This window comes from Dipodomys merriami, unplaced genomic scaffold, assembly GCF_024711535.1.
Source record: "Dipodomys merriami isolate MVZ:Mamm:240054 unplaced genomic scaffold, mDipMer1.0.p SCAF_8, whole genome shotgun sequence".
NCBI lineage: Eukaryota > Metazoa > Chordata > Mammalia > Rodentia > Heteromyidae > Dipodomys > Dipodomys merriami.
In genome coordinates, this window is record NW_027206401.1 from 34362570 (window position 1) to 34506748 (window position 144179).

Here is a 144179-nt window from a genome sequence, read left to right on the forward strand (position 1 = left end):
CTGGATGGAAACTTAGCTACAAGGCAGGAGGGAGGTGTCTGCAGAGAGCCTGCATGGCCTATGGCAGACCTTACACTTCTTCCTCCTCCTCCTCCTCCTGCTCCTGCTCCTCCTCCTCCTCTCCCCCCTCTCCCCCCTCTCCGTCCTCCCTCCCTCCTCCTCCTTCTCCTCCTCTCCATCCTCCTCCTCCTCCTCCTCCTCCTCCTCCTCCTCCTCCTCCTCCTCCTCCTCCTCCTCCTCCTCCTCTTCTTTTGGTCTGCGTGAGGCTTGAACTAAAAAATAAAGCTCAGGGTTCCTGTCCCTGAGCTTTTTTGCTCAAGGCTAGCTCTCTACTTTGAGCCACAGGGTCACTTCTGGTTTTCTGGGAGTTCAGTGGAGATAATTGTCTCATGGACTTTCCTTCTGGGGCTGGCTTTGAACCATAATCCTCAAATCTCAGCCTCCGGAGCAGCTAGGATTACAGATATGAGCCTCTGGTGCCTGGCTGTGATAACTATTTCATATGCAGCATCCAGGTTGATCTATCCAAAATTCATGAGGCATGTGCTGTCCTTATCTTCATTGTACCTTGAGGAAAATAGAGAAGTGATGGCTTAGGAGAAGGGTTAAATCAAAACTCTGAGACCAAGTAATCTATGAAATAAGGAGTTTCTAGAACAATTACAGATGTAACCAAAGAAAGGACCAGATTTTGAGATATGGTGCTACAAACTATCAGTAGCAAGGCTAAGTAGCAGTCAGGAAAAAAAAAAAAGTCTCCTAGAGTTAAAAAGGCTGAGTATTTTTTTTTTGGAGGGGGGGTCCGGTCGTGGGGCCTGAACTCTGGGCCGGGGCGCTGTCCCTCAGCTCTTCAGCTCAAGGCTGCACTCTACCACTTGAGCCACAGCGCCACTTCCGGCTTTTTGCTTATGTGGTGCTGAGGAATCGAACCCAGGGCCTCATGCATGGAAGGCAAGCGCTCTACCACTGAGCCACCTTCCCAGCCCCTCTTAATCTTTTTTTAACATAAGGAACTTTTAATTTTTTACTGGACATTTCAAGGTATGTAGCTAGTCCTAATTAATAATCTTCTCTCCTAATAGATATCACAGCAAGGATTTAATAAGAGTCTAGGTCTCAACTATTCTATGCTGTACTAGCCCACAGAACAAGTGAGAGAATGTGAAGGAGAGGGAATGGATTTGAAAATCTGAAGTGTTTGAAGGTATTTTTCCTTTATTTTTCAAGTGAAAATAATGTTTTTTCTTTTCATTTCTTTTCTTTCTTTCTTTTTTTTTTTTTGTTGTTGTTGTTGGTCGTGGGGCTTGAACTCTGGCCCTGGGTGCTGTCCCTCAGCTCTTCAGCTCAAGGCAAGTGCTCTACCACTTCAGCCGGCACCACTTCTGTTTTTCTGAGTGGTTTATTGGAGATAAGTCTCATAGCCTTTCCTGCCTGGGCTGGCTTTGAACCTTGATCCTCAGATCTCAGCCTCCTGAGTAGCTAGGATTACAGGCATAAGCCACTGGTGCCTGGCTTTCAAGTGAAAATAATGTTGATGTGAGAACTTGTTTTTGAACATCGCAAGATACCTTCAAATAACAAGTGGTTTCCTAATCAAAGCACAGTATTATCTCCAGGGTGCTGCTGACTGGCCAGATTGTGACACCTGCTGACAGCAACAAGATATTGCAAGGACTTGCTTTGATTTTTTTTTAGTAATGCCTACTCCCCCACCTTTTAAGATGCTCATTTTCCACTTCTGTGTTCACTGAAAAAAAAACTGAAAAGCTGATTTGTCTTACTTCTACTTTTTATTTTCATTTATTTATTTATTTATTTAATATTGAGAAAGAATTCTGCTATAAGGCCATGTTGGCCTTGAACTTAAAATCCTACTGGCTCAGCTTTCCAAATGTTGGGATTACAGGTGTAATCTAGCACAGAAGTCTGATTATTTATATATTTATTTATTTACATATGCATTTATTTAGTTATTTTATTGGTAGTAGAGATTGAACTTAGGACTTGTTTTTCTCAGGTTGCCTTGAACTGTGATTCTCCTGATATCCACTTCCTAAGCATTTAGGGTTACAGCAAGAATCATTGAGTCCAGCCTCTGATTTATTCCTTTTCTTTTTTTTTTTTAACAAAAAGATAATTTTATTTAAAAGAATTACTTTGATGTACTTTGAATTTTGAAAGCATCCTATGTAGTAATCAAGTGGCTCTTTTAGTAACAAGGCCAGAAAATAAATGTGTCATAAACTTAGGCCTAGGGTTGATCACAAATTAAAACTTTAAAATTTAGGGGCTGGGAAGGTGGCTCAGTGGTAGAGCGCATGCCTTGCATGCCAGAGGCCCTGGGTTCGATTCCTCAGCACCACATAAGCAAAAAGAAAAAAAGCCGGAAGTGGCGCTGTGGCTCAAGTGGTAGAGCGCAAGCCTTGAGCTGAAGAGCTGAGGGACAGCGCCCAGGCCCAGAGTTCAGGCCCCATGACCGGACCCAAAAAAAAAAAAAAAAAAAAAAAAAACTTTAAAATTTAAACTGACCAAAGCAATTACTGGGGAATAAAAAATACAGAATTAAAAAGTACTATGGTAATCTTGAAAAGATTATAAGTAAACTTGTTTATCAATAGTAAATGATTCATCTATGTATTTTAAAAAATTGATATTTCAGCTGGGCACCAGTGGCTAACATCTATAATCTCAGGAGGCTGAGATCTGAGGACCCTGGTTTGAAGCTAACCCAGGCAGGAAAGTCCATGAGACTCGTATCTCCAATTAACCATTAAAAAAAGCCAGAAGAGCATTTCTCTCTATGTGTATATGCATATATATATTTGTTGTAAAGACACTGTACAAAGGGGTTACAGGTACATGAGTAAGGTAATGAATATATTCGCTATTCAGCATTGTTAGAGAGAAGAATATTTCTTTTCTTTTCTTTCTTTTTTTTTTGGTCGGTTGTGGGGACTGAACTCTGGGCCTGGGAGCTGTCCCTCAGCTCTTCAGCTCAAGGCTAGCTCTCTACCATTTGAGCCACAGCTCCACTTCCAGCTTTTTCTGCTTATGTGGTGCTGAGGAACTGAACCTAGGGCATCATGCATGTGAGGTAAGTACTCTACCACTGAGCCAACTTCCCAGCCCCAAGAGCATTTATGGTCAGAGATGTTAACATTTCTTCATGTGTCTATTGGCCATTCTTATTTCCTCTTTAAAGTCTCTTTTTTAATTCTTCAGCCCATTATTAGTGGGGTGGTTGTTTAAGGATTTATTTTTGGAGGGTTTTATTTTTGTTTGAATTTTTTTTGGGGGGGGGCATCCAGTCGTGGGACCTGAACTCTGGGCCTGGGAGCTGTCCCTCAGCTCTGCAGCTAAAGGCTAGTGCTCTACCACTTGAGCCACAGCGCCACTTCCAGCTTTTTTCTTTTTTGCTTATGTGGTGCTGAGGAATTGAACCCAGGGCCTCATGGATGCAAGGCAAGCGCTCTACCACTGAGCCACCTTCCCAGCCCCATTGTTTGAATTTTTTGAGATTAAGTGATTACATAAATTTCATAGTATTGTGAGATAGTGATACTTAGCTAAAATCACAAACACATTTTAACCTTCACAAGGTGCATGGTCATTATCATGGTCTATAAAGCTTATGAACTCTACAAACTTTGACATTACAACTATTTTTTCCAAATCGGGTGATACGTACATTTCTTTCCTTTTAATTAGTGTAAACTGTTCCCTCTTTCTCTCTCATTCCCTCCCTCCCATTGCTACCCTTGAGTTGCTTAATTCATTTTCATCAGTTCCAATGCAGCTGCTCGGGGAGTAATTCCTTTATGAGACTGATGTGCTCTCTGCTGCACTAAGAAGGCATTTGATTGATTGATTGATTAATTAATTAATTAATTAATTTGGGTCTGGTCATGGGGCCTGAACTCTGGGCCTGGGCACTGTCCCTCAGCTCTTCAGCTCAAGGCTAGCACTCTACCAGTTGAGCCACAGCGCCACTTCTGGCTTTTTTCTTTTTGCTTATGTGGTGCTGAGGAATGGAACCCAGGGCCTCATGCATGCAAGGCAAGTGGTCTACTACTGAGCCACCTTCCCAGCCCCTGATTTATTTTTAAACAGTTTTTTTTTTTTTTTTTTTTTTTTTTGTCAATCATGGGGCTTGAACTCTGGGCTTGGGTGCTGTTCTTGAGTTCTTCAGCTCAAGGCAAGCATGCTACCACTTGAGCTACAGCACCACTTCAGGTTTTCTGGTGGTTTATTGGAGATAAGAGTTTCACGGACTTTCCTGCCCAGGCTGGCTTTAAACCATGAGCCTCAGATCTCAGCCTCCTGAGTAGCTAGGATTACAGGTGTGAGCCTCCAGTGCCTGGCTTTAAATAGATATTTTAATAAAAAAATTAATGCTGGAACAGTTATCTGATTCGAAGATGATTTTAGAATAATATTAATTTATAGGATGAAATCTTAATACATAATACATAATAGTTATAAATATAACAGTCCTTCTTTTGTTTTGTTTTGGTTTTTTTTTGGGTCCAGTTGTGGGGCCTTGAACTCTGGGCCTGGGCACTGTCCCTCAGCTCTTCAGCTCAAGGCTAGCGCTCTACCACTTGAGCCACAGCGCCACTTCCGGCTTTTTTTGCTTATGTGGTGCTGAGGAATCGAACCCAGGGCCTCAGGCATGCAAGGCAAGCACTCTACCACTGAGCCACCTTCCCAGCCCCATAACAGTCCTTCTTATCTGCAGGATATGTTCTAAGATCCCCAGTAGATGCCTAAAACCATGAAGTAAATCAAACAGTGTTTATACTCTATTTTTTTCTTCATATATGTGTGTGTGTGTATGTGTGTGTGTATACATCTATAGATATGTGAGTGTGTGATAAAATTTAAAAGGTAGACACAATAAGAAATTAACAATAACCGGTAGAAGATTATAATAATATACTGAAATACCTGGGTTCTAGTGGTCTGTAATCCTAGCTACTTAAGAGGCTAAGATCTAAGGATCATGGTTGATAGGGCAGAAAAGTCCACGTGACTCTATACTCAAGTAATAACAGAGAGGGGAAGAGGCTGGTCTAGAGGGGCAGCTTAAGTAATGGATTACTAGCCATGAGGGAAAAAGCTAGCACAGGCTCTGAATATAAGCTCCTGCACTGGCACAATTTATACTGGCACAATTTACAAGCTACAAGTAACAATTTAGTGGTAAGGTAACAGTGATCTGAATTGTAGAAGAGAATACATGTTCTGGAAGGAATTATTAAAAGATGCTAAACAGGAGAGAGACACTGTTAGAGCACATTTTAGAAAAGGCATAATAGTTAAAATCAAAGCGAAATGAGACAAATGAGGCAAAAATGGAGATAGAGGAATCAGGCAGGAACCTATCCTAACAGTTTAGGTAAGAAGTGGTCAAATCCAGTACAGTGGCTCATATTGTAATCCTAGACACTTGAGGGGTGGAGACCAGAAGGATTTAGTTGAGACCAGCACAGTCAAAATTTTCTCAAGCCGGGTGCTGGTGGCTCACGCCTGTAATCCTAGCTACTTAGGAAGCTGAGATCTGAAGATCAAGGTTCAAAGCCAGCCTAGGCAGGAAAGTCTGTAAGACTCTTATCTCCAATTAACCACTAGAAAACCAGAAGTGGCACTGTGGCTCAAGTGATAGAGTGCTAGACTTGAGCTGAAGAGCTGAGGGACAACTCCCAGGCCCAGAGTTCAAGCCCCATAACCACCAAAAAAAAAAAAAAAAAAATTCTCAAGCCAGTAATCCTAGCTGCTCAGGAGGCTGAGATCTGAGGATTACAATTTGAAGCCAGCCCAAGTAGGAAAGTCAGTGAGACTCTTATCTCCAATTAACCACCAAAAAAGCCAGAAGTGGAGTAGTAGCTCTAGGGGTAGAACATTAGCCTTGAGCAAAAAGAAGCTCAGGGACAGCACCCAGATCTTGAGTTCAAGCTCTAGGACCCACACCAAAAAAAGAAGAAGAAGAAGAAGAAGAAAAAGCTAGAATTACAGGTGTCACATGGGGTTCATTCATGGAAGTGCAGATAGGAATACTGAGGTTCAAGCTAGACCAGGCAAAAATCAATCTCCCATCTCAAAAAGAAACAAAACAAAAAGAGTTGGAGGCATGGCTCATGATAGAGCTCCTAGTACTGAAGGGGGTGGAGGGAGAAGAAGAAGGAGAAGGAGGGGGGGGAGGGAGGGAGAGGATGGAAGGATGGGAGAGAGGGAGGGAGGGACGGACAGAGGGGAGGAGAGAAAAAATAGTGAAGGTTGAAGGAAAGATTTTAATAGCATGAAAGAACACTTGAACACTTGTAGGCTGAAGGAAGAAACTAGTAGTGAGGGAAATCTGAAAGACAGGGAAGTTATTTAAAGCACACAGAGTAAGAAGTTAGTACTGAAGCACAACATTCATTGCCACTCTAATAATGGCCTATTAGAGTTCAGTTGGTGGTGGTGGTGGTACTGGTGATGATGATAGTGGTGTGGTGTTGAGATATAACTTAGATTGGAGGAAAGCAAATTAGAGTAAAAATATTCCTTGGTTCTGAACATTACAAACTGTTAACAGAAATAAAAGATGTTACAACTGCAAACTATTACAGTGAGAGGAAAAGAGGGCATATTATTAACAAAGATTTCTCTTGTGTCTCTCTTTTGGGTTCAGAATTTTGGAGGATTTATGTTTGTGACATCTGTTGAAAAAATAGGGCTTTATAAAGTTCTTCAACAAGTGAAAAACAATGGTTGCTTTAGATTCTCTCAAAATGAGCTGAAGCTTGAGGAAAATGGTAATGGTGAACCAAAAAGAACTCTTTTGTCAGTCATGGGGTTTGAACTCTGGGCCTGGGCACGGTCCCTCAGCTCTTCAGCTTAAGGCAAGTACTCTACCACTTAAACAGTGTCACTTCCAGTTTTCTGGTGGTTAATTGGAGTTAAGAGTTTCATGGACTTTCCTGCCTGGGCTGGCTTTGAACCTCGATCCTCAGACCTCAGCCTAGGATTACACGAGTGAGTGACTGGTGCCTGCCTCAGAAAGAATCTTTTATTTTTATTTTTATTTTTTTAAGAGACTAGACTGGTATTTATTTGGGCTTTTAACTTTATTTACAAGATTAAAAAATAAACCTAGTCCTTTTTTGGGTCTAGTACATTTACTTAAGACTTCTATTCTGCTCCAATTGAGTATACATAATTGGTCAAGACATTAAACAAGTAAAATGAGGCTAAACATGAAGCCCAGGCCAAGCGACAGACAAGAGGCACTCTAACCCTTGTCAAACTCCAGAGAGGCTCAACGCAGACTGACATCTGTGAAGCAAATATGTAGTCTATGAAAACACTCCTCAACCTTTTAAAAACTATAATCTCTCTAACAGCCTCTTTAAATGTGTTTTCTAATTGTCCCCATGAAATTTTATATAAAATAGAATATTATATAACAAAAGCCATAGGCATATCCAGTGACATTGTCAATTGTGATGCATATACCATCTTGCAGTAATCCCAGCAGGTACAACATGACTGCTCTGTGAAGTCTAAGGAAGGAATGCTTCAGACCAGAAATGCATGATCCCCACATCATGGGACTAGTCCAATATAAAACCAGAAGCTGCTACTGCCTACTTCTTGACGCCAACTAAATTTGGACTAAAAAACCCCAAGAACCTACACTGCAGCTATTGCCCCCAAATAAGAACTTTTCAATTAGGCATCAAAAAGAACTTTTTTTTTTTGGTTGGTCATTGGGCTTGAACTCAGCCTGGACGTTGTCCCTCAGCTTTTCATCTCAAAGCGCACACTCTACCACTTGAGCTACCACACCACTTCTGGCTTTTTTTTTTTATGTTTATGTGGTGCTTAGGAATTGAACCCAGGGTCACATGAATGCGAGGCAAGCACTATACCACAGAGCCACCTTCCCAGCCCCTCAAAAAGAACTCTTAAAGTTATTTTCATAGAAAAGAAATATGCAATGTCAGTAACTGGGAGGGAAGACACGTATTAGCACATGGAAACAACAAAAAATAAGTAGGGAATTCCTTGTAAGTCCACATTTTAGCTGCTGAAGGAGATTTAGGAACAGATTGGAAAGAATTCATGAGCTATGTGAAGGAAACACTGATAACTGGAACACCTTCAAAGAGGAAATATGGCATGGGAAGAATGGCTGAAATAACCAACAATATTTATTTCTGGGTGGGTTATGGGATACAGAGCCATGTTTTCATATCTGCAATGCTGTTTTTTTGTTTTTTTTTTTTTGGGTCCGGTTATGGGGCCTGAACTCTGGGCCTGGGCGCTGTCCCTCAGCTCTTCAGCTCAAGGCTAGCACTATACCATTTGAGCCACAGTGCCACTTCCGGCTTTTTTTTTTCTTTTTGCTTATGTGGTGCTGAGGAATCGAACCCAGGGCCTCATGCATGAAAGGCAAGCGCTCTACTACTGTGCCATCTTCCCAGCCCCTGCAATGCTGTTTTGAAGAACAGGGATTGGATATTTCTTTTGTTGGTTGGAGACTGAAGAAAGGGAGATGGAAGGAAATCAAGGATACGGGGAAAAAAGAACATCACCAGAACTGGATTTTAGGACAGAGTAATCATTCTTTGTTACTTGGACTTGCATCAAGCTTTCCTTTGATAACTGATTAGGAAAGCATTCAACTGTATAGTAATTGAATTTTTTTGTTTTGTTTTGTTTTGGGTCAGTCGTGGGGCTTGAACTCTGGGCCTGGGCGCTGTCCCTACGCTTTTCGGTTTTCTAGCGGTTTATTGGAGATAAGAGTCTCATGGACTTTCCTGCCCAGGCTGGCTTTGAACTGCAATCCTCAGATCTCAGCCTCCTGGGTAGCTAGGATTACAGGCATGAGCCACTGGTGTCTGGCGAAAGAATTTTTTTTTGGTAGGTGGTAGGGCTTGAACCCAGAGCCAGGGTGCTGTCCCTGAGCGTGTGTGTGTGTGTGTGTGTGTGTGTGTGTGTGTGTGTGTGTGTGTGTGTGTGTGTGTGTGTGTGTGTGTGTGTGTGTGTGTGTGTGTGTGTGTGTGTGTGTGTGTGTGTGTGTGTGTGTGTGTGTGTGTGTGCGCGCGCACGTGCATGCACATACACACCTGTCCTGGTGCTTGAACTCAGGCGTGGGCACTGTCCTTGAAGTTTCTCTTTATGTGTAATGAGGAATTGAACTCAGGGCTTCAGTTATGCTAGGCAAGCACTTTACCACTAAGCCACATTCTCAGCCCTGTCCCTGAGCTTTTGTGCTCAAGGCTAGTGCTCTACCACTTTGAGCCACAGCACCACTTTTGGTTTTATGGGGGTTAACTGGAGATTAGAGTCTCATAGACTTTCCTGCCTAGGGCTAGCTTTGAACCATGATCCTCAGATCTCAGCCTCCAGAGTAGCTAGGATTAACTGAAAGAATTTTATAGTGAATGTACATTTCCAGCAAATGCACACCTTGGGGCTAACATTTTCTTTCTTGTGCCAGTATTGCTGGCACCCTACCACTTGAGCCATACCTCCATGTCTGGCTTTTTGCTGGTTAATTGAAGGGTCCCCAGAATTTCCTGCTCAGGTCAGCTTCCAACTGTGATCCTCTCATCTCAGGCTCCTAAGTAGCTATGATTATAGATGTGAACCTGGCAAGATATATATTTCAAAGTCTTACCCAATGATACTACATACATACTTAAGCAAACATTTTAGAAAACAATATTTACCTTTTACCTATGTGAACTGTGTTTATATTTTCAATTACTATTTCATTTAAAATGATGCTAGCTATGCTCCCCTAACTGTGGATAGTAACCAACTATTTGAAAGTCATTGAACTAGACAACTTTCAGAAAGATTCTAAATAATCCTGTAGTGCCAGCTAGGCATGGTGGAGCAGGTCGATAATGCCAGCACTCAGGAAGCTGGAGACCAAGGTTTTCCTTATCTGTCAGAACCTGTTCTGATTGTCTGCCAGTATTTACTTAGCATACAGAGCATCCCAAAAACCGGAAGTAGCGCCATGGCGCAAGTGGTAGAGCCCTTGCCTTGAGCTGAAGAGCTGAGGGACAGCTTCCAGGTCCAGAGTTCAAGCCCCAGATCGACAAACAAAAAACAAAACAACAAAAACCCAGAAACACCTTAAGTACCTAGTAAGACTCCTGGATAGACCTAATTTAAATACTCTTTAGAAGCTTATTAATTGCTTCACAAACAGTAAGAAAAAGACACTCTTGGATAGGTGTGGGGTTCAGTACTCAGCCTTCAATTAAATACAGCTATTGTACCATAATTCTAAAAGAAAAATAAAATAAAATTGAAAGATTAACTGAGGACGCCCATGTCAAAGCACTTTGAAAGTTAAGGTTTTACTTTACACAAGTATTTCGTGATGAGGAGATTTAAGGCTCAGGGAAGACAACGTCTTGGGATTTTTTTTTTTAATGCTGTTCTGCCTGATGCTGGTGGTTCCCGCTGAGATCGGAGGATCCCGATTCCAAACCCACCCAAGAGAAATGTCCCGTGAGATTCTCAGGTCCAATTAACCAGCAAAAAACCGGAAGTAGAGCTGTGGCCAAAAAAGCAGAAGGGCTCAGCGCCCAGGCCCCGAGTTCAAGCCCCAGGACTGGCACAAGAACAAAACAACATCAACAAAACACCGCTCTGTTATGTTACCTCAACCCCTCTAAACATCACCGACCACGTGTTGGCACCAGACCAGGGTCAGGGAAAAGCCTGCAGTCTTTGGGGACGTTCTGCATTACCGGACAGCGCCCGACACCCCGCTTGATCTGCGCATGCTCGAGAGCGGCAGGAGCCTCGCGGGGTTGGGCCGGGCTCCGAGGGCGGAGCGCAGGCCACGTGGGGTCCCGTGACGTCATCTTAGGGCGCCCAGGGTGACTGGATTCGCGGTGGGCTTCCAGGATTCCGCGGCGTCGACGCCGGTTGTAGTCCCTGAGAACCGGAGGGCGGAAGTACAGCGGGATTCGCTCGGACCTCGGTGCTGTGCTTTCCTGCGGCTGCGCGAGCTCCCCGGACTCCTAGTCTCCGTGTTTCTGCAGGACTGTGTGGGTCAAGCAGGCAGTGCTGGGACGGTGCCACTTCACCGGTGCGGGAAGGGAGAAGGAGCCGGCGCTCGGAGAAGGTGTGTGCGTGCGCGCGCTGGAGGGCGGGCGTGATGCGCACGCCAGGTCGGGGGTCACGGGCCGGGGTCCCGGTAGGGGACGGTGAGGAGGTGGGAAGAGGCACCCCGCGTAGCGCTGACGGAGCGTCTCCGGGCACCGCCTCCGGAGCCCTTGGCCCGGCCTTGTGCGGTCAGTCCTGGGCAGCGTGTCAGTGTCTTTCTAAGGTAGGGAGGTTGAGTGCCTGGCTCGACAGTTCAAATATTAATTCAAGTCGTTACTCAAACATGTCTCTGGGCATTTCGATTTTATACGAGATGAGGAAATGTTATCTTCACCTTGGTATTTCTGAAATCTCATGTTCATAATAAGATTTGATGCGACCAAAGCCATTTTGTGTTGCTAAAGCACTTTCGCAGACGTTAGTTATACTTTGGATTGTTTTTATACTCCTCAGCCATCGAGAAGGAATCTAGGAACTGGGTGGTTCTCGATTTTTCTGAAGGGCGAGAAAGCACTGCATACTTTCAGTAATCAGAACCCAGAGACTTTATCAAGCAGCAGTTGAACCTCCAAGACCTTCCAGAGTTCACCTGATAAATCTTTCGAGTCATTGAGGCTTGAGTACTGGATTATGACTGAAGTAATTTACTACCAGGAGTAGTTAGTTGAATTTTGAAAATAAGGGTGTTGGCTTTAGGGTAGTGAGAGGGATTTTACACTAGATTTAAGTCCATCTTATAATTGGGAAAAAAATGAACTGAAGGAGCTGTATGGATGTGGACTTTTAAGATAGTGAATACACATCAGGTGTGGTTTTGAATAACAAATACTGAGTATTTACTGTGTGTCATGTGAATCGAACAGTATGTCACTCTGAAGTTCACTTTGGAGATGAGGAAGAGAAAGCATTGAATCAAAAAGTACCTGTCAAGCCGGGCACTGTGGGCTGAGGCTTGTAATCCTAACTAGTTAGGAGGCTGAGATCCGGGGATCGGGGTTCCAAAGCCAACCTTGGTCGGTAAGTCTGTGAGATGCTTGCCTCCAATTGACCACCAGAAAACTGGATGTGGAGCTGTAGCTCAAAGTGGTAGAAGCTGTCTGTGAAGGAAAAAGCTCAAGGACAGCTCCCAGCCCTTGAGTTAAAACCCCACTACCAACCAAAAAAAAAGTATATGTTAGATGGTGGGTGGGAGGTCAAGTGGTGGCCATAGAAACAGACTTTTCAGTGGAAGACCTAATCTAAAAGTGGTGAAGCTGTAAGTGGAATGAGCCACAGCTCTACCAAAGAGGCCCAGAGGTGGAGCAAACAAGCTTATTTGCTCCTCAAATTTGTTTGGAAAACAATTTGGCTGGAAAACAATGAGCTAGTGGAGAGGGAAGTAGATACACTGGTAGAAATAGGGCAAGATTGTGTAGACACTTGTAAGCTTTCAGAGCTGTTCTTGCTTTGATTGAGGTAGGTCTTGAGTGTAGTTTAAATCTAGGATATTAAAAAGATCAGATTGCTATATTGACTGTTGCAGTGCTAACATCTGAGCTGGTACTAGGCCTTTGCCTATCCAGTTTAAAGGTCAAGGTGACTTGGATTAGGGTGGTAACTCAGGAGATGGTCCCAACTGATAAGGCACTTGACTTGTTTCTAAGGTGGAGCAGTCTACTGCAAAGGAATAGTTTGAGCAGACTGTTTGTGATCTGGGAAACCAAAGAATTGAATTACCACTTAGTGACATAGAGAGGACAACAGAATAATAGGGAAGAGGAGGGAGGAAGTTCTGAAATTCCATTTCCAGTTTTGCACAGGTTGAATTTTCCGATTGCTATGTCTGTGCGTAGTGGTATACAAAGTAAAGCAAGCTCTACTCTGGGCTGAGGATGTAAATGGGAACTGTAAATGTATAAATGGTGTTTATAATATAGCCTGGGGAATCTCCAAGGGCGAGTCTCAAGGACTGAGCCCTGGGGCACTAGATGTTTAGGGAATTTACCAGTTCCATCCCCTCCCCCTCTGCAAACGAGTAAAATAGGATGAAATGAAATTGAAAGCAAGGTCTTTAGCTGTGAGTGGGTGGGGAAGGTTATTTGGAGATTTGAGGAACCAACAAGAAAATTAGCGGTAATGCTGGTGGAAGTTTGGGAATGTTGCTGGATTAGGGAAATGTAGGTATGTAGACTGTATTCACAACAGTTTAACTTTAAAGTAAAACCAGCCAGCACTTACTATTATTTTTAGTTGCTTACAAACTTACTCTAATCTATATTTTGAAATTTCTAGGTAGCTGTGGATTTTGTTGTTGACTTTTCTTGGTAGGTGATATAAAAAGCTTACTTATACTTTTTTTGTTGTTGTTGGTTGTGGGGCTTGAACTCAGCCTGGGCCTGGGCGCTATTCCTAAGCTCTTCAGCTAAGATGAGAGCTATGCCACTTGAGCCACAGCGCCACACTCCCTGAGCTTTTTTGCCCAAGACTAGCACTCTACCACTTTGATCCACATTACCACTTCTGGTTTTCTGGTGGTTAATTGGAGATAAGAGTCTCACAAACTTTCCCATCCAGGCTGGCTTTGAACCTTGATCCTCAGATCTCACTCTCCTGAGTAGCTAGGATTACAGGCATGAACCACTGGCGCCTGGCTTACTTGTACATTTTTATCCTGGTTTGAATGATTAATTGGTTAACAGATGTCAACTGGCCACCTAACTAGCACAAGCCCTGAATTGGATGCAGAAATAGAATATTCCAGTTAGGAAGCCTTTATCCTCAAACAGCTTATTTGTGGAGGTCTGCATCATGGGTTTCTGTACCTTGACAATTGGTGGGGACAATGCTGTAAATGTATGTAAGGAAACCTTTCTAAATAACGAAATAACTTTGCTAAATTAAAGTGTGATTGTACTGATTAAGTAAAAGTATTTTTAGGTAGTTTGGATTATATTTATTACCAAAGGTAGGGATTTTATTTATATTTATTTAACAAAACTTGCCAAGCCTAATATTTGCTAATTGTTAATTGGAGATAAGGTAGATCTGATTTAATTTTTGTCTTTGCTATCAAAGAACTCACAGTTCAAAGAGGAGAGAGGCAAGAGACATAACTAACATAATAACTGCTATGCTTCCCAGTATAGGTTACTAAAGTAATTAGACTAGAGGCTGCTTAGGGGAAAGCTTCCCAAGGAGCTGATATTAAGCTCTTAAAAGATTAGCAGTAAGTGGTGCTGTGACTCAAGCGGTAGGGAGCTAACCTTGAGTGCATAGAGGCTTGGGGACAAAGCCCACGCCCTGAGTTCAAGCCCCACGACTGACAAAAAAAAAAAAATTACAAAAGATTAGCAGTAGTTCAAGAGAGGATTAAAGAGTTCACCAAAAAAGAGGGAAGGAGCATACCTGCCAAGACATACCTGCCTTGGAAGCACAAGGAGACTACTTAGTGCAAACAATTATTGATTGAAAACTAGAATTGTCTGCATACTTCATGATATAGGATTTGGAGAGGACAGGTTGTTCTAGGGTATACAACTAATAGGTCAGAGTTTAAACCCCTATCAGTTTGACTTAAAAGCCTGCTTTACCTTATAGCCCACTGTCTTCATTCTTCATGCTTTACAAACATTAATTTTTTCTTTGAAAGACTCATCTCTTAACAGTTCACTAGGACCATTCTAGATTGAGCACTTAGTTGCAGAAATTACTTCCAAGCTAGTCTAACTTGAGGCTGTCCTCTTTTTTTAAAAATAAGTTTTTTATTGTGAAAATACTGTACAGAGGGGTTACAGTTACATGAGCGAGGTATATTTCTTATCAAGCATTGTTGCCTCCTCCTTTGTTTTTCCCCTACCATCCCTTCCCTCTCACCTCCTCAACTACACTTTGCCCCAAATTGTAAAGTTTGTATTTCAACATAGTGTCTTGTACATCTCATTGTTGCAGTGGGTCAACCTGTATCCCTATTTAAACATTTTGTTTTTTCCCTTCCCTCCCCCAATGAGGCTCTCCTCTTGTGTATTGCTACCAAATGATTGTTTTTTTAGTTCATCAAACCTTTTTAGATTCTCTAGGCTTGGTGGATGAAACTGAGGACTCCCTACCCCCAAATGAACTCAGTTTCTGAGTTCAAGCCCCTGGACCAGCATCAAAAGAGCAAAAGAAAAACAGAAAACACCCACCAAACCGAAGAGCTGATATATGATATACTGGAATGAATTTTTACAGATAATGACATAAAGCAAGAATTGTTTGCATTTTATATCAAATGCATATTCTTTTCAACTTTATGACTAATTTTCATTGGTAAAGTAGGTTGAGGCTCAGTGAAGTGACTTGCCTAAGATCATGTGTGATGTTAAAATGTGTTATAATGTCAGCTATTTGATTACTATTCTACCTAACTCAAAATTTTAAAAAAGTTGACAGATGATGTCCTTGCCCATTTCTTGTCTTTATAGATGATATTTTACCCTGCTTGGAATATATAACAAATGTCAACTGGGTAACCGTGAATTGGATGCAGAAATAGGACATTCATTCAGGAAGCATCTGTCTTCAATTTAGGATTTTTTTTTAACTCACTGATGACTGAATCATTATGTGAAATCAATACAGATACAGTAGAAATCATACTGAGAATTTTTAAAAGACTTATTAAGATAGATTAGTTATACAAAGGGAAGTTTCATTGAGACTTTTCCATCTGTCCATCTAAACAAGGTATCTTGATCAACCCCCTCTGTAGCCTTCATTCTTCCTCTTCTTAAAACAATTTTAACAGGTTTCATTTTTCTATTTTCATAATTCATATAAAGAACTTCATCATTCATCTTGTTCCTTATTCACCCTGTTTCCCATTTATCATCTTTGTTGGCTCTTCCCTTCTTGGCCTTTTCCACTCCTACTGGTGTGTAGTGTATAGCTTGTTTTACTTTATTGTAATTCTTTTTTTTTTTTTTTTTAGCACCTGTTGAGTATACAAAGGAGTCTTATCATGGCATTTCACATAATCATATAATTAGATTAACCTCATCTATTGTTTTCTCTTTCCTGGTCTCCTCTACCACCTGTTTAAAACCTTTTGGTGAGTTTCCTTATGCTGTCTTCATACACAGACATTATATATTTCCATTTTATTTGTCCTCTGCCCTTCCCCATTTTCCTTTGTGCCTTTAAACAGACCCAGCCACAGTTACATGTTCTTGGCATTTTGAATTCTGATTTTTTTCCTGGTTGGCCATTTGTGTGGTGCTTTTGTGATACCTGGCAGCTGCAGCAAGTGCAGCTCGCAGACACTATGGAATTGTGAAGGTACTGTATTGCTTAGCCATGATATGTTCAGTAGATTAGCTATTATAGTAGGTACATTTCGGTATTTCGATATTTTTAACAAGTGTCTTTTAGAACATAATCCCATTGTAAGTAGTTTTTATTCCTAAAAATCATACTGTAGAATTTTGATGAATGTGGCTGGAATGTAAGACTTTAAAAACTCCTGTTGTTGGGTGATCTTATTTCCTTTAAGTCCATTCTTATCTCTTTTGGGGGCAGACTCTACAAAGAAAAGCAAGTGTACCACCATGCCCAGCTATTTATTGGTTGAGATAAGAGCTGGCTAACTCTAATTCTAGCTGAATGTAGTGTGCATTTGCACATCGACAATCTCAGCTACTAGGGAGGTTGAGGTCAGCCCTGGCAAAATTATCAAAACCCTATCTCAAAAATAAAACACTAAACACAAACTGGGTGTTAGTGACTCACACCTGTAATCCTAGCTATGGAGGAGGCTGAGCTCTGAAGATTAAGGTTGGAAGCCAGCTTGGGAAGTAAAGTCCAATTAACCACCAAAAAGCCAGAAGTGGAGCTTAAATGGTAGAGCTCTAACCTTGAACAAGAAAAACTAAGGGGCACGGGCTGGGAAGGTGGCTCAGTGGTAGAGTGCTTGCCTTGCATGCATGAGGCCCTGGGTTCGATTCCTCAGCACCACATAACCAAAAAGAAAAAAAAAAGCTGGAAGTGGCGCTGTGGCTCAAGTGGTAGAGCGCTAGCCTTGAGCTGAAGAGCTGAGGGACAGCGCCCAGGCCCAGAGTTCAGGCCCCACGACCGGACCCCCCCCCCAAAAAAAACCAAAAAACAAAACAAAAAAAAAAACAAAGAAAAACTAAGGGGCAGTACTCAGTTCCTGAGTTCAAGCCCCAGGACCAGCACCAAAAAAGAAAAAGAAAAAGAGAAAACACCTACCAAACCAAAAAGCTGAAAGTGGTAGTGGCTCTTGAAGTAGAGTTTATCTGAGATACTGTGTTCAATCCCCAGTACTACTTAGAGTTGGCTATTGAGGATCATAGAACATAGGTAAAAGGTTTTCTTTAGGTAAAGTATAAGACTTCTGGGCTTGAAAAGTTGATGCAAGTATAGTTGTATTTTGATTGTGCTTTACTTGATTTACTTGATTATGTAGTGAACGTTTACATAGACTTTCTGATACAGTCTCCCTAAGTTGCCTAGGCTGGTGTCAACTAAAAACTCTTTGCCCTCCTATCTCAGAATCCCTAGTGCTGGGCTTACAAGTATGAACCAGAACACCAAGCTTTGCCTATGAAGTTTGAAATGTTGGCTTTTTTATTGGTTGGTCATGGGTCTTGAACTCTGGGCCTGGGCGCCATCCCTCAAGGTGAGCACTCTACCACTTGAGCCACAGCGTCACTTCTGATTTTCTGGTGGTTAATTGGAGTCTCACTGACATTATTAATTCAAGTCTCACTGACATTCCTGTTCGGCCTAGCTTTGAACCATGATCCTTAGATCTCAGCCTCCTGAGTAGCCAGGATTATAGGCGTAAGCCACTGGCATCTGGCCCCCATTTATTTTTTTAATGAGATGGGGCTTCAAATGGCCCAAGCTAGCCTCAGACGCCTGGACTCAAGCTGTCCAGCTTCCTGGAGAGCTGGGACTATTGATTTGTTCTACTCTGCTTTGTTTTGAGCTAGAACTAGGTCTTGAACTCAGAGCCTGGGTGCTATCCCTGAGCTTTTTTCCAAGACTAACACTGTACCATTTGAGCCACAGCTCCACTTCTCACTTTTTGTTGATTAATTGACAGTAAGAGTCTCACAGACTTTCCTGCCTAGCCTGGTTTTGAACTGTGATCCTCAAATCTCAGGCTCTTGAGTAGGAAGGATTATAGGTATTATTAGTCACCATGGCCCCACCAATTGTACAGATTTTCTTGTGTGTGTACTCATCTCGGGGCTTGAACTCAGGGCCTAGGGTGCTGTTCCTGAGCTTTTGTGCTCAAGGTTAGCACTCTATTACCACTTGAGCCACAATTCCATTTTTAGCTTTTTTGGTTGTTAATTGGAGATAATAATCTCACTGACTTTACTGATTGGGCTGGCTTCAAATCCCATCCTCAGATCTCAGCCTCCTGAGAAGCTAGGATTACAAGCCACTGATCTGGCCCATGCAATTTTTTTTTTTTGCCAGTCCTGGGGCTTGAACTCAGGGACTGGGCACTGTCTAAGCTTCTTTTTTGCTCAGGACTAGCGCTCTACCACTTGAGCCACAGAGCCACTTCTGGCTTTTTCTGTTTATGTGGTACTGTGGAATCGAACCCAGGGTTTCATGCATGCTAGGCAAGCACTCTACCAGTAAAACACACTTCCAGCTCCAGATTTTTTGAAGTGAATAATTTTTATTCCATTCATTTTCTTCATACACACATTTAAAAAATTATTCTTAACTAGTTTTACCAAGGGGTTTCAATTCAGTTCTTAATATAAACTTCCATTTTATAGCAGGTTCATTCATACTTGCAAGGATCTGACTAATACTCTTCATTTATTCTCAGTTTGGCTTTGATTGAAGAAAGAATTTAGCCTATATGTACTGCTTTAACCACTGGAAGAATGACAGATGACAAAGATGTACTTCGAGATGTGTGGTTTGGACGAATTCCAACTTGCTTCACTCTGTACCAGGATGAGATAACTGAAAGGGAAGCAGAACCATATTATGTAAGTATGTTGGTGGTGACAAATGAGATGTTGAATTTTGTCTGGTTTTGTAAATAACGTTCTAAGATCCTGGAGGCTGTTATCCAACATTTTGTGTGCAACTGATCTATGTTTTAGGAAAAACTAAAAGCTATAGGTCAGTAAAATAGAAAGAAGTGAAAGTCCCACATAATCCTACTAACTGTAGTGCAAAAGTATTGTTAAATAATTATATGTTTTTTTGACTTTTTTCTTTTTCTACTTTGTTTTGGTCCCAGGGGTTGAAGTCTGGGCCTGGGTGCTGTCCCTGAGGTTTTTTGCTCAGGGTTAGTGCTCTACCACTTAAGCCACAGCTCCACTTCTGGCTTCTTTGATGCTTAACTGGAGATAAGAGTCTCATAGACTTTGTTGCCTGGGCTACTTTGAACCACTGTGCTCAGATCTCATCCTCCTGAGTAGCTAGGATTATATAGTCATGAGCAGTCAGTGCTATACCAACTTTCCTCTTAGGCATGTATGCATCTATCACATAAGATAATGGAATTAGGCTAAGGGCAAGACTTAGTAGAAGAACATGTATATGTAAGTATATGCAAGGCCCTGAGAAATAGGATTTTAGATATATGATAGTGGAATCCTAAGCTATGTACTATGCTTCAATAAAATGTTTCCGTGAAATATGTTCATTTGGGCAAGGAGGGTATCTCAGTGGTAGAGTGCTTGCCTTTTATGCATAAGGCCGTGTATTCAATTCCTCAGCACCACATAAGCAGAAAAAGTCAGAAGTGGCACTGTAGCTCAAGTAGTAGAGCACTAGCCTTGAGCTGAAGAGCTGAGGGACAGAGCCCAGGCCCAGAGTTCAACTTAAAAAAAAAAAAATAGGTTCACATTTGGTTTTTTTATATTTAGATAATTCCAGGCAACTAATTCCTCAAGTATTTTTGTAGCTTAGTGAACTTAGAAATACATTTGTTCATATATTTAGTTATATAATGTATGTGATATATGATATAATAGTCCATATATAGTATTGCATTAGTATATATTATAATGTAATATAATATACTGGATCTGGGATGTAGCAAAGTACTAGATTATTTAGCATATGTGAGGCCCTGGTCTCCTCTCACCTGAAACACATACTAAAATCAGTTTCTGGACTTACACTTGCTATTTTTTTGTTTTTTGGTGGTATTGGGGTTTAAACTCAAAACTTTGTTAGTGTTTCATTAGGCAAATACTCTTTATCATTTGAGCCATGCCTTTATCCCTTTTACTCTGGTTATTTATTTTATTTATTTATTTTGGTTGTGAGTCTTGAATTCAGGCCTGAACTCTGTCCCTGAGCCTCTTTGTGCCCAAGGCTAGTGCACTATCATTTGAGCCACATCCCCACTTCCTGGTTATTTTTATCATCTTTAAGTAGCTGTACAAAAGGTTTTCAGTTCACCAAATAAATAACATTGTACTTACAATGTGCTCTGGGTATTTATTTTTGTGCTGGTACTAGACTTGAACTCAGGACCCAGATGCTGTCCTTTAGTTTTTTCACTTAAGACTGGCACTCTACCACTTGTACCTCAGCTCCAATTTTGGCTTCTGCTAGTTAGTTGGAGATAAAAAGTTGCACAGTTTTCTTTCCTGAGTGAATTTTGAACTACAGTCTTCAGATCTCAGCCTCCTGAGTAGCTAAGATTAAGGATCTGAGCCACTGGCACCATAACATTGAAAGAACATGCTAAGTACAATCAATGACACAAAGGACTCTAGATTTGTGAGGTATGTTAAGTAGTTATATTTGTAGAGGTGGAAAGGTTATCAGCTAGGAGCTAGGATGGAAAAGACTGGAAAGTTAGCTGTTAATGACTAGTGTTTCTCTGGGATGGTTGTACCACTTTGTGAATGTGCTTCATGCCACTGTACTTATAAGAGGCTAAAATGTTAAATATGTTAAATATATTACTACACTGGAAAAGAAAAAGGCTATGCAGCTAGGTGCATGCTACTTTAACTAGCCACACAAGGCAGGAAGTCCATCAGACTCTTATTGCCGCCCATAAACTACCAAAAAGCTGAAAGTGTAGCTGTGGTAGATGCTAGCTTTAGGCAAAAAGCTTTAAGCAAAACCCAGGCCTTCAGTTGAAGTCCAGGACCAGCACCAAAAAAAGAAAATAAAAGGCAATAATGTGATATGCCTGCCTGAAACAGTGAGTAATATACAGCCTGGACGTAAAAGGCAGGATAATGTTATTCTGTGACTTTCTTTTTGTTGTTGTTGGTCATGGGGCCTGAACACTGGGCCCTGGGTGCTGTCCCTCAGCTCTTTAGCTCAGGGCTAGCGCTCTACCACTTGAGTCACAGCACCACTTCCTGGCCTTTTCTGCTTATGTGGTGCTGAGGAATGGAACTCAGGGTCTCATGCATGCAAGGTGAGCACTCTACCATTGACTAGCCCCTGTGACTTTCTTTTTGTTTTTGCCCATGTAAAGATTTCCTAGGTAAAAATTGTACCTGTGTATACATTATTACTGTTAATGTGAAGTGATGGTAATTTGCTAGTGTTACTGTGGATATTTATGTTATTTGTGGGTTACTCACATGCCAGATTGGAACACAAGATTACAGTTACATTGTATATGTGTTTTGACATAGAGTGGGCATTCTTTTTTTTGTCATTTTTGGCTCTTTGCCTCATTGACCTTTGATATTTGATTTATTCAGAAAATATTTATTTTGTGTCTTCTATCAAGCAGATACTATTTGGTCATTGGAAATGAAGCATTGAAACAAGAGAGACAAAAATCTGTCTAAATGGAAGTTTTACCCCAATATTGTACATCTTTATTGTGAGAATATTTCAGGAAACCATTAACTATTTAGCAACATCTAGCACAAAATCAGAAGCTGATATCCACACTCTTTACAGTGTGGATTTTTTACTCTTTACTCCATTGCTTAATATTACTCTGCAGAATAGCTTATTAATATGTTAAGGCCAAAAGTAATTTTAAACTGAAGTTAGATTTTACTAATGTGTACTTCTTTACAATTAGTAATTTAGAAATATCTGCCTTACTGTGCTGTCACACTTTCTGTCACACTTCTACAGATTTTGTCATTTCAGGAAGAATTTGTGTCTATCTTTATTCTTGTAGTACTGAAAGCTGCCTTATTTAATTTATTTATTTACTAATTTTTGCGTGCCAGTACTGGGCTTGAACTCAGGACCTGGATGCTGTCCCTTAGCTTTTTTGTTCAAGGTTGGTACTCCACTACTTGAGCCATAGCTTCACTTCTTGCTTTTGGTGGTTAATAGGGGACAAGAGTATCACAGGAGTGTCACACAGACTTTCCTGCGTGGGCTGGCTTTGAAACCATGATCCTAAGATTTCAGCTTCCTGAGTAGCTAGGATTACAGTTGTGAGCTACTGGTGCCTGGATTCTTTTTTGTTTTGTTTCTGAGGTGAGGTCTCACTAACTTTTTGTCTGGCCTGGACTTGAACTTACTATCCTGCTTCTACCTCTGAGTAGCTGGGATTATAAGTACCTAGCCACTGCCATTTATGTAATAGCCTATGATTTTGGAAAGCTATTCATGCTCTATGCAAAATAAGTTGATGAAACTACCCATAAGGAAAAAAAAATCCTCTACTTTAACTTATATATAGTATTAATTTCCTTTCTTCACTAATCATTTCACTAACTTTATTTTTTTACTTTTGCTCTGAGATGGGACTGTTTTGCTTATTAGCTAGCATTCTACCAATTGAGCCATACCTCCAACCCCCAGTTATTTATTTATAAAGGAAAAACATTGTGAAATCTTTAATACTATTGAGCTGTTTGCTGTTAGTATTTAATACTTTCCATTTCATCCATGCTAGGGCATAACAATAATAGCACTTCCGTACCCCTGCCCTGTATCTTCTAGTACCATGTCACTGTCTTCTGCATCATTGGGTTCTATTGTTTTGGGTTTCAATAATTAAGTATCAGTTTCTTTAGTTAGAATAATTCTTTATATTATTTGCCCACCTATTGGTTCTATTTGATTTTCTGATCAAAAGATACCACTTTGAATAGGCAGCCTGAAACATGATTCAGAGTTAGACACATAAAAACAGCCACGAACAGTCATGAGTCAGGTTTATAAGCAAAAGAAGGAAGATGAAGAAACTAGAAATGGTTCTACTGCAAAGAAGAGAAAGCACAAATTTTTGACAATTTCCTTATCTCTACTCATGGAATTTTTTTCATAAATGATTTGTTTTTTGTTAAATTGTAAGTATAAAGGTGATGTACAAAGGGGTTACAGTTATTTAAGTCAGATAAAGAGTACATTTCTTTTTTTGTTGGTCGTGGGGCTTGATCTCTGTGCCTGGGCCCTGTTCTTCAACTCAAGGCCAGTACCACTTGAATCAGTGCCACTTTCGGTTTTCTGAGTGGTTTATTGGAGATAAGAGTCTGGCTGGCTTTGAACTGTCATCTTCGTATCTCAGCCTCCTGAGTAGCTAAGATTACAGGCGAAAGCCACAGGCGCCTGGCTAAATTTCTTTTTTGGGGGGAGGGGGGGAGGTCCTGTTGTGGGGCCTGAATTCTGGGCCTGGGCGCTATCCCTCAGCTCTTCAGCTCAAGGCTAGCACTCTACCACTTGAGCAACAGTGCCACTTCCGGCTTTTTCTTTGTTGCTTATGTGAGTGCTGAGGAATCGAACCCAGGGCCTCAGGCATGCAAGGCAAGCGCTCTACCACTGAGCCACCTTCCCAGCCCCGGCGCCTACATTTCTTTTTGTACAATGTTACTTTCTATGCTCCTCTCCCAGTTTTTCCCTCCCATTCCCTCCCACAAGTTGTATAGTGTCTGATGAGTACTTATGTATTCTTTATGTAAGTGGTAACTTGTTTTTTCAAATCTCCCTTGTTAGATTTTCTTTGAGAGTTCTGTTCTTGGGAAAACATAATGTCTTAATAGTATTCTAGTAGAGTAAAAGCTTTACTAGAATACTATTAAGATATTATGCCAGCCTAACATTTCCTTCTAAGCCTTCAAACTTGGGCTTATTGTGAAATCCTGCTTGATAAGTCTATGTATATATGAACATGGAATTTATTGTTTCCTTTGAACAGTTTAACACAAGTGATTAATTAAAAATTTTAAGTTAACTTGATAGAACTAGTAATCCTAAGTAGTATGATCTCTAATAAAATTGAACTTTTTTTTTTTTTTTGGTCGGTCATGGGGCTTGAACTCTGGGCTTGGGTGCTATCCCTACGTTCTTTAGCTCAAGGCGAGTACACTACCGCTTGAGCCACAGCACCATTTCCAGTTTGCTGGTGGTTAATTGGAGACAGTCTCATGGACTTTTCTGCCCGGGCTGGCTTTGAACTGTGATTGATCCTCAGATCTCAGCCTCCTGAGTAGCTAGGATTACAGGCATGAGTCACCGGCACCCGGCAAAATTGAACTTTTGTGTAAAGCAGTACAAAAGACTGTGGATAGATTTGCATTAATTATTATAGGCATGTAGACAAGCTATAATTAAAAGTAATGTTCCAGGACTAAAGACATGGCTCAAGTTGTGGTGTACCAGCTATGACTGAAAATGCTGAGGGAAAGTTCAAGGCCTTGCACAAACAACCAAACAGAAAATAATGTCCCAACCAGACAGTAGACCTAGCTACTGGGGAGGCAGATACTATGAGGATTATATATGGCTCAGGGCCAGCCCCAACAAAAACTCTATGAGACCCTTTTAGTCAGTAAAAAAGACCTGGGTGTGGTGGAGTAGGAAGCATTTTGGTTCAGGCTTGCATAGGCATAAATGGGAGGCCCTATTTTAAAAAATACCTAAAGCATAAAGAGACGGGGCATAGCTCAATGACAGTGCCTGCCTGGGAAGTACAAAGCCTTGAGTGAAACTCTAGTACCATTGGTGGGGAGGGGAATAGCCCCGTTAAGAAGTAATGCATATTAACTCTTATTAGCCTTTGATTTTTCTGTAGAAAGGAATTGACTATGTGTTGGATATCTAAATGAATGCAGAGATTGTAGCTGTTTTTTCCTTAAAATTAAAACCTATTTAGTACATTTTTTTGGAAAAAATAACTGGTAAATACAGTTTTATAAATTTTCATTTCAGTTGCTTTTGCCAAGAGTAAGTTATTTGACGTTGGTAACTGACAAAGTGAAAAAACATTTTCAGAAGGTTATGAGACAAGAAGACATTAGTGAGATATGGTTTGAATATGAAGGCACACCACTGAAATGGTGAGTGAATTTCTCTATTATTAAACATTAAGTATATGCCATATAGTATAGTGCCCTGAAAACAGTGAAAAGAAATTCCATTAAAAAAGAAATAAACCTGGGTATGGTGGTACATACCTATAATCTCAGCTACAGAGGTGGGGTGGGGGAGGCAGAGATACAAAGATTGTAGTTTGATACCAACTGAGACAAGTTAGTGGAACACTGTCTAAAGAACAAGTTGGACATAGTTGCAAATGCCTATAATTCCAGCTTTGCTACTCAGGTCTTAGGCTGGACCTGGGCTAAAGCTTGAGACCCTACATGAAAAATAACTTAAAGCACCCAACTAAGGAACTAGCTCAAGTGATAGAATACTTGCCTAGCATGTGTGGGCCCCTGGGTTCAATCCCCAGTGTTGTAAAAATCAATTAAAACAAAGAATGAAGCCACTAGTGTAACTGTCTGCCTTTGATTTGGATGCATCAATTATGGGACAAATTTATATATTTTCAGGAATATGTATAATATGTGTTATATATGTATTATTTGTTTAATAAACATAATTTTTTTGCTAGTCCTGGGGCTAGCTCAGTGCCTGGGCACTCTCCCTGAGGGGTGTGTGTGTGTGTGTGTGTCTGTGTGTGTGTGTGTGTCTCGGTTGTGGGGCCTGAACTTTGGGCTTGGGCACTGTCCGTCAGCTCTTCAGCTCAAGGCTAGCACTCTACCACTTGAGCTATAGTGCCATTTCCGGTTTTCTGGGTGGTTTATTGGAGATCAGTCTCACGGACCTTCCTGCCCAGGCTGGCTTTGAACTGTGATCCTCAGATCTCAGCCTCCTGAGTAGCTAGGATTACAGGCGTGAGCCACTGATGCCTGTGCCAGCAATATATTTATGTTTGTCAAAAGAATATGCAACCAAGTATGTCAAAATGCACCTTCAAGTGCTGGTTGCCCATTCCTATAATCCTTACAGACCAGGCCTGTCTTGTCAAAAAACTGAGACCGTATCTTAGAAATAAGTTGAATATAAGCTCTGGCACTTGACTCAAGTTTTGCCTAGCAAACCCCAGAACAACCAAAAAAAATTGTGTGTATGCACGTGTGTGTAATTTGTGGGTATATGTATGCAATATATCGTCACATGAGATTATGACCTGTGAATAGTTCTAGACCTCAGATAGCCTAGATAAAGCAGTGTTTTCTGTTTCTTTTTATTTCTCAGAAGAATGGAAGTGGTATTTTAAACCATTTCCCAGAAGGTGGTTTAAAGGAAGCATAAAAGGAGCAGTGACATAGAGGGAGAGGGAGAGACAGGAAGGGCAAGATTGTAGATGAGTAGCAATAGGAGAGAAGTACTTGGCAGCTCTGTCAGTATTATAATTAGACATCTAAATTACATTTCTTTATAGGTATATAGATTATAAAGATTTTTTTTAAAATAATAGCCTTTTATCATTATAAAGGGTTTCAAAACAGGACTACAGTTGACATTTATTTTTTTTTGGTCCAGTCGTGGGGCCTGAACTCTGGGCCTAGGTGCTGTCCCTCAGTTCTTCAGCTTAAGGCTAGTGCTCTACCACTTGAGCCACAGCGCCACTTCCGGCTTTTTTCTTTGTGGCTTATGTTGTGCTGAGGAATCGAACCCAGGGCCTCATACATGCAAGGCAAAGGGTCTACCACTGAGACACCTTCCCAGCCCCGACATTTTGAATTTGATAATTCTTTGTTGTGGGACTACCCTATACATTGTAGGTTATTTTAGATACCTGGATGCAGCCTTCACCTCATGGACTTTCCTAAAATACTACTAAGTCTGGATTTGAACCACAATCCTCAGCTCTCAACCTTCTGAATAGTTAGTATTACATGCATGAACCATAGGCACTAGGCTTCCTACAACCCTCACACCCCCCCTACCCCTGGTAAGGTTTTGCCTTGTGGCCAAAGTAGCTTCAAATCTTTGGTTTGTCTACTTCAGTCCCTGAGTTCTGACATAACAGGTTATAGCATCATGCCCAGCTCTTGCTTACGATTTTCTATGTAGGCATTCATGACATCTGCAAATAGATGTAATTTAGAACTTAAAGTATTATGTTGAATAAGAATAATAGGAGTAGGTGTTTTGCATTATTCTCTACTTGAGAACGTTTCCTTTTTTTTGTTTTTTTGGTCGGTCCTGGGGCCTGAACTCTGGGCCTGGGTGCTGTCCCTCAGTATTTCAGCTGTAGACTAGTGCTCTACTACTAGAGCCTTAGCCCCACTTCCAGCTTTTCCTGCTTATGTGGTGCTGAGAAATCGAACCCAGGGCTTCATGTATGCAAGGCAAGCACTCTGCTACTGAGCCACCTTTTCAGCCCTGAGAACGTATTGATGCTCTTAGGTAGGTTTCCCTTTTTTTAAAAAAAAAAAAAAAATCAAGTAGAGGGGTGAAATGAATTTGGTTTTGTGCTTTTTTTTGGTTTGTTTTTTGTTGTTTTTTTTGGGGGTGTCCAGTCGTGGGCCTGAACTCTGGGCCTGGCGCTGTCCCTCAGCTCATCTGCTCAAGGCTAGTGCTCTCCCACTTGAGCCACAGCGCCACTTCCGGCTTTTTTCTTATGTGGTGCTGAGGAATCGAACCCAGGGCCTCGAGCATGCAAGGCAAGTGCTCTACCACCTACCACCTTCCCAGCCCCTGAATTTGTTTTTTTGTGGGCTTAATTACAGATTAGTGCCTTTATCTGAAATACTTGACTAGAAGTGCTTCAAGTTTCAGATTTGGAAGTGTAAACACAAAGTTGATTTATATTTCATATCCACTTTATATACATACTATAAGGGTAATTATATGTTCTTATATTTAGTGTACATGAATTGTATGTGTATGTGTGTGTGCACGCTCACATGCACACATATGTGTTGCTAGGGATTGAATACAGGGCATCATGCATGTTTAACATGAACCCTACTACTGAAGCTACATGGAACTAGCCCCAGCACACCTGCATTTTGACCATGGCCTATTATACAGGATGAGCTATAGGGTTTTCCTCATGGTGTCCTGTTGGTACTCAATTAAGTGAAGGATTTTGGAGCATTTCAGGTTTTTGGATGAGAAATATTTAAACTAATATCATGTGGGTTTTCTTGAGCTTGTAGCTGTTTGGATTTCGTTTGTGACTTTTTGGGGGTGGAGGGTGCTGAAGTTTGAACTCAGGTCATCAGACTTGTTGAGCATGTGGTAGAATACATGCTCAACAAATGCTATATCCATGATTTTTGATTTTGAACCATCTTGCTTAGGTTTAGCCATAGACTTACTAAATCTAAATGGAAGCCAGGCCATCATTGCTCACACCTGTAATCCTAGCTACTCAGGAGGCCGAGATCTGAGGATTGAGGTTCAAAGCCAGCCTGGGCGGAAAACGGGAAGTGGCGCTGTGGCTCAAGTGGTAGAGCACTTGCCTTAAGCTGAAGAGCTGAGGGATACTGCCCCAGGCCCTGAGTTCAAGCCCCACTACCTTCAAAAAAAATTTCAAATGAAAAACTCATCATTGGATTTAATTTACTAATATATTATTGAGTAATTAAAAATCTGTTGAGATCTTTGTGTCTTTGTCTTATTTTATGAGAGAGATTGTGTTTTTTTTTAAATTTTGGACTGTGTGATTTGGTATTGGTATAATATTGGCTGTAAAAGTGATTTGGGGTCAGGTGCTGGTGGCTCATGCCTGTAATCCTAGCTACTCAGGAGGCTGAGTTATGTGGATCATGGTTCAAAGCCTGCACGGCAATATAGTCCTGAGACTCTTATCTCCAGTTATCCACCAGAAAACCAGAAGTGGCACTGTGATTCAAGTGAGCTTGAAGAGCTGAGGGACAGCACAGGCCCAGAGTTCAAGCCCCACGACTGCCAGAAAAGTGATTTGGGGCCCGCCACTGGTGGCTCACAACTATAATCCTAGCTACTCAGGAGGCTGAAATCTAAAGATTGTGGTTCAGAGCCAGCTCAGGTTAGAAAATCCATGAGACTCATTTCTAACTGCTAAAAATCCAGAAGTGGAGCTATAGCTCAAGTGGTAGAACTCTAGCCTTGAGCAAAAAAGCTAAGGGACAGCACTCAGGCACTGAGTTCAAACCCCATGGTGGACAAACAAGCAAAAAAGATTTAGAAAATTGTTCTGTCCTGCTGCATTTTCTGGTAAAGATTGTTCTTTCCAGGATGCTTTTTGTCCCTCATATTACTAATTTATTCATCTTTTTTTCCTAATTTATTTTTTCTAATGGGCCACCGCTTTTGTGATTTTCTTTAGCAAAAGTGTTCATCTCTACCTTCATATGGTTGCTATACCACTGTGTAGACACTTCATATATACTTGACACATCACTGTAAAAATCCCTGCTCTGCATCACTAGATATATAGTCACTGAGCAAGGTATTTGACTTTGTGTCTGTTACATGGAGATGATAATAAAGGCCTGTGCTTCCATCAGTGTGTTTCAAGGATTATGTGAGTTAATGCATATAACATTCAGGGTTGTGTACCCTCAGACTCAATAGGCTCTAGCTAACACTGTCAAGGTCATACTTCTTTTCTTGTGTTAGTCTTAAATCATTTAAACATGTAGGATGCTTGAGCAGGCTATTAAGCAATAGCAAATGAAAGGTATTCAGTAAGATTTTTTCACCAAATGGATAAATGAACCTAAATGAGTCCCTTGCTCGCTTGGCCTGTCTACTTTCCTTCTTTCTTCCCTCCCTGTCTGGTTTAAGTCAGTTTATTAAATTGGCTTCATTTTCATTTTCAGAATTGAGCAAAACTTATTTCATAAAATGGAATATATTTATCCACACTTGGCTTTTGTTTAGAAAACAGACTCAAGTACAAGCTCTTGCTCAAATAAATATGATTCAGATTTGATTTCAGGCCTGTTTCTACCATACTTGCTGATAGTTTTTTTTTAATCTAAATTTTGTGTGTTCTCTCTAATGCTCTAATTGCTTTTAAAAATATTTGTCCCAGTTAGAATAGAAAAGTCTTCAAGAAAGTGTGCTACTATTGGTAAATAGCTTCCAAACAGAGCTATATTTACTAGGCAAGTTTTCTGCCACTGAGCTTCATTCATCCTCAGCCCTAGTTTTTTCTGTTAAGTTACTGTGTTGTTTCCATATTAGCAATGACCAATGGACAAAGAACTGTACATCAAAAGATACCTTCATTTTGAGAATTGATTCTTATAGTGCTTAAAAATGGCAAGAAGAATAAAATAGGAAAATAGACCTTACTATATATTCTTATGTAATAGGTTATAGGACAGTAGATTGAACTTTTAGCTAGTAGTTTTCTCTTCTGGGATATATTTCACGTTCATACATTTATCACATAATTTTCTATTAAATTTAGGGTGAATGTAAGCAGTTGCAGCCAAATGGCTACACTATGATTTACTTGTAGTTTTGACTTAAGTGGTTTCTGTATTGTGTTAGGAGCCTCCTGTTTAAAGGAGTTGTGCAAATGAGTACATTTGAAATTCTTTATGTAAATCCTTTATGTAAATTGTATATGAGAAGTTCAATGTCTTTGAGTTTTGATGATTCTATTTTATAGATCCTCATGAATATTAATAGTTTCATCAGAAGGGAACAGTCTTGGAGCAGATTAATTTTTGCATCAATCTTTGTAGACTTGGGGATATAGCTTAGTGTAGAGCCTTGCCTACAATGTACTGGGCATGATCACCAGTAGGACAAAGAAGAACACAGAACAAGTTAGAATAAAGGTATAATCTGTAGCCATTTTGTTAGAAATTTATTTATTTAATACCATTTAGTGACTTTTGAAGAAAACAAATCATTTTCTTATTGTGGTGCTGGTGATAAAATCCAGGCTCTGATAGGGTTTTAGCACTTGCCTAAGTGCTTTACCTGAGCTATATTCCTAGTTTGAGAAATTTTAAAAATACTGTATTTTTAATGTCAGTAAACACTAGTTAAAATGATGACTCTAATACCTTTTCCACACTTCACCATCATCATATTCCTTCCAGGTATTTTTGTGTACAATTGACCTGAAGTAATTATGCTGTATAAAAAACAAAAGACAAAGAATAATGTCATCTATCCTTTTAGTAAAATGGTCTGATTACAAAATATGCAGTGAAGTCTTATCTGTTAAATGATTTAAGTTTATAAAAATACCATATTCTCCTTGTTTTATGCTGATGTTGTCTTCTTGAGTTTTAAATTTATCTAGGATATCATCTAAGACAGTCTTGAGATTCTACTCTAGTGATCATGTTTCACCAGTTATTAAAACTGAGAGTACTGCCATTGCTTTCAGTTATTTGTCTAATAATTTGGCTAATCATTGTGAAACACCTTTCTGCATTTTTATTCTGCACTTTCTTGAAAGATGATGCAATACTTACAGAGAGGGAAATAGAAGAGTACATTATTGTATCATCTTCCTGACATCTAGATACCATAAGTCTGTTTTGTTTAGTTTTTTTTTCCCCTTACTTAGTGTGGAGCCTTGCATGAGCGATATCCTCAGTCCTTTTTTTTTTTTTTTTTTATTGGTTGTAGGGCTTGAACTCCAAGCTTGGGCTCTGTCCCTGAGCTCTTTTTGCTCATGGTAGGCACCCTACCACTTGGAGCCATACTCCTGTTTTTTTGGTGGTTAATAGGAGACAAGAGTCAAACAGATTTTCCTGCCCAGGCTGGCTTTGAACTGTGATTCTCAGAACTCGGCTTTTTAAGTAGCTAAGATTACAGATGAGAGCCACCAGCACCAACTCCCCAATCCTTCCTCCCCTCCCCCCCCCCCCCACTCTTGCCAGTCCAGGGGCCTGAACTCAGGGCCTGGGCACTGTCCCTGAGCTTCTTTTGCTCAAGGCTAGCACTCTACCACTTGAGCCACAGCACCATTTCCCGCTTTTTCTGTTGATGTGGTTCTGAAGAATCTAACCCAGGGCATCATGCATGCTAGGCAAACATTCTACTAAGCTACATTCCCAGCCTGATTTTTATTTATGTGCTATATGCAAACCATTCTGTAGCTCTTTATTCATGTGTTTATGTATTTGACATCCATTTATTATCCATTTGGCAGAGTGTCTGTGTACTTTATTATTCTTCTTTGGATGTTATCACAAAGGATGTGGTATAACAAAATGATATGCTCTTGCACGTTTTTAATATGTAAGTTAAGGAATAATTGAAGGTGGATCTTACATTTAACTTGTATTTCAATCCACATAATTCTTTTTAAAGCTGTTTGACTTTTTTCTCCCTTGACATCAATTGCTTTTAAGATAGGATGTTTGATTTGGTTAGAATTAGTTTATAGTACCTTTGTGAATGATAAGGAATGCCCAAAAAACTGGAATGCTAGTTATTTTTCTATGATCTCAGGTGATATTACCTGTGTAACTTGCATAAAGTTGTTTTATGTAATTTTTTTTGTAGTGCTGTTGAAGAATTGGAAAGCCATAGACAGCAATATTTTTGAAATTTGAGTCTACTTAGAACTTTGTGTGTGTGTGTGTATGTGTGGATGTGTACACACATGTGCTTGTGCACGCGGGCCTGTTTTCACTACCTGGCATCTTCTATGGTATTAAATCCAGTGTTCACACACTATAGATAAGAGGTCTCCTGCTAAGCCACACCCACAGCCCTTATAGTTTTGAGAGAAGGATCAGAATTGGATAGAATCTGTAACTTGTCTACGGTATAATATTTTGGGGTATTTAAGACTTGACTAAGGCCAGATTTTTCCAGGTTCCCAAGTTTTCTTTAAAATTTTCTATTTATGAAGGATTAGTGCTAGTTACTTTCAAATACAGCAGTTTAAAGATTGTTGTTAAGATAATACTCAATTTTTTTTATCATCAGCGTACTTATCATAAATTCATTTTAAATAAACATATGATCTATGGTAACCAGTGAGCTTTTCACAATTATAGAGAGGTAAACAATATTAGCTTTTGTGGGCAGGGTAGAGGCAGTGGCAATCTTGCAGACTAATCCTATGGCACTATACATTGCAGACAAGTATTTTACCACTAAGCCATTCCTCCCTTATCCACTTATAACTAATATTTAACTCCAGATAAGAGTAACTTATAAAGCCGGGCGCTGGTGGCTCACGCCTGTAATCCTAGCTACTCAGGAGGCTGAGATCTGAGGATCACAATTCAAAGCCAGCCCGGGCAGGAAAGACCGTGAGACTCCTATCTCTAATAAACCACCAGAAAACCAGAAGTGGTGCTGTAGCTCAAGTGGTAGAGCGCTCGCTTTGAGCTGAAGAGCTGAGGGACAACGCCCAGGCCCAGAGTTCAAACCCCATGACCGACAAAAAAAAAAAGTAACTTATGAGACATATTTTCAGGTTTTGCAGAATGACTTAAAATTGCTTAGGTAGAAACCAGACTGTATCTAACAGTCCTCATTTTATTTGCCTCTGTTGGAAGTATTTAATTTTGACTCATTGGTTAAGATATCTCAGTTCTTTAACAGGCTGACGTAAAAATTGTTCATCCCTTGAAACCTTCTAGACTTTTATTATTCACATATTTGTTACTAAGTAATTTGATTCACTGTAGTGGCTATTTTAGGAAACATTTTCTTATTTGGTAAGTCCAAAACTTAGTTTAAACAAGTTAGAACTAGTGCTTTGGGGAAAAAAATGCAACATTGTATTATGTGAGAAGAGCAAGTTGTAAAAGTTAAACTGAATCTGTATTTAGATGTTCGCATAGATAAAAGATTGGACATTTACATGCTGTAATGTCATTAGTATTAACCACAGATTTGTATGCTTTTCAGGTACTTAGTTTAGGATTTTATAAAGTTTTAAGTTGGTTAAAACTTATAAATAAACTTTAAAAAACAATTGTCCTGGCCTGGGCTTGTTGGATGAGGTGGTATGGCACCTGCCATTGAGCATAATGCTTCAGATAATGAGTTGAGTCCCGGTTTGGCTGAAAAACAAAAACATTTGCCCATCATAAATACTGGGATGGTAATTTTATGTAACAGATTGTAATAACAATTGATAATGAGTGGCTTACTGTACTCTCATCACATATTTCTGTGGGAAATGAAATGGGTAGATGAAAAATACCTACTGCCTTTAAAGTTTATAAAATTAGTCTAGGAATGTAGCTACAATCTAAAATGTATCTGGGTCGTTTGTGTTAAAATATGTACTAGAAATTTGTTTTAGTTAAAAATTCTCAGAATATACTCTTTCATTTTTAGGCACTATCCAATTGGTTTGCTATTTGATCTTCTTGCATCAAATTCAGCTCTTCCTTGGAATATCACAGTACATTTTAAGGTACAGTATTGTATTTCTACCTGTCCCAATTGTGGTCAGTAAGAGAGTGGAAATTTTTTTTTTTTAAATTTAAACTTTATTATAAAGGTGATATACCAGAGGGGTTACAGTTACACAAGGAAATGAGTACATTTCTTTTCTTTTCTTTTCTTTTCTTTTTTTTTTTGTCAGTCGTGGGACTTGAATTCTGGGCCTGGGCACTGTTCCTCAGCTCTTCAGCTCAAAGCTGGTGCTTTACCATTTGAGCCACAGCCCACTCTGGTTTTCTGAGTGGTTTATTGGAGATCAGAATCTTACAGATTTTTCTGCCTGGGCTGGCTGTGAACCATGATCCTCAGATCTCAGCCTCCTGACTAGCTAGGATTACAGGCGTGAGCCACTGGTGCTGAGCCCTACATTTCTTTTTAAACAGTGTTAAACTCTCCCTCATTTTCTCCCACTTTTCCTCCCTTTCTCACCGAAGTTGTAAAGTTTATTTCCAACAGTGTATAATGAGTATCACTGTTAATTTGATTCACCCTTGTCCCGCCAAATCAGATAAACTTATACAAGACAAAGGGTACAGAAATAAAAAACAGTGATACCAGGAAATAGACCTAAGGCGAAAAAAGAAAAAAATAACTGCAAGCAGTATAAAAAAAGAAAACCTCTTGTTTCCATTTCTTGGAGTTCATTTTGATAATCATCATTTTATATGGTCATATGTACATAGCTATCCTAAGAATATCCTCCTTTGTTCTCAGTGTGTGAATGCTTAGAGTGCTGTTTAATTAATCATGTCCAAATGTAATTGTCCTTTACTATACATTGGATTAACTTGTAGTTCTATAGACATATCTAATTATTACAAATGAAGTAAAACATGCAGCCTGGGCTTCTTTGAATCTGGCTTGCTTCACTTACTATATTTTTTCCAAGTCTAAGAGTGGAATCTTTTTTTTTGGGGGGGGGGTCTAGTCGTGGGCCTGAACTCTGGGCCTGGATGCTGTCCCTCAGCTCTTCAGCTCATGGCTAGCGCTCTACCACTTGAGCCACAGCGCCACTTTTGGCTTTTTTTTTTCTGCTTATTTGGTGCTGAGGAATCGAACCCAGGGCCTCAGGCATGCAAGGCAAGCGCTCTACCACTGAGCCACTTCCCAGCCTCCCCCCCTTTTTTTTTTTTAAAGCACAGTTACTTATTACTTTTTCCTTTGATTTGGGTTTGTTTTTTTTTTGGTCAGTCATGGGGCTTGAAGTTGAGGCTTGGGCTCTTGTCTCTGAGCTTCTTTAGTTCAAAGCTAGCACTCTACATCTTGAGCCACAGACCTCTTCTGCCTTTTTCTGAGTAGTTTATTGGAAATAAGAATCTCATAGACTTTCCTGCTTGGGCTGGGTTCGAACCATCATCTTCAAATCTCAGCTAGGATTACAGGCATGAGCTACCAGTGCCTGGCTCCTTTGCTATATTCTTTGAGTTCCTAGGCTTCCACTAGGATTTGTCTATAACATGCTTATCAGTTTCTTTTTCTTTTGGTGGTACTAGGGTTTGAACTAGCCTCAAGTAGGCCTGGCTTGCTTCCTCAGCCACATTTTCAGCTCTGCCTTCCTGGTTAGTTGAAGACAGAGTCTCCTGACTTTTCTGCTGGGGCTGGATTTGAACCAGTATCCACTGGCACCACTTATCCACTCATCAGCTGATGGACATTTGGGCTCTTTCTACTTTCTGCCCACTATAAATAGCAACTATTAGCATACAGGTACAAGGCTTGGTGTGAACTTGTGTTTTCAGTTCTCTTGGTTAAATTACTGAGTAGATTACAGGATTACAAGTGTGAGCCACTGACCTGCCTTTCAGTTTCTTTCTAAATTTTGGTTAGAATGACTTAGACTTAAAATGCATAACCATTTTTATTAGAGTTAAACATACTGTGTTTAAAAATTATTATTATTATTTTTTTTGTTCCGGTCGTGGGGCCTGAACTCTGGGCCTAGGCGCTGTCCCTCAGCTCTTCAGCCCAAGGCTAGCACTCTACCACTTGAGCCACAGCACCACTTCCGGCTTTTTTTTTCTTATGTGGTGCTAAGGAATCGAACCCAGGGCCTCGAGCATGCAAGGGAAGTGCTCTACCACTGAGCCACCTTCCCAGCCCCTTTAAAAATTATTATAACGTATATGTACTTCAAAATAATTTGGCTCTGCCACTTGCGCCACATCTTCAGCTCTGCAAATCATATGTCTAATATGGGACTAGGATACACTTAAAAAAAAAAAAACAAATCTTCGGGGCTGGGAATGTGGCTTAGTGGTAAGAGCACTTGACTTGCATGCTCGAGGCCCTGGGTTCGATTCCTCAGCACCACATAAGAAAAAAGCCAGAAGTGGTGCTGTGGCTCAAGTGGTAGAGTGCTAGCCTTGAGTTGAAGAGCTGAGGGACAGCGCCCAGGCCCAGAGTTCAGGCCCCACGACCGGATCCAAAACAAAAAAACAAAAAAAAAAAACAAATCTTCCAGGGCAAGAGGTATGGCTCAGTTGTAGTGTCTGTTCAAACACCAGTACTGCCAAAAAACAACAGAGTAAACCCTCTACTAATTAAAAACAAAGAATAATAAGCAAACTGAAAAATGGCCAAAGGGTTTGAATAGATGTTTCCCTAAAGAAGATATATAGGGCTGAGTGTGATAGCTGTAATATCCTATCTACTTGCCATGTAGATATCTGGAGTAATTGTAATTGCTAAGCACAATTAGTCATTAAGGAAATTTTTTTAAGAAGACAATAATGAGTAATTCTTTTATACCTACTAGATTGATTATATCAAGAAAGTATGGATAATAACAAGTTGGAGAGAGGGTGTGTTCTAATTAGAACCTTAACAAAGTACTGATGGTAATATGCATCTTCAACCCTTGTGGCATGTCCTCAAGTGATTAAATATTGATTTAGCCTGTGACCCATTAGTTCTACTTAGTAATACACCCAATAGATTTGAAAACAAGTTCACACCAAACCTTGTCCCTGTATGCTACTAGTTGTTATTCATAGTGGGCAGAAAGTAGAAATAGACCAAATGTCCATCAGTTGATAAGTGGGTCAATGAAATATATGTCATACAATGGAACTCCATGATACATTTCTTTCATGAAAAGCAATGAATTACTGATAATAGGCTACTGACTTGAATACATGTTAAGTAAATTAAGGAAGATTCACTAAATTACATATTGAATAGTTCATTTCTATTAGATATTTGGAATAGGCAAATCCGTACATGGCACATTTGTGGTTTTTAGGGACTGGAGGAAGATCAGCACAGGAAGCTGCTTATGCTGCTGTCTTTTTTTTTTTTTTTTTTTTTTTTTTTTTACCAGTCCGGGGCTTGAACTCAGGCCCAGGCACTGTCTCTGAGCTTCTTTTGCTCAAGGCTATCACTCTACAACTTGAGCCACAGTGCCGCTTCCATCTTTTTCTGTTTATGTGGTACTGAGGAATGGAACCCAGGGCTTCATGCATGCATGCATGCTAGGCAAGCACTCTACCACTAAGCCACATTCCCAGCACAGGAAGCTACTTATGCTAATGGGCCTAGCATTTCTTCATTTCTTCTTGTGATGGATAGTGAAAATGTTATCAAATTAGATAAGTGATAATGGTTATACCTTGCAACTACAATGAAAATCACTGAAATTGTACCTTTTCTTATATAAAAGTATTTTTGAAAAAAATTGGGAGTACTTATCTCAGGGTCTTGAGCTCATAGGCATACATTTTACCACTGAATTTATTTATTATTTTACAATGTTGGTGCTGGGTATTGAACTCAGCCTCTCTCTCTCCCTTGGCTTTTTTGCTCAGAGCCAGCACTCTGAGACACTTTTGGCTTTTTGCTGGTTAATTGTAGATAGAATGAGTCTCAGATTTTTCTGCTAGGCTGTTTTGAACCACAATTCTCAGCTTCCCAGGAAGCCAGGATCATAGGGGTGACCCACTAGCACATGGCTAAATGTAAATTTCTGAGTTTTTTTTTTTAAACAATGATTACTAGTTTGGCAGCGTGTGTGTGTGTGTGTGAGTGTGTGAGTGTGTGTGTGTACATGTAAATATATTCCTGTATATACACATAATAAATATACACTTTTGCTTGACCTCAGTGCCTGGACTCTATCCCTGAACTTGCTTGCTCAATCACAGCTAGCACTCTACCACTTGAACCACAGTTCTGCTTCAGGCTTTTTTGGTAACTAATTGGAGATGAGTCTTATGGACTTTCCTTCTCAGGCTAGCTTTGAACTATGTTTTCATATCTTAGGTTACTGAGTAGTTAGGATTACAAGCATGAGCCTATAATGAGACTGGAATAATTCTTTAATGCAGTGTTCAGAAAAAGGAGACTTCTTGTATCTTAAGCAGGATAAGTTTAATTACTAAATTATTAAATATTCAATCATTTTGTTTGAGAATTTAGAAAACCACATCTAAATATGTAATTGAAGTGGTGATAAATTACAAGGAGAAAAATTTTAAAGTTGCTAAAGAAAAATGACTTAACAGGGATTCAGGGAACAATGTAAGTTGGTGGCAAAAGTCAAAAGACAATGATAGAGTGTTATAAAATATAGAAAATAGTAAGTAGTAACTATAAAAGATTCATTCTTGTCAGGTTCTTGTGATAATCCTGAGAGTTGCAGTTCAAAGCTAGCTCAAGCAGGGAACTGTGAGACTCTTATCTCTAGTTAAGTATCAATAAGCAGGAAGTAAAGCTGTGGCTCAAATGCTAGCCTTGAGTAAAAACACTCAGCAACAATACCTAGGCCTTGGGTTCAAGCCCAAGTTTTGGCACAAAAAAGAAAATAAAGGGAGAAGAAAAAAAATACATGAATAGAAAATTTGCAGAAGACCCTGTATAAATTACCAATAACCATATGAAAAGATACAACATTTCAAGTTACTTAACATTTCAAGTTATCAAGGAAATGTAAATTAAACTATAGTGAAATAATATTTTATATTCACTGGCATGACTAAAAAGACTGACAGAACTGTTTGAGGACAGGGAACCACAGCTGTTAATATTGCTGATGCGAGTTTACAATTATACCATCTCTTTGAAAGATAATTTTGAACTTTTTGAATCGTTAAACATTCATTCCAACTATGGTCCAACATTACTTTTTGGAGAGAAGAAGGCAGCACTGGGACTGAACTCAGGTCCTGGGCTTTGTCCTTAGCTTTTATGTTCAAGGCTGGCATTCTACCATTTGAACCACAGTTCTACATGTGGCTTTTGTCTTCCCTGGGCTGGTGGCAAACCTTGATCTTGAGCTTCCTGAAATAGTTAGGATATTAGGTGTGAGCCACTGGCTCTAGCCCAACATTTTGTTTTCCATCTGTATAATCCAGAAAGATGAAAATATGTCTAAAGAAACTTAAACACCATTGTTCACTGCAGCTTTATTAGTAATAGTTAAAACCTGGAAACAATCCCAATATGTATTAACAGATTTTTGGATAAACAGATAGTGATATTTTCATTCAGCATCATACAACTTGTCAACAGAAGGGAACTAATTACTGATACGTGCAAATAACATGAATCTCAGACATTATGCTAAGTGTAAGATGATAGATTATACAAGAATCCATGTTTCTATTTATATGAGATTAAGCACAGACTGAACTAATATCTGATGCTACAAATCATCAGTAATTGGTTGGGGTGGGAACTAGGGAGCTGATTGCAAAGGGCACAAAGTGAATAACTTGGTGATAGGATGAGGAAGAATTGGTGGTGGTAGTTGTATTGTTCCATAACTTGATTGGGCTGACAGTTACTCTATCAAAAGTCAACTGTGTTCTTGAAATTCCTGCTTTATTTTATGTGAATGAGATAAATTTATTAAGACGGGCAAGACCAAGTTAGGGTCTTTGCCTTGCTTGTAAACTTTCTGAGTATTGATCCCTATGGATAGATATACAAACAAGATTTATAATACTGATAGACGTTTTTATAATTTCAAGTCTGGGGCCATTGTGAACTTAACTCTGACTTGATGGACAAATGGAAAGCTTCCCAAAGGAACTGTTTGTAGAAGTTATACTGAAACTGAGAACTTTGGTACCAGCTGTGTGTGTGTTTTGGTGATACTCAAGGAGAAAGTGCGGTAGACAGAGCTTCCAAATGCAAAATACTAATTAAGGAGGAGACTATGGGCATTGGTGCCAGTTACAAAGATTTTCAGAAACCATTAGTAAGTAGATGTATAGGAGAGGGTTTGTACAAGGAGAGGGCCACTAGAAATGAATTCCAGATCTGTTTAAGGTATAAATGCAACCAAGTTGAATTAGATGTAGAAGGGAAGGTGAAGGGTATGGATCATTGGTTCAGTTTTTGAATTTATTGAGCTCTACATGCCTAGGAGACATTACAGATTTGTTCAGGGCTGAGAGTTATGGCAAATATCTTGTCAAGAGATAATCATTAATCTAGGTTGTAGGTAACTTCATATGGGTAACTTTATATGAGAATATGGGATGAAAAAGTGAAGTTTAGACTACAAACTTTAAAAATAGCAATATTTAAAGAATGGCTTTGGAAGTGGTGAAAGTGGCTGCAAGGAAAAGGAACATAGGAAGGTTTGGTAACACAAGAACTTGTGGATGACTGCTCTATGGAATATACTCAGTTGTTAGATATTCGGCATGTGCTTTAGACATACACTGTTAATCTTGGAAAACAACAATTGAAATGGAGATAGAAGAGTTGCGGAGGATTGACTAAGGTCAAAGGCCTTGGTGAGCTTAAATGTTGAATGTCAATATGAGGTTTTAGGTGAAGAAGAGGGAAGGGGTTTGGTTTTAGTTTTGGATATCAATTTTAAGTTTGAAACTGATGGGAAACAAGAGAACTAGTTAATGATACAATCCTGGAAAGGGAGGGAAATTGATCTGGGTTTCAAAGATATAGCATTTGGGATTTAGAAAACAGGATGAGACATATCCTATAGATTATAATAGTAAATAAAAAGACAACTGATTTAGGTAACTTTACATTTTGTTGCTTGGTAGAATTAAGAAATGGAAGGAAACCAAGAAATGTTCATTTTGGCTCACTGATTTTAGCATATTCCTCTATGCGTATGTGTCTTTTCTATTTAATTTATTGGTTATTAGGGATTGAACCGTAGGCTTTGGCACATGTTAGGCAACCACTTGAGCTATATCCCTAGCTTCATAATAGAGTCTTATTGAGAATATTACACTTTGGAAGAAATACTTAAAAAATCCAGTCCTTCCCATATGTGTACACATACTTATATAATATTGGGAAATGTTTTTAGAATTGTTTTCAAATGAAGACTTTAGATTATGGCTTTATTTTTTCTGTGTAATTAGGGGTGGCCCTCTGTCTGAAAATTACTTGGAATATGACAGGGCTAGATCACATATGTTTCTCTTTGGTTGTTGATATTCTGTATGTCCCTTGAATGCTTTCATAAATATGCAACTAGTCCTTGGAGAGAAGATTCCCTTCCTGGAATGCTAAATCTACTATTGGAGGTGACTAATAAAACAACATTGCTGTGAATTTCCAACTACCCAATGTTTGATCAGATGTTAGTGTGTGAGTATGTGTTTGTTCATGTGTGTGTTCCTGGGGCTTGAGTGTTGGGCCTGGGTGATGTCCCTGAGGATTTTTTGCTCAAGTCTAGCACTAGATCTACCACTTCAGTTACAGATAAACTTTTTGAGAGTTAATTGTAGATAAGTGTCTCATGGACTTTGAACCCTGGCTTTGAAGGGTTTGAAGGCTGGCTTTGAACCCGGATCCTCAGATCTCAGCCTCCTGAGTAGCTAGGATTACTGGCAGGAGCCATAGTACCAGGCTTTTATCTTTTGCTTGCTTGCTTCCTTCCTTCCTTCCTTCCTTCCTTTTTTGTGCCAGTTATGGAGCTTGAACTAGGTTTTTTGTTTAAGGCTGTCACTTTTCCACTCAAACCACACCCATACCTCCACTTTTGGCTTTTTGCTGGAGGTAGAAGAATCTCATAGACTTTTCTGTTCAGTATGACTTTGAACTGTGTTCATCAGAACTTAGCCTCTTGAGTGTCTACGATTACAGACATGAACCATTGGCACCTGGCTCTGTTGCTAGATCCTGTTTACATGAGTTGAAAAACACATTTTTTTTTTCTGTTGCCACGAGTTCTTTGAGTTTGCAATATGGTAGATACAGTAGAGGATGAATGTTCCCACTTTCTTGTTTTTGCTTCCTTGTAAACATAAAATGTTTAATGGTGGCCAATTATCTCTAATGTTAAATGACACTTTTAATAATAATATTGAACTTAATGGATTCTTTCCAATTACTTTTGTAAAAGTGAAATTAGGATTAGTTTGTAATGCATCTGATTTAGATTAATGGAAGATAGTAAACTGAGTGTCAAACTCAAGAGAATTTGTTTGGGTTGAAAAGAAAGGCATTTATAAACAATGGCTAATGCACAGTAGAAAGGAGGATTAAAAGTGTGATGAATCAAGGATTTGTTTGTAATTTCATTTTGAAGCTTAAAAAAAAGGACTTTGTACTCTTACCTCCACTTACTCACGGAAAGAGTGGTTTTAGCTGAGATATCTGTCACTTTCTTTGCCACAATTAATTCAACTGCTTTGTTTTGGCTGCGCAAGGCATCTCTCTTTTTTTTTCTTCTGTTTTTGCCCTCTCACCTTCTCCTGAGTTCATGTCACTAGGGATAGGCATTCTATTGAAGCTTAGGGGTACACAGCTATCTGCACATACCACCACCACAGCAGTACTGGGGTTTGAACTGAGGATCATCCTATTATCTATCTGTACTCTCTCAAGACTTACCTTGCTATAAAGCTGCTCATTTATAATTGTCAGATGTTCATTGTAGGAATCAGATTTGTTAAGCTTAAGAATCTACAGTGAAAAGGTGGGAAAACAGCAAAGCAATTGGTGGTTACACGGGCTACTTGCCTAAGTAGCTTAGGCTGAACACGTTACTATGAGGCTAAAGAAAAGTTTCTCTTCAGTCTTTTGCAGCCACTGTTTTGAGAAATCAACTCCTTTTGTCATACAAAGTTTTAAGGAATTAATACTTAAAAAGGTAAATAATTCAAATTATCCAAAAACGTAACTTACTTTGAGATACAAAAAATTCCTATGTGCAGCTAATCATTTATAACAAAACTGTATAATCAACATGGAGAATTGTATACTAGATGAAGGGCTATTTTTGATATTAATTTTCATTTACTTCTCCCTCCCTTCCCCCTTTTCTTCAGCATAATACTAGGGCCTTGCTTACTAAACAATGGATCAGGTAATCTATCTATCTATCTATCTATCTATCTATCTATCATCTATCTATCTATCTATCTATCTATCTATCTATCTATCTATCTATCTATCTATCTATCTATCTATCTATCTAATCTCTAGAGCTTGAACTCTGGACCTGGGCCCTGTCTCTTAACTCTTCAGCTCAAGGCTATGCTCTACCACTTTGAGCCATAGTGCTACTTCTAGTTTTCTGGTAGTTAATTGGAGATAAGGATTTCTGGGCTTTCCTGCCCAGGATGGCTTTGAACAGCAGTCCTCAGATCTCAGCCTCCTGAGTAGCTAGGATTATAGGCATGAGCCACTGATGCCCGGTGACATTATTAATTCTTATTCTTTGCAGACCAGGGGTTGAATATAGGGCTTCATGCATGATAGGCAAGTGGTCTACCACTGAAGTATATTCTCAACTTAAGACTTTTTATTGACAAAATTAACTGTTTTATAATTGAAAGCCACATTATAAATTATACTAAAGTTAACATTTTCTGGAAATTATTAATGTTGTATTCCAAATAATAATACAGTGAATATGTACCTTTAGAGGTTGATATGCAGATTTGAAATGGAAGATCAATTAACTTAAATAGAAATAATTACAATACTAATGCATTGAATATAGGCTAATATACATGTACTATTGTGAATGAAGTCATAAACAAACTTAGCTGTTTTCTATTAAGTTAGTTTTGAATTTTTGTGATAATGAAGTTTGAACTATCCTTCAGTCCAGCTGAAAAACTAAGTTTTAAAGTATCATTGAATAATAAACTGTTCATAGTCAAAGAATATACATTAACAAAAATTAAATTTTGTGCTCTGTCCACTTTTATTTCCTGTCTTTTTTTGGGGGGTCCGGTCGTGGGGCCTGAACTCTGGGCCTGGGTCCCTCAGCTCTTCAGCTCAAGGCTAGCGCTCTACTACTTGAGCCACAGCACCACTTCTGGCTTTTTTCTTTTTGCTTATGTGGTGCTGGGGAATTGAACTCAGGGCCTTAAGCATGCAAGGCAAGCTCTACCACTGAGTCACCTTCCCAGTCCCTATTTCCTGTCTTATTGTTACAAGTAAAAACAATTGGGAACAGTATTGTGTAAGCATTTAGGCTAGGATTTCATTTATTTTTATTTATTTATTTTTATATTTGCCAATCCTGGGGCTTGAATTCAGGGCCTGTGCACTGTCTCTAAGATTCTTTTGGCTCAAGGCCAGTACTCTACCACTTGAGCCACAGCACCACTTCCAGTCTTTTCTGTTTATGTGGTACTGAGGAATTTGAACCTAGGGCTTCATGCATGCTAGGCAAGCACTTTACTACTAAGCCCCATTCTTCGCCACATTATTTATTTATTTATTTATTTTAAAGATTAAAAACCTAGCTTAGGATACTGTGGCATATTGTAGGTTGTGTTTCCAAAGAATTTGTATCTTTTTACATTCCCACCACTAGTGGGTGAGAGAGAGTTCCATTCCATGTCCCTTTAAACACTTGGGAATGGCAGGTTATGGTGGTGCATGCCTGTAACTCTATTATTTTGTAGGCTAAGAAGGGGGATTTATGACTACAAGGCCAGCCCAGTGAGTTCCAAATCCAGACTGGGCTATATAGTGAGATCCTTTATCAAGATGAAAACTAAACCAGTATCCTGTGTCTATGAAAACAAACAATCCCCTTGGCATGGTCAATTGAAAAACTATTTTAAAAACAATTTCCCTTCATTATCTGTGTTTTTACAAGCATAGATAAGTATCATTTGGGAAAAGTACAACTTGTACCAAATAGGTACTAATTTCTTTTCTTTTTTCTTTCTTTCTTTATTTTGCTGGTCCTGGGGTTTGAACTCAGGACCTGGGGACTGTCCCTGAGCCTCTCTGTGCTCAAGGCTAGTGCTCTACCACTTGAGCCACAGCATCCCCTCTGGCTTTATTGAGTAGTTTATTGGAGATAGGAGTGTCACAGGGACTTTTCTGCCCAGGATGGCTTCAAACCACGATCCTCAGATCTAAGCCTTCTGAGTAGCTAGAATTACAGGTGTGAACCACTGGTGCCCGGCATGATTTTTAAGTTAATTAAAATAAAGTTTATGGTAAAAGATGGTTTGCTACAAATATTGGAGCAGCTAATTTTGTAATGTGTATACTTGTTTTAACATATGTTTTTCCTTTGATAGAGTTTTCCAGAAAAGGACCTTCTGCACTGTCCATCTAAAGATGCAGTTGAAGCTCATTTTATGTCTTGTATGAAAGAAGCTGATGCTTTAAAGCATAAAAGTCAAGTAATTAATGAAATGCAGAAAAAAGATCACAAGCAGCTTTGGATGGGACTACAAAATGGTAACTAATATAGTGTATAATTTGAGAATTGCTATTTTATAAAATATGATAAAACTAAGTAATTTACACATTTAAAAATAGATGGCAAGCTGGGCACCAGTGTCTCACGCCTGTAATCCTAGCTATTCAGGAGGCTGAGATCTGAGGATCCTGGGTTTTTTTTCCTCCTGTATTTCTTTTTTTATTTCTTTTTAAAATATTTTTAAGTAGTTGTACAAAGAAGTTCCCATATTACAAAACAGTATATAAATACAAAGTGTCTGACAACGTTGTCACCCATCTCTCCTAATCCATCCCTTCTCTCACTTTTTTTTCTTTAATTGAGATTAGGTGATTACATAAATTTCACAGATTTCACAGTATTGTGGAATAGTGATACTTAAAGTCACAAACACATTTTAACCTTCACAAGGCAAATTGTCATTATCATGGTCTACAGAGTGTGTGAGTTCTATGAGTTTTGACAATACAAGTAGGAACATGATTTAAAGCCAATCCACACAGGAAAGTCCATGAGACACTTATCTCCAATACACCACCAGAAAACTGGAAGTGGCGCTTTGGCTGAAGTGATAAAGGTCTTTCCTTGAGCTGAAGAGCACAGGGAAAGTGCCCAGCCCCAGAATTCAAGCCCCATCATCACCACCACCAACAAAAAATAGAAAAATGGCACAAGTTAAATCTATCCTCCATGACCAAATTAGCACACTAGGTACTTTTTATTATCCTTAACACACACACACACACACGCGCGCGTGCGTGTCCTTCAGTGCATTTTCTAATTTTTTGGGGGTGGGAGGTCCAGTCATGGGGCCTGAACTCTGGGCCTGGGCGCTGTCCCTCAGCTCAAGGCTAGCACTCTGCCACTTGAGCCACAGCGCCACTTCCGGCTTTTTTCTTTTTGCTTACATGGTGTAGAGGAATCGAACCCAGGGCGTCATACATGTCAGGCCAGCGCTCTACCCCTGAGCCACCTTCCCAGACCCTATTTTCTAATTTTTTAACCTAGTACTTAAAACAGCATAAACTTTGTGTTTAGCTTCCCCAGCTGTATGGTTCAACTTTCCATCGCTGTATTTAGTATAAATATTTACATTTAATACAACTTTATTGCTCTTTGGTCCAGGAACCTTACTTACAACATGTGTTAGTGGTCATTGTTGCATCATATCACATCTTAGTCTCTGTTGGTCCATTATGTAGACATTATTTTATTCATGTCATCTGCAGACAGCAAAATATGTAATTGTGTTGCTTGTTTCAGTTGTCATTTTATAAAATAAATAATTGGGGGCTGGGAATGTGGCTCATTGGTACAGTGCTTCCCTCACATGCATGAAGCCCTGGGTTCAATTCCTCAGTAACACATACACAGAAAAAGCTGGAAGTGGTGCTGTAGCTCAAGTGTTAGCCTTGAGCAAAAACAGCTCAGGGACAGTGCCCAGGCCCTGAGTTCAAGCCCCAGGACTGGCAAAAAAAAAAAAAAGGAAAAAGGAAAAAAAAAGGCCAGGTGCTAGTGGCTCACATCTGTAATAGCTGTTTAGGAGGCTGAGATCTGAGGAAGCCAGCCATGGTAGGAAAGTATATGAGGTTATTATTTCTGATTAACCAGCAAAAAGCTAGAAATAGAGCTGTGACTTCAGTTGTAGAGTATGAGCCTTAACCATAAGAAGAGACAGTGCCCAGGCCCTTAGGCTGGTATCACCAAAACATTTCTGGTCTGGGAAGGTGGCTCAGTGGTAGAGTGCTTGCCTTGCATGCATGAGGCCCTGGGTTCAATTCCTCAGCACCACATAAGCAAAAAGAAAAAAGCCGAAAGTGGTACTGTGGCTCAAGTGGTAGAGCACTAGCCTTGAGCTGAAGAGCTGAGGGACAGCGCCCAGGCCCAGAGTTCAGGTCCTACGACCAGACCCAAAAAATAAAAATTAAAAAAAAACAAACCATAAAACATTCCTTTCCTTCCTCCTCTCCTTCCAATTCCTTCTCTTCCCTCTCCCTTTTTCCCCCTCACCCTTTCCTCTCTTCCTTTCCACCCTTTCTCTCTTCCTTTCTCTTCTCTCTCCCCCTCTTTTCTTTTTTTGTGCCACTCCTGGGGCTTGAACTCAAAGATTGGTCAGTGCTCTACAACTTGAGCCATAGCTCCACTTCTGGCTTTCTGATATTTAACTGGAGATAAAAGTTTCAAGGACTATCCTGTCCTGGCTGGCTGCGAACCTTGATCCTCAGATCTCAGCCTAATGAGTACCTAGAATTATAAGTTTAAGCCACCAGTGCACGGCTTAGTTTCACATTTATGTAGTACTTTATTTTCATATTAATTATCTTCAATAGATAGTGTTGGTCTTAGTTAAAAATAATAGATATCAGTTCCTTTATTGTAGTTCGCATGTCACCAGAAAACATTAAGAATAACTTAAAATAGTTAAAAAAATGCTATAATAGTTGTGGAATTGTTTGAATTTATGAATAAGAATTTCTTAGTTGTAAAGTCAAAGATACTTCACCTTTTTGTAGTAGAATTAATAATTTGCAATAATCAAGACAAAACAGATGGTAATTTGATTTTACTCAGTATTGCACCTGTATGCTATAACAAGTAAACAGAAACTTCAACAAGTTTTGAATACTTTCATATGCTAATTTTAATTTCAGAAGCTCTCTGGAGATGAAATAAGAAAAGCTTATGAAACCAGGAAAACTCATTTAAGATAGACCATGCCTTTCAGGGTTTGTTGTGGGCTTTCATTTCAGATATAAAAATATACAACCTCTCTGTAAAATAGCCACAAGAAAGTAGCATTTTTATTTCTGAGGTAGTTGTCACTAATTATGCAGGCTGTTTTCTATTTAATGTCATTTTTTAAAATGAGTTAGAAAATTGAGGAAATCCTTAAAAGAAAATTTTTTTTTTTTGGGTCCAGTCGTGGGACCTGAACTCTGGGCCTGGGCGCTGTCCCTCAGCTCTTCAGCTCAAGGCTAGCACTCTACCACTTGAGCCACAGCGCCACATCCGTCTTTTTTCTTTTTGCTTATGTGGGTGCTGAGGAATCGAACCCAGGGCCTCAGGCATGCAAGGCAAGCGCTCTACCACTGAGCCACCTTCCCAGCCCCTTAAAAGTAATTTTTTAACCTGACTTATTTTAACTTAATGACTTATCCCTATATTCATGAGTACATATTTTTAACAAAATACAAAAAAATCTCAAGTTCCATGTGCTTGCGAATAAAGGCAAACCTTGACTGTTAAACATGTTAAAAGCTTACATTATTTTTAGTGGATATTAGTTTAATTAAAATTAAATTTTTTAAATTTTTTTTGGGGGGTCCGGTCGTGGGGCCTGAACTCTGGGTCTGAGCGCTATCCCTCAGCTCTTCAGCTCAAGGTTAGCACTCTACCACTTGAGGCACAGCGCCACTTCCAGCTTTTGTTGTTATTATTCTGCTTATGTGGTACTGAGGAATCGAACCTAGGCCTCATGCATGCAAGGCAAGCGAATTCAGGACCTTCCACTCTTGCTGAGCTTTTTTGCTCAAGCTGGCACAATAACCACATCTCCACTTCAGGCTTTTTGCTGATTAACTGGAGATAAGAGATTCATGGACTTTTCTGCTAGGGCTGCCTTCAAACAGCTATCCTTAGATATCATCCTCCTGAGTAGCTAGGATTTCAGATATGATCCACCAATGTTCACCTGATGATTAGTTTATTTTTTTCAAATTTATTTCGTGATGAATAATTACCATTAGTTTCTTTCTCTCCCCCTTTTTGAGGAGGATTTAGGTAGTTAGTAACTTGCCAGAAATAACTGTAATATCATATAAAAATTGCCAAAACACAAACAGTATAGCTACTGCCTGTATGTGTATCTTTTTATTTATTTATTTTGTTGATCATGGTACTTGAACTCTGGGATTGAAAGTTGTCCCTCAGCTCTTCAGCTCAAGGCTACTCTACCACTTGAGCCACAGCACCACTTCTGGTTTTTTTGAGTGGTTTATTGGAGATAAGAGTCTTATGGTCCTGCCTAGGCTGGCTTTGAACTGGGATCCACAGATCTCAGCCTACTGAGTAGCTAGGATTACAGGCGTGAGCCACCAGCGCCTGGCTCCTTGTATTGTTTTTGTAGTGCTTGATTCTTGCTACTTTTCTGATGTAATAGGAGGAGGAGGAAGAACCAGCAAATGTATTATGTATGGAGAAGTATAATATATAATTTGGCCAGAACTATAACAAAAAATGATATAAATAAAATGCTGAGATTAAAGACAAAATTAGAATGAAAAGCTAGTTATTGAATGTTTCTGAGAAGCTAAGCAAAAAATGGCAGCTATTAGGAAACAGAGATGTGGAGTTTAATGATTACCGGTGTATTGCTGAGTATGTATTACAGAAAACATAAGATTTACATAGATTTAGTCAAAAGTTAGACACGATCCTTAGATCTCATTCTCCTGAGTAGCTAGGATTACAGGTGCGAGCCATTAGCACCTACTGTATGATTATCTTTTTTTTTTTTTTTTTGTCGGTCGTAGGGCTTGAACTCTGGGCCTGGGCGCTATCCCTCAGCTTTTCAGCTCTAGGCGAGCGCTCTACCACTTGAGCTACAGCACCACTTCCTGTATGATTATCTTAAAGCTACCATTACTATGATTTTTTTTTTTTACAGTGCCAACTAGTCTAGTTGTATGAATTATAGGAGACTCCTTATATAATAATAGCTTTACCGTGGGGGAGGGACATACAAAGCAACAAAAATACCACTTTATGAATACATTAGGAACAATAGCAAGAAAGAAAAAACCACTGTGTCCTTATCTTGAGGTTCATTTTGCCTAACATCATCTTATCTGACCTTTTCTGCTCGTCTCAGACATATACTAGTTATTGCAAATAAGGGAAATGATGGAACCCATATTTCTTTGGCCTAGGACACAAGTGGTGTTTTCTTTCTTGCTATTGTTTCTAATGTATTTATAAGATGATTTTTTGGTTGCTTTGTATGTCCCTCCCCTATGGTATAACCCCTGTTTTCACTGTATTTGATGTTAGTAAAATTTGGGGAGGGCAAAGGAAAAAACCAAATTGTTTAAGTAGGGATACAGGTGAACCCATTGCAACAATGAGATTACAAGATGCCATGTTGAAAATTAACTTTATAACTTTTTGCGGGGGTTAGGGGAGTGTAGTTATGGAGATGGGAGGGCAGGGATGGTAGGGGAAAAACAGAGGAGGAGGCAACAATCCTTGATAAGAAATGTACTCATTAACTTGCTCATGTAATTGTAACCCTCTGTCTGGTATTTTCACAATAAAAAACTTATTAAATAATAGCTTTATGGAGTAAAACTGTCAGTAGGAGGCATAAGAACTCTTCTTGAACTTGTTGTCTGAAAAATGGATATTTGATGTGTGTGTGTGCGTGTGCCTGTGTGCGCGCGTGCGCACATGTGTATACGTGTGCACATGCTAGTCCTGTGGCTTGAATTCATGGCTTTAAGTACTGTCCCTGAGCTTCTCTAGCACTCTACCACTTGGGCCACAGCTCCACTTCTGGCTTTTTCTGTAGTACTGAAGAATCTAACCCAGGGCTTCATGCATGCTAGTGAAGTACTCTAATCACTAAGTTACATTCTCAGCCCTACTTTTATTTTTAAAGACTTTTTAAGACAGTCTTTGAACTTCATATCTCCTTTCCTCTGCCTTCTATTTGCTGAGTTTATAGGCATGGCCACTATGCCTGGCTCAAGAATCCCAATTTTTTATTATTTCTAATTATAGTTTTAGTTGATGTCTACATAGTGTCTGTAGATAGACCTTGGATATGAATGAAACAAGTCTAATAGTATAGTATGTGCTCTAACATTGAGATGAACTGAAATCTTGGAGCTGCTTACTTGCTAGAGAGAGTTAATTCTGATTACAATTTTAAGTGTAAAATGTTACTTTGTTAAAATAATATATTCTTGGATTCTGGGTGAGCCAGTAAATTGCTTTAAAACAGGATATAGGAAAGGAGAAAGTACACTGTCAAATCAGATTATATTTAAAAAAAAAAAAAAACAACTTTTAAAAACTCCAGCCAGAAGAGCTGAGGGACAGCGCCCAGGCCCAGAGTTCAGGCCCCATGACCGGACCCCCCCCCCCCAAAAAAAATAAAAATAAAAAAACTCCAGCTACAAGGACCAATTTTGAAAGACAAAGGATTTGATAGATATTTCTCCAAAGATGATACACGAAAATGCCAATAAGCACTTTAGAAGATATTCAGCATTATTAGTTCTTAGGAAAATGCAAATAAAAACTACAGTGAGTTACTTCTATAGTAACTCACTATAATCAAAAAGGCAAAAAATAATTAGTGATGACAGTAATGTAGCCATATTGGAACTTTCTTGCATCGCTTCCACCAGGGAATGGAAATTGGTTTAGTCATTTTGGGAAAAAAAAATCATTACTATATAGCAGTTAAACACTGCCCAAGTGAATTAAAGCTAGACCTTCATACAAAAATGTGTACACTAATATTCCTAGTGGATGTGCAAATGTTTGTAAGCTGCTAGATAAAAACATTCTTGTAACTCCTTATTGTGAAATGCTTATTTTTTCATAAAAAGGAATGATGTTTCTTATACATGCTGCAACAAGAATGAGTTTGAAAACATCATGGCTAGTGAGGGAAACAAATGGGAAATGGCATAAATTATGTGACCACATTATAAACTGCTCTGAACTCTTTTTTTTTTTTTTTTTTTGGTCTGTCGTGGGGCTTGAACTCTGGGCCTGGGCGCTGTCCCCCAGCTCTTCAGCTCAAAGTAAGCGCTCTACCACTTGAGATACAGCACCACTTCCGGTTTTCTAGTGGTTTATTGGAGATAGGAGTCTCACGGTCTTTCCTGCCTGGGCTGGCTTTGAACTGCAATCCTCAGATCTCAGCCTACTGAGTAGCTAGGATTACAGGGCACCCGGCTAGAATTCTTTTTTTAAAACCACTAGATTGTGGAATTTAGTAGTTTAGATTTATAGTCTTATATAGTAGTGTAAATTTTAGTAGTGGAAAATTATAGAGTTCAGTGAATCCAAAACATTAAAAAAAAGATTAGTCAGTCTGATGTTTAGCTGTAATTGAGAGTTTGCAGTGTCAGTTCCACATCAAAACCTTTAATGCTTTTATATTTAGTGCTTTCTTAAGTCTACAAATATATAATACCTTTTTTATGCAGGTTCTTTTTTATACAGGTTCTGGCTAACATTGGTATCAGAGCCAGATCTCTATTACTACGCAGTGTTCTTTGCCTTATACAATGGTCATGTATCTGGTTTTGAGATGCTCTCAAACTCTCTCTTTTGTGTTGGTGGTGGGGTTTGAACTCAGGGCCTAGGTGTGTTTCTGAGCCTTTTCACAAGGCTAGCGCTCTACCACTTTGAACCACAGCCTCACTTTCAGTTTTCTGGTGGTTTTGGAGATAAGTGTCTCATGGACTTTTTCTCTCTGGTCTGGCTTTGAACTGTGTTCCTTAGTCTTCAGCCTCCTGAGTAGCTAGGATTATAGCCATGAGCCACTGACACCTGGATTGGGATTCTGTGAAAAAATATCTTCTAAGAAAAGAAAATGACTTAGAAAAACTATTGTATAAATGATGAGGAAGATGTTTCAACAAACTTCATGTCTTCATACAAGGTATTCCATTATATTACTCATTTTTAATAATGTAATTTGTATCTTTCAGACAGATTTGACCAGTTTTGGGCCATCAACCGGAAACTCATGGAATATCCTGCAGAAGAAAATGGATTTCGTTATATCCCTTTTAGAATATATCAGGTAAGATATAGTACTTTGAAAAAGTACTTTTGCTGTTTTTATTTTGAAACAGGGTTTCATTATGTTCAAGCTGACCTCAGGTTCCAGCCTCCATTTCCTATGTTCAATCATGGGCTATCAAGTCCAGAGAAAATTACTCATTTTTTGAAAACCTCAGACTCTCTAGTCCACAACTCTTGGTTTCATAGTAGCAAATAACTCTAGGGTTTTCAGAACTGTCATTTTGGAGGTAATCAGATGGGCATTACAATGACAAATCGGATATTTGTCTTATATAGAGTTGCTACTGATTATGGTAACTTTCAGTATTGCCTGATTTACCTACTTGCTACAATTTATTTGTAATCCCTGAGTCAATACTTGAAGCTTTTTTTTTTTTTTTTAGTCTTTCACAGATGTACTGAGTAGTAAAGTAATTGATTTGCCTGATGAGCAACCATATGAGTTGGAAAAAAATAACACTTTGCCATTAGTCTCAAAATAAATGCCCTTTTCATATTTTGTTTAATGCTTTCTTAAAACATGTATTTTTGTGGCTTGTGTGTTGGTGATTTTTCTTGTTCAAATTAGTTCTAAGCATTATGCTGTTTTTAGTCAGAAACACATAAACCATAGTCATGTGCTGATTGGGTATTGAACACATGACTAAGAAGGCTTACTTCCCCTTGGCACACTGGTTCAGTATTTGTAAAGTCCATGTTTTTAGTATTTATACAATACAAATACAGGACATACTGTAGGGGCAAGGAGATAGAATATGGGTGTGTGTTTGAGAATTGTTTGATTGGTTTTGAGACAGGATCTTGTTGTGTGGCACAGGCTGGCCTCAAACTCAGTCCTCCTGCTTCAGCCTCCTGATTGCTGGGATTCAGGTGTGTGCCACCTGGCCTAGTGTTACTGTTTTTTGTTTTGTTTTGTTTTTTTAAATAAAATCCTACCGTTAGAAAGTGGAAAGGTAGTAGAGTTCTTAAAATTTACTTGAACAGATCTGGCTGGCAGATTGAGATTCTTAGAACAGAATTGCCTGCTGACTGATGTTTCTGTTGTACAGGAGATTGGGTAGTTGCTCCTTCAACAGACAGAGGCAGAGAGCCTGAGGTCTTCTTTGGTTCTCAGTTGACTGATAATAACTTTTCTTTTGGCTCTACACTCTTTCCACTTTGTTTCTTATTTTTAAATAGAAGTCTGAATTGTGAAGAAATTTTATGGAAGTATAAGAGCTGTAGCTTTTACTAATTTATCATTTTCTTGTTTTTCTCTTTTCTCCTATTTTGCATGTTTGAGTTTTTATTCATGACCTGACCAAAGGAAGATGACCCCTATACTCATTTTTCCTAATTGTATGATCTGAAAGTAACATCACATTTTAGTTGCTAATTTCTGATTGGTGTGTATGGTTGAGATATTCTGTAATCAAATGTGGTTATTTATACAATTTGATTAGTTGGCATACTCCCCCCCTTTTTGTTTTTGTTTTTGTGTTGTTTTTTTTTTTGTTTTGTTTTGTTTTTTAGCTGGTCGTGGGGCCCAACCCTGGGCCTGGGCGCTGTCCTCAGCTCTTCAGCTCAAAAGCTAACACTCTACCACTTGAGCCACAGTGCCACTTCCAGCCTTTTCTGCTTATATGATGCTGAGGAATTGAACCCAGAGCCTCATGCATGCCAGGCAAGCACTCTACCACTGAGCCACCTTCCCAGCCCTCCCCACTTTTTTATTAACAGGAATCATCTGACTTAAAATATGAGGAAACTAAAGAGCTAAGATTTTATATCATTTGTACTTTATACAAATGAAAATTTTAAGAACTAAGTCCAGACCTAGTTCTGGAATATTAAAGTTTAGAGTGTTTTAAAAACATAATTATCAAAAATTGATAGGAGGAAGTGGCATTGTGGCTCAAGTGGTAGAATGCTCGCCTTGAGCTGAAGAGCTCAGGAACAGCACCCAGGTCCAGAGTTCAGTCCCCACAACCGACCAAAAAAAAGTGTGATTGCTGGTATTCTGTAAGACAGACTTTCTTTCCTTTCTTTCTGTTGTGGGGCCTGAACCTCAGCTCTTCAGCTCAAGGTTAGTGCTCTACCACTTGAGCCACAGCACCACTTTGGGCTTTTTCTACTTATGTGGTGCTGAGTAATCGAACCCAGGGCCTCAAGCATGCAGGACAAGCACTTTACTGCTGAGCCACCTTCCCAGCCCTGTAAGATGTTGGAAAATTGTTCCTTTCATCTGTTGTAGTATGTTATCATGGGCTCAAAATTACTGTAATCAAATGAGAGAAATTCAGTGATAAGTTAAATTCTTTCACCTCTCTAGAGAAACAGACCCATGTTTCTGTCATTTACATAACAGTTTAGTATGGTGTGTGAGTTTCAGATTTGTGTTCCTGAAATCCAGGTGCTTCAGTATGAGCCAGTATTCTAGAAATGAGGTTAATGACAGGAAGTGTTTCAGAAATGTAACCAATATCTTATTTAGAACATACATCTAAGCAATGGTGATTTAATAAGGTTACCAGTCAATACAAAATGGTTAGGAAGTCTTTAGTCATATGCATTTGTTTTGTAATGAAAGCTAGGTATATATCATTTCCATTTTTAATATATCAAGAAGTATAGTGCAATACATAATAATTTTTCAGCATTTCACCGTTGTTTGTTCTCCTGAAATAGATATATTTTCTCTGCTAAGAATAAAGTATAAATCCTCATAAGGACAAACCATATTTTATTTTTCGTGTGTCCTATAGATGTTTTCAGACTTTGTCCTAGTAAATAATTTGCTTGGTGTTGATGTGTTTCATCTAAAACTTTCACACCTTTAAAAAGTAATAGGTAAATTGAAGCCTGTAGGTGGCAGCCCAACACAGCAAGTTTTGGAAGCCATTACTGAGTAAGCCACTACTCAGATCTATTTAGGCTTAATTATTGCCTTAGAGGTTTGTTTTTTTTTTTTTTTTTTTTTTTTTTTTTTAATGGAAGCAATGTAAACTGTTTTGGGCCAGATTTTAAAACTATAATGTATAGGAGTTGGAACAATTTGATGCAGAATGTGCAGTTTTGTTTTTAGAGCATTGATTGAGAATAAACATGACTACTTTTTGAGCTTTTTAAAAATTAGCCTTATCTAGTAATTTCAGAATAACCTGATGGGAAATATTATGTCTGTCTTTATAGCTAGAAAAATGTAAATGAGCCAAGTTAATGGTATTAGTCCCAATTAAAATTGTCAATGAAGTAAGCATTTTCTCCTTACTTTTTAAAAATAAGCTAGGTCATTGTTTCATTCAGTACTTGTGAAATTAAAAACAGGCATAGTAATTTAAGCTAACTATATATGGTAACAATAATTAATATTTGTTGTACTTAGTGGTAGATACTGTTTTAATTATTTTTCCTGGATTTTTTTTACTTGCTCATCACTATTGGCCTCTCGGTTATGCACTATTATTGTTTCATTTAAAAAACTGAAATAGGGGCTGGGAAGGTGGCTCAGTGGTAGAGAGCTTGCCTTGCATGCCTGTGGCCCTGGGTTCGATTCCTCAGCACCACATAAGCAAAAAAAAATTAAAAAAAATAAAATATTAAAAAAATAAAAATAAAAAACTGAAATAATTGAATTGATAAATGGAAACTTGTTCAGGTTCACCTATCTAGTAATTAAGTGAGCTTCTCTTTCTTGTGGGTTGCCAGTACTGGGGCTTGAGCTCAGGGTCCCTTGCTTAACTATTTTGCTCAAGGCTGGTGATCTACCACTTTGCCATATGTTCAGTTTCCAGCTTTTTGCTGATTAATTAGAGATAATAGTCTCTTGTATTTGTCTGTCCAGGCTAGTTGCCATTTGGGATCCTTAGATCTCAGCTTCTACGAATAGTTAGGATTATAAGTGTGATCTACCAGTGCCTGGCAGAGGAGAGTCAGTATTTGAATCAGATTATGTAGTGTGGCTCCAGAGCTTGTCTTTTATATTTTAAAATTTTTATTTCTTTAGTTTTTCCCCTTAACTTTACTTAACTTTCATTTGAGACTGAGTTTCAGTTTTCATACCTATCAAGCTTTTTATTATCTTTCCTCCGTGTAGAGAAAATGCCTGAGCAGAAAGTAAAACCATAATGGCCTCCCTTTTTAATGTGAGTTTAATATGTAGAAGAAAGTATTTTAAAGTTTATTTTCTCACTTTTATTATCATTTATATTTCACAGCACTCACAGTTAATGTGAAACTTCCTATGGAATATTGTCAGCACTCCTATCAAATGCCGAATAACCTGTACCTTAGATTCCTGATACTACTAGTCTCATATGATGTTAGCCATAGCAACCTATGCTTAGTCCTTGTTCATTCCCTCAACCTAATTCAGAAATATCTCTCTAAAGCCCAGATTAACTTCTTTATATCCTATTAACATTTTTATTTCAGTTCTTTTTATATTATGTAATGACAGCCTCTAGAATATTTCTTAGGATGATCATTCATCCTATTGACAATTTCAGGTTTCAGAAATCTGCTTAATCATTTATTTCAATAGTGAAAACAACTAATTTTTTCCTGTTCTTCTCATAAATGATTTTCATATAGCATGCCAAAACACATAACACCTGTCAGGGAAGAACAGAATTACTAGGCTTTGATTCTTAGTAGTGGTTCCTTCTTTTGGGTAAATATGAGAGTTGCTTTTGGTATAGTCATACTTTAAAAATTACTACTGCTAATACTTTCAAGAAGGTTGTATATAAGAGAATATTAGATAATGTGAGAGTCATTTGTGAATATTAGAAAGAAAATCTATTGAAAAGAGAAAGTCTAATTATCTTCTTCTTTTCAGTCTTAAGTGGATATCAGAGTTGCTGGGTCCTGTTTCTGATTTTGAATATTCAAGGTTTTATAGGATTTCATATTCACTTTCCTTTGTAGTTCCATGCAATTTTTCAAATAATAATTACTGAGATGAAGCAAGTACAGTTATATGTACAGGAATGCTGACGTATACACAGATTATATTGATACCACATACACAAAAAGTATTGACATCAGATTCAGACCATCTATAACTTGGTAACTTGGCTAGTAGCCTCTGCAGTTTGTGATATATTAGAATCGTAACTCAGTTAAGAAATACAGTCTGACAAGGTATTGGCACTCTAATTTCTCTTTAGAAGAAAAGGTTAGATTTCTCATTGGAACAAAAGAAAACATTTTGGTTTTGCTCTTGCTGAGTTTGTCAGGCAGGGCCAGATGCCCCTCCCTACACCTTTCACAAAGTCTCATGTTGGGATGGGTGACAATGTTGTCTGACACCTTGTATTCATATGCTGTTTTGTGGAATGGGAACTTCTTTGTACAACTACCTAAAGATAATAATAAAAAATGTTAAAAAAGAAATATAGTCTGATATAAATATTTAGCTACATTGTCTGATTTTACAAAGTGGAACATTTTATAGAGTATTGCATACTGAATAGGATGTATTTTTCAATGTCCTCCTTAAAGACTGATATAAAGGAAGGTCAGTGCTGGTTTAAGGAGCTACTTACTATTTGAGAGTATTGCTTAGAGAATTTAGAAAGGCTGAGAGAGATCCCTAGTAATGAAATCTAATTATAAATATATTCAGTAGGATTGAATTCACATTTCAAAATCATATTAAGTCGACTGCATGTGTTGTGGATGTGATCTTTTGTGAAAGTCGTCTGCCTGTGCACATGCATGTTGGGACATACTTATGAATGCATAACAAACTAATTGAAATTGTATTAGTGAAATTACATCAATCACAGCTTCAAATGACTATTGAGTTCATAGATAAATTATATATAGTTACTGGTCATGTTAATGTGAATGAACCAGAAATCAAGCTAATATAAATTACTTATTGTTGAACATTTAGCCATATTAGAATTTGTCTTCATGTCTTTGTGAAATTAGAAATTTAGAAATGTAGAAGTGGTGCTGTGGCTCAAATGGTAAAGTGCTCACCTTGAGCTGAAGAGCTGAGGGACTGTGCCCAGGTCCAGAGTTCAAGCCCCAGGACTGACCAAAACAAAAAGACTAAGAAATTTAGAAATGTAGGGAAATAATATATATTAAGAAATAGCATATTTTCAAAGCTAAAGACCTAGTACTCTAGTGTATGCTTATTAATATTTTGTCTAGTTTTTAAAACAAATGTAAACAGGTTACTTTACATACACTGTAGGAAAGAGCTCATTGTGCTTGTTTAAAGAATCTTATTTCAGTAAGTCTACCTTGGTTTTCCTTTTATCTTTTTTCCTGCCCTCTTTCTTATTTTTTGCTGCCCCGTCTTTTCTTCCTCATATCATCCTTTTTTCTTTGCCTCACTAATCTGAAAAGTGTTTCTACTACTTGTAGAAAGCATTTCCTATTTTAATTAAAGTCTTGAAGTTTACATTTTAAAGCAGAGCTTTGCTAAAGGAAAACTACCTCTCTTAGCTTACATTTAGCTTTTCATCATGATGAGGATAATTATCTGTTGCTTCTAAGAAGGTAAGCCATAGCTAATTTCTGACTCTGTTCATGTTTAAAGTAACTTAGAATCAGCTTCGGAGAGTTCTGACGTCTGCTTATGTAATGTAGCATCTATCTTCACTAGGTGTTCATTTTAGCTACAGATGCTTCATATAAAACAGGGTAGAGTAGCTTTCAAAAGGATTTGCACATCAAAGTGTAACCTCTGTTTTTTCATTGCTTGAAGAATGCTTAATCGAGTAGAATTAACAAATTTGCTTTCCCCCAAATCATTGTCATTTTTAAAGAAGATATCCATACTTTTAACTTCTAAGCCTTTCTGTTCCATAGCATAAATAATGAAGTAGTAATATTAGTTTGGGATGGTTAAACAATGGTCACAATAGATATTTTTACTTCTAAGCCTTTCTGTTCCATAGCATAAATAATGAAGTAGTAATATTAGTTTGGGATGGTTAAACAATGGTCACAATAGATATTTTTGTAGTTCATGTTTTGTGCAATGAGGAAAGTTTCCCTTAGATGCAATTCATTCTGCGCAATGACACTGCCATTCTTGAATTCTTAAATGAAATTCTTTGAATTAAGCATCTCATTTTAAGTTTTAGTACCATACTCTTCTCATTTTTGTAGTTTGGTTGATAGTTATTCATGAGGCGTGGGTCATGAGACAGCTTTAAAGCAAGTGCTATGTTGGATGCTGTTGGCTCACCCATGTAGCTAACTCAGGAGGCCGAGATCTGAGTATTGTGGTTTGAAGCCAGCCAGGCAGGACTCTTACGTCTAATTAACCACAGAAAAAGGATGAAGTGAAGCCTTAGCTCTAGTGGTAGAGTGCTAGACTTGAGCACAAAGGAGCCCAGGGACCACACCCAAGCTAGTGTATTCTTTGCAGAATTGTTCTTAGTTCAATCCTTTTCTATTTCTCAGATGGATAAATTAAATTACATCAGTATAAAATTCTCTTAAAACCATATTTTTAAAAAAAATCATTGCTTTGTGGTAATAAAAAACAATTCTTAACTATTTTAAAATTTGAATTATGGAAAAGAAACATAATATGACCTGTTGAACTGGAATTTTGGGCTATTCTCTTGAAATAAAATAATACTATTGGGATGTATGAACTTAATTTGGATTCTATATACAGTCCCCTGTTCATATATTATACAGGAAAGTCCGTAACTCTTTAATAAACTGCCAAAAAGCCAGAAGTAGATTTTTGGCTCCAGTGGTAGAGTGCTAGCATTGAGAAAAGAAGCTCAGGGAGAGCACCTACACCCTGAGTTCAAGTCCCAGGACTGGCACACAAAAAAGGAAAAAAAAAAAACCTCACCAACTTTATTGAAGTATAATTCTGATATCCAACAGGTTATTTATTTAAAGATTACTATTTGGCAGACTAAAAGCTGTAACTATTGTTCTGTTTATCAAAATGAATACCAGGAAGTGGAAATGTGTTTTTTGGGGGAGAAGGTATGAAGCACATGTGGTCATTATAGTCAATGTACATAACGTAAGTATTGAAATAATGTAACTTGAAGGTAGGGTTGGGAAAGACAAATGTGGAGAATGATGGAAGGAGGGACATTGACCAAGAATTATTGTATTAATAACCTGATTAATGAATTGCATTCTTTGTAAAACTACTTAATAATTTTTAAAAAGGATACTGTTTGTTAAATTTAGAATATTCTAAATTGTTTCTGCTTATTTTTGTTATTTGTTATTTTCTGCATATTTCTAAGCAGTTAGTAATTACGATATAATGCAAAGTCCTTTGTTTCTTTCATGTCCATATATATTCAAGGTTCATTCTTATAGTAAAATATTAGTACCTCATTTTTTATAGCTTAGTAATGTCTCACTGTATGCTAATTTAACATTTTGTTTATCTTCTTAACCAGCTGGTAGACATTTGGATTGTTTCTATTTTGGGCTATTATGAATGTATGCTGCAGTGAACACTCATGTATAAATTTCTAGTGAACATTTATTTTCAATTACTGTGAGTAAATTTTTAGGAATAAAGTTATTGGGCAATTGTGTGTAATTGTTTATTAAATAATCTTTTGAAAGATCATATTGCCAGTCTATTTTCCCAAGCATCTGTACCACTTTACTTGCCTAACAATAATGAATGAAAATTTTAGTCTCCTAGCCAATACTTCCTATTTTTTGTTGTTGTTGTCCATGTTGGGGCTTGAATTTAGGACGTGGGTGCCCCTGAGCTTTTTTTTTTTTTGCCAGTCGTGGGGCCTGAACTCAGGGCCTGGACACTGTTCCTCAGCATTTCAGCTCAAGGCTAGTGCCCTACCACTTGAGCTACAGTGCCACTTCCGGCCTTTTCTGCTTATGTGTGCTGAGGAATGGAACCCAGGGCCTCATGCATGCAAGGCAAGCACTCTACAACTGAACCACCTTCCCAGCCCCCCTGAGCTTTTGTGCTCAAGGTTTACACTCTGTCACTTTGAGCCACAAGGCCACTTCTGTTTTATTTGGTGGTTAATTGGAGATAAGAGTTTCATGGACTTTCCTGTCTGGGCTGGCTTCTAACTGCTATCCTCAGATCTCAGACTCCTGAATAACTATTATTATAGGCATGAAGCCACTAGGGCCCAGATCCTATATTTTCTCTTAAGGGTGTTTTTTTTTGTTTGTTTTGTTTGCTTCATTTTTTTAAAATTTATTTTGTGCTGGCCAGTGGCTTTAACTCTTGTGCCTTTTTTGTTTTCTTCTGGGTAGTCAACTTGCCAGAACTTCACTTTCCAATGTCACATAGCTCCTTTTAAAATTCATTTGTTTTTGTTTTTACTACTTTGATTATTTGTACAACTTAAAGTCCTGCTTAATTTGTTTTATGTAAGTATGTCCTAAAGATAAACAAGTTCTCCAGGTACCTGTGATCATGCCTGTAATCATAGCTACTCAGAGGCTGAGATATGAGGATGTAGTTTGAAGCCAGCCTAGGCAGAAAGGTCCCCAGGAGGCTCTTATCTCCAATTAACTACTCATAAACTGTGGAAGTGACGCCGTGGCTCAAATGATAGAGTACTACTGGTCTTGAGCACAAAGAAGCTCAGGGACAGTGCCTTGGCCCTGAATTCAAGCCCAACAGCTGACCCCCCCAAAAAATTTTTTTTGAAAGTTTAAATTCAAAAAGTTCTTGACTTCGAGAAGAAAATATTGATTACATTATTCCCCCCCCTTTTTTTTTTTTTTTTTGGCCAGTCCTCGGGCTTGAACTCAGGGCCTGGGTACTATCCCTGAGTTTCATTTGCTCAAGACTAGCCTTTTACCACTTGAGCCACTTCTAGCTTTTTTTGTTTATGTGATACTGATGAATTGAACCCAGGGTTTCATGCATGCATGCTAGGCAAGCACTCTACTACTAGGCCACATTCCCAGCCCACATTATTCTTGTATTAGTCTTTATAGTTTGATACAATAAAAACAGCAGAAATTGTTTATTTATTTGTACCAGCACTGGGGCTGTGTTCAGGGCCAGGGCATTGTCCTTTAACATTTTTTGCTCAAGGCTGGTTTTCTAGCTTTCTACCACTTGAGCCACAGCTCCAGATCTGCTTTTTTGATAGCTAATTGAAGATAAAAGTCTCATGAATTTTCCTGTTCCGGCTGGCTTGAAATTGTGATATTTAGATCTCAGCCTCCTGAGTTGCTCTAGGATATTATAGGCATGATCTAAATCTTAAGGCCGATAATAGTGCTAACCTGTAATGCTGTTGCTAGTATGTCACAAAATATATTTGGTATTGTCTAGACAGAATTAGAATGAATATAATTTAAAGAAGACTAAACAAACTTTAAACCAGATGTATGGATATTATTTGCAAGAGTGCTTTTCTTTAATCATAGTGTCAATTAAGACACTGCTTCTTTGAGATTATGTGTCCCTAACTATAGTAATGACAGCTTTCCAAATGTTAATTATTATTTTTTAGTGTGTTAGGAATATTAAAAATGAACTTCAGACACTACTACTGCTTATTTTCAAGTCTACTTTCCTCTGTAAAAGATAGTTTCCTTCCCATTCCTTTCCTTCTTCCTTCATTCCCCACTACCAAGACCATTTACTGGAGCTGGGAAGGTGGATCAGTTGTAGAGCGCTTGCCTTGCATGCCTGAGGCCCTGGGTTCGATTCCTCAGCACCACATAAGCAAAAAGAAAAAAAAAGCCGGAAGTGGCGCTGTGGCTCAAGTGGTAGAGCGCTAGCCTTGAGCTGAAGAGCTGAGGGACAGGGCCCAGGCCCAGAGTTCAGGCCCCACAAAAAAACAAAACAACAACAACAAAAAAGACCATTTACTGTAAAAGTCTAAAAGCACTAATGTTAATTTGGTCTTTTTTTTTTTTTTTTACTATAAAAGTGGATATATATGTTTCCCCCCAAATCCTGGGGCTTGGACTCAGGGCCTAGACACTGTCCCTGAGCTTTTTTTCCTCAAGGCTAGCACTCTACCACTTGAGCCACAGCGCCACTTCTGGCTTTTTCTGAGTATGTGGTAATTTAACAGGAATAGGTGTATCTTAGGCCAAATACACCTGTCAGTTTGAAGTATTTATCTCTTGTGTTTTTGATGCATATATCATTGTTGGTAAAGTCTAGCAGTATATTCTGTGTAAAGCCCTGGTTCCTTTTACTTTGTACCACATAGTATTAATAAGATAACAAAGAAGACTGAAGGTTGATTTGCTCTATAATAAATTCTCTGACTTTTCTTTGATTCTACATTTAATAGTTTAAAAGAGGAATGGAAAAGACCTAGTCATTGTTGACCACTTACTTCATTGATTTTTTGGGGGGGGAAGGGGGAGGGGTTGTGGGGCTTGAACTCAGGGCCTGAGTGCTGTTCCTGAGCCTCTCTGTGCTCAAGGCTAGTGCTCTACCTCTTGAGCCACAGCTCCACTTCTGCCTTTTTAGTGTTTAATTGGAGATAGCTGGCCTTTGCTTAACTTTGTTTTTCTTTGCTCAAGCTCTACTACTTGACCCACCCTCCAATTATAAGCCTTTTGCTAGTTAATCTGAGATAAGAGTTTCACTTGCATTTTTGCCCAGGTTGGTTTCAAACCATGATCCTCAGATCTCAGCCTCCTAAATAGTTAGGATTACAGCTATGAGTCACGGGTTTAACTCTTTATATGTATTTCTGTTATCATTTACCACTGTATTACAATATGTGTTTTTGTATTAGTCAATAAATTTATTAGCATAATGATGTTCTATTCAGTGTACAGTAAATGTTGTACGGCTATTTTTGATATAGTTTTTGTTGTTGTTGTTATTCTTGCATCAGTAGTGTGTGGTCCTGGTCCCAGATACTACTCTATTTTAGGAGATTTGCCTTGTTATCCCTATGCTTTTGCTTTATGTTCCCTTTAAGCCCTTTTTAAGCAGGAAACAACAATATTCTTTCTTCTCAGTTCTCATAATACCTGTTATCATTGTTAATGGAATGTCATGTATGTGATTCAGTAAAATTCTGTATTATGATTTATAGTCTAAGTTCTGATTGACAGTGTAAGTTTTTTATTTGAAATTCAATATTCAATGAAATTTATATTCTAAGTTCTTTACTCATATTTAATAATATTCTGTATTGTGCTTTTTTAAAATTAAGAATTTTAAAAAAATGTTTACTAGTATTAATAGTTTGTAAGTTTTGTTTTGAGACCAGGTTTCCCTAAATAGCCCAAACAGGCCTGCAAGTTCCTATGTAGCCCAAGCTGTTATAACTCTGCCTTCTGGTGTTGGGATTAGAGGCACATACTCTCTTGGCTGCTTGTTTGAAAATTGAGTATCAAGCTGGGCATAGTAGGCTGTGCCTATAACCCCAGCCACTAGAGAAGAAAAGATCACTTTGTTTCAATGAGTAGAAACTCTTAGTGGGATTCTTTTCTTCTCTTGATGTCACTTACTATAACTATAAATTATCATATATAACAAATCAAAATCTCTTAATTCACAAAAAATCTCTTATCACCAAACCCACAAAAGTCACATTAATACTAAGCTAGGAATAGGGTTGACTATAGGGTATATGTTATTATAATCATTATAGTATGTAACCACCTTCTTGGTTCATACCTCAACATAAAACCTTTATTAGTGTTCTGTAAAATACTATAAAGTATCACTTGGGGGTGGTAGGGTGTTGAGACAGGATCTGGCCTGGAATTGTGCTATCACTGCCAGCTTAAAGTCACATAATTTAATAAGAAAGTCACATTTAATAAGAATTATTTTGGTAGGTATATAGTGGGAGTACATTGTGATTTTTTACTATATTTCTTTAATAATGATGTGTTGAGCATCTGCTTTAAAAAAATCATTTCTGTGTTCTCTTTAACAAAATTTCTGTCCCTATCTTTTGCCAGTTTTCTAGATTGTTTTGTGTGTGAGTTTGTGTGTGTATTTTATAAGTCCATGGGGGGTTGAACTCAGGGCCTGGGTGCTTTCTCGGAGATCTTTTGCTCAAGGCTAGTGCTGTACCACTTTCAGACATAGTGCCACCTCCAGTTTTCTGGTGTTTAATTCCTGCCTGGCTTATTCAAACCCTGATCCTCATCTCAGCTTCCTGAGTAGTTAAGATTATAAGTGTGAACCACTAGTGCCCAGCTCCTAGATTCTTTATTTTTTAAAAAAAATATTGAATTTTGAGCATCTGAGCATGTACCATATATTAGAAATTCAGACTTTTGTTGGAAATATTTTTTAAAATCCAGTTTATCCGTATTTTATTTAATGGTAGTAGTACTGAGGAAAGTGCTATAACCATCTGAGACATGCTCAGCTCTTGGTATTAAGTTTTAGATGTGTTTTGGATAATGTCCTAAAATGACTTTGTTTTTTTCTTACTTCATGTAAGTGAATACTAAAATATAAGCTGCTGAATTTCATGATTTGGTACCTTTTGTATCAAGAAAAGTGAATTTAGTGTAAAGAGATTGAAACTCAGAGTATATAAAAGTTTGTACTAAATTTGGATGATGTTAAGTTATGCATAAGATAATGGTTAAAATATGCACAGCAGTGTTCTAATATGGTGGTGGTCCTGGTAGTGGTATGGGCCTTAAAGTTATAAGTTACCATATGCCAGGGTTATACTGTACAGTTTATTATCTCAAAAACTATACAATGTGGGTGTTACATCCATTCATATAAATCCATATGTGAGTTATTTTCAGTTGAGGAAATTGAAGTTTACATATGTTAGATATTGTGCCAATAGTTCCAAAATAAATAGTGGAACCAAGACTTTCAGCCAGTTCTTTCTGGCTTCAATGCCTGCCCCCTCTTTTACAATTTTTTGTTGTAGTATATACTGAAATCAGTCATAAGACTCAGACTCATATCTCTATTTGTGGTAATGTTCCTCTTACATTATCTATATATTTTCCAATTTTTAAATTTCTGAAGTAAGTCAGCATTTCTTGTTTTATCATCACTGATGTTAACCTACTTGGCTGTGTTTGGGATAGGCTCTTTCTTTGCACTTGCAGGCAACCCTGAGAGTTGTCGTGATACTACAGAATTTAGTATTGTTAACTAAGTGACTATGTTAATTGCACAAGATTTTTGATGAGCAGACCTTTTATAAGTAGCTTTTCAGTGCAGAGACTGGAAGGAGAGGTGCTTAGAAAAAACAGGGCAATTTTTTTTTTAATATGTAACTAGGGTGACGAGTATTCCTGGTTATATTGTTTTCAGGTAATTTTATAAGAGCTAAGCCACCTTACATTACAGGTCAGACTATAGGTGGTCCATTTTGAGTGTTTCTTTAAACTGAGAATGCATTTCTGCCCTTGTTCTACTGTCCCAGTTGTCATTATATAAACTTGTCTTATTCATTCAACTTCTCACTGGCTAGCCTCATTTTACCTTTTAACCAAATCACACTCAGTGGGACTTGCCCTTAGACCTCATCACTTCACTTCCTTTGCCTCTTCCTAGCCCAAAGTGCATGGTGGCTGTCTTGTTACTACTGCAGTCTTCTAGCTGTTCCTTCCATCTGAACTGTTAACCCTTATTATCTTTACCTAGTGAACTACCTGTCTGGGCATGCTCTTGTTCTTGGTTTCAATTTGTGTGGGGAACTATGGGCTTCTTAAACAAGTACACAGCCAGGCACAAGTAGTTCACGCCAGTAATCCTAGCTACTCTGGAGGTAGAGATCTCAGTTCAAAACCAGTCTGGGCAGGAAAGTCTGTGACACTCTTACCTCCAATTAACCACCAGAAAACTGGAAGTGGCACTGTGTCTCAAGTGGAAGAGGGCAAGCCTTGAGCTGAAGAGCTGAGGGATAGCACTCAGGCCCAAAGTTCAAGCCCCATGGCCGATGGGGGAAAAAAAAGGCGCGGGGTGGGGGCGGGGGTGGGCAAGGAGAGAATTTTAGGGACAGCGCCCAGTTCCAGCTTTCAAGCCCTAGAATGTGGCTTGAGGAGCCAGGCTTTAGTGGCTTACACAACCTACTCAGGAGGCTGAGATCTGAGGATTGTGGTTCAAAGCCAGCCTGCACAGGACAGTCCATGAAATTCTTGTCTCCAAGTAAGCATCAGAAAAAGGCAGAAATGGAGCTGTGGCTCAAGTGGTTGAGTACTAGCCTTGGCTCAAGTGGTTGAGTACTAGCCTTGAGGAAAAAAAATCTTAGGGACAGGCCCTGAGTTCAAGCCCCAGGATCCCTCACTACATACAAAATTTGAAGTATATTAATCATACATTTAAAAAATTACTAAAAAGTTCAGTTTATGATGTGAATTATGTGCAATTGCATATTACTGAGATCTTATTTCTGAAAGAGAGTGCAAATGAATGAATTCGTGGTTAAGAAAAAGTGGTAGAAGATGAAATGCTTGTCACATACCAGTTGGCAAGAGCCTCTGTATTCTGGACCTTGATGCCTCCATCAGTAGGGTAGTTGAGGAAAATGAAGCTATTTTAAATGTGGGCAAAGTCATGTAAATAGTATTGTAAATATTACTCAAATTCTTAGGAGCCTGTCATGCCATAGAAATTTACTTAATAAATTACCTTGAAATTTTATAATAGACTTGAAAATTTTTCTTTATTTTTTGAGGGGTTTGTTTGTTTTTGGATTTATTTTGCTGGGGGCCAGTACTGGGTCTTAAACTCCCTCTTTATTTATTTATTTTTTGGGGGTCTGGTCGTGGGGCCTGAACTCTGGGCCTGGGCGCTGTCCCTCAGCTCTTCAGCTCAAGGCTTGCGCTCTACCACTAGAGCCACAGCACCACTTCCGGCTTTTTTCTTTTTGCTTATGTGGTGCTGAGGAATCGAACCCAGGGCCTCAGGCATGCAAGGCAAGCACCCTACCACTGAGCCACCTTCCCAGCTTAAACTCAGTCTTAAGCTGGGTCTTAAGCTCTTGCTTGGCTTTCTTGCTCATAGCTGACACTCTGCCACATGAGCCACACCTGCCTCTAGTCCCCCAATGTGTTTAGCCAGAGTTTATTGTTGAACTTGATTGTTAGGTCTTACCAGACTATTTCTTGCGTTGTTTTTTTTTTTTGTCACCTTTGTCCCTTTTTACTTTTAAATATAATCTGATCAGGGGCTGGGAAGGTAGCTCAGGGGTAGAGTGCTTGGCTTGCATGCATGAGGCCCTGGGTTTGATTCTTCAGCACCACATAAGCAGAAAATAAAAAAAGCTGAAAGTGGTGCTAAGGCTCAGGTGGTAGCGTGCTAGCCTTGAGCTGAAGAGCTGAGGGACAGCGCCCAGGCCCAGAGTTCAGGCCCCACGACCGCCCCCTCCCCAATAAATAAATAAATTTAAATAAATAAATAAATACATTCTGATCAGAATTTCCCTCTCTGTTCTTTTTCTGTTTTGTTTTTCAAGGCCTGACTTTTTTGAAGAGTTTGGCCAGATATATTTAGAATGTCTTGTGCTCTCGATTAGCACAATTGTTTCCTAAGGATTAGATGTGCTTGATTTATCATGTTAAAAGTGTTGCCACATCTCTGATGTTAGGTATCTTGATTACACCTTACAGTGCCAGCATAAAAATGCAATGATCTATTAATCTGTAATTAGCAGCAGCAAAGGTTTCATTGTTTATTCATTTAATTGGCTTATTTTATTTTTATTTTTTTTCAAATAGACAACGACAGAACAGCCTTTTATTCAGAAGCTATTTCGTCCAGTGGCTGCAGATGGGCAACTGCATACACTAGGAGACCTCCTCAAAGAAGTCTGTCCTTCTGCAGTTACTCCTGAAGGTAATGTTGTGCATTACCTGTTTTAAATGCTTTGTTACTTAGGTTAGGACAAGCTTGTTTTCATATATACCTCAAAAATATAGATAGCTTTATGGTAATTTTCTATAATATTTTTGGTGTTCCTATGATTTGAGCTGTCACATAGGGTTAGATGTGGAATTTCTCAATAGTACTGTTATATTGATTGTATTGGTATGTAAATGTTTGTAGACATTTCATATTTGTACATTAGGGATGCTTAATCATACCCACATATGCACATGCACACATACATTTCTTCTATTAATAATTTCCTAATGACTAGATTCTAATTCAAGCCTATGATTAATCATTATTGATTAACTTTAGGAGAAATTTTCAGTGGCACATTGCCATGTTCACTGAAACATTGAATAGCCTTGTTTATTGTATTAGTTTAGTGAAGATTAAGGCATTATTATGAAATTAATATTTTAATGTTGCTTGTGTGTGTTGCCAATACTGGGGCTTCAGCTCAGTTTCTTGTACTCTAGCTTGCCTTTTTCACTCAGGACTAGAGCTCTACCATTCTTCAATTAGAAACATTTTTGCTGGTTATTTGGAGATAAGAGACTCATCATAGACTTTCCTACCCAGGCTAGCTTTGAACCAAGATACTCAGTTCTCAGCCCTCTGAGTAGCTTGGAATACAGGTGTGAGCCACTGATGACTGGCTCTATTATGTGTAATTTATGGTTATTTTTTCCACAACTCTGTAACTTTTCATTTTATTTTGAAGAATAAAAATATTCCATTTTTGTGAAGTACCCTTAAGTACCAATTGTGGTTTAGAAAATATTTTGGTTTTTTTTAAACTGGTCTATTGCTCGAACTCCAAGCCAAGGCTCAGTCCCTGAGCTCCTTTTGCTCAAGGCTAGCACTCTACCACTTAAGCCACAGCACCAGCTTTTTCTGTGATTAATTGAAGAGGCTCATACTTTTCTGCCCAGGCTGGCTGTGAACTGTGATCCTCATAGCTCAGCCTTCTGCATAGGTAGAGTTACTGGCTTGAGCCACTGGCACACAGCTAGAAAATCTTTCATCTCTTTGCCTCTTCTTTGGTCACATCATAGTTATTTTTAGAAAATAATTGTCATTTAAAAAAATTTTAAGGAAAATAGCACCAATTAACTGTTTCAGTAAAGAACTGCTCACTGTTTATGGTTTAGTACACCTAATTTGTGTACACCTATATTTAGTACTCCTATATAATGAGGTCTGGAGCGTATTGACATACTGGCACTCAAGTGTCAAAAACTTTCAACTTATGTGTATAGTACAGATAAGAACCGGCTGTCATACAATAAAAAGAGAAAGTACTTATAAAACTTAGGTGGCTCTATTGTCTACCACTCCCTACAAAAAATGATTCAAGTGTCAAGGAATTTTGTCTTAATTTATCATATGACATTAGAATGTACTAATATTTATGAAGACGTGCATTAGGTCATTGTTCTTGTGGAGTAACTCATCATGACCTGGTTTATGTGTTGTCTTCTTTTGATTTGTAAGTGCCTAGGGGAGTTAGCCTAGTTAGAGGTAACAGGAAATAATCAAAGGTGAGCTAAGGTAAATTGTTTCTTGTGGTTTTGCTGTAATTAAAAATGACTCAGATTTAAGATTCTGTACCATACCTGAAGTGAAATACTTCATTTGTTCATTAAGAACAACATATGCTAAAGTTCCAGTAACAGAATCTTAGTGTTAGATTTCTACTTTTGACAAGATAAACATGGTAAGCTTTGCCTGTCATATTTATTTCCCATTCTGGTAAATTAGGTTGAAATACAATTGCCATTTTTCATCTATCAATTGATGTCAAAGTTTTGTTGGTTAGTCCTGTAAGTGTTGGGTACCTCATAACCTAATTTCGTACTTCACTTGCTTTACATGTGTAAAGAAAGGGTTATATTCCATGATAAATAAGTAGAAACTCCCTGTATCACACTTGCCAAGGAAAACAACATATTGTGACTGTTGGTTTTCCCCTGTCCATTTCTGTCCTGCTTCATGACTCCTTGATATCTTTACAACTATTATTTATCTCTAGGCTTCCCTGTGATGCTATAGAGTTCATTATCAGCCATTTTCTTTGCATTGTCTATACTACTTTGTGATATGAAAGATTCTAAGATGCGAAGGACATAATCCCTTATAAGCCTTTGGTCCAGTTGGATTAGACAGAAAAATTTACAGTTACTGTATGATTAAGACTGCATATAGGCAAAGAACATTAGGAAGAGCTTAGCATTTTCCTTACTGATTTTGGAGAACAGAGTAAGAACTCAAATCTTAAATAAGCAATGAGAGTTGGAGGCATAGCCCAAGTGGTAGTAAGAACGAGACCCAGAGTTGAACCTCACTACCCCACAACTCCACTGTCACCCACATACAAGTGTCATAAATGGAAGATAACAGAAATTAGGCAAATTAAAAAACAGTAGAGGGTCAGGTCACACATCCCACACATTCATTGTAAATCCTTCACCCAGCCACCCATGAGCTGGTTGCTAGAGGGTGATTGGTGCTGTAAAATGTTCCTGTGCCATTTGCTGAAGAAGCAGAATTTTTCTGCTTTTTTCACATGTATGTGCATAAAGTTTTCAGTAACATCAGAAATGTTTGAAAGATGCTGAGGAACTTCATGAAGTTAAGCCTTGGAAATTAGAAAACCCAGTTTGGGAATTGTAGCAAAATTATTTTATTCTTAATATGCTTTATAGAAAGATCACAGAATAATTGCTATAAGTTAGAAATGAAGTTCATACTTTTTCCCCCCTTTGTTCAGTATGATTAGATTGTTTTTGTACAGTGAATTCACTGTATGATGGGATGGGGTGATACATTTTTTCAGGCACAAACAAGAAACATCTGAATCTCATGCTGACCATAGCAATGTTTGGACAGAATTAAAGCTAGTTGATCACATCTTATGACCTGAGATTTGAAACCTTCAGTAATCATCTGCATTATGACACTTCCCCCTCTTGCAAACACAAGCCAAGCCTCCTCAGATTGCCGGTTTAAGAGTTAAATAATAATGGTTTTATAGTTTCAGTATTTATACATTTATTTAGAATTTGAATTAGAATAGTTTCCCTTTGTACTTTCCCATATTTGAATTGAGCAGTCATGAAATGGGTCAGCACGCGCACACACACATACACACACACACACACACACACACACACACACACACACACACACACTGTCAATCCTTATTTTAATATAATTTACAATTATCTTGCTGTCTAAAATTCAAACAATGAAAAAAATTTGTTTTGGTAAAGACAACAGTAAGTTAAAAAACAAAATCAGTTCAGTAAATTTTTCCTTCTTTGCCTGTGTCTCAGGACAGAACTTGATTTTCATTAATACTGAGTGGCAACATAGAGCTAATTTCAATCTCTTTCGTGATGTTTGTCTGGTGTGATTTGAATGTCAGTCAAATTTTCTGTCATCAGAAGCTTTCTTGCTGGTGCTGCCAATAACTGTCATTCTCGCTGTATTTTCATTAGTTGTGGGCACTTTCAGGCAGTGTTAAGTGATGTTGGGTAGATTGTAGTCTTGGTAATTTTGCAGCACCATCAGCATTTGTATTATCATAGGTGCTCATATTCTCAGTTCTTGGAATGGTATTAAGAGAACAGATGGGCTTCTGTTGTATTGAAAATGGCAGATATAAATTGATTGGAGATGATAGTATTCATCAGACTGACATCCAGAATTTTAATAATTCAAGGGCAATGACTAAAACATCTCCAGAAGTAGGGGACTTTCTTCTCATATTGAATATCATCAGAAACTTGTCAGATTGAGTCTTATAAAATACACTCCTGATTTTGTTACTAATTCCAACAAGCATGACTTCTTTTTCAGCTGCCTTGAGTGTAGACATCTCACTTTTCATCAGTTTAGAAAATGAACATTAAAGAGGACCACAGTGGTATTTTCAGACACCCTCAATTACCAGCCTTTTCAAACAGAGTTAAAGATTTTATTCCATATATGTGGGCCAGTTTGAGCTCTCTCAGTGCCTGCATTTTTTGCTGGTTGGTACAATTTTCATAGAGTTGGTCATTATTTGTGTGTTCTTACCTGATAATAACTATCAAAGTTGCCACGTTTCAAAATTGCATTCTTTTGGGAAATAGGGCTTTAGTGCACATGTGTCCTATTTTAGAAAGTAAGGTTTTTTTTTTATCTTGTGTTTTCCCAGTTTTATAATTAACTGTGCGCTCACACATGCATGCATGTACACACCAGTACTGGGGCTTGAAATCTGTCTCATGCTCTTACTTTGCTTTTTTTGCTCAAGGCTGGTGCTCTGCCACTTGAGCCACACCTTTTTCTAGCTTTTTTGCTGGTTTATTGGAGATAAAAATATCATTGAGTTTTCTTCAGATCTTAGCCTCCTGAGTAATAGGATAACACATGTGAGCCACAAGAACTTTAGCCTTTTTTTAATAATAATTTTTTATTCAGAGTAAATGGTTACATAAATTTCACAGTATTGTAGGATAGTAATAAAGTTACAAACATTTTTTTTGGAGGGGGTCAGTAACGGGGCTTGAACTCTGGGCCTGGGCACTGTCCCTGAACTGTTTGGCTCAAGGCTAGCCCTCTACTACTTTGAGCCACAACACCGCTTCTGGTTTTCTGGTGGTTAATTGGAGATAAGAATCTCAAGCACTTTTCCTGCCTGGGCTGTCTTTGAACCATGATCCTCTGATCTCAGTCTCCTGGGTAGCTCAGATGAGTCACCAGCTCCTGGCATAGCTTTAATATTTTTGTACAAATTGAAAAAAAAAAGCTATACTCATGATAATTGCAGAGTCAGTTTATATAAAGAAGCAATTTAGACATGTTATAATCCTCCTACAAATCCAAGTTCTAGTTAATGAAAGAAAATATAATCTATAGTAAACTATTTACTGTAAGCCAGTATCAAACTCATTATGAAGATAGACTTGCTCAAAGTATGCTGAAAGATACATGCCACTTACTATAATCATGTTTAAATCTATAAAAGGCCCGCCTGTTTAGTAAGTAGTTTTCTTCAGTTTATCATGAATTCTTGGCCTTAGTTGGCTCCTTCTCCTTTTTTTTCCCTATGTCTGCTTTGTCTTGACACATGGACATTATTGACTAATCTTGGTGATATAGAATCTCTTAATATCTGAGACCATTGATACATCTTTCTAAAATCAAAGAAATATAGATAGCTAATTAATTTCCTTCATTGATAGAGATCATGAGATTGCTTAACCTAACAAAAGATGCCTCTGAATCCCCTCTTTAATAATTGTGCCTTATATTAAGCCCCAATGAGTTAACATTGCTTTCTTAAAAGTGGGAAACAGAGGCCTGTACATCTAATGTTCCATCCTTGCACTTCATAACAAAATTCTCTTGCTAAAATAGTAAACTATTTATGCAGACAATTTAAAGCAAACTCTTTATTAAAACAAATTCTATGGAACTTTAGTCTAGCCATGTATAAAACAATACAATTATTTTATAATCTTTACATGGCTTATAATAGTCCCAACTAGAATTATTGCTCATTTAAAGAGATAAAATACTTTGAGCATATATTTTCAAAATTCTACATTTAGTGAATAAATCTTAATATCTTAATTTTGGTGTTATGTCAAGAGGCTTTATAAAAGCTTATTAAAATGATCTTACTAAATTTTAACTAGTTAGATTTTCAAATTTATTTCATGTCCCCACTAACAGATATAGAGGCAAATGAATTATGTTTGGGCATGGTTTGAAATTATTCTTTAAAATATTAGAAGTTAAGGCTCTGAAAATACATTGGGGCCGAAACAATACAAAATGTAAGCTAGAAGACATATAAATAGGTAAAGGTACATAGGATGTATTTACTAGAATTTGTATTCAGTAAGTCCGCACTGCTAAGAGAGTATAGGTCCGGAAGATGTTAATGTAAGTATTTTTAAATGGTTTGTCGTTCTCTGATAAGCAGCACTCTCCTTCTGTTTGTGATCATAGGATAAAAGCTCTGTAAGCTTGTATATGTTCATTTTTACTGCTACATCGTGTAGTATGCTCTTAAGATTGAGATCTCATTCCCCAGGAAGCATTTCTGTCCAAGATTAATTGCCCTTTTAAAATCAGCGTTTGATGTATTCCTTTGGCTATATCCTGGCTTGGTTTAACCCCCTTTGACCTGACCTTACTATTACTGCCGTGGCTAAGTCAAAATCCTTCACCATGATGTATGCACTTCAGATTTCAGCCTGTGCTTTTTCATGTCGATGGATTAAATTACTTGGCATTTTACTAATGAATGTATCAGAGGTTAAAAAATTTGTCACATAGAATAAAATTGTTCAGACTAATGGTAATCAAAAAGCTTGCCTATTTGTTTAAATCTTCTTCAGAAGTATTACATATTTTTTCCAAAATTTTTCTCTTGACTATAATATATAAACATGAAGTCACAAAGCTGAATACAAGACTCTAGACTTTTACTATTCCATATTCAAAGTTAAGACTTTTGAAAAGAAAAAATTTAATTCATGTTTTCTCATCAAAAGCTTATAATCCCTTAAAGATAATACCATCCATTTTTTCTTTTTTAAACTAAGAAATTTTATTAATGTATTAATATTATTATTATTAATTATACTCAAACATGTCAATAGAATCATACGTAACTTCTTTTTACACTTTTAGGTTATTTATATTGCTTATTGAAATTTGCTTTGGATTTAATTTCATTAGTAATAGAGATTTTTCATAGGCCAAACACATTATGATTTCTTCAAGAATAGTGCACAGAAAGTAGGAAAATTATAAAAATATTTTGAAAAATATTTTGCTATTTCAATTATTTCTCCCTTTATCTTCCTCTTCTTTTACATAAAACAAAATAGAAGAAATCATACATGGTTAACTGAAGCTAATAGGTAGAACATTTAGTTAGGAATCAAGCTTATTTACAATGAGGAAACATGTAAAATTAAGTTAATTAACATGTGAAACATTTTAAATCAAACACATGCTACCATGGGTGCCACTGTTTATTTACAGAATATTGAAGGGCAGAAAACAGGAAAACAAGATAAAGGTTTTATAGTATCATTGCAATAAATGACCTATATTATAGCTAATTAGATATCTGTTCCTAAATAGGTCACATTTTTATCCCGCATTTTAAATCCCCTAGAATACTACTGGATGTCTAGTTCCTGGAAGGGAAGCTTTCCAAGAAGTGACAAAGATCTATGCAGTGTTTTCACCTTTTTATTTACAGTATTTTTATTATTTGTGAAAGTCCTGGGTCTTGAACTCAGGGCCTGTTATTGTCCCTTATCTACCCCGCCCTTTTTTTGGGGTGGGGAGTCAGTCGTCGGGTCTGAACTCTGGGTCTGGGAGCTGTTCCTCAGCTCTTCAGCTCAAGGCTGGCACTCTACTACTTTGAGCCACAGCGCCACTTCTGGCCTTTTCTGCTTATGTGGTGCTGAGGAATTGAACTCAGGGACTCATACATGCAAGGCAAGCACTCTATCACTGAGCCACCTTCCCAGCCCCCTTATCTCCTATTAATCACCAGAAGTGGACCTGTTGGTCAAAGTGGTAGACTGCTTACTAGCTTTTAGCAAAAGAGCTCAAGGACAACACTCAGACCCTGAGTTCAAGCCCCAGGTCCAACAAAAAAAGGCTTAGTCTTTTAAACAATAGTATCATAATATAGTAGTGCTTATTTGACTTAGGAAGTGTATTGTACTGAATTTTTACATTACAATAAGTTTATGCAGATGATTTATCTATTTTGAAAGTACTTTCAAATATTTAATTTTTATGGTTATTGAGTTTTTAATTTTCTTTTTTTGTAAACGTCGTCCAACCTTAATAATCTTTGCCAATCCCATAATTGAATCCATGATTTTTTATATCTTTTGGTATATTGAATACTAAAAGAATTCTCATACCTTTGCTTCTAGGAAGAGAGGTTCTTTGCTTTTTGTTATTAAGCTGTGACCTTTTAAAAACTTGTCCTTCCTTCCTCATTTGTTTTCCTAAGTAATGTTTTTGACACCTGGGAGGGATGGAGAAAAGATTTAGTCACATAATTGAAAATATGTACTAAACTGAGCCCTGTGTCATCAGATACTCCATTTAATCCCCTTGTATTCCTGGAAATTTAAATTCTGTATCCACAGTCTATGGTGAGGAATAGAGATCAGAAGTTAACTGAGCTGAAGAGCCCAGGCCAAGTTCAGACCCCATGACCGGCCTCCCCCCCCAAAAAAAAAAGTTGATACATATATATGTATATATATCAAGCCAGGTACTGGTGGCTCACTATAATTCTAGCTACTCAGGATGATGAACCTGAGGATTACAGTTCAAAGCCAGTTTATACAGGAAAATCTGAGACCCTACCTTTAAATTAAGTATCAAATTATTGAAGAAGTGCTCTGGCTCAAGAGGTAGGGTGCCAGCTTTGAACAAAAATGCTAAAGGACAGTGCCCAGGCTCTGATTGAGCCCTAGTACCAGCAACACCACCATCACAAATAAGCTATATAAAAATCAAAGCTATCCCCCAAAAGTGACATGTGTGAATGAAATACCATGTAGAACTACATCATTTGACTTTTCTCTTAAGTTACCTAATTTTATTTTATTTATTTTTCTCAGTTGTTGGGCTTGAACTTACAGCCTGAGTGTTGTTCCTGAGTTGCTTTGTGCTCAAAGGTAGCACTCTACCACCGATTCTGGTTTTTGAGTGGTTAATTGGAATAAGAGTCTCACGGAGACATTTTTGCCTGGGCTGGCTTGGAGCCTCAATACTCAAATCTCAGCGCTCTGAGTAGGTAGGATTAAAGGCATGAGCCACCAGCACCTGGCTAGTTTGCCTAATTTTAAAAAGATCTTCACAGGTTAACATTTTGAAAGACACAAGTGGGGACGGGATGAATGTATAGTTTGGTGGCAAAGTGTTTGCCCTGGATTAGATGCTTATACTGTGAGTGATTACACATGTCAGGTACCATGCTAGTCAGTAGGGGTACAATGAGTAAGAGCAAGACTTTAGATACAATTCCATTAAAAATGCAGTCCCATTCTAAGAATCCCTCTGCTCACAATTATGTTGTTTTGTAAAGTCAGAAAACAAATAAAAATAAATGCAGAATAAGTGTAGGCTGTGAAAAGGTAATTTTACACCTTAGAACTGTTCTGTTGGGATACTGCAGTGATATATCCACTTCTTAGTAGACATCTAGTAAATGTGGAAACTGGTGTTGGAACTTGGTATCTGATACTTTATGCTTATTAGCAAGTGCCGTATCACCTGAGCCATGCCTCCAACTCCACAGTAAAGATTTAAAAAGTAGTCCCAACATCCAGCCAGAGAATCAGTGCTCCCTATACAGGGCTCTCATACTATGATCTAAGAGCCTTGCCACAGTGTTGTCCAACTTTTATACAGCTGGAACCCCACTGTCCCTTTCTTGAATTAGGGTTGGTCTTTTATCTTGCAAACACACTATATCATTGAACTATGCCACACGTGTTCATTTGCTCACACGTGTTCATTTGCTTTGGGAATAGTGTTTGGGGTAATGAGTTATAACATTTATTTCCGTTTCAGAGGATGCAGAGGTGACTCTGACATTCACACACAGAAACTCTTACACCACTATACATTCATTTTTTGACTCAGTGCTAGGTAGGAACAAGATTCTGAGAATATTAAGAGTTCAAAGAAATTTGTAATAAGAATGCAAAGAGAACTATATAGTGAAATGGTTTCTGATATTCCAAGAAAAATATAGTAAAACCTTGGCAATCAAGAATTTACAAAGACTCAGGGTTTATCCATTTTGATACCAACACTTATAGTATTCTGCATGTTATAGTTTAATCTTTTGTTTATACATGATTTATGGTATTCTGTACATAGTTTACTCTTTTATTTATATGTGATTTGTACTAGTCTTTTAAACAGCAGTCAGCACTTTTAGAGATAGGCTTGGATAGATTACAGAGAACAAGCCTAAGTACCCATCCAGTTTGTCAAATACTGACCCGGTTCTTAACAATTCTAGTCACTTTTCTGTTGTGCATTTTAAAACTAGGCACATTATTTTTCATGTTCCTGTCATTTCTAGTGGCCACCTGCTTTTACTGTAGAACTAAAGAATTTTTGTCCGTGGGTTTACTGGGCTGTTTTCGCCACTATAGTTTCATTAACGTCAGTCTTTGGTAAGCACAGTAAGCACAGTAATTAGGAAAGAACAAATACTTTCACATATAGCAACCGAATTTTTTATCAGAATTCATTGTAAGCCTCAGGTTTCTGTTTTGTGTGATACATATTGCAACATTTAAACTTTCTCCAGGCCTGCTTTTCCTGTTCAGAGGACAAAACAGCTTTAAAATCATGAAGGATTGTCAAAAGGCAAAAGATTACTATTTTTTCTTCAAAGTTTTGACTTCTACTGATTATTGTTGGGGGTTTCTTTCTTGGAATAGATGGGGAAAAGAAGAATCAAGTCATGATTCACGGAATTGAACCAATGTTGGAAACACCTTTGCAGTGGCTCAGTGAACATCTGAGCTACCCAGATAATTTTCTTCATATTAGCATCATCCCTCAGCCAACAGATTGAAGGAACAACTCCTGGCCTGAATGGAATCTCCCTGACCCAGGATTTACCAGAGCATGTCACCCTTTGCTGCAAAATCAAGTTTGGATAGAGGCAGCCTAACAACACTTGGCTGCTGCCAGCCAAGCAAGAAGAAGACTCCCTGTGAGATAAGCGACTGGGCTGGCCTTGCTTTGCATCACCGCTGCCTCTTCCACTGTGTCATTAACCCCAGCTACAATGAGGAAGACAGACACCACAGGACCACTGCCGTCTTCTGTCTTCTTGTACAGTATAATGAAGTTGAGGCCTTCAGCCTAAGATGAAAATGGAAATACATGCCACTCAGTTTGTGTTTCTGATTAACAAATTAACTGGGTATTTCCTGAAATGACCATGGTTGAATTTTAGATCAAGAGAGTGGAAACATTGGTTGAATTTCCAAGAGAATTAGACTTAAAGTAAAAGAGAAATTTGGTTATCAATACCTTATAGTAATTTTTTGTAAAAGATAAAATTACAGTAAACCCATCTTTCCTTAATGAAAATTTCCTATGTTTACAGTCTGTCTTGGTATGCAAACAATCTTGTAACTTTGATAATGAACAGTAAGAGATTTTTAAATAAAGCCTCTAAATTTGTTTTGTCATTCAGTAACATAGAATTTTACCACTTTTCAAGTACTTTCTGAATCCCATGCAGTAAATCACTTTCTATTCTGTGTGTTACCATCTTTGGCATGGGTGGATAGAGGGCAGAGGGCAACTTGTCTCAGGAGCTGTCATCAAATTTACTGCTGTTGACTTAAAAATCTGTGTTCTCTACACACTGAAAGTTTAAATAATGTTAATGGTCTTTACTGTTTTATCAGTGTAAACTTGTCAGATCATAGTATACTAAGTATCTGTATAAGAATTTTGTATTTTCTGGAAAAGCCCATTTTGTTCCGAGGTAGTGTTTTTCATTGGCTCCCTGTCTAATCTTTCACTGTGACCCCTGGCAACCAGTTTTTGAAGCCTAAACATCACCTAGGTCCTGACTGCAGTAGCTTTTCCTTACCTTTACCAAAAATATCCAGAGGTATTACTGGAGTTCTTAAAAGGAAAGTTTGCTGCACTTTATTAACAGGCTGTGGGGATTTTCCCAGTCAAATGTGTTTGTGCATTACAGTTTATTACTTGTGAGCTAGCCTGCTGTCCATATTGAATGTCAACTCATTTGAGTATGCTAAAAGAATTATACTATGATACAATAATGGTTTTAGATTCCACAATAAAAATGAATGTTTTTTCTTACAAAAAAATTATGTGAATGATCAAATGAGATCCTACTAGTTCTGATTGCTTTCCTTTCTTTTTTCCTTTTGTGATTTTCACTGATTAGCAAGTTTATTCCCAGAACAAGAAAGCCAAAGAGCAAATATTCTGGAATGGGAATTCTAAAGCACAACCAAACAGAGTAATAATGTAGGGTAGCAATCACTGAAGAATCAAAGTGCAAGTACAAAAATAAACTGGTGGATGTAAACAAAGCAAAAAGTGCGATTTTAGTAAAGGCAAGGGGAAAAATAGCACTGTTTTGAGTTATGTAAGGAAAAAAAAATCCACTGACTTGTATTTTTGCAAAAGACGTTGGTCTGAATATGATTGTTCACATTAAAAGAATTTATTCGTCTATTGGGTTTGGGGGTTTTCCCCTTGATGTTTTGACAGACTGAAGTGAGCATCACTAGGCCAGAGGATCAGAATGCCAGGGGGTGCGGAGTGGTGATGCCATATGACGAGAATGCAGCCATACAAGTTTTCACTCACTGCACCCAGGTGAGGTACTTGCAGTGGACTTAAGTGAGCTACTGACCTGTACTTCCAGATTGGAAAGTAAATTTTATCGAACACATGTTACTTGTTCATTGTGATACCAGCATCATAACATTATTTTATTCTTCTGTAATCCCAGGTAAGTCTAACTTCCAATGTCCTAGAGGAAGAATAAAGCCAGAAATTAGTGCTGGTTTAAATTTAGCTTTTTTTTTTCTTTGAATCTTTCAATTTTATGGTTTATTAAAAAATGAAGGAAATGTTGTGTCTGTCTTTATTCGTAGAAGTTGAAAATGAGTATATAAGATCCAAATTAACCATAGGAGAAACCATTTAAATTTTCTTATCTTAAAACTGTGGTGCACATTTTCCAGGGGAGAAAGAATGGAGGGTGAAGAACAGAACAGCAGAGGACCTCAGATCTCAGTGTTTGGCTCATCCTTGGCAGTCATCCCTCTCCCCCGTATACTCTTTGGAAAACTGAAAATGTTTTCCAGTTTCTGGCATTTTTGAGTAGGAATAAATCAGGCTAAAGTAAATCATTGACCTTCATAATGCTAATATTGTTATCTCAGTTCTTGGCATGGATATAGTCAATTGATAAAGCATCATAGTGGTTATGTATTTTGCTTTGGGTTTTTTGTTTGGGGGGGGCTTGATTAGGTGTCCATTGCTGCACATATTATTGGACATTTGCTAAGCAATCATACTGTGTACCACTTGAACTATCGTCCACTCCTTTTTATTTTTTGAGATAGAATCTTGCTAACTTTCATCCAGGATAGAATACAACATGAAATCTAGCTTTCTTGAGCAGCTGGGTTTATGGTGTTAGTCATCACCCCAGCTGAATTACTATTTCTTTATGTTTCTAAATACCTGCAGTAACCTACTTACAGTTCAACAAAGCTGATCTAGTGAACAAGATAAGATTATGGTATGTGGAACATATTTCAATCTGAGTATGAAAGGAGTCTGAACACTAACTAGTCTTGTTACACTTACCCTATTCCATAAAGTTGGTTGATTTTATAGGAAAGCATTATGTAATATTTGATACTGAGTGACAGGACTGCAAAAGTACTAACTGGGATGTTCTGTGTGTTGAATGCACCTTTTTTCTTTTGGTTTGGGTGGTTTTTTTGGTAATAATTCTAATTTAGAAAATTTAAGGTGACCTTTGTAGGATGCAAGTTCAAAAGTAATTAAATTGATAGAAGATCTTATACTTCTTTGTCAGAACAATACCTCAGGCATTCCCATTATTAATGAGATAGTTTCTCTTTATAAAATATTCTAGAGAACCAATATAGAAAGTAACAATGTAGTAGCACTTTGCAAGTCCTGCTGACTGTGTAGAGTCACAAGAAAGTAGATGACCAGTTCATATATATATTCCAGTGGTAGTTCACAACATTTCTGTAGTAGCTTTGTTTAAAATACAATAAAACTTGAAATTACATTAAGCCGTAAACACTAATTTATAGAAAACACAGGTTAAGGGAAACAATTATATTTTTTGCTTAATTAATTTCATTTTAGTCTTTAAGAATTGTATCCATTGGATCTGCAAATAAATATATTGAATGCGCTTTTCACTGGATTATTTTCAACCTGACTGTAAAAGTCAAGGGGCATTTCTGTAAAAATTCTTTACTGTGTATTCCAGTGCAGCCAAAGGATTGTTCAGGTTCTCTCCAACAGGAATTCCAGGTTAAGTTATCCAAACTTAGTAGCAGATGTGGTACCACTATGGAATATAGTCATTAACAATAACCACAGAGTGACAGGCTCATTTTCTAGATCCTTAAGATGGTTTACTAAGCACTTAGGGTTTTTAAGTACCTCACTGTTTTTGTTCACCCAGAATGTGTTAGAGTGGTAAACAGTGAGCTAAAGATAATTGGGAAGATTTAGAGATGTCCACATTCTCTGACAGCAGTGAATTCCTCTGAAGTGATGAGTGTTCCTTTCCTCTCCCCTCCCCTCTCCTCCTCTAAACCACAAAAGTACAACCAAGCTTCTCCTTTGCTTTCCCTAGTGAGGTAACTAGCACATGTCTAGTGCTTAGGAAGTATGAGAAAAAAACAAAAAAACATTTTAAAAGTTGGTCTTAGCTGGGCGCCGGTGGCTCACGCCTATAATCCTAGCTACTTAGGAGGCTGAGATCTAAGGACTGCAGTTCAAAGCCAGCCCAGGCAAGAAAGTCCATGAGACTCTTACCTCCAGAAAACCAGAAGTGGCACTGTGGCTCAAGAGGTAGAGTGCTCAACTTGAGCTGAAATGCTCAGGGACAGTGCCCAGGCCTAGAATTCAAGCCCTGCAACCGACCAAAAAAAAAAAGTTGGTCATACATACATACGTATATATGTGTGTGTATGCACACACACACACACACACACACACACACACACACACACACACACACACAAGCTATAAAAATAGGAAGGGCCTTGTCATTTAGAAATCGATATACAAAGTTCAGTTGGTTCGGGTGGCATCACTGACGGGAGACTTGCTTACTCAAATCAGCCACTTTCAGTAGGAACCACTGAGGACTGGATCCGTGCGTCAGTCCACATTTCACTTGAGCTGTAGTGTAGACCGCAACACATCTTTGTTTGAACAGAGCTCTAATTTAAGCTGCCCCTCAAGTTGGAGCCATTCTTACCAGGCATCTGGAAGTATTTATTAATTCTGACCTTTTCATAAATGAGTGGTTTGCGTCTTGCTTGCTTCTAAGACCTCACTTTGAAAAATGAGAGCTGTTTCAACCCAACATTTCCCAAACTTCTCTTGACTAGCTTTCTTTTCCCCCCTCAAGTATACTTGAACTCAGCTTGGGAAATACTACATGGAGATTCTTAGATGCTAATGGTTTCAGTTTTGCAGCATTACTTTTATTCCTCCTTTTTGTTGTTGTTGGTCGTGCAGCTTGAACTCTGGGCCTGGGCACTGTCCCTCAGCTCTTCAGCTCAAGGCTAGTGCTGTACCACTTGAGCCACAGTGCCACTTTATTCCTCCATTTTTGACAACTATTTGAAAGAAGCTCCAAAGCTGGTGACTCATCTCCAAACAAAATTATTTCTTGTCTGTCTGTTCTTTCATCCAGATGTGTCCCATTTTGTTAGTATGACTCTTGAATTTTTTTTTTTTGCCATTTATGCTATGTCATACTTGCATGTAATGGATTAAAGAAAAACCTTTCCTAGTCCTTCACAAGGAGAGTAAACAGGAATTAAATGGGAATGTTTTGCTTTTAGAGAGTCCCTCATAATGCAGATTTGGAGAGTTGCTAAGCTGGGAATCAAGAGCACTAGAACTGAAGTTATAGTCATACAGGGTCAGCTCTCACAGTGTGGGTCTCCGGTACTACCACATACAGCAAGTATTTTTTCTTTTGCTTTTTTTATTTAGTTTGACAAAGTTGGTGCCTTTTAACAAAGCAGTTTATGAATACAATGCATTTTGATCAAGAGTCACTCCCTTTAACATAACTTGTTCTTCCCTTTTCTTAATTTTTTGGTATATTGCAATCTTTTTTTTTTTTTTTTTTGCCAGTCTTGAGGCTTGAATTCTGCCTGGACATTGTTCCTGAGCCTCTGTGCTCAAGGCTAGCACTCTACACTTGAGCCACAGCACCACTTACGGCCTTTTCTGTTTAGTGGTACTGAGGAATCAAACCCAGGGCTTCTTCATGCTTGCTAGGCAAGCACTCTACCATTAAGCCACATTCCCAGCCCACAATGAATTCTTGACTACATTCTCCTCTTTCCTCCTTTACTCTTTTTCCCTTAGCCCCAATCCCCCCTCTTGCATGTATCCATTTCCTGGTGCTGATTTTGTTGGGCTTTGACCTAGTCTAAAAGATTATACTATTTGAGATTTTTCATAGAATCTATTAGTCTTTGGTTAGGTAACCACTTGAGTATCACCTAATGTGTTTACTTATACATTTATAGATTCTTTCTCTCCTCTCCCCACCCCTTCCATTGGTCGTGGGGCTTGAATTCTGGGACTGGGCGCTGTCCCTGAGCTCTTCAGCTCAAGGTGAGTGCTCTACCAGTTGAGCCAGGCACCACTTCTGGTTTTCTGGTGGTTATTTGTAGATAAGAGTTCAGGGACTTTTCTGCCTGAACTGGCTTTGAACCGAGATCCTCAGATCTCAGCCTCTTCAGTAGCTAGGATTACGGCGTGAGCCACCAGCTCCCAGCTTTTTTGGTTCTTTCTATCAAACACAAATAAGGGAAAACGTGCAAACTTTTTTTCTCTGGGTCTGGCTTACTTAATATAATTTTAATTTTTTCCAAGTCTTTCCATTTCCTTATGAATGGTCAACATATGTTTCTGATCTCTAGCTAGATAATGAATTTTTTTTCTTTTTGAAGATGCAATGGCTATTTTCTGTTTTGACTAGTATATACATTGCATATAATCTATGTTTTAAAGAGCTAGAAGGAATTCCAGAGCTTACGTGAGCTCTGTTTGAAGCAGTTATTGGTAACTGTGTGAGGGAATCTGGCCTGAGCTGTATTCACAAGCATGCCAGGACTATCAGTAACATCTTCTTATTGACTGGAGGACTATGTTGTGCCCATAGCAAATTCACTCCAAAGAAGATCTGGGAGTTTTCTAGACACTAAAAGGAGTGGAAGAGGAAGAGCAACTTAAACACTGAGCAGAGGCCTACCACTCATCAATTGCTTATCACCAGTTAAGATGTTTGCACACTGTCTTGAGCATTGAAGACCCTGGAGATAAAATGATGTTAATGGATGTGCTTACCATGACTTGGCTCTCAGCCGTAACCTCTGATAGCCTCCAATCCACTTTGGAAGGGTTTTGATATTTTTGTTACTTTTACAGAGATATCTAACTCATTGGCATAAATTATGTCTGATCTCTATAATTTTGTACAAGGCTAGAGCAAAAATTGTTTTCCTGATTATGCCATCTTAACCATATTGCCTTTAAATATTTTGTCATTCCTAGTGCTTATTTCTAAAACTCTATAGCACCCTAGTCATGATTTTGGAATTATATGAAATGTCACCCTATCCTGGTGTCTCCGATATACATTAATGGTGCTGTATTCATGTGGCAGAGATAATGATAACCAGGTCCTAGAGCAGATTTTTTTTTGTACTAGTATTTTAAAATTGCTATAAAGGTGATATATGGAGGAGTTACTGCTACATAAGTCAGGTATTAAGTACATTTCTTTCTGGGTAATGTCCCTCCTTCCCTCATTCTTGCCCAGTTTTTCCCTCCCTTCCCTTTCCCTATATACAAATCGCATAGTTCATTTTCAACATAGTGTCTAGTGAGTACCACTATAAGATGAGATATTAAAGTGGAGAGAACAGATTGTCATGGGCCAAAGCCAATTGACTTGGACTCAGCAGTACATGAACCATTGAAGTTAGTCAAGCCATCATAACTAGCAATAGTTCAACTAATACATTTGGTGAACAATGATCATTCTAGGCAGAATAAGGTCTATACACTATTCTTTCTCTCTTTGTTTTGGAGTTTAGGTAGCGTAAACTGGCCTTGAATTCCTGATACTTCTGCCTCAATCTCCTGGGTGCTATGATTACAAGTGTATATTATACTGTTAAGATATAAATGACATCATGTCAGTTCCTTGGTCAAAACATTCCAGTGTCTTCTTACCAAGAAGGTTGTAGATTTCCTACCAAGTTTTGCTTCCTTTGGTCTCTGAGAATGTTGCCAATTTCTCATTCCCTCAGTTACTTTGTTATCTGATTTTGCTCATCTTATCTCTTGATGTGGACCAGGTAGTTCTTCCTGAGGCTTTCCTTGATTTCACCTCTCCCTGCAGGCTTGCTTCCTCATTCTCTCCAGATATCTGCTAGTATGGTGCTCATTCATAGAGGCATTTTCTGACAACTTTACTAAAATTACGTCCTACTCCCAGGCCCCTCTTACTGTCACCCATATATTTCTCCTTCATAGAAATTCTTTCTCTGGGGCTGGGAAGGTGGCTCAGTGGTAGAGTGCTTGCCTTGCATGCATGAGGCCCTGGGTTTGATTCCTCAGTACTATGTAAGCAGAAAAAGCTGAAAGTAGCACTGTGGCTCAAGTGGTAGAGCACTAGCCTTGAGCAGAAGAGCTGAGGACCAGTGCCCAGGCCCAGAGTTCAGTCCCCATGACCGACAAAAGAAAAAAAGAAAAATTCATCATTGAATACTTATAGTGGTCCAGGCACTGTTCTAAGTGCTTTCCAAGTATTAACTCATTTCATTTTAGAACTAAATTAGATAGTTACTAATATTTCCCCAGACAGAAACTGAGACACAGGACAACTAAACTTGCCCTGCATGATGAATGATAAAGTCAGGATTTAAACCCAGAAAGAGCTCCTGGCACGCTGAGTCAGGTGGGTCACAAGGTTGAGGTTAACTTGGGCTGTACAGCAAGCCTCTGACAAATAGAAGACCCAGGAAGGAAAGGTCCAGAGTCTACCCTTGTATCCACTTCCTACAGTTACCTCGGCTTACCTTTGTTCTCTCAACAGACTGCTGTTGTTCATGTTGTTGTCTTAGGAGAACTGAGGCTTTATTCTCTTTGTCTCTGTATCACCAACAATACCAGTCATTTATTAAATATTTGCTGAGTACATGTTTCCACAACTTTCTTTGTTTTTATTATTTTTATTTTTTGTCAGTGGTGGGGTTTGAAGTCGGCTAGGGCATTGTCCCTCAGCTCTTCAGCTCAAGGCTAGTGCTCTACCTACCAGTTGAGCCCCAGGGCCACTTCCGTTTGTTTCCCTGAGTGGTTTATTGGAGATAAGAGTCATGTACTTTCCTGCCCCGGCTGGCTTTGAACTGGGATCCTTAGATCTCAACCTCCTGAGTAGCTAGGATTAGAGGCGTGAGCCACCAGTGCCAGGTTGTTAACTTTGATGTACATCAGGAAATGCTTTTTTTTTTGGGGGGGGGGTTGGTAGTGGGGCCTGAACTCTGGGCCTGGGTGCTGTCCCTCAGCTCTTCAGCTCAAGGCTAGCACTCTACCACTTGAGCCACAGCACCACTTCCGGCTTTTTTCTTCTTTCTTATGTGGTGCTGAGGAATCGAACCCAGGGCCTCAGGCATACATGGCAAGCGCTGTACCACTTAGCCACCTTCCCAGCCCTGGAAATGCTTTTCTTGAAGTGGCTTTTGAGCCTGGTCATGAAGAAAGGCTGAAACTGGACAGAGGGAAGAAACAGTGATAGTGAGCTGGAGAGAGCCACATGAGTGAAAGCTCAGAGGATGGGTTGTCCTGTCCAGGCAGGAGATATTACTAGAATATATAGCTTGTATTCCCTGTTTGGTCTTCTCCAAGCCACAGGAACAATGCCTGCAGCATAGAAGCTCTCCATTTGTTGAATGAGTAAATTACATTGTTGTGGGAAAGATGGAGAAAAGTGAGTGTCATACTTGGAATATGGTAAATCTAGCTGATACCCAGGGTGTAGAGGAATTGAGGATGGAAAAGGGATTCCCCTACTTTATACATCTAACGCCAGCACACTCATTTATGCTTTCTTCTCATCATTGGAGTACAGAGGATAGTTGCAAAGTTCTTTTAACTGTGCTTAGTCATATTGGCCAGGAGTGGAAATAACAGAATTTTTCAAGAGAAACTGAGATTGAGTAGAATCACAAAAACCCGTTCACATATTACAAACCTATAAACTATATTGTAGTGTCAAATATGTAGACCTCTTGGAAAGTCAACCACCAACATATAATAATCGTCAGAACAGTCTCAATCACAGAGGACTGGTGAAGTAATCCTATATGTTTCAAAAACCTTCTGTTTTTACATCATATTACAAATATAAGCTAGCCACTGATGGCTCTCACTTATAATCCTAGCTACTCCAGAGGCTGGGAGCTGAGGATCATAGCTCAAAGCCAGCTTGCTTAGGAAAGTCTGTGATGCTATCTCCAATTAATGGGCAAAAAAGTCAGTAATGAAGCCATGGATCAAGTGGGAGAGTGCCAGCCTTAAGTGAAAAGCCAAGAGATAGTGTGCAGACCCTGAGTTCAAGCCTAAGTACTGATGTGTACACTTTTGCGTGTACACCCACCCATATCTACACCCATACACAATGTATTGTGGCAGAATCCTTCCTGGAAACTACTTTTTTTGTCACTGTGCTGTCTGACATCTGCAACTGACTGTCTGAACACTGCTGATTTCCTTAGTCAAGTCCAGCTAACAAAGCCAGATGTCAGAATAGAAATCTCCAAGTCTCTGGAATATCAGGAAGAAATCAGGGATGAGTGTGCTCCAGAAATGCTGATGGATTTTGAAGGGCTAGTCATTTTAGTCAAGTGAGTATTAGTTATCTAGAAGCCAAAGCAAATCAAATGTTTTTAGGAGTGGCACCAATAGTGTTTTCATTGGTTAAGAATTTCTCTGTGACACAAATTCAAAGTTATACTGGCTTGAGCAACTAAGGGATTACTTTGACTATATCCTGAAAACTCCAGAAATTGATCTAAAATTTATTTCCTCTTTATGAGGTCCACATCTGTTTCATTCATAAATATTACTTCTTCTGTGTCCTAGATCCTGACGCTGGCACCTCTGGTGACAAAATACCTGAAAGGACTTGGGAACTTACATTCTTCAGTACATCATCTTAGAAAGAGGAATTTCCTACTCACTCCCCCATCCTCACACACCCATTGCCATGAGGACTGAGGAATCTTTTGCCCAGAAGCTCTGCCAAATATTTCCTCAAGCCAAATTGGCTTGAGCTGAGTCATAGATCCACTCCTGAACCAATCACTTGGCCTGATTTTACATATTCTGATTGGCTTAGTACATCAGGGCCCAGCCCCAAGCACAGGGGTGTTCCCACGTAGGGGTTCCCATACACATAGTTGCTAGAGAAAGAGGAGAAAGTAGGGAAAAGGTGGTTTCCTCAGAAATAATCCTGGGTGTTTTGTCAGAAAGGAGAAATAGGTTCTGGGGAGGCAACCTATGAAGGTTTATGGCATCCGCATCATTACTATGATAAAGGCAGAGTTAGAGGTAATGCAGATATAGCTAGCTAACTCCAGTTTCAAACCCTCAGCTCTGCCTGCTTCCAAGCTACCTCTTCAAGTCCCAATTTCTTCATCTGCAAAAATGTAAATGCTAGTGCTTCAGGGAACATCAAATTCATATAGCAAATAGATATCTAAACATACAAGGAAATAGGTTTTAAAAATCCAATATGAAGTATTCTTTTTTATGTGTGTGTGTGTGTGGTGTGTGTGTGTGTGTGTGTGTGTGTGTGTGTGTGTGTGTGTGTGTGTGTGTGTGTGTGTGTGTGTGTGTGTGTGTGTACGGTCATGCCAATCTGGGGCTTGAACTCAGGGTGTAGGCACTGTCCCTGAGTTTTGTTTGCTCAAAGCTAGCACTCTACCACTTAAGCCACAGCTCCACTTCCAGCTTTTGGTGGCTAATTGGAGATAAGAGTCACATGGACTTTGCTGCTCAGGATGGCTTCAAACTCCATCTTCAGATCTCAGCCTCCTGAGTAACTAGGATTACAGGCATGAGCCACTGGCATCTGGCTCTTTGTTGTTGTTTTTTTTTTTTAATGTGTCAACCATAGTCATTGAAGCCAAGATTGATCCCACATGGCCTCTGGCAGGACAGAAAAGCAAATGGAAGAAAGATTGGCCACCACCAGTGCTGGGCAAGTCAGGGCTCATCCCCTGCCTTCATTACAAGAAAGAAGTTTCACTGGTTCAGAACCAATCTTAGGCAGCAGGTGTTCAGTGCTGGGTGTTAAAGTTTCAGCTTTGATTTTTCTATGAAATCGTTCAGGTTATTAAAATGTCAGCCCTATTCTCTTGTTTAAGAACTGGTTTCATTTCTAATGACACAGCACCATCGTGCCATTCCTTGATTTAGTCACGAGAACCAAAACTAATGTGTGGCTAGTTTCATGTCATTTTTATAGCAGATAGTACGGAGAACAACAGAGTCTTGTGAAAACAGATGTATTTGCTAGCTGTGTCTCTATCTGCAGCCTTCCAAACTCAAACCCTTATTTCTGCTGGGGCTCACTCTTCAGGCTGGTCCCTGTGGGAGATGCTCTTTCAAGAACAAGAGCTTGGCTGGTCTATTCAGGAAGAAAAAGCATGCCATCCCTAAACCTTGTACATATTCTGATAGCTCCAGACCTTACTTCTTCTCTTAAGAGAAGATCCCTGAGCATTACTGTGTATTATAAATACACTGGATAGTTCTTTGTTTGATGAGTCTCTGAAAACTGGTAGTATTACATTAGAATGTGAGCCTATATTTGGTATTTCTGGAAAAAAGCATTGCCTTAAGAATAATGCTTTTAATAGCAATACAGTCTCCTCACAAAAGTATTATGATCTACAATGGTTCCATAAGAAGGTTAAACAATATTTACCAATAAAGAAATAGAATCATTGAATCTAACAGGATTTCAGAGTATTATAGAATAAATTCTAGAAACCTGAGCTAACTTCGGTGTCATTGCTTGATCTCTTTTGTATCTGGGTTTCTTTGTATATGAAATACAAATAAAAATAATAAATACCTCACGGGATATAGTAAAGATTATATGAACTAAGTTGGGCATGGTAGCATATGCATATAACCCAAGCTGCTTAGGAGATGAACACAGGAAGTTTGTGGGCTTAAAGCTGGCTTAGCTAAAAGTAGCAGAGACTCTATCTTAAAAGTAAGAACAGAAGGGCTAGACATGTTTGATGGTTAGAGTGCCTGCCTAGCAAATGTGAACATGGGAGTTCAAATCCCAGTACTCCCTAAAAATAATAATAAAAATAAACACAAGACGGCTGGAGGATATGGATCAAGTGGCAGAGCATTGCCTAGAATATGAGAAGCCCTGGGTTTAAATACAGAGAAAGAAAGGGGAAGAGGAAGGCGAAGAAGAAAAAGGGAGGGGAGGAAAGGAGGAAGGGATGGAAAGGGAAGGAAGATCATATGAACTAATATATGCAAAATGTTTGGAACAGCACCTGGTACAGAGCCTGCTCTTCATATCCTTCCCTACTGGCATGCCTCAACCTCAGCCATCTGATCTTTGATCTCAAGCTGTTTTCCAATGTTTGCTTCTGTTCAAATATGACAGACTAAGGCAAGCCTTGCTTCCATGCTAACAAGCTGGTGTTCTCCACAGCCATTCAGCAGTCTTCCCTTGTTGTCTTTGAGAGCTAAACAGGACTCCTAGGGGTACAAATTTTTAAAGGTATTTTTTAGATATAAAATATGTCGAGGAAGACCCAAATCACATAGACTAGATTTGGCTTATTCTTTGCTTTGACTGTGCTGTTCTGTTTTTAAGCCCAGGTTCTAGAACTTCTTGGTCCAGTTTTAAACATTTCCTCTGTTTGACCAAATTGTATATACTAAAAATATTTTTCTATATCAAGCAAAGTAAGCCAGACCCAAAGCAACATAGGTTGCATGGTTTCCCTCATTTGTAATCATTAGAATGTGCTTTTAAATCCGTAAGTAAATCCAAATGAATAGTTAAAAAAATTACACTTGGAAATAAGAAATTAAATATGACTCTAAACATTTACCCAGTGAGACCAAAGGAAAATATTCTTAGGAGAGGATCACAAGGGCTCAATAGCTATGTGTATATGGTCATATAAAATGATGTATATTGAAATAAACTCCAAGAAGTGGAAACAAGGTTTTTTAGTTTACTTTTTGATGTGCTTTTTTTTTCTTTTTCTGCTTTTTTCCCCCGTTGTGTTGCTATGTTGGAAATGAACTATACAACTTGGGAGGGACATCAGTAGGGAAAAAAAAAAACTAGGAGAAAATGAGGGAGGAGTGACACTTTTCAAAAAGAAATATACTTAATATCTGGCTTATGTAACTGTAATCCCCCTGTATATCACCTTACAATAAAAATAAAAGAAATTTGTTCTCTAAAAACTAAAAATAATTTTCACAAGGGTTGTAGGTACAGCTCAGTTGGTAGAATGCTAGTCAGTGAGCAAAAGCAGAATGTATCAAGTTTGAGTCCCAGTCTTGGACCTAAAATAAATGCTTTCTACAATGAAATTGCCCGTGTGTGTGTGTGTGTGTGTGTGTGTGTGTGTGTGTGTGTGTGTGTGTGTGTGTGTGTGTGTGTGTGTGTGTGTGTGTGTGTGTGTGTGTGTGTGTGTGTGTGTGTCTTGGACCTAAAATAAATGCTTTCTACAATGAAATTGCCCACGTGTGTGTGTGTGTGTGTGTGTGTGTGTGTGTGTGCGTGTGTGCGTGTGTGTGTGTGTGCGTGTGTGTGCACATGTGCCAGCACTGGGGCTTAGACTCAGGGGCTTAAACTCAGGGCCTAAGGTCTGTCCCTGAGCTTTTTTGCTCAAGGCTAATGCTCTACCAGTTGAGCTCCACTTCTGGCTTTTTTTGGAGATGAGTCTCATGGACTTTCCTGCCCTGGCTGGCTTCCAACCTCAATCCTTAGATCTCAGCCTTCTGAGTAGCTAGCATTACAGGTATGAACCACAGGCACCCCACATTCTCTGCGTTCTTTTTTTAAAAAATTATTTTATTCATTCTGTCAGCTGATATTCTCATGCCCCTATGCTTATCTGAGCAGTCCAAAAATACTGGGAGCCTTGCCTATGTACCTCTGATCCCCTGTCCTAGGTTTGGAATTTCTTGAAGCCTATTCCCCCATAAGACCATAGACAGTCTCTTTGGGGATCAGTTCATGAGAAGACATATGAATCCTTTTGGCCTTTTTCCTCTGCTTTGATATCCTTTCTCTAAGTCTCACAGGCCTTTCTGCCAGAATTTAGAACTTCGGCAAGGAGAGACAGATTCCCAAGCCTTGGGCTGCTTGAGCCTATATTTGGGTCTTTTGAGGTGATGTGTCCAGTGTTGTTGCATGTGGTCAACAACACCCTCTATTGGTGTATGTTTTGGCAGAAGACCTCCCATTTACTCAAACAAAAGAGTATATCTTCTCATCTCACTGTGTTTTCCTTGGTCTAATAGCTTTGCTCCTACCCCGTCTCACTGGCCTGCTTTTCCCTGATTCCCTTTCGGGGCCTTTTTCCTTTCCCCGGGCCTCTCTTCATGCCTTGGCTGTCACATGCCTGGTCCTTCTATGTGTCTCACTTTGGTTTCTGTTCCCTCTTGTTCTTTTTCTTTCACTTTCCCCCACCCACTAGTCTTTTTAACAGTTCTCTGTGACTTACAGTGTGGGAACATGGTACTTGCTACCTCCCACATCACACAGCCACCGTGGATTTATTTTTTTTTTTGGGTCCGGTCGTGGGGCCTGAACTCTGGGCCTGAGCTCTGTCCCTCAGCTCTTCAGCTCAAGGCTAGCGTTCTACCACTTGAGCCACAGCACCACTTCTGGCTTTTTTTCTTTTTTATTTTTTTGCTTAGGTGGTGCTGGGGAATCGAACCCAGGGCCTCATGCATGCAAGGCAAGTGCTCTACCACTGAGCCACCTCCCCAGCCCCAACCACCGTGGATTTATTTTGTGGGACCAGCCTTCCTTCAGTGAACCACTTTGGGAAGAAAGATACATGCACAGATGCCAGGGCCCGCTCTCACAGTGGTCCCACTTCCTGCCCATCGCAGGGGACAAGAGTAGGATCAAAGATGAAGGCCACAGAGAATCCTCCAGACCTCCTGACACATTCTGTTGGGCAGTGGTGCTGGGTGTGAGACAAGACAGTACTCAGAACCGTTTCAGTCTATGAAAGCACAAGTGGGGCGGGGGTGCTGTGGGGGTTCTGAAAGGAATAGCATGGACTGTGCGGAAGAGGTGGGGTAACATGTATGACTGACACCAGGGAGGTTTCTAGTGCTGACATGACTGGGCCCCCTAATCCATGAAACTCAGCTGAAACACCCTGGCCCAGTCATAAGTAGAAATCATTCTTCCCCTTTCTCCCTCAACAGTGCACATGTGGGCTTGTGCAATCTGTTCTTATGTAAAGGTTTGTAAAATGGTCCCAGAGGAGGTGAGGTCTGGGATTGCTTGGCTATACCTCCATTCCCAAGGGTTAGCCATCTGCTAGGATGGCTGAGACAGTGTGGATGCAAAGTGGGAGAAGGGAGGGGATGTTAAGGCTGCTGGGAATGGGGTCTTTTAGGATAATTTCAGAAAGCAAGAAATGTTATTTCAAATAGGAAGACCTGGATTTGGCCCAACACTCTTCCTTAAAGGCAGTTGCCCTTTGAAGCCAGGAACTAGATTAGAAATACAGTTCATGTCTAAGAAAGAGTAGGTTTCTGATAATCATCCATTTCCTGCTGGTTTGATGAAATGACCCTTGGGAAGAAGCCCTGAGGGCACCTGCTGCAGCCAGCCCCAGCAGCTGAGTGAAAGTGACTTGTGCCCCCAGTGCTGCCGTCTTCTGAGCTGCTGGCATGGCCTGCTCTGGCCTGCTCTGGAGCAGGATGGGTGAGAAAGGATTGAACCAGGTCTTTTCCCATCTTCTTAAGTCCCAGAGCAGAGATGTACCTAATCTCAGCATCCTCTTCCTATCTCCTAAGGAGCAGGTGTAAAAACCCACCACCCAGAGTTGGACCATGTCATCCATATAGCATGTGTTAGAAACTTAATGCAACAATGCTGAGAGGTAGAGCCTAATGAAAGTTAATGAGGGCCAGGGAGCAGAGGGAGTGGATCAATGCCATTATCACCAGAGTGGGTTTTACAAAAGTTGGTTTTTTTACCTCTCCTCCCTCACTCTTTACTCTTCCCTCCATTTGTTCTTCTGCCTTGGGATGATGTAGCAAGAAAGCTTGTGTCAGATAACAATACCCCCCCCTTTCAATCTTGAACTTCCTGCCCATAGAACCCTGCCTGAACCAATAACTTTCTGTCTATTATAATGTACCCAGAGTCTGATATTCTACGATAATCAGGCTCATACCTATAATCCTAGCTATTCATGAGGCTGAGATCTGAGATCCTGCCAGCCTGGGCAAGGAAGTCCATGAGACTCTCATCTCCAATAAACCACCAGAAAACCAGGAGCTCAGGGACAGTGCATAGGCCCAGAGTTCTAGCCCCACAACTGACCAAAAAAAAAAAAAAAAAAAAAAAAAGGTTCTTTCTTCCTTCTTTCCTCTCTTCTTCCCTCCTTTTCATTTTTCCTCCTTTCCTTCCTTCCAATGTTTTTTGACAGTTATTGGAGCTTGAACTCAGTGCCTGGAGTCCGTCCCTGAGATTTAGATTGCTCAAGGCCAGTGAGCTACCATTTGAGCCACAGCTCCACTTGTGGCTTCTTTGATGCTTAACTGGAGATAAGAGTGGCTTTGATCTGTGATCCTCATATCTCAGACTCTTGAGTAGCTAGGATTATAGCTATGAGCCCTCAGCGCCAGGCTTCTTTCTTTAAAAAAATTGGACCATAAACTCCTTGAATCAGTCACCAAGTCCCATTCATAGTCCATCCCACCATCCCATCAAGCATAGAAGTTGTCTTTTTGATAGTGACTGAATGAACATTTGTTGAATCTATACCTAATGCTTTCAAGGAAGGCCCCAGGACAGTAAGATAAAGGATGTTGGGATGTTGGGGCCTAATGCACCTTAGATATTATCTATTTCATTTCCTCATTGTTTGGGTGAGGAAACTGAGATCCAAACCCATAGAGTGACTTAGCCAAAGTCACAGAGGCCTTGACTGGTGGAGTTAGTGGAAACATTCTTCCCTATAAGTCAATACTTAAGCAAGTCATTAAGCTGACTAAGTATCTGTGTTTAGGCTAATTGCTGCTACTCACCAGAGTAGGGGTATGATGATAGATGTTAAAGGTAATATATTCAGGAACAGAAGCTGTGGCTAAAACTAATGTGAACAAGGCCTCTGCCACAGTGTAGGTCCCCTGACCATCCCCCCCCCCCAAGGTCCTTTTGTTGAAGGCTTAGTCATCAGTATGACACTACTGAGTAATTGTGGAGACTGTAAGAGATAGGGGCTCTTCCAGTCATGCCCTTGAAGGGGACTATGAGGACCTCAGCTTCTTCCATTTCCTCACTTTCCCATCATGATGAGAACAGTTTGCTTCAACTTGTGCTCGACCATGATTTGCTGCCTTGTTACAAGCCCAAAGCCATGGAGCCAATTGGTCATGGATAGAAATATTCAAAACCATGAGCCAAGACAACCTTTTTCTCTTTATAAGTTAGTTATCTCAGGTACTTACTACAGTAATGGAAGGTTTACTAGCTCTGTCACCTTAGATTGGCAGTACAAGCAGTTCTAGCAAGATGCTGAAAGAGCCCAGGCTGTGCAGAGAAGCTCAGGGGTGGATGCTAACTCGAGCCCCAAAGACAGACACTGCAGGAGAACCCAGGCTCTAGGTCAGGGCCAACTTACCTACCTGGGAACCCAGAAGACCCAGTCCACCCAGAGAATGATCATGGGCTCAAAGTCCTATCCCAGGTCAGTCAGTGCCTCCCATAACAGTCCTATGGCCTCTATAGCATGCTCCAAGAAAAAGACACAGCCACATAATTTATAGGAGACTTTTGACTTATACACCTGGAGCCTAATAAGTGGGTATTTTTTGAATCCTCAAGGTTAGTAGTATTTGTTGTATAGCAATAAACTAATATAAGTGAATGTTAAATCCTATTAGAGTTTTGGATTTTTCTTTTTCTCTCTTTTTTTTTGAGATAAGATTTCCCTATACAACCTTTGAACTCTTTATCTCCCTGCCTCAACTTTCCAAGTACTGGGATTATAGGCATTTGCCACCATATCCAGGCTGGGGTGTGTTTGTGTGTGTGTGTGTACCGATGTGTGTGTGTGTACCGATCCTGGGACTTAAACTCAAGGCCTGGGTGCTGATATCCAGGCTGGTGTGTGTGTGTGTGTGCGTGTGTGTGTGTGTGTGTGTGTATGTGTGTGTGTGTACCGATCCTGGGACTTAAACTCAAGGCCTGGGTGCTGATATCCAGGCTGGTGTGTGTGTGTGTGTGTGTGTGTGTGTGTGTGTGTGTGTGTGTGTGTGTGTGTGTGTGTGTGTGTGTGTGTGTGTGTGTGTGTGTGTGTGCCGATCCTGGGACTTGAACTCAAGGCCTGGGTGCTGTCCCTGAGCATCTTTTGTTCAAGGCTCATATTCTACTACTTGAACCACAGTTTAGGCTTTTTGGTGGGTTTATTGCAGGTAAGAATCTCATGGATTTTCCAATCGGAATCCTTAGATCTCAGCCTCCAGAGTAGCTAGAAATACAGGCATGAGCCACCAGCACCAGCATGATTTTTTTTTCTGTGGTGCTGGTCCTGGTTTTTGGACTCAGGGTCTGGGCGCTGTCCCTGAGCTTTTTTGCTCAAGGCTAGTGCTCTACCAGTTTGAGTAACAGCTCCACTTCCAGCTTTTTGGTATTTAATTGGAGATAAAAGTCTCAGAAACTTTCTTGCCTAGACTGCCTTCAAACTTCAATCCTCAAATCTCAGCTTCCTGAGTAACTAGGATTATAGGCATCAGTCACTGGCACCCATCCCAGACTGATTTTTTAATATTTATCCAGGTCTTAGAGGAGGAATGGAAGTTTCCAGCAAATTAGGAGAGCTTGCCACCTGGTTCACTCTATAATGTAGCAGCAAGAGAGGTTGGGCCTTGGAGGCAAAGGTGAGTTTGGCTTTTTGGCCCTCAGGCGTTTCTGATCATGTCATTAGAACAAGGAAAGAGTTTCACATAAAGAAAGAAGAGAAGCAGAAATATGGTCAGAAAAGCTGATGTTAAGAGAAATGAACCCCAAGTTAAGGACTCAAATGTTTTTTTCTTTCTTGCTATTGTGTCTAACATATTTATGAGATATTTCTTTGTTGCTTTGTATATCCCTCCCCCATGGTATAACTCCTGTTTTCACTGTATTTGATGTTGGTATAATTTGTGGAGGGGAAGGGAAAAAACAAATTGTTTAAATAGGGATACAGGTGGACCCATTGCACCAATGAGATGTACAAGATGTTATGTCGAAATGAATTTTACAACTTTGGCAGGGGGGTGAGGGGTGGGAGAGAGGTGGGGAGGAGATGGGAAGGGATGGGAAGGGGAAACAAAGGAGGAGGCAACAAATGCTTGATAAGAAATGCACTCATTATGTTGCCTATGTAATTGTAACTCTCTGCATGGTATTTTCATAATTTAAAAAAATGTGTTTCATAAAAAAAGAAGAGATTGAAGAGAATACTGGCCAAAGATCAAGAGAAGGGAAATTGCACCCAAACATGAAATAAAATCCTTGGGGGATGATATTTGCATGTGCCTTAAAGGCTCACTTGAAGACTGAGTCAATTTTACCTCAGGATAAAGGTGGGAAATTAAGAGTGAATTAGAGAGACTGCTTGTTGCTCAATTTCACAGGATGTAAGGCATTTGATAACACAGACATCGTGTGGGCTAGGCTGGAGGTATGTTCTGGGTTTACAGCGTGGGAAGACTCTTGAGCCACAGACAGCACTAAGCTTGGGCAATTTTGAAAGCAAGAGAGGCCACAAAAAGGACTGGACAGGATAGACTCAAGGGAAACTGAGTGTGTAAAATGGATGGAAGTAAATATAGGACATGAGGATTCTTTCCAGACCATGAAAGTTTGACTAGGCAAAAGTTGATCAGTCTTCATGGTGGATCTAGCAGTTGGGATAAAAAAAAAAAGGTGACAAATGTCATAGGCACTGCATGATGATAAAATAGCATCCAGCAGAGCTCTCCCCTCAATCCAGCTTTTCTCCAGCCCAGTCTGTAAGCTGCATGTCTGTTCATCCCAAGTACTGCTCAAAAGGCAAAAGTCATTCATTTGAGGAGCAAAGAATGTCCAATACTAGGCAAGAAATAGTGAATCCTGTGTGAGAAGTGTGGCTACAGAACAATGGGCTTGAGGGGAGAGAATGACACCCAGCCACAGCACAGGGTCTTCAGGAAAGAATGGCAGCGAGTCACTGACTGGCATCTAGATGGCAAATTTGAGAAGGAGAGGGTAGCTAGGTGTGGTAGCATGTGCCTATACTGGAAGCTACTCTGGAAGCCAAGGCAACAGGATTGCTTGTAGTGAGGTGTGTGGTACCAGTCTGGGCAACACAGCAAGAACTGGTCTCCCCAAACCAAGCAAACAAGCAAAGTAACTGTGACTGGACTTCGGGTGTGATTTAGTGGTAGAACATTGGAGACAATCCCAGCATTGCCAGGAAAAAAGAGAGGAAGGGAGAAATGTAGGAAGGGAGAGAGGGAAATGAGAAAGGAAGAGAAAAGGAGAATAATCTAGTATTTCTCCTCTAAACTACCAAGCAAAACCAAACATTACCTTATCCCATATATGTACACACACACACACACACACACACACACACACACTCTTCACTCAGCTATAGCCTAATGACTTTAACTCAAACAACTTTTCCACTGACAAACACAGAAAAACAGTCCTGTCCATGCTTAGTTGTGTTGTTCTTGAAAACAACTTGGTAGCCATAAAATGGTCCTTTAGGCTATTCTTTAGACAGTGGCCTTCTCGGCCTCTTTCCTTGACTGACTGCCCAAAGTATGGCTGAAACTTCCTAACCATGAATTTATAGAGTAAGAAGCATACAACACTGTCTTTGTTCTAGCACTACCAGACCAGCTAAGGGCAGACTAGGCCAACAGAGCTGTTCTCCTTCCCGCTCCGTCTGGGTAAGCACACATCTTCCACCCTTACTTTAAAGGCAGACAATTTGTTTTTATCATTTGCCAACACAGCTGAGGATGATTATTAATTAATCAAAAACACTGACTTTTAACTTCCCACGCTCTCTGCAGAGATGCTCCAGTGACAGCTTGCATCTGGGCTTCAGAGCTGTTTAGATCGAAGTGGGTACTGTGCAGCAGAGACTTGTTTTTTTCTGGTTTCTTCTTCTTAAAACACAACTCTAGCTTAATCCCATTTAGCCAGTAAACTTGATTTTTAAGGTGGTCTCATTTTGTGGAGCTTTTGTTGGTCCTTTTATACAGCTTCCTTTGAACCCAGAGATGCTGCGTCAGGATTTCACAAAAAGGAAATAAGTTCAGAGCACATTTTCTGTTCATCAAAAGCTTGAACCCAAAAGCGCGCGCGCACACACACACACACACACACACACACACACACACACACGAGCAGTATGTTTCCATGAATAATGAAACACCATTGTCTTATTCTGCTCACAGTTGTCTGTTCTGGTATTTTCCTACTTGAAAGACACTGGGATGGATAACCTAACAGTTTCTGAGAGCAAGTTTGAAATGCTACAGTTTGAAAGATTCCAATAAAGAATTGTGTGATGCAGTTGGCTGAGGGCTAAACAACTCTTTGGAGGGAGCTGCTGCTCAGCCATCATGCTTCTGTGTCCCCTCTTTGGGACCAGACAGCAGTTTTCATGGAAAAGAGTATGGAGCATGGAGGGTAGATGTCTTGCTTCAAAATTACACTTCAAAGCTGATGGCTACGGGTTAGATAGTGGTACAGACTTCATCTCCTGGCAGAGACTAGAATTTAACATTCTGATGTCTTTGGACACTGCTCATACTGATAAAAGATTTTAGGTAAAACCAAACAGGAAGAAACTTAGGGCACATTGCTTCCATTTAGTGAGAGCCCCATCTTTGTTTCATAAATCCAACAATGCAAACTTTGAGAAACTGTGTTGGGAATAAAGAGTAAGAGATTGTCAGGTGCTGATGGTTCACGCCTGTAATCTTTGCTACTCAGAAGGCTGAGATCTGAAAATCACAGTTCAAAGCCTGCCCAGGCAGGAAAGTCCCTGAGACTCTTATCTCCAATTAACCACTAAAACTCCAGAAGTGAAACTGTGGCTCAAGGGTAGAGCACCAGTCTTGAGGGAAAAAGCTAAGGGATACGTGCCCAAACAACAACAGCAAAACAACCATTTTCCTCTTACATTCTCACATCCATCCTTCAGTAATATGCGTCTCTCAAGCCCAGTAACTTCTTTCCTCCTGATGTGGCTGGACTGGTGCTCTGAGTTTTTGTTTCTTCTCTCTGCCCTCCTGCCACCTGTCTACTTTCCCCATTTCATTAACATCTCTGCTCTCCAGCAGAGGTGTATAAAGGAAATAGAAGATAAAATCTCCACCTGTCATAGTCCATTTTCTTCTTATCCACAACTCTGGTAAAAGCTGAAGAGAGGCCATTTGTTAAGATCAGAGTTTAGATATGATTTTCAGATTACCTATAGAATTCATTTATTTATGGTTCCCCTCCCAACCAACAGAGAATAATTGGAGGCCATATTTATCCTGAAAAATTTCCAAGAAGTTTGGAATAGAATTCTGCAGTCATTTCTAAGAGTTGCTCAATAGAACCTGATAAGGTAAACCTAGTTAATCTACTTTATATCTCAGTGATACAACTGGTATAGTAGCTATGAATAAATTCCCACTCCATTGTAGGAAGCCAGTTGCCTTCAGAAATAGAGAATATTCCTGTCTATTATTGGTCAGGGCAAGGATTTAACTCATTCTTGGATAATTAAACATTTCTGGACATCAATTCTTCTGAATGAATAGAAAGAAGCAAATTGAGTAAGTTCAGATTTTGTGTCCAAGTAATAGAAAACAACTAAAACAAACACAAATTCCCCAAAGTGGACAGAGAGCTGAAAGACTTTCAGGACTCTGGCTCACCCTCCCTGGGTTATTCAATCTATCTATCTACCTCCACTTCTCTCATTTGTAACTACCCAGCCCTCTTGCCTGACTTCCCATTTCCCCTCCAAACACAGGGTTAGGGAGACACAGCTGACCCAGGGTCCTAAATCAACATGCTGACAGGGCCATTCATAAAGTAGAGATAATTCTCTGATTGGTCCAGCTTGGTTCAGGTATCTGCTTGTGGCCCAGTCAGCTCAGTTCTGATGGGAGAGTTGGTTCATGAATCCAGATATGGCTTCTGGGAAGAGAGGCATTGCTCAGGAAGAATATGGGGAGAGTCATAGTAGGACTGCATGGTAGGACTGCTTCAGAGTGAATTAATTCAACAGGAGACATGGTACCTATTTCCCTCTTGCTCACAACCTTGATGTTGGAAGACAATCAAAATAATTTATTGCTAATTAGTATGAGGAGAAAAACTAATTATAATGAACTCTTTTTAATGATGAGTAATATTTTTTACTTATTTTTATTATTATTATAAAGGTGATATACAGAGGGGTTACTGTTTTATAAGTCAGGCAATGAGTACACTTCTTTTTGGACAGTGTCACCCCTTTCCTCTCTCCCAGTTTTTCCTTCCTGTCCCTACCCATAAGTTGTATAGTTTATTGTCTACATAGTGTCTACTGAGTATATAATGAATTCTTAGGAAATAAGCAAAGTGACCCAGCTTCAGTAGACTAGGTAAAATATTTTTAGGATGTACAAAAAATGGAACCAACAGGGCTGGGAAGGTGGCTCAGTGGTAGAGCGCTTGCCTTGCATGCTCGAGGCCCTGGGTTCGATTCCTCAGCACCACATAAGCAAAAAGAAAAAAGCCGGAAGTGGCCCTGTGGCTCATAGTGGTAGAGCGCTAGCCTTGAGCTGAAGAGCTGAGGGACAGTGCCCAGGCCCAGAGTTCAGGCCCCACGACCGGACCAAAAAAAAAAAAAAAAAAAAAAAATGGAACCAACACACAGCACTGAAAATAAATGAACCACAATCACTCATAGGTATGGGTGAGTCCCAACATTATAATGATGTGTGAAAAGTGCAAGTCATGGAAAAACACACATCAATGATTTTACTTACACAAGGTTCCAAAGCATGCAAAAGTGGACCAAATATTACGTAGGCACATCATCTATGTAATACAGCTACGAAAAAGAAAATGATAGGTTAGAATCAGGAGTGCTTACAGGTGACACGAAAGTACAATCAGAAGACAGAGAGCTTCACTTCTATTTTTTTGTGCTGAGTGATGGATTTGGTGGCACTAATTTATCATTATTTAAGGTTGTGGCTTACATGGTAGAACACCTGCCTAGCAAACACAAAGCCATGAGTTCAAACCTAAGTACTGCCAAAAAGAAAAGATTTTTTTTGCCATTGTTTAACCTATATTTATCCACTCATTCTATTATGTATCAAGCAATAAAAATGCGTGGCATTATGTGTAACCATTTCTGGCCTAGGTGATGACTGGGTTGTGCTCACTGGGTTGTGCTCACGTCGTTGGGGACAGTAGGGAGAAATTGTTTGTCACATGATTTTCTGGTTTCTGTTGGCATGACAACAGCCCTGACAAAGGAAGTGTCTGGTGGCCTGTCAGCACTTGGCACAGACTGCTTTCTTTCACCTGATGTTAAGTTGCAGCCATTACTGGTCTCGACTCCCAGCTCAAGCATCATAACCATCTGCAACTAAGAGATCTAACTGCTCAACATTTCCATGGAAACATGCTTACAAACTGCAAGTTTCTCAAAAGGCTGAACATGGAGCTACCATATGACTCTGGAATTCTACTCAAGCACACAGTATATATACCATTGTTTACACTAGCATTGGTCCCAATAATAACCAAAAACAGAAGCAACCCAAGTGATTAGCAACAGTTCAATGGATGAGCAAAATGTCATCTATCCATTCCCAGTGGAATATTAGTCACCCATAACAAGGAACTTTTTTTTAAAGATAGGGTCTCACTGTAGCCCAGGTTGGCCTTTAACACATGATTCTCCTGCCTTGGCCTCCTGAATTCTGAGCTTATAGACATGAGCCACCACACCCAGTTAAGAAATGAATTCTGATACAGTCTAATGAAATATCCAGATACCAAATGCCAGATATTGTGTACTTCCATGTATATGAGATACATAGAATAGGTAAACTCATAGAAAGTAGAATGGCGAACGAGGGAAGGAAAGTTATTTTTTAATGAGTATAGAGTTTTTTATTGGGGAGAATGAAAATATTTGGGGCATAGTGTTATGGTCTTTTTTTGTGTGTCAGGCCTGGGGCTTGAACTCAGGGACTGGGCACTCTCTGAGTTCTTTTTGATCAAGGCTAGCACTCTCCCACTTGAGCCACAGCACCACTTCTGGCTTTTTCTGTTTATGTGGTACTGAGGAATTGAACCTAGGGCTTCACACATGCCAGGCAAGCACTCTACCACTAAGCCACATTCCCAGCCCAATTGTCAGGGTCTTATAACATCATGATTCTATTAAATACCAGTGAATTGTATTCTTACAGATGGTTAAATGATTGACATTTACCACTGTGAAAAAGAAGTACAATTATACAATAACACACATCTGTATGAAGGAAAATGGTTCTGGGGAAAGCAGGTGAGGGCAAGATACATTCTAGCCTTTCTCAGACTCCAGCCTTCCTTGTGAAGTCCTGAAGACTATCGAAACATCATTTCCAACAGTGTTTTCAAATGCAACAGAATGAGTACCTACCTCCCAGAGTTTGATGTTTTCAGCCTCTTGTCTATGGAGGAAGGAAGTCTGTGGCTATAGGCCTAAACAAGCCTTAACAGAGGTGGACAGGGAAGAGGGTGTCAGAGGCTGGGGCTGCGTTAGTGCTGTGGAGCCTGCTTCTTTTTTTTTTTTTTTTTTTTTAATAATTTTATTTTATTTGTGAACATACTGTACAGAGGGGTTACAATTACATGGGCAAGATAATGCATACATTTCTTACCAAGCATTGCAGCCTCCTCCTTTGTTTACCCTTCACCTCCCTTCCCAGCCTCCCCCCTCCCCAACCACCCAATCCTTCCCCTCTACTCTCCCCCCCACACCGACATTGTAAAGCTCCTTTTTGACATGACAATTTGTACTTCTCACTGTTTGGAGCCTGCTTCTGAACTGAGGCAGCACCTGCAATTCTGCATTCCCAGCCAGTGAATGCTGCACTCTGTGGCCTTTGGCCAGTGCTTTAGAGGAAGACAAGGGGAAGGGAAAATGCTTTTTGGTCAGTGCATCTTCTGGTTGCTTGCTTGCTTGCTTGTACTAAGGATTGAATTCAGGGCCTCATACCTTCCTCCTGCCAAGTACCCTCCAAACAAGAGCCACCCTGGATGTGGTCTGATCGGAAGGGAACCCTTTTGGTGAGAAGTTCTTCCCTCCCTCTTTGTCTCAGACTGTCTCCCTCTCTAACAATCTTCCAGGAGAGGTAGGAGGCCATCTATCCTGGCCCGGGGATGGTAGAGTACTGCCTTGGTGATGTGGAACCAGGAAAAGGAAGACCCATAGCCTGTGGGGGAACTCCTATCTCTTTGAGCTTTCTGTTTCTGCCCTGCAGTCCCATTGTTATGTGGCAGCCCTCAGGACCTGCTTGTTGAGCCACTGCCTGTGGGTTGTGCTTTAGGGAACCACAGGGGACCTTGGACACAGCAATGCAGAGACAGATCATGAGGCATTGACAGGAGGGGCTTGAGGGAGAGACAGTGAAAAAGGACCAGGGTGGACTTGGAGAGGAAGGACTACTTCCAGGAACTCCTGGAAGGCCAGAGAGATGGGGGAGCTGAATGTTCTCACTTGGGTTACTCAGGAGACAGGGTGATGAGAGGTCTAGGTTTTGTAAGGATTTATTAACAGAGGGACTGCAATCTCCCATGGATTTCCTTCAGACATGGTCATTTACGAAGGTGTGCGGGATGTGGGTTCAGACCTTGTGTGTTCAGCCAGCCCAACAGCTATACTACCACCACCTTCCCACCAGCCTCTCTGCGTCTTTATTTTCCATGTATTTTGGGAGTGTTATTTTCCATTACAAAATACTCCGCATGTGCTCCTTGTGTGAGTCTGAGTGATGCAGAGCATTTGAAGGCATTTTTTTTTTCAGCTTTGGTTGGCAGGCTCTTGCTTGGTTCACCACGCTCTCTGCTTTCCTGTCCATCCTGAGTCCCTCTCTCAGCTTGACAGTGAGCTCCCAAGGGCCATTCCCAGAGCATCCCGAAGGACTAGAGACACTCCAACCGGTAGGAGAGCCATATTAACTGACAAGCTCCTGACGCGTCACTAGTGAGAATGACATAGTGCACAGGAGAAGATGTTAGTGCATATGGCAAAATGTTAACTTTTCAATTCCAGTTGCTTTTACGTGTTTTGCATCCTTCCCCTCTTCTTTTGCAAATAGAACCCCAATTTTAGGGGAGCCACTGCATCCCCATCTGTGACATCAGTAGTCTACAAGGGACCACCCCGTATCCTTTGTACCACAGACAAACATGGGACTGGCTTAGGCAACAAGAACAGCGCATCCTCTACTGCAGTGACCCAGAGGACATGATCTACTTGCTGGTTATGCTGGGTTGAAATCATGACTGCGCTATCAGCAAAGGGCTCTCCACCTGCAGGGAGCTAAGCATTACCTCACCCCCCCCACCCCTGTAGAGGAGACAACCTGAGTAGAAGTGGCCACTACCGCCTCACAAAGAAGCCCTCAAGCAGAAACAGTCAGATAAGTGGAATGAATGGCGAAATGAACCCCAAGGACTCAAATGTTTTTTTTCTTTCTTGCAATTGTTTCTAACATATTTATAAGGTGCCATGTGATTTCTTTGTTACTTTGTATGTCCCTCCCCCACGGTATAATAATCCCTGTTTTCACTGTATTTGAGGTTGGTATAATTTGTGGAGGGGAAGGGGAAAAAAACAAATTTTAAATAGAGATACAGGTGGACCCATTGAAACAATGAGATGTACAAGACATTATGTTGAAAAAAGAACTTTACAACTCTGGCGGGGAGGGGGGAGGGAGAGGAGAAGAGGGAGATGGGAAGAGGAAACAAAGGAGGAGGCAACAATGCTTGATAAGAAATGTACTCATTATCTTGCCCATGTAATTGTAACCCCTTCGTACGGTATTTTCACAATAAAAAAAAAAAAAAAAAAAAGAAGAAGAAGAAGCCCTGCCTGAGGACAATGCCAGGCAGAAAAAAGAGACTCAGTACAATTGACATGATTGATTTCATCACAGGGAGTTAAGTGGTCCCTGAAGCTACCTTGAGTTTTTAGTATGAACCAGTTTGAATGGAGTTTTTCATTGGTAAGCAAAAAAGGGTAGAATAAGGCTATTATTTTTAATAATTGTACTAAACATGATCTTCTATGAAGAACAATTGATTTGGTGATTTCATTTTTGTCTTATTTTATGCTGGAATTTATGGATTATTAGCTATAAGAGTATGAGTGAGATAACTCAAGTGAGATCCATTACTTGTTTGTTGGTACTTAGGCCAGGGCTTAAACTTGGGGCTTTGTGATCTAGTTTGGCTTTTTCACTCAAAGCTGGCACTCTCCACTTTTGTCATTCTGCTGATTCAAGATCAGAGTCTCCTGATTTGTCTGCTTGGTCAGGCTTTGAACCTTGATCTCAGCCTCTTGGGTAACTAGGATTAGAGGCATGAGCCACTGGTGTCCAACTATATTTGCAGTTTTAAGTTAATGTGATAATTGGGCAAAGTAAACAGAAGACAAGTAAGATCTCAGTGTTTAAGAAATTACCTTCAGTTCTAAGTGCAGAAGAAGTCGAGGCAATACATTAACTCTAGAAACTGCTTTGATCTGCATACACACAAACATAGGAGGCAGAGAAAGGAGGTCACAACCCAGTTGCGCTTACCTGGGTCTTGCAGGATTTGCTGTCTTTCTTTACGCAGAACAGACATAAAACAGATGGATGCATGCCTGCCGAAGTTAAGTACTAGATGATTGGCTTAGAAGGAACTAAAAGACTTACTCCATACTTCATCTCTTATTTTTTCCTATTTTGTGAATAGGTGTTAACTTGGTTGTTGTTCCTAAGTCCTTGGTTACAGACAGGTATAATCTAAATCTCATAACAGGAGACATGCTTCAATTTTAACTTCAGATATGCTACTGAGTCCTTGTGTGGCCTTGGAAAAAGCCTCTTAACCTCTTGGCCTCAGTTTCCCTGTCTGCAAAATAAGGATCATAATTCAAACTGAGATGCCTCATTGGGCTGCTGTGTGCATTAATTATTGTTTATAGTGCAAGTGGAAGTCGAGCTGTGTTAATTATTATTATCATTCCAAAATCTTCCAGCCAGATTTAAGCCAACCGCTCACCTTGCTTTTAGTTTCTGAGATCTGACAAGATACAGCCCAAGGCCATGAGCTGGGCCACAAATCAAAGGCTAATCAACAGGTGATGTCTATCTCCCTGGATAAGACACAGGTCCTGCATGCTCTGGCTCTCCATAAGTTTTGGCTCTGCATTCTGGGGCAACCCAGAACTGTACTGTACCCAAGCAAGAGTTCTGAAGCAGCTGTCACATTTCTGTCCCTCACCTCTTTGTGTACCTGCCATTTAATTTACTAAGAAGTCTGAAGATCAATAAGAAGAGCTCACCCTGTCATTAGACAGGCCCTAAATTGTAACTTCCAGCTGAGGGGAACTTCAGAAGTATTGTGATTGCTCATGAAGACAGATGACTAACGCTTTCTCCTGGTCACTTATTTGGCTTATGACTTTGGCATCTATGCTCTAAGTACAACAGTTATCAGATTGTCATGTACCTAGATGGGAACAATCAGGATGTCCAGTTTCTTGTAGTATGCCACTTTGCATAGTCCTGGGTTGTTTATAGTTTTTCTCCACTATAATTTGAAGTTGAGGAGACAGATGGAGGAGAGAAAGCTCACTTCCCCTCACCAGCATCCCTCACCATCAGTTTTAGCATCACTGTGTGTTTAACCCTTTGCAGTGGCTTTATTCTCCCTCATTCAGTGCAAGTTGGACAGACAATTCCAGAAGATCTGGATATTTGCTGTAAATAAAGCATTGTTGTTTAGAGAAACAACACTAGCTGGTACCAGTGGCTCATGCCTATAATCCTAGCTATTCATATGGATGAGATCTGAGGATCCTGGTTCAAAGCCAACTCAAACAGGAAAGCCTATTAGACTCTTATCTACAATTAACCAGCAGAAAGCCAGAAGTGAATGTGTGGCTCAAGGGGTAAAGTACCAAGTTTGAGTGAAAAAGTTAAGGGACAGTGCCCAGGCTCTGAGTTTAGCCCCAGTACCTGCATACGCCTGTACACACACACACACACACACACACACACACACACACACACACACACACACACACACACACACACACACACACACACACACACACACACACACACACACACACACACACACACACACACACGAAAGAAAAAGAGAAAAAAATGATACCATGGGCTGGGAGTGTGGCTCAGTGGTAGAGTGCTTGCCTAACATGCATGAAGCCCTGGGTTCAATTCCTCAGAACCACATACACAGAAAAAGCCAGGAATGGCACTGTGGCTCAAGTGATAGAGTGCTAGTCTTGAGCAAAAGAAGCTCAGGGACAATGCCCAGGCCTTGAGTTCAAACCCCAGGACTGGCAAAAAAAAAAAAAAATTAAAACAAAACAAAACACAATGCTAAAATGTATCAACAGCTCTCAAAGCAGGGAAATTTATTTTCTACTCTATTGTCAACTGTCCAGGATATCTGTGTCATCTATTTTTTTTGCTGTGTTTGTTCAGTTGTTTTGAGACAGAGTATGAAATTTACTGTGTAGCACAAACTGGCCGGGAACTTAATCTTTCTGCCTCAGCCTCATGAGTGCTGGAATTATAGTTGTGCGGTACCATCGCTGGCTTAGCTATTTCTCTTTTTGTGCCAGTTCTGGGGTTTGACTTCAGGGCCTGTGCTCTCACTTGGCTTCTTTGCTAAAGGCTGGTACTCTTCCACTTGAGGCACACCTTCACTTCTGACTCTTTGCTAGTTAGCTGGAGATAAGAACCGCATGGTACTTTTCTTCCCAAGCTGGCTTTGGACCATTCATCTCAGATCTCAGACTCAGGCCCAAGCCCCTAGCACCTAGCTTAGTTTTAAGAAAATCCTACCCCTTCCCCCGCCCCCTCACCCCACCAAATACTACCTCTACCTTCTCAGTAAATTTAAGCCAGTTCTGTCCCAAGGGTAGAATAGACTGTGACTTGCCTATATGTCTGAAATACTCTTTCAAGACCAGACCACACTTCTTCACTTAACTGTCTGCTTCCAGCTGCCGTCCTGGTTCTCAATGCCAAGCCCCCACCCACCCTGACCCTCACTTTCTCCAGCTGCGCAGTCTCCTGGAGGACAGGCAGGCACTGTCCTGCGGGTCCTGGCTCTTTTGTCTGCTCAGCAAGCAGGCAGAGTCTGGGTGGTGGTCAGTGCTAGTGAACTAATTAATGATTGTAAAGCACTTTGAAAACATAAAGAAGGAGATAAATGCCAAGTATTATTGTTATTAATGATGAGGATGCTGTTGAGTCATCCTTTGCCCTCGCTGTGGCCGCATGCTGCTTTGTGAACTAGAATGAGCGCTCCCCTCCCCCCTGCAGGCACTGTTTCACACTGAGTCAGTGACGGGGCGGAGGGCAGGGTCCAGGAAACCTCTCCTCATCTCCCACCTGCTCGCGGCTGGCAGGCCGACAGTTACCGAAAGTAGGCTCTGAAACTGCCTCTCTGTTTCCCATTCACCTGTTTAGTAAGTTCACTGGTGTTGACTTGAGGTCTCAAGTATGCTGCTCAGACTCCAGTCCCTCCCTAGCACAGGATAGAGTTCTAGCTGAAACCCACTTTCTATTTAGCAGCTGGATTCACTTACACAGATGATAAGCATCTCCCTTGTATGTCTGAAGGCTCTATTTTTCTTCCAAATGTTTCTGTGTGTGCTTTTTTACTTTGATACGGTAACTTGGTTAGGGACAGCAAACTTTATTTCCTCCATTTTACAGATGGCAAAACTGAGGTTTGGGGCTGAGTGGTGATGGCTCATGGCCTGTAATGCTAGTTACTCAGGAGGCTGGGATCTCAAGAGTATGTTTCAAAGCCAGCCTAGGTAGGAAGGCCCAGGATACTCTTATCTCCAATTAATCACCAGAGATCTAGAAGTGGAGCTGTGGCTCTACAGGTAAGCTGTCTAGCCTTGAGCAAAAAACAGAGACAGTGTCTAGGCCCTGAGTTCAAGCCTCAGGACTGGCAACAAAAAAACAAAAACAAGAATAGAACAACATTACTCTATCTGGTTATAATCTTCAGAAGAGGCCCATTGAAAGGTTCAGATATTGCTAGTAGGCCTCTGCTATTTTATTCTTTCTTTATGTAGCAAGTATTGGGGTTTGAACTTAGCTTTTACACTCAAGGCTGGTACTCTACCACTTGAGCCTAGTTAATTGGAAATAAGAGTCTCATGGATTTCCTATCCACGCTGATTGAACCATGATCCTCAGATCTCATTCTCCTGAGTAGCTAAGATTACAAGCATATTCCCCAGCACCCAGCTGACAAGCTTCTCCCATTTTAGTTAGCTCTTATATTATACAATCCCTTTACAGAAAATACCTCTTATAGTGGGTATTCCATAAACCCTATAGGCCAATCTAGATCTACTATCTCAAAGGTTGGCTGTGGGGTGGGGAGATGATGATTGGCCTGTTCTTACCACTAGAGATGGAAAGGGACCCCAACATGACAAGAGTCACTGTCTGAGAAACCATTTCAAAGGGCCTCCCAATGACCACCACAGCAACTGTGGCTCTGCTAACACCACATGCTGTGTGCTCCCTTGAACAAGACCTGTGGCCTAGTGCTGTGATTGATCTGAGGCGCCTGAAGAGTCTTCTTTCAAGTACTAAGTTTATGATGTAGCTACTGTGTGTTTAAAATTGGCAGCTCCAGGTTACACTGAAGTTTAGAAGTACATCCAAAACACTGCCATGGCTTACAGTGGCCCTTGGGAGCAAGGCAGGGCAGGCATAGTTTTAGGCTCTAGCCACTCTGGCCCCACCCCCTCCCTTTCTCATTTCCCAGCAGCCCCTGAGCTGCCACTGCTGCTCCCATCCGGCCACAGCCTTGTGATTTCTTTCTTTCTTTTTTCTTTTCTTTTCTTTTCTTTTCTTTCTTTCTTTCTTTCTTTCTTTCTTTCTTTCTTTCTTTCTTTCTTTCTTTCTTTTTTTCTTTCTTTCTTTCTTTCTTTTTTTGGGGGGGGTGTCCGGTCCTAGGGCCTGAACTCTGGGCCTGGGTGCTGTCCCTCAGCTCTTCAGTTCAAGGCTAGCGCGCTACCATTTGAGCCATAGCACCACTTCCAGCTTTTTTTATTTTCTGCTTATGTGGTGCTGAGGAATTGAACCCAGGACCTCATGCATGCAAGTCAAGCGCTCTACCACTGAGTTACCGTCCCAGCCCTCGTTTGTTCTTTCTTTCTTTTTCTTTCTTTCTTTCTTTCTTTCTTTCTTTCTTTCTTTCTTTCTTTCTTTCTTTCTTTCTTTCTTTCTTTCTTTCTCTTTCTTTCTTTCTTTCTTTCTTTCTTTCTTTCTTTCTTTCTTTCTTTCTTTCCTTCCTACCTCCCTCCCTCCCTCCCTCCCTCCCTCCCTCCCTCTCTCTCTCTCTCTTTCTTTCTTTCTTTCTTTCATTGACTTTTGAGTGGTGTTTAGCTTCAGGACTTAAGGAGTATCTGGAGGAAGCACAGGGGAAATGGAATCCAGCTGGGGACCCCTGCCAGAGGCATCAATCATATCCATTGGAGTAGAGGAAAGTAAGCCCAGCATGCACTGGAAAAGATCCAGTCCCTCTTTGGGCTTTTCTGGTGTGGGTAGCATAATTCACATTGGCCCAGGAATTAAAAAAGGGATTGAATGAAAGAAAATTCACTTCCCAAAGCTAGAGTCACATCACCTATGACAGCCATCCCTCTCTCCATTTCTCAGCACAGCTAATGTGGATGGAGACCTTAGAGTACCAGGCAATATTACAGCCAGTCTCCTTTCACTGTCACACCCACCTGGGAGTACAACTGCATAGACAGGGGACCAAGACACAGAGAAAGTAAGAGGTTTGCTCAGGGACATACAGCTCATAGATTGTAGAAATAGGATTGAAACTGTTTCCTCTTGGCTCCAAGGACTGTGCTCTTTCACTTCTTGTGCATTTAGATACAGGGTACTACCCAAGTCCTTCTAGTCCCATCAGCCCTCTCAGGCTGAGGGGGTGTTCTAGGATCTCTTGTAGACATGAAGAAATTGAGTTGGGGGTGGGTCAGGCAGGGTGCTGGTATGCTGCTTTTGCATATCATGTGACTGGGGGAGGTGTGTGGGGGGGGGGTCCTGGGGCTTGAACTCAGCGCCTGGATGTTGTCCCCAAGCTTTTTTGCTCAAGGCTAGCATTTTACTACTTGAGCCACAGATCCACATCTTATTTTTTGATGCTTAACTGGAGATAAGTGTGTCATGGCTTTCTGGTCCAGGCTGGCTTCAAACTGTGATTCTTAGATCTCAACCTCCTGAGTAGCTAGGATTACAAGATCAGTAATCATGCCTGGATTCTGCCCTGGGTGCAGAGAAGGCAGCTTGCTCAGGGGCTCTACTGTGGGAAGAGCAGGATCTTACAACCAGTGAGAGAAAGCCAGGCTTCTAAGCAGGGAGAGGGAGGCAATATTAGAACCATTGCCATTTCCTGTTCCACATCCACACCACTTCCACTTCCATCCTAATCCACTTCTACAGTGCTTTAACAATCTCATTTACAAACACAAAGGCATAGGTGCCAGGAGAAAAGAATTCCGCAAATACTTCCCGCACTGTTGGAAAGATGCGTATATACAGTTTACCTGGCTAGGCTTCCATGGACTGGTGGTTCCTCCCAGGTACCCTTCACTGGCCTGTTCCATCAGCAGAAAGTTCAGGTTCACAGAATCTATTTCAAGCATTGTGAAGTCTGCCCAGAATGCTGATCCATGTTCCCATTTGCCTCATCAATGTGAGAATGGTCCTCTCTTGGAAGAATGACTTAGAAGCTGGACACTCATGACTCATACCTAGATATTCAGGAGACTGAGCTCTGAGGATCATGATTCAAAATCAGCCCAGGCAGGAAAGTCCAGGAGACTCTTATCTCCAATTAATCAGTAAAAAGTAAGAAGGGAATGTGACTCAAGCAATAGAGCACCAGCCTTGAATGAAAAGGTACAGGGGCAGTGCCCAGGCCCTGTGTTCAAGTCCCAGTACCACCCCCCCCCATACACACACATGAGTGACTTGGGTAGAGTGTGACAGGCAGGAAAGCAACATGCTCATATTCTTCTATAGAAAGCCTCTCATTGGCCTCTGTGTCCATGCATTGTAATTACTCCTCCCAACACCTCTGCTTGGGAGGTAAGTGATTACCTCTTTTTTTTTTAATAGATTGGGACAGGGTGGATGGAGCTATGAAATGACTTTCTCTAGCCAGCACCTCCTTCCTCCAAAGAGCTGGGACTAGGATCTTTGGACAGTTCCACTTCTCAGGTGACAAAGGCCTGATCACTGGGTCATCTGGCCACCTTTCCCTTGCCATCAAGTACCTGCCCCAGAGCACACAAAGGCAGCTATTACCACAAGGCTTGGGTAGAGGGTGGGTAGACCCAGGAAGAATCTCAAAGAGAGTAGAAGAGAAAGAGAGTAAAAATGCTATCTAAAGTCCCAGAGGAGGTTAGAGGTTCTCTCTGACTTCCTGTAACTAGAATCCTAACTAGCCACATGTGAGGAAAACCAAATGTCATGCGAAGTAGTGAACTTATCACCCTTGAGGCCTTGAGGCAAAAGGTCAGAACAACCCGTTTTCTAACAAAGCTGAAGTCCCTGCACTATTTTTAGAAACTTCTTGAGTTTGTCATCCCCCTATGATATGAGAAGAACCAAAGAATTAAAGTTCATCACCCAAGAGAGCAATGGCCCACTTTTTTCCACCTTAGCTGAGGGCTGCTACAAGTATACACTGAACAAGTTAACAGAATGAATCACAATCATGAACGCACTGGGGCTCCTAACACTTAAAGGACTTGGGTGGAGAATCAAGGCAAACAGCCTGTCATTACCCCATCTGGGAAGCTCAAGGTCACTAGAGTGGTTAGGAGTGTGGGCTTTGAAGTCCTAAAGCAGACCTTCGTGCAATCCCAGCTCCACCTTCCACCATAGCTACGGTATCTGCAGTGGCCTGACCTCTTTGAGCCTCAGTTTCCTCATCTGTTAATTAGGCCTTGTCATGCCCTCCCTCCCAAGGTGATTGTAAGGGTTGTGTGATAATATTCATTCTTACTAAGCAGGCAATGAATAAGCAGCTATTATCATGTTCTTAAGTTTTACATATTGTTTTCCTTTTTTTAATTAAAAGGATAACTCTTTTCATTGACTGGAAGGTTGATCTAAGTACTCAGTTTCCTTAAGGCTCTAAAACATACTATTCCTGTGAGCTGGTAGAGAGTATCTATGATACATGACTGATTCTGTTGGCCTCGAAGGTTCTTGTTCTGCTGTTCTTCACTTCCCCTAGGATAAGCTCAGACCAAAATGGCAGCCAGTGCTGTCTTGGACTGACCTCCCTGGTCCTACTGAGCCTACTCTCACAGTTTGATCCAGGGGATCAGAATAATTTTCCTTACCACAGAAATGTAATGATTGAACTTTATTCAGAACCTTCCTGAGAATCTGATAGATATTATAGTTCTCTCCCTACCATTGCTTCTCATTATTCACTGTAGTTTTATTCTAATATGTCAATGGGAACACCGAATTAGCAAACACTAAGCCATTATTCCTAGCAGAAATACAAGGATAGTTTCCTGTGAGCTTGTGGTCACCTTTCCATCAGAGAGTAAATACATAGCCATGTTTTTTGGTGAAGAATATGTGTGTTTCTATGTGTATATGTATGTATATTCCATGTTTTCTGTGTATTTCTATGTGAAGAATATACATATATACAATCTATTTACATAAACATATATACATACACACACACCAAACATATTTGGTTCTTTTTTGGGGGGGGGGTCTGGTCGTGGGGCCTGAACTCTGGGCCTGGGCGCTGTCCCTCAGCTCTTCAGCTCAAGGCTAACGCTTTACCACTTGAGCCACAGCACCACTTCCAGCTTTTTTCATTTTCTTTTTTTTGCTTATGTGGTGCTGAGGAGTCGAACCCAGGGCCTCAGGCATGCAAGGCAAGCGCTCTACCACTGAGCCACCTTCCCAGCCCCCGACCAAACATATATGGTTCTTTAACAGAACTCAACACCAATAGCACTATAAGCCATTCTTGAATGAGGCTTAGCTAACACATGCAGTTTCGAAGTAAGGCACATCACAGCTTTCCGTCCTTAGGGTCATTCACAGCACTTCAACACTGCATTGAGGGTCACTGTAAACAGCAAAAGCACAAAGAAGTAAAAAAAGTAAAAAACAAAAAACAAAAAAACCCAACCATAACAGTTGTTTATAGCATAAGAACTAAAACAAGAAGTCATAGCATTGCCTTGTACAACCTCAAGGAAGCATGGGGATTATAAATAAATTTTAGTGAGTAGATGCATCTGCCCTGTATGGAATCTGTAACAAATGAGGACTGACTGAGCATCTCTGGGATCATGGAAGCCAGTCCTGTGGGACGTGGGGCAGAATGAAGCATTCCATCTTTTGCAACTTATGGAAGCCCATCTAAAATAGGAATGAATGAATAAAATGTCTTTCTGTAAGCAAAGGAGTTTCTTTTACCAGGCATTTCCATTCCCCACTCCCTTGATATTTTATAGCTCTGGAGTTTGCTCAAGGTCTTGCAATCACAGAGACATTTGCGAAAACAATATAAACTAAACATATTTGATGCTCTCTTATGTTTACTATTGGTTTTAGCAGCAAAATGTTTATCCATCTCAGACAACTCTGGTTATAACTATGTGAAAAAAATATGCTTCGCAGAAAAATCAGAGGAAAAAAGAAAATAAAAACAGTTGTTGAGGTGGCAGAATATAAATTTTTTTCTTTAAAATGTGATCTTCAATGTTGATGTTATGTGATCTCAGACATAAATAAACAAGAAAAAACTTCAATTAAAACAATATGTCTGGAAAAAAAATATGTCTGGGAGTAGAAAAAGGCCAATCAAAATATTTTAAAAGAGATAATTAATAATCTTTTGCTGGGTGCCAGTGGCTCATGCCTGTATTCCTAGCTACTCAGGAGGCTGAGATCTGAGGATTGTGATTCAAAGCCAGCCCAGGCAGGAAAGTCCGTGAGACTCTTATCTCCAATAAACCATTAGAAAACCAGAAGTGGTGTTGTGGCTCAAGCAGTAGAGTGCTCACCTTGAGCTGAAGAGCACAGGGATGGCGCCCAAGCCCAGTTAGTTCAAGCCCCATGACCAAAAACAAAAACAAAAACAAAAAAACTTTTATCACTTCTCCCTTGGAAATTCATCCACCTTGACAAAAATGAAATTGAGCTCTCCATCCCATCCTTCTGTCCCATAAGATTTAGAGAGCCATATTGTTCCTCTCTCCTTTTTTTTTTTTTTGGTGCTGGTACTGGGGCTTGAACTCAGAGCCCGGGCACTGTTTCTTAGCTCTTTGCTCAACACTGGCACTCTACAGTTGAGCCACAGCTCCGTTTCTGGCTTTTTGCTGGTTAATTGGAAATGAGAGCCGCACTGACTTTCCTGCGCAGGCTGATTTTACACTGGGATCCTCAGGTCTCAGCCTTGTAAGTTGCTAAGATTACAGGTTTAGCTACTGGCACCTGGCTTACTGTTCCTTCTCTGAGCCCTTTAAATGCTTTCCTCCTGTACTCACAGGATGCTAAGACTGAAAGTAGAAAGCTATAATAATCAAGTGGCACCAGGTGACTGACTCTGGGAACATGTGATCTTATAAAACTTACCAGCTCACACGTGATTTTATGAAAATTACCATGGAGAATTTACCAGAGGGAAATTACCAGTGGAAGTGGCAAAGTGGTCTCAAATAAAGCAGTTGGAAATAAGTGAGGCCTGCAGCCTCAGAGCTCTTCCTATGATGCAATTCACAGGCCCAAATGCTGGAACAAGGCTCCTCCTGAAAAACTAAGCAATCAGCCAATCCCATTTTTGTTTTGTTTTGTGTCCGTGGGGCTTGAACTCTGGGCCTAGGCTCTTCAGCTCAAGGCAAGCACTCTACCACTTGAGCCACAGTGCCACTTCCGGTTTTTTGGTGGTTAATTGGAGATAAGAGTCTCGGGGCTGGGAAGGTGGCTCAGTGGTAGAGCGCTTGCCTTGTATGCATGAGGCCCTGGGTTCGATTCCTCAGCACCACATAAGCAAAAGGAAAAAAGCCGGAAGTGGTGCTGTGGCTCATGTGGTAGAGTGCTAGCCTTGAGCTGAAGAGCTGAGGGACAGCGCCCAGGCCCAGAGTTCAGGCCCCACGACCGGACTCCTCCCCCCCCCCCCAAAAAAAAAAAGAAAAAATAAAGAGTCTCGTGGACTTTTCTGTCCGGGCTGGCTTTGAACAGCGATCCTCAGATCTCAGCCTCCTGAGTAGCTAGGATTACAGGTGTGAGCCATCAGTGCCTGGCTCCAATCCCAGTTTTACTAAGCACATTTTATATGCCAGGCTGGATCACATGTGGCACATACTAAGACCCATCAAAACTGATTGTTGGTTTTAGATCATGGCTCACTTGGAAAGGCAGACTTAAGTCATCGAAGAATACTCTGTGAGAGAGAACTACAGGAGCAAGACACCAAGCCCCTACTGGTGTCATGCCAAAAGCCCAGCTCCAGGGACACAGAACAAGAGAAAGTTCTTGTCTTCAAACATTATCTATGGAAGAGACAGAGAATAACTATTAAAATAAACAAACTGGATCATGTCTGACAGAGCCAAAGGAAACCAGTCCAGAGGGCAAAAACAACACATATAAGGAAGGAATTCTGTAGGAGGGTGGAGAAAGATGAAGTAATGTTGGACTTTATTCTGTAGATTGGGGATGCTGCTATTTCTTACTTTCCTTGCTGTAACAGACATTGCTAATCTAATCTAAGACTCTCTCCCACCAGGCCCAGCGAGATCTCTGAAGCAGGCACCACTAATCAACTGGAGTTGATGTGTTGGTTATAGACTATTTATGATCATACTATCGACAGTGGGAAGCATGAGACTATTAGAATAAAATCTTTTTTTTTTTTTTTTTGGTTGGTCGTGGGGCTTGAACTCTGGGCCTGGGCGCTGTCCCTTAGCTCTGCAGCTCAAGGCTAGTATTCTATCACTTGAGCCACAGCACCACTTCCAGTTTTCTGGTGGTTTATTGGAGATAAGAGTCTCACAACTTGGGGCTAGGAAGGTGGCTCAGTGGTAGAGCGCTTGCCTTGCATTCATGAGGCCCTGGGTTCGATTCCTCAGCACCACATAAGCAAAAAGAAAAAAAGCCGGAAGTGGCGCTATGGCTCAAGTGGAAGAGCACTAGCCTTGAGCTGAAGAGCTGAGGGACAGCGCCCAGGCCAAGAGTTCAGGCCCCATGACCGAAACCCCCCCCCAACAAAAAGTCTCACAATTGTCCTGCCCAAGCTGGCTTTGAACTGTGATCCTCAGATCTCAGTCTCCTGAGTAGCTAGGTTTACAGGCATGAGCCACCAGTGCCCAGCTTAGAATAAAATCTTTTTTAAAAAATTTATTTATTTTATTGTGAAAATACCATACAGAGGGGTTACAATTACATGAGCAAGGTAATGAGTACATTTCTTATCAAGCATTGTTGCCTCCTCCTTTGTTTCCCCTTTCCATCCCCTCCCATCTCCCTCTCCCTCCACTCCCCCCAACCCCGCCTCAACACCACCCCCCAAGCCAAAATTGTTAGAATAAAATCTTAAGGAAGATTAATTTAAGCAAGGGACACAAGGTCACCTACAGGGATCCTGAAGGCCATTTAGAAAATATTCACTGTGTATGGTTACTAAACTCTTATTGCATGCTGGTCCTTCATCCATTTTCAACAACCTCAAAGGGTAAGTATCATTTCTTTTCTTTGAGTAGGTAAAGTGAAACTTAAAGAAGGTGTCATTTTCCCAAGTGGAGAAGCCAAGATTTGAACCTGTTATGTGTTTCCAAAGCCCTGACTCATTTCACCACAAAATGCTGACATTTTACGTGCAAGGTGAGAACTTGGGATAGAAATGGAAAGATTAGACAGAAATGAGAGACATTCATGAGAACAGACTGCAAGTATAAGGTCAAAGATAGTAATAGCAAAAGAAAATGTCTTGGTTTGTGCATAGAAAAAAGATTTGAATGGCACACACTAAACTTCTGAGGAGTAGGATGAGAATTGGGAAGGCATTATTATTTGTTGCTTTATAGGCTTCTGCATATCTTTCAAAAAATCATAGATATAGGCTGGGAAGGTGGCTCAGTGTTAGAGCACTTGCCTTGCATGCCTGAGGCCCTGGGTTCGATTCCTCAGCACCACATAAGCAAAAAGAAAAAAACCGGAAGTGGCACTGTGGCTCAAGTGGTAGAGGGCTAGCCTTGAGCTGAAGAGCTGAGGGACAGCGCCAAGGGCCAGAGTTCAGGCCCCACAACTGGACCAAAAAAAAAAATCATAGATATGTACATTATAGAATATACAACATGCCATATATACACTATGCCATAATACACATATAATATACATATATGATTATATGTATATATTATATAATACATCTACATATACATACATATATTAAATATGTGTATATATTATATATTACATATATTATTATATATTACACATATATTATTGAACTCAGGACTTGAGCACTATCCCTTAGTTTTTTGCTCAAGACTGATGATCAACCACGGAACTACATCTCTACTTCTGGCTTTTTGCTGGTTAATTGGAGATAAGAGTCTCTCAGACTTCTTGTCTGGGCTGACTTTGAACCTTAAGCTTCAAATCTTAGCTTCTTGAATAGCTAGGATTGCAGGTGTGAGCCACTGGTGGCTGACTAAGAAACATATTTTATAATTGACAGTAACTCTAAGGTATTTTTCTCCTGGGTGACCAAGAGATTCCACTGATAGAATTCAAGTTTGCTTTTAGACATGTTAAGGGAGGCTTAATGGTGGGTTGTGTTCATGGACTGCTAGGCTTTCATTCCAACTCAGGACGCAGGCATCTTCAAGCTTGCAAAAACTGGGTCTTCATTTGGGGGATGTCTTCAAAGTAGGCCATACTGTCTATCAGTAGACTGTCTCTGCAAGGCATCCCCAAGCTAAGTGCATCAGAGGCCCATGGTAAAACTTGGCCTGGAACATAGGACCATAGGCCTGGAACATAGGAACATAGGACTCTAGTCCTATGTTCAGTGGTGCCAGCTAAGTGGGCTGACACCACTCTGAACATATCATTGTGTTCGCTCACAGCGCCTCAGGCTGGCTCTGGCAAGTTGGTTAGGCAAGGAATAAGAAGACTGCTTCTAGCATCCTGGTCCCCAGAGAGACTTTGCATCGCTTGCTTGACCTCCCAGTGCCCTACGGGGCACATCTCTGTTTACCTCAAAGCAATGGGGTTGTGAGTAATGGCTAATAAAAAGAGCGATGTAACAGCCAGTCATTTACATATCACAACCAGAGCAAAACCAATAATAATAATGACATGTCTAGGAAAAACAATAGTTCTCTGAAAATTTGAGAGTCGATTCCTGAGGTGGGAAGACTGATGCCCCGTAATCGTCTTACTCAAGCTGCTTTTTAATAGAAGGCAATAAGCACAAATGAAACCATCATCATAATGTATGCCATGTCATAAAAAGTAATTGCTGGCTCAGCCAGGCTCCCTGGAGCAAGCCTTCCTCAGCCCAGTGTCTTCCCTGCCAGCTGTAGATTTCGCTTCCAGTGTGGCTGAGGAGCTGGCTCCAGGGTGGGCTTATACCCAGAGGACCCAGTAAGCTGATATGTATTGTCCCAGCTTCCTACTTCTGAGCTTGTGGGGAAGCTTTGAACTCCAGGAGTGGGCTGTTTCCTCTGAGGGAGAGCATAGTATAGGGAGACCCAGGATGAGCACATGTGCTCTCTCCCCCTCCCTCCCCGTTTGTTTGCCATATGTGATGCTTCCAAGCAATCTGGTTGGGCCTGGTGTGACTAACACAGCCTGTGCAGGCCTCTGTGCAGGAGGCCCAGTCTTAAAAGCCTCCTTTAGTTTCCAAGAAGCTTCGGCCATAAGTAGCTCCAACCCCAAGGCCTAATAATGTGTGATTTCCTTGCAAATCAGCCTACAAACAACTACCAACTGTCCCCACATGCCAATAGCCCATTGGTACTGGGGGACCCGTATGAATCATCCTCTACCAGGCCCTCATCACGTGTCATCTTGACAGTTTATAGGCTGACATTTGACCTGCAGTCGCTGCGTCCCCCTGGTCAGCACCTCCTCACCCGGAACTCTACTTTCATTTGAGAAGGTGTTGTTTGAAAGCATAATTTCACACTTGTGGCCTTTGATAGGGAAATTCCTCCTGAGCAGCGATAGGTTGGTCTTGTGGTAGCTGGGTATCATCCAATACTTTTACCTAGGCCAGCTCCCCAGCTAGATCTGGGAAATTTGGGAAAGATCCCAGTTTCTTTAGGAAACAGCAACCCAAGTATGGTGGTAGCCCTGCCCTGAATTACTCAGACTTTCAAAGTTGATTCACTTCTGTGATACAGAGAATTGGGGAACCAGGCAGCCACCCTGTTACACACCTCTTTGTCACACATAATCATGTAGAATCATCTGGCACAACTTGGATGGCTGTACAAGGAGATATTGTAAATTTTATTTGTAGAAGCTGGAGGGAGGCCTAGGCTGCCTGGAGGCTTCATCTCTGGAGATAAGGAATCCGGAGCTTCAGTCATCATGGACTTGCTCTGCAATGTCTTCATGGTATCTGCCCTCTTCCCTCTCCCCTGCCACCCCTCAAGTGTGCCCCTCTTGGGCCGCCCACTGGCATTCCTTTCATCTCAGAGGAATCTCAGGCTGATGTGGTTGGTGGCTCTTCCTTCCTTGGCAAGCCCCGTGAGCTGAAGGCAGACAGGATCAACTCTGCGGAAGGCCTGCAGTCAGTAATCCCTCCAGCCAGCAAATCTCTTTGCACCTGCCTCACTTCCTCTTTCTCTCCTGTCTGCCTGGGCCTGTTGCTTCTTTCCCTTGACTGCCCACAGGCCAGAGTACAAGTACACACTGCTTAGATTCACAGAACTCTTAGCGCCTCTGAACTTAGAACTGATAAGCAGCTTCCCCTATTATTCTTTTGTAGGGCCCCTGGAATACATATTGCTTCCCTTTAGTTATAAGACTACAATGCATCTTCCTTCACTCTTCCCACCATTTATCCCAAGGCGCCCACACCCCTCCCCCCCACTCCAGCCAAGTACACAGTTCCATCTTCACAGAAGTGCATTGAACATCATGGCTGTATTTCCCCTCCATTCACCTTGCCCTTTCCTTAAAAAAAAATAAAAAATCCAGCATGTGGCCTGAACACTGAACATTCAAGTGGTGATTACTATGCACAATGAAGATGGTATTGAGGGGGAAATGATTTTTTTAGAAAATAAGCTTTCTGTTGGGTTAGTTGGTCTTCTAAATCCCTGGGGATTGTTCTTTTAAGCTTCATTCCCACCAATGTGATGTTTATGGCTGTTGCTATTATTAAAACCAATTTTAGTAATAACCATAATAATCTTATACTGAGCCAAGGTAGTCAAATAGTCCACAGGAGTAAAGTGCACATCCATTAACCACTGGAAGTTTACTTGGGTCTTGCAGTGCTGGGCCTCCTACACAGAGGCCTGGACTTCAGGCCTCTGTGATGCCAACCCCAGCCAGAGTGCTCGGAAGCAACACATAGGGTAAACAAGTAGAGGGGACATGTGTTCATCCGGGGTCTCCCCCTCGGAGGAAGCTGCCCACTGCTGGACTTCAAAGCTTTATCTAGGGGCTGGGAAGGTAGCTCCGTGGGAGAGCGCTTGCCTTGCATGCCTGAGGCCCTGGGTTCGATTCCTCAGCACCACATAAGCAAAAAGAAAAAAGCCGGAAGTGGCGCTGTGGCTCAAGTGGTAGAGCGTTAGCCTTGAGCTGAAGAGCTGAGGGACAGCGCCCAGCCCAGAGTTCAGGCCCCACAACCGGACCCAAAAACAAAAACAAAAACAAAGCTTTATTTATAGATAATAGAGCCCAAAGTTGCTGGCACTGTCAGAAAAGAGATGACTCTGTTTGGTATATGCCTTCTCCCCTTTATGATGAACGAAGTCACATCAGCCTCAGATACGACAGCTCAAGTGCTATTTTTTTTTTTTTTGGTAGGAGGTAAGTAGCCCACGCTGGACTCAATGCAAGATTCTCCTTCCTCAGTCTTACATGTGCTGGGATTATAGATGTCCACTACTTATGTTTGACCTAGAATACTGCTGGGTTTTTTTATGTTGTTGTGGTTGTTGTTGTGTGTGTGTGTGTGTGTGTGTGTGTGTGTGTGTGTGTGTATGTGTGTGTGTGTGTGTGTGTGTGTGTGTGTGTGTGTGTGTGTGTGTGTGTGTGTGTCTACACCAGTCCTGGAGCTTAAACTCAGGGCCTGGGAGCTGCCCCTGAGCTTTTTAGCTCAAGGCTAGCATTCTTCCACTTGAGCCATGGCTCCATTTTCAGCTTTTTTGGTGCTTAATTGGAGTCTCATGACTGGCTTTGAACCACGATCCTCAGATCTCAGCCTGCAGAGTAACTAGAATTACATGTGTGAGCTACCACCAGACTCCTTTTAAAGCAACAACAGAAAGATCAAATTCAGTGGGGGTACTTTGAGGAGCAATATAATGTTTCTCCTTTCTGAAATACTTTTGACAAAGAAGACTTCCCCCGAGAGAGGGCACAAAGACTTGATGGTGTTTTGCCCTTTGTGTGGCTCTGATACCACCCAGAAGGTGTCTTGACAGTGTGTGTCACCAGAGGGACTATAGTGGGTGGCCCAGGGAAGTCAGTGCCCCGCCCTCGAGTTGTCAGTCAAGAAGCAAGTGAAGCAGGAACCCAGGTGACAGCACCCACCCTTGGACAGCCAGTGTTACATCACTGCAGGAGGAGTTTCTGCGGAACCAGAAGGACTGAGTTCCTTGCTCACTGTGCGAGGCAGCTCCTGGGCTGAAGTGAGCACAGGATGCCCAGGGAAACCCTCACCGTGCATTTTCTCCTATCAGCGAGGCTCTCTGGGCCATGCAGCAGGTTTTAAAGAGAGTACTTTCAAGAATCACCTGTGATTCCTGGGCCTCACTGCAAATCTTTCCAGTCCGGTTTTCTGGGATGAGACCTAGAAATCTACACTCTGCCCATGCCTACTCCCAGCCCCCTGCCCACCACACACACCGCAAAGGTCTCTTGTGCAAGTCACCCACCTTGGAGAAGCTGCTGAGGTGGTCAGCTGAGCCTGCTTCCAGTCTTACCCCTCTCTTTCCTCACTGGCAGCTTTGTCTTCTGATCTGCCTCCCTGGTCCCCAAAGCCTGTTGTCTAGGGGCTCACACCTCAGAGGCTGAGATCTGAGGATCACAGGTCAAAGCTAGACAGGGAAGTAACATGCACGAGACTCTTATCTTCCATTAAGAAGAGGGGAGGAGCAGAATTGGGACTGTGGCTCAAATGTAGAGTGCTAGCATTGAGCAAAAATGCTCAGGGACAGAGTTCAGGCCCTGAGTTCAAGCTCCAGGACTAGCACCCAGGCTGTGTACATGTGTATGCGTGTGTGTGCTCGTGCATGCATGCACACATACACACACACAGACACATGTACCACCAAACAACCTGCCTCCTTCGCCCCTACCCCTTATCACCCCAAAATTTGTAGTTGGTGGTGATGGTGGTTGGGCTTGTCTCTTCACACACCAGCTCGGGAAAGCACCCTTGCAGGACACTTAAAGCAAAACTGTTAAATTCCAGATGTTTTCATATTTTCTAATGAAAAATGGTACATTTCTTATCGAAGAAAAGATCAATATAAAAGATGTAACATGCCATAAGGAAGAAAACAAAAAACCACACAAACTTATGAGATAGCTCTCATAACTAACATATAAATGAACTTTTCATTTTATGATGATTATGTACTGTTTTATCATTTGGGGATACAAGATGCCCATAGCTCTTTACCATGAAGATTGATGAGATCTGAGTCCTCATCCTGCTGGGGAGTCTCTTTCCCTCCTAGGGCGTCTCTGCTCAGTCCAAACAGTCTGGTCTTGTTGCTCAGTACAGAGCTGTCGAGAAGTGTTGTCATTATCTACAATTTTATTTCCTTTCCTTTTACTAGTTTATATTGATCATTTTATTCATGTCAGTCTTGAGGCTTGAACTCAGGGCCTGGGTGCTGTCCCTGAGCTTTTTTTTTTTTTTTTTTTGGTCGGTCATGGGGCTTGAACTCTGGGCTTGGGCTCTGTCCCTCAGCTCTTCAGCTCAAGGCGAGCGCTCTACCACTTGAGCTACAGCGCCAGTTCCAGTTTTCTGGTGGTTTATTGGAGATAGGAGTCTCACGGTCTCTCCTGCCCGGGCTGGCTTTGAACTGCGATCCTCAGATCTCAGCCTCCTGAGTAGCTAGGATTACAGGCGTGAGCCACCAGCGCCCGGCCTGAGCTTTTTTTTTTTTAAGGCTGGCATTCTACCACTTGAGCCACAGCTTCACTTCTGGCTTTGTGATGGTTGCTTGGAGATAAGAGGAGGCTCACAGACTTTTCTGCCTCAACTAGCTTTGAACCTTTATTCTCAGCTCTCAGCTTCTTGAGTGGCTAAGATTACAGATAAGAAGCATTGTCACCTGGCACCTTTGATTTCAGAAAGTGGCATTTGTTTGCTTTTGGACCTAGAACTCAGACCTGCCTTTTTGAAGCTATGGGGACTCCATGACACAACTCCAGGAAGCCAGTTATTCCTCACCAACTGGAATGGCTTCCGTGATGCCGGATTCAAGTCTATCTGGCTCTCTCTTTCTCTTGCTTAGTCTCACTGTGTCTCTGTCTCTCTCCTCAACCTCAGGCAGAAGTCAGGATGGTGGGAGGAGGCTGTTGGCAGATCCATCCCTTCATCCAGGGCAATTGTCCTCTCAGCCAGGCAGGCTTCACTTTTTTTTTTTTTGTCATCATGGGTCTTGAACTCGGCCTGGGGCTGTCCCTGTACTCTTCAGCTCAAGGCTAGTTCTCTACCACTTGAGCCACATGGCCACTTCTGGTTTTCTGGTGGTTAACTAGATATAAGAGTCTTCGGCTGGGAAGGTGGCTCAGTGGTAGAGCGTTTGCCTTGCATGCATGAGGCCCTGGGTTCGATTCCTCAGCACCACATAAGCAAAAAGAAAAAAGCCAGAAGTGGCGCTGTGGCTCAAGTGGTAGAGCTCTAGCCTTGAGCTGAAGAGCTGAGGACAGCGCCCAGGCCCAGAGTTCAGGCCCATGACTGGACCCATAAATAAATAAATAAATAAATAAATAAATAAATAAATAAATAAAGAGTCTTACAGACTTTCCTTGCCCTGGCTGGCTTTGAACAGGATCCTCAGATCTCAGCCTCCTGAGTAGCTAGGATTACAAGTGTGAGCTACCCACCAGGCTTCAGCCTTGATGACAAGTTCAGACTCCACCCACATGAATTCTCCTGGACAAAGTGGGATGGGTGTGGGCCAGAATTCTAGGATAACTTTTTTCATAGTCAGGTTAACATATACCAATCAGAGATGTTCTTACAATATTGAACCCCGTGGACTATCATTCAGAGCTCAATTCCTTTCTTCTGACAGCTGTGATAGCATGTACTTCCCGCTGCAAAATCCTCTCAAAGGTAGAAGATGCCTTTGTCAGTCAAGCACAAAAGAGAGGAAGAAGAAAGTCCTGCCATAATTATCTTATAGGGCAGAAGTGAAATGTTCCATCCAAATGATTCTTCCTAAGGTGAAGAGCCAGTTGTCACGACTGCTCAGAAAAGAGGTGGCAGACAACTTTTGAATGTCATCTTATCTCAACTAAGGCATATAAAACAGCAAGCCAGGTGAGGTGGTGGTTCAAACCTGTAATTCTGGATACTTGGCAGAAGAGATTTGTAGATCCCAGTTTGAGGCCAGCTTGTCATAAAAGTTCATGAAACTTCATCTCAACCAATAGCTGGACGTGAGTGTTACTCAGGGCTCAGTGACTAGGCACAGTATTATGTGTCTGGAGAAACACAAGTAGGAGATTTGCACTTTTGGCTTGTACATAAAGAGTGACCTTACCTGAAAATAACCAAAACAAAAAGGAGGCATGGCTCAAATAGTAGAACACCTGCCCTGAGTTCAATCCTTGCTATCATAAAAAACAAATTAAAACAAAACTAGCTAAAATTAGCTAAAAAATATTTCTTAACAGTAATTCTCCTTTCTATATTCAATTCCATAATATTTTCCCACCGCTAAAAATCATGTGTTTAAGCTTTTTTTCTTGGCAGTCCTGGGGCTTGAACTAAGGGTTTGGGCACTGTCCCTGAGCTTCTTTTGTTCAAGGCTAGTGCTCTACTACTGGCTCTACTTCTGTCTTTTTTTATAGTTTAGTGGTTATAAGAGTCTCACAGATTTTCTTGCTGGCTCCAAACACAACCCTCAGATCTCAGACTTCTGGGTAGCTAGGATTATAAGTGCAAGACAACCAGTGCCCAACAAAGCTATTTCTTTTTTTTATTTTTATTTATTTATTTATTTTATTTTTTTGGTCCAGTCATGGGGCCTGAACTCTGGCCCTTGGCGCTGTCCCTCAGCTCTTCAGCTCAAGGCTAGCCCTCTACCACTTGAGCCACAGCACCACTTCCGGCTTTTTTTCTTTTTGCTTATGTGGTGCTGAGGAATTGAACCAAGGGCCTTGAGCATGCAAGGCAAGTACTCTACCACTGAGCCACCTTCCCAGCCCTATTTCTTTTTTTAATACTTAAAGGATACTACTTTCTCCTTCCTACCATTCCCAAGTCCTAGTCACTGGCAATAAAAATGTTTTAAATATAAATAATTCCTGAGACATCATCTTAAAAGAAATACTCGCTGGACTCATTCTGACCAATCCTGTGAATCTGGCTTTCTTACATCACAGCATTTAGCCTTTTTTCCAGGTCCTGTCCATCCTCAGGGAACAGGGATTTTATACTGTCCGAAGTCTTCTGCTCCAGAACAAAAATCATTTGCCAAAAACTAACTTATTCTAACAAACCCAGGTCTAAACAAAGTTTTGAAAGTTCAGTAATGCCCTCCAAGCAGAAACATTTACAGGGAGTGGGGGAGGGAAGAAAAAGGAGGAAGGAAGGAGAAGGAAGGAGGAGAGAGACAGACAGAGAGAGAGAGAGAGAGAGAGAGAGAGAGAGAGAGAGAGAGAGAGAGAGAGAGAGAGAGAGAGAGAGAGAGAGAGAGAGGAGCCAAAAATGAATCACAAATGAGGACCTTCAACCTGTGTGGAGTTCACACTGACACCCTTCTAATCACATTCACTGCTTGACTGTTCTGGTCTCCTGGAGGCCACCCCCAAATAATTCCAGCCTGCTGGAAAATTTAAATAGCAGGTGTTCCACGTAGGCTTAATTGTGTACTATTTGACACAAAATGTTAACAGGTGAGGCTAGGTGATGAGTACACAGAAATTCATTTTGCTCTTAAGAATATTTGAAATTTTCCATAATAAGATAATAAAAATGTTCTTGGGCCTGGGAAGGTGGCTCAGTGGTAGAGTGCTTGCCTTGCATTAATGAAGCCCTGGGTTTGGTTCCTCAGTACCACATAAGCAGAAAATGCTGGAAGTGGCATTGTGGCTCCAGTGGTAGAGCACTAGCCTTGAGCTAAAGAGCTGAGGAACAATGCCCAGGCTCAGAGGTCAGGCCCCACTACTGACAAAAAATTTTTAAAAAATGTTCTTTAACCAAATACTAAGGTAGGATTGGAAGCTGGTGGTTTCCACCTGTAATCCTATTCAGGAGCTGAGGACTGAGGACTGAAGTTCAAATCCATGAGACTCTCATCACTAGCAAAAAGCTGGAAGTATTGCTCAAGTGATAAAGCACCAGCCTTAACTAGAAAAGTCAAGCAAGAACTCAAGGTCCTGAGTTCCAGGTTCAGTACTGGCACAAACAAAACAAAGCTAAGTTAGTAATAATCTAGGGATTTTGAATAGGTGAATTTCAAATGTAAAACTCCATTGCTTCATCCTGTCACGTCAAAACTGACAAGTTCATTTTGCATACAGGAATTAACTGAAATAATCACACAAAAATGTGCCACAAATCCAGTTCCTTTCCCTCTAGTAAAATCATATCTTTATAATCCAGGAAGTAAAGTAGCATTATTCAAAAAAGGGAGGGATACATTCCAGGTCCTCCAAAGGGATTAGGAGATTTTTCTGTGTGCCAAGTAGCCGCCATCCCAAGCCTGCCTCAACTCTTGCCTGGATCAGCCATGAAGCCTGCCCTAGTAGAAATGCAGGGTCTCATGAAACCGTCACACATACTTCCTAGACTCTGGAAGTGACTGGGAGCTATTGCTTCATAACCTGAGAACCTGTCACTCAGTGATATAATATTCTGGTCATCAGAACCTAGTTTCATAAATGATGGTACACCTTATCTTTAGGATAAGTTGCATGCAAATACATAAAGTAAAACTTGGCCATCCACAAGGCTTAGGGAGAATGAGTCACCTTTACTCTTGGTGTTATGGTAGGTTTCAGGAAATAAAACCTCAACAGGAGTGCATGGGAATTCCTTTACATGAGTCTTTTCATGATACTGCACTTGGTCCTGCTCTGTACTTGTCTTGGTGATGGAACACAGGATGATGAACACAGTCACTGCATTTCTCCGGGTCAGGAAAGCTATGGGTGGAGCTATCATTCCCCGCAACAAGGCTTCACCTTGATGACTTGGTAAAGCTCTTCACCATGCTCAGTTTTCAGCTGCCTCTGCTGCCCACTGTTGGAGGCTGATTTGTCTGTATCTTCCCTTTCATCCTGCGTTTTTGGGCACAAAGTATCCAGACTCTAGTCTAAATGACTCAAAATGAGGGGCTCCACTAACTCACTACATGCTGAGTTTTAGCACTGGATGTTATGAACCCCATTTCTGGTGGATCAGGATATTTTTTTGTTTTTATTTTTTTGTTTTTTTTTTCCTTTTTGTTCCAGTACTAGGACTTGAACTCAGGGCCTGAGCACTGTCCTTTAGCTTTTCCACTCACAGTTGGCACTTTCTAGCTTTTTACTAGTTAATTGGTGATAAGAGACTCATAGATGGGGCTGGGAAGATGGCTCAGTGGTAGAGTGCTTGCCTTGCATGCATGAGGCCCTGGGTTCGATTCCTTAGCACCACAAGCAGAAAAAGCCAGAAGTGGTGCTGTGGCTCAAGTGGTGGAGCACTAGCCTTGAGCTGAGGGACTGAGGGACAGTGCCCAGGCCGAGAGTTCAGACCCCACGACTGACAAAAAAAAAAAAAAAAAAAAAGTCTCATAGACTTTAATGCCTGGGCTGCCGTTGGACCACAATCCTCAGGTGTCAGCCTTCTGAGTAGCTAGGATTACAAGTGTGAGCCACCCCTGTGTGGCATTAGAGGTCAGTGTTCTGAAAGGATGAGGTCTTATTGTCAAAATAACAGCCGATTCTCATACATATGCCATTTCTGTGATATAATCTGTAATCAGGATATATATCTGGGCTGCTTGTCAGTGTCTCCAGAGGAATCCTCTGGGGAGGAAGTAAGAAGTGAAAGCACTTGGGCTCAGGCCAGACGCCAGGGCTCCTTGAGGAAGCAGTGAGCTTGAACAACTTATTCTTCAGCTTTATGATCTCATGAAACACAAACTCACCTATAAGGAAGCGCAGTCTTTAGTTGTTAATTAAACACCAGTTTGGTAAATGAGATGACCAAGGCTAAAGATGGGGCATTATCCATTTAGAGACCAAGTGCTTCTCCTCAAATGTTCGTAGAGTCATGTACGAAGACAGGCTGAAGAGCCCCTGTGCTGTGGCTGGAAGTAAGGAGTGAGTTAGCTTAGGTGTTTTTTCAAACAAAATTTGTATCATTATTATAAAGGTGATATACAAAGGAGTTACAGTTTCATAAGTCAGGTAAAGAGTACAGTTCTTACTGGACAATATCACCTCTTCCTTTGCTCTCCCTTTCTCTCTCTCTCTCTCTGCTTTCCCCTCCTAACCCCATCTGTAAGTGCCAACACCTGTTTATCTACCAAGACTTGGTTGTTGAAACTTTTCAATGAGAGCCACTCAATAGTTAGGAAAGTCAAGAGAAAGGCTCCCTGCTTCTACCCAGGAATGGGGAAATCCTCTCTGTGCTGCTAAGCTGCTGGGCTATCACCTTTGAAAAAACAAGATGGTTGGTGGTTTTTGTTGTAAACATTGAGCTCCAAAGGCATACCTTAAGCAGCTGGATGATCCACTTTGAGTCATGCTGCTTAGGTGGTGGAAATTCCACTACAAAAGCAGGAGGCGTTGGATGAGACTAGATTAAGTCAGGTGTCTATGGAAATGGGCAGAGATTTGAGGCAGGACTAAGATAAGCTGGTTCTTGTCCACATGAACTCCAAGTAGTCCAGAGCCTGTTTGCTGAAGTCATTATGAAAGAGGAAGCTCATCTTAGTAAATAGAAAGTAAACTTTGTCAAAGTACACAGGTGAGATTTCTGGCAAGATGTAGGTGGCCAGCACCCAGGAAGAATGAAGCTTCCACAGCCAACCAGGGGTCCCCAAGTCCAGTCACCTCTAGGCTAGATTTGATTACATGAGGTGGCATCAAAGAGCAAAAGAGAAATGGGTTTCAAGTGAGAAGAATTTTGGCCTCTCCAAAAATTAGAATAATTACTAGATACTTGTTTTTCAATAGAGAAAAAAGGCAAAAACTCTCGACTTATTTACTGCTTTATTCTTACTATAAAAAGACTCTGAGAGCTGGGCACTGGTGGCTCACGCCTGTAATCCTAGCTACTTCGGTGGTTGAGATCTGAGGATCATGGTTCAAAGCCAGCCCAGACAGGAAAGTCCGTGAGCCTCTTATTTCCAATAAACCACTCAGAAAACCAGAAGTGGCGTTGTTGCTCATGGACATTGCCCAGGTCCAAAGTTCAAGCCCCATGACCTACAAAAAAAAAGAATCTGAGACTGTAGGAAGTTGCATGTAACCCACGATTGATAGAAATCAATATATTTCAAGGTACACACAGTGTGTGTGTGTGTGTGTGTGTGTTGGTATTAGGGCTTGAACTCAGGGTCTGGGCACTGTCCCTGAGCTTTTTTTGCTTGACTAGTCCTCTACCACTTGACCTACAGCAACACTTCTGGCTTTTTTGGTAGAGAATTAGAGATAAGAGTCTCATGGACTTTCATGCCTGGGCTGGCTTTGAACCACCCTCCTCAGATCTCAGCCTCCTGAGTGGCTAGGATAACAGGTATGAGCCCCCGGTGATGGGTTTTCAAAGTACACATTTTTGATACAGAAACTTGGTCCATGACAGGCAAATACCCTTGAAGGGTATCTGACCTAGAATGTGTGTGTGTGTGTGTGTGTGTGTGTGTGTGTGTGTGTGTGTGTGTGTGTGTGTGTGTGTGTGTATTTTATATCACCCACCTCATCTCCAGCAGGAGAAGGAACTTTCTGGATCCTCACCCTTTCCTTGGAACTTCCTTCAGGCAAGTTCTAAGTGTGACTTAGCCTGTTTGCCCTCATAGTGTTGAGTTTTGGAGACATCACTACTATGCCTTTGTGCCATGGCTACAGACAGTCCCAGGGGGACTGTCGGGATGCAGTAGTGTTGTGAGAGCACAGTGGGTTAGAAGATCTAGCATGAGGTTCCAGCTTTGCCCTTGAGGCCTGATGTGGCTCTGAAGGTCACTGTGCTCTAGAACCTGCCTGTATAAGGATTAACCAGGAGAAATTTGGAGCTGAGATGACATGAGCCATCTTATGACAAGGGCCAGGACCACTTCATTCTCTACATGATGATGGGGATTCAAGTGACAGAGGATACCCACAAATGTGACAGTTGCTATAGGTTTTCAGGAAGCAAGAACCTTCTAGCTTGCTCTCCTGTGTCCCTCTGACTCCCTTTTGAATAATGGTTCTGAAATGGTAACCTAAAGTGTCATGTTACATGTCATGCATGTGGGCCTCCATTACAAACCTCTCCAGCTTTCTCTTAATGTCAGAAGCATTAGGTTGGAACTAACTGGAAGGAGACAGGGCAGGAAACACCCACCCCTTCCTTCAGTAGAGCAATCTCAAAACCTCTTGAAATGAATTCACTACATCTTCAGACCTCTATGAAAAATTCTCTCCCTACGTGTCTCTCATAATTCTTTGGTTCTCAGTAGGAGAGCTAGCCAGAGGATCAGGGCACGTGTGTGTGTGTGTGTGTGTGTGTGTGTGTGTGTGTGTGTGTGTGTGTGTGTGTGTCTGTCTGTCTGTCTGTGTGTCTGTGTGTCTGTGTGTCTGTGTGTCTGTGTGTCTGTGTGTTTATCGGGGCACATGCACTGATATACTAAGATTGGGATTCAGGGGCTGGAACTATCCCTGATCATCTTTTGCTAAAGGCTGGTATTCTATCACTTGAGCCACAGCTCTTCTTCTAACTTTTTTGGCAAATGGAGAATAAGAGTCTCATGGCCTTTCTTGCCAGGCTGGCTGGCTTTGAACTATGATCCTCAGATCTCAGCCTCTTAAGGAGCTAGGATTACAGGTGTGAGCCAACAATACCTGGCTAGGGCATGTTTTTAAATATTATTTATTCTTTTTCACAAAATATGAGCCTGGTACAAAATTCAAAAGTTATAGAAGACTAGTAAATAAGCTCTTCTCCACGATGTACTATATCTCCTGTTTCTTCTCTGAAGGCATGCACAGTGCCAGATTCCAGCGAATCTGTTCAAAGCTATTCAGTGTGAACACTGGAGATGTGGCTCAGTGGTAGAGGGCTTGCCTAGCATGTGCAAGGCCCCGGGTTTGATTCCTAGCAATACAAAAACAAAACAAGGCAAATTCAATGCATGTGTATATATACTCCTGTTTTTCCCTTTCACAAATGAAAACACAGTACACTATTATACTTTCTCTTTCAGTCTCTTAAAGTTATATTTAGGTCTCTTCCATTTCAGCATAAACAGAGCTGCCTCATTTTTTAAAAAAATACAACATAGTAGTCCCTCATATAGATGATTGTAATTTATCTTACCAGTTTTCTATTAGACATTTTCCAAAATGTTATTATAGTGAGAAATGTTGCAATGAATGTTCTTGTACATATAATTGTGTCATACTGCTCCTTGTTTTGCATTGTTAGTTTTATTCTCATGTGTAAATGTTTGCTCTTCCTTTTCCCCTCCCTTCTTCCTTTTCTCTGCTCCTTCTTCCTTTCCCTCCCGTCTTCCTCCCTCCCTCTTTCCTTCCCTCCCTTCTTTCCTTCCTTTGTTGAGCTGGGGATCAGATCCATCTGTATTTCAAACTGTGTTTTAATGAGATTGCAAGTACCTAGTGGACTAGCGCAAACATTGTGCTGTCTTGAAACTCCCAAAGTAAAGCACAACATTATACTCATAGGATGGGTCTCAGAAATATTGGATAAATACTCAACTATAACTGGGCATACCTGTAATCCCAGCACTCTAGCTGAGGCAGGAAGATTATAAATTTAAGGTTAGCCTGGGCTACATAGTGGGTTGCAGGCCAGCCTGAGCTACATAGACTCTGCCTCAAAACAAAACAAAATAAATGAATCAAAATAAACAAAACCCTCAATTTTGCCAGTGATACATATTTAAGAGAGAAGCACATGGTATTTGAAAGGTTAAATAATTTGCCTAAATTACAGCCAGTCAAAGGAAAGACCAATAAAACAAGTAGATAAAAATAACCTAGATATCTAGATATGTTCTGAAAGTAGAACATGTTCCCAGCATGTACATGTAGACTCAGAACAGATAACCCATTGGCTGTCCTAGCGAGGAGAGTAAACAACTGCTCTAGAAAAATCGGTCATCTTGGGAGGCTGGCAGATGCCTTCAGGTTTTGGAATTCCATCTAGCAGGTGTTGACTCCAGTTCACAGAATGGTGTCCTAGTGACCTGGAAAAGTTAAAGTTAAGCATCGTCCAGTGAGCTTGACTGAACAGAGGAAGAGATTTCCTCTCCAGAGGGGAATCTAATTCAGCTCAGAGGAAGACAAAAGAGGGGACAGAAGAAGGAAGGAAAATCTGCAGGAGGAAAAGCACACCCTGAGCACATGACAGCTCCTGAATAAATCAGGAAAAAGAGGGAATGAGTAGATGACTTTAATTGTCCTGCATCAGCTGTCATGGGTGATACACGAGGAGAATGCTTCTTTGTTAATAAACAAGGAGGGTGTTGTTATCATGATGCCTAATGAACACTCATTATGATCTGGTAGTTCAAAATGTGTGGTCTGATTGGTGGACCTCAAAACAATTATGTCGACATCTTCTAGCTTAAGGATCATACAGCTCTGCAGTTTCGCAATCCCATTACCCCTTCAAAACAAAAAAGGCTTGCAGACACTAAATGTTGTGTTTAATCTTCCTGAATCTCTTCAGGGATTTCTAAGACCTCCACCTAGAGTGAGTCCAGTGTCCACATCAGTTTCTTTTGTTTTGTGTTTCTGAGCTAGTAAGTTTCTTTTGCCCTTAAGGAAAAGGGATGGGGGAGAGTAATGAATGTTTCCTTTAGTCTTTAGACTCCACACCTCAACCAATAAAAGCCTTGCCATCAGGTTTATGGGTTGGAAAATAACCTGCAAACTCCGCCACATGGGGCAATAGGAAGCATGGATGCCACATGGCACTGAAATGCAAGAGTCATTTGAAGAGCATAATTATCCAAGGTGGCAGTTTGGCCAAGATGGAGGGAGACACTCCTAAGCTTGAGTAAAGTGCCCTGGAATCTGAGAGGCTACTGAAACCATCCACATTTCAAGTTCCTACCTCGCCCCAAAGGGTTGGCATCAACCTCCTTCCAAGGCCCTCCTGAGCACCTGCAGCCCTGACCCACAGGGCAAAGAGCCACATGCTGACTCATCAGCTCCTCCAGCACGGAGCCAAGAGCTACAGGGCAAGTCCACCTGGTTTCCTTTGCCACCGTGACCAAAACACCACGCCAGGCAGAGAGACTAGAAGGGAGTGTCACTGGTGGATGTGGCATTTCAACAAGGCTTTGTAAATGTCAATACATTTTTATTACACTGAGCAATACGCTTTACACACATTGGTTTGTAGAAATGGACTGAGAGGTCATCTGGTTTAACACTGCATTTTGCAGATGTGGAAACACATGGAGAAGTCTTGCTAAAGTCACCCAGCTGGTCAAACCTACTTGATCACCTGCCTTCCAACATTCTCCAGCACAGTGCTCTTTCCATTTCCTGATACCTGCTGCCCCCAACACCCGCAGCGTTCTTGCTACTGCTCTCAAGTGTATTCCTTTGACATAAAACAATGGCTGGCTGAAAAGATTTTGTGCATCCTTATTAAACATGAAAGTGTTTTGAAGGTAAGACCTAGGACATCGTCGCAGTGAATGTCTTAATGTAAGATTTGAAAAGTCTAAAACAATTTAGAACTTTCTTTATGACTTCGTCCAGAAACTCATATTTCTGAAGATAGTGTTGTGTCCTATTTCAAGAAACCAACCATTTATTCTTTTTTTTAAAGTTTGCCAAATTGGCATATGTTAGCTATACAAGAAGGATTTCATTGTGACACAACTGTACATGCATAAAATGTATCCTAATCAAACTTACCCATCTCTATCGCCCACCCTTATTCTTCTTCCAGCTTAAAACAATTTCAACTTGTTTCATCGTTCTATTTTCATGAATACATATAAAATCTTCAACCGTAATCACCCTCTCAATTCACCTGCCACGTTTCTGATGATACCCATCCCCCCAACAGAGCCTGCTGGACTTTCTTTGTCATTTCTTGTCATCACTACCTACTCTAAATTATCACCAACTCATAACAGCACATATTTTCTAATCTGGCACCAGATTAGACAAGTGTTGTGGTTGATACTTTGACAACAAGGTTTCTTGTTTCTTGAAGCGCTGGAAGTTATCCTCTAGCCCATGCTAGGCAAGGGCTCTCCACTCAGCCACTATTGTTGATATTCTCTGTTGATATACTGCCCCATGCTAAAGTCACCCATGGTCTAACCCATGGCAGCTAGTACACATGCAACAGAATGTAGAATGTGGAATTTTCTATTAGCTATTTGAACGCAAATATAGTCAAAAGGCATACTGTTCTTACTCAAATAACTTCTTTGACCCAAAGATCAACATAGGCAAAAAAATATCAAAAGCACCTATAAAATTAAAGGGTACATAAAAATCAAAGCTAGGCCTTACTGTTTTTAAACAAATTTGATCTTCTTTAATAGTTATTAAAATAGATAATTTATGTAAAAGAGGCCAATAAATTAATTGAATTATATAATACACTTTCTCTTCTGAAGCAGATATTTCTTTGGGTCAAAGTCGTGGTCCTGTTCATAACTGGCACTCAACCTGGCCTGGCCCAGTGCTTGAAGCATAACAGTCAGGCAATAAATGTTCCTTGAATGGATGGATGAATGAATGGGTAAAAACACTGGAATTATTTATTTACAGGTGATAAACTCATAACTTGAGACAAAAATAGAATTTTAAAAATCTTAGGATTTTATGTATTTGTGAGTCTTATGAGAGGATTTAAAAATAAGAGTGTTGGTAGGGAAGATTTCCTGAGCACTTTTCATTCAATAAATAGGTCAAAAGAATACACGAATCATGTCTATACAATGTGAATTACCTTTCAGACATCCTTCCACTCTATCTAATTTGATAGTACATGATAAAGGTTTCAGAATATATTTGAAATTACATCTTCAATGATCTCTGTGTTTTTGGGGATTGAGGCTGATGTGCTAATGTAGAGCATATAGGAAAGACACAGCTCCACCACAGTTACTATTATATGCTATTAAACAAGTTAGGAATGTTTTCTAGATCCACTGGTTCAAGGTTCTTTCCCTGATTCAGCTAATTTATATACCCATTCTGGGTTTGTTTTTTGTTATATGTAATATAAACGTACCTTAAGCTAAGCAGTAGTGACTCATGCCTGTAATCCTAGCTACTCTGGAGGCTGAGATCTGAGGATTGTGGTTCAAAGCCAGACCAGGCAGGAAAGTCCATTTAACCAATAAAAAACTGTAAGTAGAACTGTGGCTCAAGTGATAGAGCTTGATAGCTTTGAGCACAAAAGCTCAGGGACAGTGCCTAGGCACTGAGTTCAACTGGGACTGGCACTAACTAACAAATAAATAAAACCCTTACCTCAAAGGGTATTTGTAAGGATAAAATGAGACAATGGCTGAGAAAGATCTAGTAACTTATTTGGGAGACATCAAATGTGAGGCATTCTTTTTATAATTATTGTTGTATCACAGAAGCTGTATTTAAGGCTCATTTTTACTTTCTGTTTCTTCTTCTGGAACAATGCCATTTTAAATGAATACTACAGAGGAAAAATAGGTGTGACTCATGAATCATGTGTTCTCTGGAACTTTAATCTCTAGTTCTCTTCACTTACCTCATGCAGCAAATGAACCAAAGAAGGAAAAGCCATGACCAGAGTTAAGAGAAGATGAAAAATGACTCTAAGAAGTGCTCAATGAATTTCTAGAAAGCTTATCAGCAGATGGGATGATCAAGCAGTCCAGAGTATTTTCAAGAGTCTGTAAGACTATTGGAATATGATTTCTACACCTCACCTTGTATTTTTAGCTTCCTAGCATTTCTAGTGTTTTAAAAGTCTCAGAGTTAAGAAGTATATTGTAAAAGCCTGGAAGCTTTGTTCTGGTCTGGGCGGGACTCTGATCTATTGAAAAACAAGCCAACTTCGTTCTGAGCTTGAAGCTTGACAGTGTCATTTACAGTGACACAGTCATGCAGTAAATGAGCAGAGACATTCCAGAGTTCATGACTGTTGTGTAACAACAACACTTCAAGGGTGGCTGCAGGCCGGAGGTACAACACGCTGTCCCGCCCCTGTGTGCTGTGTGGTAAATGTGAAGGAACCACTCCCCTGGAATGTGCCATTGCTCAAAGGCCTTCCTCTCCATCCCCACCAACAAGCAGCGCTGGGGTGGGCGGGAGCAGGACTGACTGGAGGGACGACTCTATTTTCAGGGAATGACAAATTGATGGTGCTGATTGGGTGAGAGTCGTTACTGCCCTCTGCTCTTGGACAACCTACAGGGAGGATTTGTTTAGTAGTGACTTGTATGAGGAAGTGTTGCAGAGCAACAAAGCACCCAAACAATCTGCTACCACAGAGGACATCAACCAGGGATGGACTAGCAAATTCTCTTCAATATGTCCCAGCAACCACCAGGTTGCTGGAGAGGACATTCCATTCCACTGAGAGAGAGAAAGAGAAGGAGACAAGATGGCCGCCCTAAATTACATGTGCAATGGCCCAAGAGGCTTGTAAACATTGAAGGAGTTGATAGCTATTTTCATTCCTGACTGGTTTGGTGGGACAAATAACAGCTCCATAAACAGCAGAGTGCTCCTAACCAGAGTGCTGAGGGCATACGGTTGGAACTCTGACCCACAGTGAGTGATGGACGTTCATGACAGAGCCAATCCAACTGCAGGCCTGTTGATGTTTGAACTCAAAAGAGGTCTTGGTAAGGAAATTAGGTATAAGGTCTTAACTAAAGGAAAACACTTGTGATCACTAGCACGATCAAGTGTCACTACCCAGGGGCTGAGGGGAGAAGGGAAGTGGGCACTGGGTGTTCGGGTACAAGGTTTCAGCTTTTTTTTTCTTTTTCTTTTTCTTTTTTTTTTTTTTGGAGTGTGTGCTAGCATTGGAGCTTGAATTGGGGGCCTGGGCGCTTTCCCTTAGCTTTTTCACTCAAGTCTAGTGCTCTAGTATTTGACACATAGCTCCACTTCTGGCTCTTTTAATGGTTAATTGGAGATAGA

General features: G+C 40.3%; 1 protein-coding gene, 2 long non-coding RNA genes and 1 other non-coding gene across 6 annotated transcripts in view; 1 reads left to right on the forward strand and 3 right to left on the reverse strand.

Moving 5' to 3' along the window:
* Positions 1-306: 306 nt before the first annotated feature.
* LOC138819488 (uncharacterized) lies at positions 307-10920 on the reverse strand. Its single transcript, XR_011369460.1, has 3 exons — positions 10669-10920; positions 9519-9638; positions 307-567 (listed from the first exon to the last, which is right to left on the reverse strand). It is a non-coding gene; the product is annotated as an uncharacterized lncRNA (long non-coding RNA).
* A 14-nt stretch (positions 10921-10934) lies between these two features.
* Positions 10935-84141, forward strand: Atg5 (autophagy related 5). Of its 3 annotated transcripts, none has more exons than XM_070011014.1 (8): positions 10935-11137; positions 18950-19115; positions 25234-25361; positions 34585-34663; positions 46170-46332; positions 54061-54155; positions 70772-70889; positions 81425-84136. In XM_070011014.1, the coding sequence occupies exons 2-8, from the start codon at positions 19008-19010 to the stop codon at positions 81559-81561; spliced, it is 828 nt and encodes a 275-aa protein (XP_069867115.1). In that variant the 5' UTR covers positions 10935-11137; positions 18950-19007; the 3' UTR covers positions 81562-84136. The 3 variants fall into 3 exon arrangements, with proteins under 3 accessions (XP_069867115.1, XP_069867116.1, XP_069867117.1); XM_070011015.1 differs by lacking the exon at positions 10935-11137 and adding an exon at positions 11286-11341 and having other exon boundaries at positions 81425-84137; XM_070011016.1 differs by lacking the exons at positions 10935-11137; positions 25234-25361 and having other exon boundaries at positions 19029-19115; positions 81425-84141.
* A 12631-nt stretch (positions 84142-96772) lies between these two features.
* Trnaa-ugc (transfer RNA alanine (anticodon UGC)) lies at positions 96773-96853 on the reverse strand. The gene has a single exon. It is a non-coding gene; the product is annotated as a tRNA-Ala (tRNA).
* Positions 96854-129332: 32479 nt separating this feature from the next.
* The window catches only part of LOC138819145 (uncharacterized), a 21313-nt gene continuing 6466 nt past the window's right edge, over positions 129333-144179 (reverse strand). Inside the window, exons 2-3 of the long non-coding RNA XR_011369329.1 lie at positions 134993-135154; positions 129333-129404 (exon numbers count right to left, since the gene is read on the reverse strand). This is a non-coding gene — a long non-coding RNA (uncharacterized lncRNA). The remainder of the gene's footprint in view (positions 129405-134992; positions 135155-144179) is intronic.

Bases quoted from the DNA above. Each gene is read 5' to 3' on its own strand.
- Atg5 (XM_070011014.1), top strand. From the start codon at position 19,008: ATGACAGATGACAAAGATGTACTTCGAGATGTGTGGTTTGGACGAATT. The intron at 34,664-46,169 runs GTACAGTATTGT...TTCCTTTGATAG, and splicing joins ATATCACAGTACATTTTAAG to AGTTTTCCAGAAAAGGACCT. The intron at 54,156-70,771 runs GTAAGATATAGT...TTTTTCAAATAG, and splicing joins TCCCTTTTAGAATATATCAG to ACAACGACAGAACAGCCTTT.